The sequence below is a fragment of the Littorina saxatilis genome, linkage group LG14, assembly GCF_037325665.1.
Source record: "Littorina saxatilis isolate snail1 linkage group LG14, US_GU_Lsax_2.0, whole genome shotgun sequence".
Classification (NCBI taxonomy): Eukaryota; Metazoa; Mollusca; class Gastropoda; order Littorinimorpha; family Littorinidae; genus Littorina; species Littorina saxatilis.
In genome coordinates, this window is record NC_090258.1 from 34,755,815 (window position 1) to 34,899,993 (window position 144,179).

The following is a 144,179-nucleotide window of genomic DNA, read 5'->3' on the forward strand; positions in this document are numbered from 1 at the left end:
CTTGTCTTGATGAAAAAAGAATTCTTTTATGATTAAAGAATGTTTGTGTAACAAGCTGTCAATTTATTATTTAGATTTTAAAAGTTAGGTCTAGCACAAAAACGCACCACGGTCCAAAAACATTTTGATAATCATCGATCCACGGCTATCGCCAGTTCACATCGATAGAATGAGATCCGAAGGGAAGTAACTCATGTTTGACCTGAGTTCAGGATGGGTCCAAAAAGTGTTCGAGACAATCTGCAAAATTAATTCTTTAAAAATTGCTCGCTCTTTACGTAGGGCACCTAGGATGTTCCCGTTTGGTGAGCGTTCAAATGGAAGGGTGTTTGTACTGTGTGTAAAAGCCTGACAGTATCCGTGATGGTTTACGGGAGGCTTACTGTCCGGGCGTGATTTCCGGTATTGAATATTCATAACAGCCGTCCAGCACCAAAACGAGGCGCCATTGTTGTAGAGGAGCAAGTCCACGAAAATAAATTCTTTGAAAATGTCTCACGCTCGACAGAAAGCAGTTCCCGTTCGGTGAGCGTTCAAATGGAAGTATGCTTGTACTGTATGTAGACGCTCGGGGAGCTCTGTGATGGTTTACGGGAGGCTTACTGTGCCTTTAACGTCGACGTCATGTTTTCACACCCCCGTATTCATCCCCACCTCCACCACCGCCCTACTTTCTTTCAGTTAGTGTATTTGCACGAAGATGATGACAACAAACTGTAAACTGACAACGTTCAGTCTTACCACTTGTAATTTACTTGGTACAGACTAGGTGACTCTGTCATCCAATAAGGGAAGAAAACGTGCACGACAGCTTTTTTCTTAATTCATTCGTTTACTCTATTATCCCAATGCTGGGAAAGTCGGGTCGCTTCCTCCCAGTGGAAAGCTAGCAGCAACAAGAGTGGCGCTACCCAGGTGTGTGTGTGTTTAGGTGTAATCAGCCACCTGCACTTTTGACAGTATGACCGGGTTCTTTTACGTGCCACTTTGATGACACGGGGGTGGGACATGGATCCCGCCTCTGAGTCTGCACGTAAAGTTGACCCGTGTCCGTTCCTGCCGGGATTCGAACCTGTGACTTTATGAGCACAAGTCCAGTGCCCTCTCATCTGAGCTACCCGGGCCCCCTTCTTACAATCATCCTCGCCATATAGGCAGCCATACTCTGGAATGCACAATGGCTGCTATGCGAGAAGCTGAACACGAAAGTGCAGCACATACCACTGCTATGGCATGATTGGTCATCCCAACACAAAATATAACAACGGCTTAATTAAAGCCATAATTCGCCAATACGATGCCACTACCTCATAACAACGTTTAAACATTGAATAACCGAATTTCCAAACACTAATTTTAAGGTATGATGTCAATATTCTACACCTTAAATCGAAATGCGTACTTCTTGTTGCGAATTGAAACTATCTTCTTTTTTTTTTTCGGTGGAGGGAACGCTTAGCTTACACAACGAACCCATATAACGTATCTAAAGGTTGAAAGGGAGGACAAAGTCAATTATTTCAGCGCTTTACCTCGTCCAATACTTTCTTGGGTTATTCTCCAGAGCTGTGTACCATTTTGTGACATGCATTTTGAGTCGTTTAAATGATTATAAAGTATATTAAATGGCAACTAGAATGTATTCTCTTTACTTTTTTCAGTAATACTCCAGTTAGATAATGACGCAGGCATGCAACAGAAAAACATGATATTATACGTTATTTGTATTTTTGACCAAAATATGACATTTTACACAGATCGAGACAGTCAGTGTTCCTCCAAGACCGCGCTAGCGGTCGAGGTGAACAATGACTGTCGAGATCTGTGTAAAATTTCATATTTTGGTCAAAAATTCAAATAACCTTTATATATCGATCGATTCTGGTTAGAATTTCTTTTAGTTTTTATGATTGAACGCACAAAAACATGCACTATTTTGTAGTCTCGGCTGGCCGCCTAATTATGAAGTTTTGTCGGCCTCTGACGTCACATGGCTCAAAGAAGGGAAATCCAGTGTTCAATCGATACATCTATAGTTTTGTCTTCTTTTTACATTTAGTTACACAAGTTTTGACTAAATGTTTTAACATAGACAGGGAATCGAGACGAGGGTGTGTGTGTGTGTGTGTGTGTGTGTGTGTGTGTGTGTGTGTGTGTAGAGCGATTCAGAGAAAACTATTGGACTGATCTTCATGAAACTTCACATGAAAGTTCCTGGGTATGATATCCCAAGACATGTTTTTTCTTTTTTTCGATAAATATCTTTGATGACGTCATATCCGGCTTTTTGTGCAATTGATGCGGCACGTCACGCCTTCATTTTTTTAAGCAAATTGATTGAAATGTTGGTCAAGTAATCTTTGACAACGTTCGAACTGTGGGATTGCATTTCAGCTCGGAAGCTTTAAAATTAGTTAATTAGTTTGCTTATTAAAGTTGTCATTAAAACCGAATTTTCACTAAAAATGATGGCATTGTATTCTTCATCTTCTCCTGAATTCAAAAAGATATAGATATGTCATGTTTGCTCTAAAACTTTGCTCAGAATTGAAGAAAATAGGTCAAGTAAGTACTACGGTTCGCATGCTTCGCAGAGACGAGCGTCACAGACCCGTCTCTGTCTTCGGGTATGGTTAGTCAAGACTATCAAAATGTAGTCTCGGCGAAGACAGGTTTGTGATGTTGATCTTTTAGTTTCATGCCGACAGATTGACTAAATGTTTTTATATCGCTTCACGCGACTTGTTTTTCTATTTGTTAGTGTTCAAACTACATGTCAAAATCTCTGGTTTGTAATTTACTGAACGTAGACAAACAAAATGTGCAAGTATTTCTAATTCTTTATCTGCAGGTCAAGGATATATATGGAATCAGTTCTTATTAATCAAAACAATTTGTATGGTTAAAATGTCAACTTCGTAACATGGTTTTCAGTGGTACACAGCTCTGGAGAATAACCCTCTTATGTTTACTTATTTATGTTAATTTTCTCTCTCATTTGAGTGACCCTCTAAGTCTCCACCACGTCACAGCAGACGATAGTTTAGGAAAAGAGGAAGCGAAGAGGATGAACAACACAAAGAACGAAACAGGGATTGTGAGGTTACCGAACAACGATGTTGTTAGGCCTGAGATCGACCACGGGAAGAGCTTATCTGCAATCACCTTTTGTGAACTCTCCTCATGCTCGCGATTCCTTGCAGGTGTACAATTAACAAAACACATTTGCATTTCCATAAAGACGATGTTATTGGAAGACCCAGCTCTAACCGCATCTCTCTGTCTCTGTCTGTCTCTGTCTCTGTCTCTCTCTCTCTCTCTCTCTCTCTCTCTCTCTCTCTCTCTCTCTCTCTCTCTCTCTCTCTCCTTTTGCAATTTACGTGATTTTTCAGAGAAACAAGACTACCTTGAAAATCCACAGATAATGCTTTACATAAGACAAGAGCAACGCGATCAAATAAAAGCTCATGGCTATCAACACTGTCCTTATACCGTCAGAAACAAGGTACAGGTCCTACATGCTTATAATCCAAGCAGACCAAGCAAGGGCAAATGCATGAAATATAAACCCATCGGTTGGAGCCAAAACCTATAAAAGAGCGGGCATAGTACAAGATTTCTTTCTTTTTTTCGTTGCATTGAGCGCAAGGGAATGTCGTTATTAATCACAAAGGAAAAGGAAATAATTATATGAATACCAGCGCAAGGACATCATGATTATTCACAATAGAAATAATCATATGAATACATCTGTGTGCGTCAGATGTTTGACAAAATATTAGACCGGTAAACTTTTACAAGGGAAGGCCACAACGCGAAGAAAATGTAATGACGACCTCAAACAAAAGGCACGTAATTATCACAAGCATGTCTACAGAAACTGATTACAAGAATTGCCTAGCTGCACGTCTATCGAGGAGAAGCGCGAAGAACGTTGAGGACAGGACAGGTGATCAAAGTGTTTAACCTTGCATGAGGCCGCCGAATGTCTTGATGAGATATTCCTGAACGTGCCTATAGACTCATGGCGGCCGCTTTCGCTCAAATTGAGCTAATTCTGAGCCAAAAATGTCACTGTATTTGCCCCGTCTGTGTACCCGGTCAATTTGATTTGCCGGTTTTCCTGTTGTCCTTCGTTAGGCGCGATTAACCTTCTGTAGCTTTTTGCAGGTCGCGCTGATATCCCCACTTGTGTGCCGTTCGTAAATGGGAGCATCTTCAGGAAGTTCGTTTCCTTGCCACCTTTGTTCACTTCCTGCAAGCGCCATGTTTTCCCTCCGTGTGGTACGAATTAGACGCCCAAGGTCGCTGATGATTGAAAGTGTTGACGGTCTGTGGACAGTCTCTTTCTCCTCTCTTCCTCAAAGGTCTTCCTCCTCTTCCCCTTCCTCGCTTCGACCTTGAGTTTGTGGGGCTGTGTCTCTGTGGATGAGGAACTCGAGCAACCACAAGACCCGTGTATCATTTCCTGCTGGCAACGCCCGTGAAATGTAACGCTGACACTTGCACTGCATGGTGAACGCCTGCTTCAACCTGGTCGCGCAGACCATGTTTCTTTCTTTCTTTCTTTCGCGTCCTGCAAAGAAAAGCACCAGCACATATTGAAATTGTGTCTGTTTCGTTATTCTCGTTTGTGAACTATGGGAGAGACCTGTATTGTTTGTGCACGAAAAACGCCCGAGAAATGGATTAGATTTTAACATTTGTGGAGAGTACCTGAGACCTCTTCGCCTTTTCCGTGTCCTGCAAAATATTGTTTATTCATAAAATAGCTCTTTCCCTCCGTTTGATTTTTGTTGAGTTATGGGGTGGGTTTTGCTTTCCGTTATGGAGTAAAGCAAAAAAACAAAAACAAATTAAATTGAAAACGGCTTCAGCGCCTTGCCCTGTTCATGTTGTTCGGGAGAAAAAGGTTCTTTCTTTCTTTCATTTAGCAGAATAATTGTCTTTCTTTACTTTTTCCCTAATAGATTCCATACTGACAGTGAGGGTGTCATTCTCTTCCACTGATGATGCATGATGCATACATCAGCCCATGTACCAGTTCAAAGGGGCTATTAATACCTGCAACAACCCAACATCTCATGCACAAAATGTATGCATAGCAATAACCATCTGAGCACAATCTTTTAAAAATAATCGACGATGTAAAGGGTTTTTCATTTTCCAAAAGATGACTTTAGTCACATTTTTTACTTTGATTTGCCTGCGGTTCAGATCGTTGCGAAACTAAATTAGACCGTAGTTTTCTCTATGTCACTGCCCACTGTACACTCTGTGGACCAGCTATGTGTGAAGCCTCCGAGTGGGATTATGTTGTTTATTGTCGATGATGAACACTCACTGGTAATCTTAGTGTTAACCCAATTTCAATGACAACTTACTATGTCCGGCATCGGCGAACCTGTCACTGCTGATTGAGTTCTCGTGGATTCTTTTTTCGTGTTGCTCTTGATTTGAACAACATTACTTTTTACTTTATTCACAAATAATGAATCAAATGTCATGCAACCATTTAGCGCATGAACAAACTCAAGTGTACACCTCAAGGGGGGGGGGGGGGGTGAGGGAGGTGGGGGTGTTGTCATTTACGGCGTTTTCATGTGTGGAGATGACTCACACTTTTACAAGTTTGTAATAGTGTCCTTGCGTAGGAATCGACGCAGTGAGCGTTATCAGAGACTTCACATTTCCGGTTTTGTGATTATAATGGGAATGGTTCTTATTCAAATGAACCACATCGTGTGTTCAAATCTGGATGATGAAGATCTTACACATTTTAGGCTATAAACGTTAACAAAACCAGGACCTTTTCAGGGGCGCCAGGACATACCTGTGTTAAACTTGAAGGACACTAAAAAAGAATGGACCTCCTCTGTGGTCTCAACTGCTTCAAGGCAAGCTTCCCGAATCTTAGTTCTTCAACGTTCCACTCCCTTGTTTGCACTATTGATTGAGGATGCTTAGAATCCTAATTGTGTGGTAGGTTGAAGAAGGCCTCAAAGTGTACCTCCCCTGTTTGCAGCATTGATTTAGGATGTCAACAAACCTCGACTCTATAGTAGATTGAAGAACGTCTGCGAGTATACTTCCCATATTTGCAATCTACTTGCCATGTTTTTGACATTGATTGTGGGGTGTAAATAGCCCTGGTTACTCGGAAAGGTGTAAGAAACAGGTAGAGAGGTACTGGTTACACCTTTATCACACGTTTAATGTTTCTTCGGGGTGTCGTTTCTGTTTCTGTCTCTCACCATGGCGTGACCCTGGGAGGCCGTCTGGCGTAAAAAAACAACAACTCAAAAATAAAATGCTAAAAAGAAGACCTGCTGTATCCGTATTTGTCCAACAAAAAGAAGAAAGAAAAAAAAAGAAAGAAAAAGAGTAAAAGAAAGGAAGGAATAAAGAAACAAACTTTAGCCCGCCTATCCTGGACTCTTAGCTGTCACGTCGAGACACATCGACCTTCAATGACCTTGAAACCCTGGGGCTAACGGGAATCCCTCACTTATCCAAATGTTACCCCGATCTCAGTTGCATCTCTATGACAGCTCTTGTTATCACCTTCACTGCATCTGTTTATCACAATGTCCAGGTTTGTTGTTGTTGTTGTTGTTGTTGTTGTTGGTGTTGGTGTTGTTGTTGTTGTTGTCTTCTTCTCAGTCTTCTTCTTCTTCTTCTTCTTCTTCTTCTTCTTTAATACATCCACACACAAACATCAACAGCCTGTCTGCTTCCAGCTGTGCAAGTGCGTATTTTTGTGCTTGTTGGCGTATTTTAATTTCGTAAGTGACATCTTTTGTCGTTCTACTAAATGAATTAAACAATGCACATAATACATCCCCGCTGTTGTTTTTGCTATGTCAGTATTGAAATAAAAGGATGCTTTGGTTCCATCCAGCCTGGTAGTGTTGAACATGAGCGTTTGGCACCACGAACCACAGTCCTCCATATTCACACTACTCAGTCAAATGTGAGAGTTAATCGCTTTGGAATTTAATATAAATAAGAATGGATGTAAGTGTGTCTGTGTCTTTGTGTATGTGTGTGCTCCTATGAGGAGAAGAAATGAAGAAGAAGAAATTCACCAGAAAGTTCAGGAAATGTCTACAAGCAAAGTGAGGTAACTCTTATTAGTACAGACATGCCTGATCATTCTCATAGATCTCGAAATTAGACATGCAGCTCAGTAATCTAGAACTTCCCACGGGAAGGGAAATAACTCATGTCAAAGTTATTTGTATGCAATAAAAGGTAAAACTGTGTTGATGGTAATACTTTGTATGAGCACAGTCATGCTAGAAGTTTCTGAGAAAGGGGAGGTCACTCATGCCATACAAAATGTAGTGGTGACGCACCACGACGACTGTTACATTTTGTATATGCGTTTTTGAGAGCTCAAGAGTTTGAAATAATTGAGAATTACTTGTCTTGTCATTACAAAAAGATTTGGGGTTGATGTTTGTTTATTTTTAGTCGACGCGTGATTATTGCAACCGAAATTTCGAGAAATAATTATTCTTCAGACGACAAAAAAAACCAAGCACTGTATGGATACAGCAAACCCATTGGGAATACTTCAAACACACAATGTGTGATAGAAACCTCGAGTAGTGAAAACAATGTCACTATATGAATACACCAAACACCGTGATTGGGATCGCAAGGAATCCAATGTTGGTCAAGACTAAACACCAACAGTTGACCGTTCCTGTTCTCAAGATGTCATCTGCTCATCGCTGGCCAAGACAAGAAAAAAACACTCTCTCCTGACGTCACGCTGTCTCGGTGACCCGAACAAAACGTGATGTGAGGTGAGTTTCCCTGGGAATTTTTTCGACATCGGTTTGCCGAGCCGAGCAGCTATCACGTAACACTGCGTCATGTAAGACTGAAGTGTGGGAATTTATATGAGTGACCTTTGATCTGTCAAGGTGACCTTCGCATGGAGGAGGGGGGGGGGGGGGGGGGCAAATAAATGTAAAACCTTGATTGTGGTTGACATTACTGAGGGATAAATTCGTTCTAGAAAAACCTGTCCCGGTCGGGAAGAAATATGGTGATAAACAAAGTCAAACGCAAGATGTGTGAGGTGATGATTGTGAGTGCGTGCGTGCGCCTACAATTATGAGCCAACAGCTATTCAAATGTGCCATTTTCAGAGGTCTGTCCTATAAACACGTGTCTTGTGCCTTTTTATTTTTTATTTTTGACAGCTCTTTGTGATCAAATCATGTTTGTGTTATATAGAAAGTTGATGCGGAAATTTGGCGACTGCATTTGGGGAAGGGCTCCTAATAATATGGACCACGTTTTGTTTCATGCTGATGACTAGCTTGTTTTCTTGCGAAGAAGTTTCATTTTGTGTTTGGTAGTCCTTCTCTTTTAGGTTAACCGTTGGGCCGTTAGAGTGAAATAGCTTTGAAAGACATTCAGCAAAAATTAAATACAGAAAAATTCACAAATGGTCCATATTCGGAGCTAGCTGGGCGCCTAATATGGACCAGTGAAGCGGTCTTCACGAATCACTGTAAAAATCCCCGAATACTTCAACATAGCACGATACAACCTAGTGTGCAAGTCAGACTAATTAAAATATGCTTTAGATTTATCTGTTTCAGGTTGATGAGAGCATTATTTGAAGCACACCAGGAAAGTAAAGAAGCTTATCAAAAACAGAGTTATAATAAGTGAAATTATCAACTTCCACGAAAAGAAGACTATTTGTTATATTTTTTTGAAATCGCGAGGGCTAGTTATAGGTTATTTTCAGCAAGCTTCTCAGAGAATGAATGAAAATAGCCTTAGCTTTTATTTTCTTCGATTTGTTGAAGGTGGTCCATATTAGGGGACTCACACATACTTTGCGATTTTGCTATTATTTTTTGTTTGCAGTAGAAACTCGGGGTCAACACTGCTAAAATGTAACAAATACGGTCTTAGCTGTCATATATATAGCAATTTTTGTGTGATAAAAGCAGAAACGAGTCCGTTTTAGGCGGCAAATTTAGAGTGAACGCTGCCAAAAGTGAAAAAAGGAGAAAAAGCCTAACGGTTTTGAGGTTTGTGTTTCTGCAACTGTTTTAACATGTGCAAGTTATCCAGAGAGGGTGAATACAGCGAATGAAATTGTTTTGAGCGCTCTAGCGCCGTTAGTTTGTCAGAACAGGAGGTTGTCCATATTAGGAGCCGGTCCATATTAGGTAGGAGCCTTTCCCCTATTTCATTTACATTTTTACCAAATTTTCTTTGGTGGTGTTTTTCCGGACTATTGGATTGCATTTCAGCTTCAAGTGGCACCAAGTCAACAAGAAACTGTTATTGAAAGTACAGGGATCTCCGCCAAAGTATGCGTCCCTGCGTCCTGTACGCACTAAAAATCGAAAAAAAGTATCACAAATTCATGCAGCAGGGGGTCCCGCGTATCCTTAGCGGAATATGACTTTATTCAGTTATTCTGCAGAAAAACAGAAATGCTCCAGAAAAAACGGTTTTTCTGCAGCATTTCTGAATAATGTCATCATCCGCCGAAGCATCGGGTTTTTTTCTGCAGAAAAACATTTTACTGCAGTAAAATTGAAATCAAGAATGCTGCAGTAAAACGGTGATGTTGTTTTACTGGAGAAAAACTGTTTACACTTTTTCTGCAGCATTTTGTACTTGCTCATTATAATATTGGAGACGTGAGATTCCTCTCTGAGAAATGGACTCGTCCAAAATTACTTAGAAAACACTGATCGCTATGACGATATACTATCACCAGAAGAAAAATACACACTCAAGTACAGGTAATGAAGGTGTCAGATGTGTTGTTGGGTAAGCAGATACGCTACTACAATCAGCAGCCGGTGTCACGATTTCATCTTTCGCCTGTGTACATATTTCCCCCTCGATATATACTCAAGACTGAAATGTTGTTTCCTGGTAAAATTAAGAAATGAAATTATTTATGGACGAAAAGCATGTCAGTTTCTTGCATGTGAAGAAAATTGGTGGTGAAATGTAATAGAAGGGAAACATTTTAGGATGAATCAAATTTCTAAGTTAAATAAAACAAATTGGTTGGGCAAATTTGGCCCCATGAATGTAAGGTACACAAGGTCGCTCATCAGTACTATCGAAGGGTGGTTTTTTGTTCAGTGTAGAGTTTATACTAGATCAACGAGGCCGAGAATCGAAATATCACCACGGCGAAAGATGAAAACGTCACACCGGTGTAACGACCGGCCACTCAGCTCTGCTTCGCCTTAGGCATAGATACAAAATGTCCACCAAAATACCCGTGTGACTTGGAATAATAGGCCGTGAAAAGTAGGATATGCGCCAAAATGGCTGCGATCTACTGGTCGATGTGAATGCGTGATGTATTGTGTAAAAAATTCCATCTCACACGGCATAAATAGATCCCTGCGCCTTGAGTCCGAGTCTGGAGATACGCACGCGATATAAGACTTCTGTAACAAAATAGGACTTTACTAGTCTTGATCATGTTCCGGAAGGTTTGAGTGAACCGAGATGCCGAGAGGATCGACGTCATTTAATGACGTAACTCGTTGCGCTGTGACGTATTTATTGACTACCACGACTTGATGCGCGGTTGGATCAACATGGAGTTGATGACATGAGTTGTTGTACGTGCTTTGGAAAGCGTGGAAACGTAAACAATTATTGTTGCAACATCGGTCCAGCGGCATGCTGATCCAATCCAAGGTGGAAGAAGGATGAAGTTTTTATCCCTACTTATGACGTTCCTGAGAACTGCAGTCCCGATTGCCGGTATTACCAGCCCCACGTCGTAACCTGTTGATGGATGTACGACGTCCCGCACGGTTCTCAGTCAATGCAAACAAGCTCGAGTTGCGACAGCGTATTTTGTTCAGTCATACTGCCGGAGACTAAGGATTAAATCCTAAAGAATTTATTTTATAATGGCTGCGCTCAGCATGGAACACTTAACATGCATACACAATTCGACTCCATTTGAAGATCGCACGGCCGAGATATGATCGATTAAAAGTTCGATACAGAGAGATCATGGCATCACTCGCCTGCCATTCTGCAGCAGGAAGAGGGGGGATGAGGGGGTTCCTGGATAGAGGGTAAGGGAGGCTGGCTATCAGTAATCTGATCGCCGTGACCGCGCGCTCGCCGGATGCTCTCACCATAACTCTGGTCTGACGGCACAGCCTGTCTTTGATACCATCTTGCTGGAATCTTCACAGTTTGATTATTTGAAGCAGTTTTTCACTTCAGTCTTTGTGATACACCAGAGCTGCATGGACGTTTATTTGTGGTCATCTACAACTTTAAAACAATGAAGGTTAGTTTTGGTTTGACTATTCCATAAAATACTTCAAACTGAAGGTTTTACTGTCTGTACTGCCGCCTGAAAAACTCTCTTTTAGCAAGGATTTGTATGGCTGAACATTCCAGTCAAAATTCCTATTTTCATGTGTTTTAGTTGTTTTCCTCTAGAATCAACTGATTACATAAGTAACATGCAGGACGCACTATATATTATTGTGGTATTTAATGGTGGTGCTGTTATCAATGTTGAACATTACAAATTTGTGTTCATGAAAACTATTTTACTTGCAGCACTTCAAAGGCTACCACAATGGATGATCCATTAAAAACCTGTCCAATATGCAACGAACCATGTGACGTCGAGTTTAATACCCTGGGAAAGAAAGGATGTGCAAGTATGTTCTCTCTCTTGATTTGTTTCAATTCTTATGATAAATTTGAGTTTCTTAGTGTTCTGTATACTATAACGTTTGTTTGTTTGTTTGTTTGTTTTATGTCCTTTTTTATTTTGTTTGTTTTTGTTCTTTTGTTGTTTTTTCCCTTTGGTGTTGTTTTACATGTTGTGCTGTATTTGTAGTTTGTTGTATTACGGGGTGTCATCCAGTGAGACTTATCAAAGCAAGTGTGTGGGGTCATAGCCGGTTAACAAATTGCGTGCTTCTGTTGAAATGTCTATAAAAAAGAGTTTGTAGTGAGCAATGTTATTTGTTTGTTGATACAGGAATCAAGGATTCGAGCCAGAGAAGACAGAACAGAACCGTTCAGCCTACAGTTGGTCAAAGGGTGCATATCGAGTGTCGAAGGGATTACACCAACGACAATAATATCAAGAAAGACTTAAGACAGCAAAACAGAGATACCGATAAGACTGAGCTTGGAGAGCGAAGCACACGATCTAAGCAACACAGATTTGACTTTGCAAGTTGCTGCTTTTTCTGTGGGACTCGGGTAAATCTTTCCAAAACACGTGGACCTGATGAGGCATACAGAGTCAGAACATTATCTTTAAAAACTGAAATTTTGAAAAAATGTGACGAAAGAAATGATGAGTGGGCAGATATCGTCAAGGGAAAGCTTGAATTTGCAAGAGACCTGCATGCAGCAGATGCTGTGTACCATATAACTTGTAACTGTAACTTCAGAGCGCTTGGTCTGTCAATTCCCAAACGTTATAATGACAAGCCAGGTGCATACGCACTGACAAACGCTCCAAGCCGAAGTGTGGGTAGACCACCGGACACTGAAAAACTTGAAGTTTTTGAGAAAACAGCAGAATATCTCATTAACCACGATGACGAACAGATCACCATCGGAGAGCTTGTGCAGAAAATGCAAGAGTTCAGTGGAGGGGTTGGTTACACCACCAAATGGATGAAGGAAAAGCTCTTGGAGAGAGTTGATGAAAAAATCATCATAGCGAACATTCTGGGCAAGTCTAATGTTGTAACATTCCGCACAACAGCTAAATCCATTCTTCATGATTTCTACAGTTCTCCGAAGACTAATGACGACGAAAGTGAAAAACTGAAGCTGGTGAAAGCTGCTGCAGCACTGATAAAGAATGAAATAAAAGCTGCTTCTGCAACGACAAACAAGGAATATCCAACATCAGAGGATATTTCTTCAGGGGCGTACAATCTGGACTTTGTTCCCCAGTCCCTTCAGCTTTTCCTGCGTTTGATTTTCAGCGAAAAAGATGCTGACAATAAAATTGCATCTGTGGGACAAGCAATTGTCCAGGCAGCTCGACCTAGGGTTGTCATCGCCCCACTTCAAATTGGACTTGGAGTCCAAATGCACCACCATTTTGGCTCCCGATATCTGATCGATGTGTTGAATGCGATGGGCTTCTCGTCTTCCTACACAGAGGTGCAGAGATTTGAGGCAAATGCAGCTGTGTCCCAAAGTACAGATATTCCAGGATGTGCCAAGAATGTGATTCTACAATACGTGGCTGACAATGTGGATCACAATTCCTGTACCTTGGATGGATACAATTCTTTCCATGGTATGGGAATGATTGCTACCACAACTCCTGGAACACGACGAACAACGCCTATTCCTAGGTTGGATGTCACCTCCAAAGATTCAAAAGAAAAGGGAACAATTGACATCGTGTATTTCCAGTCAAAGGCAGTTCACTTTGGGAACACTACATACAGGGAACTAGAAAACCTGCGAGCTGTTGACCCATCTATACACCTTGATGTCTTGTGGAAGGTGGTGTGGCCGCTGAAGCCTGCAAGACCTTCATGGTCTGGAACGATGCAGGCTGTCCACAACGACCGTCACCCTGGTAAGTCGAGCGTTTTCTTCTTGCCAATGATCGACATGAACCCTGGTGATCTGACTTGCATTCACTCTACACTGCTGTTCACGGCGAAGGAAGCAAAGAGACATGGCTCGACTCCAGTGCTCACTTTCGACCAGCCCCTATTTTGGAAAGCCCATGAGATCGTCGCCAACAAACCTGATGATGCTGACTTGGCCTCCATTGTTCTAAGGCTTGGAGGTTTTCACATGGAAATGAGCTTTTTGGGCTGCATTGGGCGTTTGATGGAGGGCAGGAGGTGCTAGAACTGACATATGCACCAACAGCTGTCAACTACATGCTTCAAGGCAAGGCAGTGTCCCGAGCAGTTAGAGGCCACTTTCTGGTTGACTCGGCTCTGAACGCACTCCTGACCTCACAAACGTTCAAAATCTCTCTGCCACTCCCAGACCTGGATGTGACACTAAGTGACGTCTCCATTGAGGAAATTGATAGCACAGATGTACCAGAAGATGTGCAAATTGCTGGGACAGTGGATGATATCGCGCCATCAGCAAATGAAGATGCTCCTGTCTCATGTGAGGAGCCTGATGGGGACCTTGCCCGTGCAGCCAACATGTGGGACTTGTTGATGAGTGGAGCTATCCCGCTAGGAGAAGTTTGCGTTGATGAGACAATCGCATCGATTCAGCTAAAACTAGAACGCCAAAAGCAAACCCTCAAGTGCCACCCCACAGCTGCACTGTGGATTCAGTACATGGACATGGTTGACATTCTGCGCAAGTTCCTCAAAGCTGAACGCACAGGAAACTGGGACCTGCATCTGTCCACTGTCCATGAAATGATGCCTTTCATGGCAGCAGCAGGGCACAACCTCTACACCAAATCCCTCCACCTGTATCTCCAGGACATGCTGCAGCTGAAAGAAACTCACAAGGATGTCTACCAGAGCTTCCAAGCCGGTCACCATGTACGCAGGACGGATCGATGTTGGGCAGGCCTTTCTACAGACAGATGATTAAGAGAACAACTAGCATTGCTCTTTGGAGAATGTACAAATATGTATTGGAGACTTTCTTTATTTCTATGACAGTGACCGGTGTGAGATGTTTTTCAAATGTACAAATGTGTATTGGAGCCTTTCTTTATTTCTATGACAGTGACTGATGTTGTGAGATGTTTTTCAAGGGACATAATTATTATCATTCCTGTTGTTTCCTGATTTTTTTCTGATTACGGAATGTGTTCACAGATATTTGTATTCAGTGAATGCATTCATTGAGTGTTTTATGACTGCTTTGATGCTCAATTCTGCAGTCTGCAGTCGACCAATGCATGACTAACGCTGTGAATACATTATTGGTCAATAATGTTTATGAATGTTGTGCAATGTTTGTGTAATGATGTTGGAGTTATGTGCTTTGAATTTAAAATGTTGTCGATTATTTGATTATGTGATGCTTTATCTAATCAATTGCCTTGTTTACGTTTGTTGTTTCATTGCTTGTGTTTGAATGGTTTGCTTTTGTATACCCTGCTCCCTTGTCACGCCGTAGACTATCCAGCGACTTCCTGACATCATTCATCTTACTTTTCTTAGTTTACACTGCAAACTGTGTGGCCTTTTTACATGTTGCTTGAGTGCGCTTACATTCTCCTGTACAGGAATACTTATGTTTTTGCAGAACAAAACCTTCACAAAGATGATGTTTGGTTTAAAATGAGTACAGTATTCTACTTTTAGTTGAAAACAATAAATATGACCTTGTGTACCAATTACTTTGGAATTTCCCCTCTGTGTGTGTGTGTGTGTGTGTGTGTGTGTGTGTGTGTGTGTGTGTGTGTGTGTGTGTTTAGTGCGTGTATAAAAAAAATATTCGTTATGCTGCTGAAAATGATTACACAGCCTTCACTTCACGCATAAACAACAAATTTGACCTTATGACCCAATGACCTTGACCTTTTGATTTTTAATATCTTAGACATTTTTTTATATTGTAATCATAAACTGTGACTTGCATGTTATATTTGATGTTCGTGGTGTCAAAACAGTTCAGACAATGTAAAAAACGTAGAATCGCTTTGTGACAAAATACACACTGACAAACACACTTGATAACTTTTTTAAAAATAATTATATTTTTCTCGATTTTTGACCAGACATACTACAAACATAGCAGAACATGAATCTGAAAACAGAAATTCTTTAGCAATAAATCCTTGGTTATGGTGCCATTTTCCGTAGACTGACTAGGCAAAAAAGATTGTTCAACTCTAATGGCTTCGCATGAACGAGGACAGAACGATAAGTGATACATGTGATCTGATAATGAAACGGAGATAAAAGGAAAACAAGTAGTCGATGAATTGACTATGAACGAACATACGTAAAAAGAACGAGCCAATATTTGTAATCATCAATAAAAGATCTTAAAATAATCGAGAAGCGATTCGTGAAGTGGGTAGGGTGAGAATGTTTTAGACAGGTTTGTTTAATATCACACCCTACGCTACAAGTTTGGGGGCTCGTCCGGGATATAAGCTGCATAATCCAGCTTATTCAAAATTTCCAAAATTCTATTCCAAATTGTTTGAATAGCATTTTTTTTTATCTCCTGTGAAATTATCTTATTGTTTGTCTGTTCGTTCATAAAGTGATTTATAAAGAACTTCATCTATCTTCCGACGTGTGTTAGGAAGCTTCACACGTCAGTAAAGAACATAAAAAAGCTAGTCTGTGTGTTGGCGTCACACAGCCAAATAAATCTGTAAACGCTAATGCGGAAACCGGAGTTCTTCTTCGCATTTAAATAAAAAAAAAGAAGAAAAGTATTATTCGTTTACATAATACTTGTTTAACCACTGTATCACATTGTATGTTTACTGTGAGTGGTTGGCGAGAGTAGGACGTATTACGTAAGGGTAATTGCCTTCTCTTGGAAAATAAAAAGCCGGTGGACGGGCAGGTAAAATCAGCAGATGGTTTTCCTGAGCATTCTCTGTTTGATAGCTTTAGTTCCTATGTCAATGACAGATCATGATGATTTCAATGTTGAGTGGCTAGTTGATTAATTCAACTACAACGTTGATAGGATAATAAGCCGAGATTCGAACCATAGAGAGTAGAACGAATTACGGGCAGGTAAAATCGGCGGACGGTTTACCTGGACATACTCTGTTTGATAGCTTCAGTTCCTATGTCAATGACAGATCACGATGATTTCAATGTTGAGTGGCTGGTTGGTTAATTCAACTACAACGTTGATAGGATAATAAGCCGAGATTCGAACCATAGAGAGTATAACGAGTTATTCTATATAAAACGCGATTTATATTTAGAGAATACACTCGTGGGAGTAAAGTGTTGAGACATTTTACTGTAGAATCAATGACTCATTGTGTTAGTTATCGAGTAAGCGATAAATGAGTAGATTCTAAGGTGCCAACTTATTCAGATCGAAATGCAAACTAATTGATTCTTTGCTATCTAATACAAATAGCGTGACTTGTATTGATTTAGTAAAAGACAGATTAGGAACTCTCCTTTTCTTCGAGAGAGTATATTCATTTCGTGGTTCAGTGACAAGTTAACAATCGTGACGTTTAAATGCAAACATCACGCACGCACAATCTTCGCAGCATGAGTGCTGTGGGAGATCCGAGTGAGCTCGATGCAGAGCCAAATCAAAATGATATGGTTGAAGAAATCAGATCATCCAGTTCGCGCAGGAATGCGCAGAATGTTGCAATAAGCAACATACTCCCTCCAAAATCTTCAACTTCTCTTTTGAAGGAGTTAATTGAAGTTGGGAAAGAAATGGGTTTGGAAGGAAAAGAGCTGCAACGTTTCGCAAGAGAAGAGAGAGAGAAAGAGAGAAAGAGAAGAGAGAGAAAGAGATCGTCAATTCGAACTTGAGCAGTTACGCATTCAGACAGAGGGTCAAATTAATGCTAACAACAATAGCAACTCAAGAGACAGACGAAGAGACGATGACGACTTCATACCTAAGATTCCTTTCCTCGACGACAAAGATGATATAGAGTCTTGGTTCCAGCAGTTTGAACACTACGCCAGTGATCGTCAGTTGTCGGAAGAGAAGAAGGCATCAAGGTCAGTATACTTTCTAAAAGGAAAGGCCAGAATTATTTATTCTAAACTTTCCGATGAAGATATGCGCGATTACGAAGTCATGAAGAACGCGTTGTTTGAAGGTTTTCAACTCAATGCGGAAGAGTATCGGAAGAAGTTCCGAAACTCCAAACGCAATGCTACTGAAACGTACACAGAGCACATCGCACGGTTAGATAGATATCTGACAAAATGGATCGAACTAGACCACTGTGACGACAGTGTACAAAATGTCAAAGATCTGTTTCTCAAAGAGCAGGTGTTCAGTACACTTTCTCCTGAACTCGCGATCCACATCAAAGATCGTAAGCCAAAGTCAGCCAAAGAGATGGGTGTAGTTGCCATGGAATATGAACTCAATAGAAGTGATTCCAAACCCGCGGTGCGACAGGGAAATAGTTCCCATTTCCATCAACTTCTCTGTGAGAGTCATCCCGGGCAAGATAATCATGGTACCGACTATCTGAGTCGAGCCACATATGATTCAGACTAGAAACATGTCTAGCTATCCAAATCCAGCGATTACTATCTTGTTTTGTTTTTACAACTTAAAGGCCCTGTAAAACAGGTTATTGTGTTCGGCAATTTAAAGGCATGATAACACAGTTAGTTTGTGTTTATCAGAAATTCCTATTGTGTTTTATTTTAGATTAAATTGGGAATTTTATCTTATTCCATGGGGTTCTGTAACAAAATAGGACTTTCCTAGTCTTGGTCATGTTCCGGAAGGTTTGAGTGAACCGAGATGCCGAGAGGATCGACGTCATTTAATGACGTAACTCGTTGCGCTGTGACGTATTTATTGACTACCACGACTTGATGCGCGGTTGGATCAACATGGAGTTGATGACATGCGTTGTTGTGCGTGCTTTGGAAAGCGTGGAAACGTAAACAATTATTGTTGCAACATCGGTCCAGCGGCATGCTGATCCAATCCAAGGTGGAAGAAGGATGAAGTTCTTATGCCTACTTATGACGTTCCTGAGAACTGTGGTCCCGATTGCCGGTATTACCAGCTCCACGTCGTAACCTGTTGATGGATGTACGACGGTCCGCACGGTTCCCAGTCAATGCAAACAAGCTCGAGTTGTGACAGCGTATTCACGCATTCGAGAGATTGTTCAACTCTAATGGCTTCGCATGAACGAGGACAGAACGATAAGTGATACATGTGATCTGATAATGAAACGGAGATAAAAGGAAAACAAGTAGTCGATGAATTGACTATGAACGAACATACGTAAAAAGAACGAGCCAATATTTGTAATCATCAATAAAAGATCTTAAAATAATCGAGAAGCGATTCGTGAAGTGGGTAGGGTGAGAATGTTTTTAGACAGGTTTGTTTAATATCACACCCTACGCTACAACTTCATATGATAATAATATAATAATAATACTTTCTGAGGAGAAATAACCGTCTCTATTAAATTAACTTTCACTTTGTGTTGTGTCATTTGCACCGGTAGCATCACCCAGAAGACATTCCGAATGAATGGATGAGCAAGCTATTATATCCCGGGGGGAAGACGGGTACAAACGCTATTTTACAAGAACGTTGGTTTTTCTCCATAAAAACTGTCGCAGATTATTCCTAAGAAAAAGTTCATCGCAATAATGCTGCAGAAAAACATATAAACACTATGCTGCAGAAAAACTATTTTGCTGCAGAAAAAAACGATGCTTCGGCGGAAGATGACATTATTCAGAAGTGCTGGAGAAAACCAGTTTTTTTTCTCCGGCATTTCTGCATCATAACTGAATAAAGTCATAATTCGCTAAGGATACCCGCGATCCCGCACTTAACCTGAAAAGAGCGGATCCAGGGTTGCACTACATAATTATCCGTTATCTTGCGTACGGTTGGTACTGTTTTCAGAGCATGTTGAACAAGATTTGTACCGACACAAATTTACAGAGTTAATGTAGCCAATATGACCATAATTTTGTTTGTGAGGCGAACAGAGAAATTCCAAAAGTCGGCATTACATCGATTTGAGCGCATCCAAAGATCATTTGTCGACGACTGGAGGAACCTGTGCTTTTCAACATAAAGAATATGAACTTCCTAGTCTTGGGACCCTGTAAGGTCCAAAGGCCCCCTATACATTAAAGTTGGAGCTCTTGGGAACCTCTAGAAGGAGCGTAGCCTACGTCTGGGAGCGTAGACTATGTCTGTGAGGAACTCTGAAGTTATGCCCATAATTGCACTTTATTTTTATAGAAACAAGATTCACACAACATAACAAACATGGATCGCGGTCTGTCCCGCAGAGCGATAATCATTTGACAACCTCTCTGTCTTTGTTGCTGCAAACGGTTGGCAAACAGGTAAAGAAGCACACACACACACACACGCACGCACGCACACACGCACACACACAAACACGCACGCACACATACACGCATGCTGTATTGTTTTTCCTGACTCCATGTTTTTCCTGACTCCAAAAATATCGTTTTTTTACAGTCAAGTTTTGACTAAATGTTTTAACATAGAGGGGGAATCGAGATGAGGGTCGTGGTGAATGTGTGCGTGTGTGTCTGTGTGTGTGTAGAGCGATTCAGAGTAAACTACTTGACCGATCTTTATGAAATTTTACATGAGAGTTCCTGGGTATGATATCCCCAGAAGTGTTTTACATTTTTTCGATGTATGTCTTTGATGACGTCATATCCGGCTTTTTGTAAAAGTTGAGGCGGCACTGTCACACCCTCATTTTTCAATCAAATTGATTGAAATTTTGGCAAAGCAATCTTCGACAAAGGCCAGACTTTGGTATTGCATTTCAGCTTGGTGGCTTAAAAATTAATTTATGACTTTGGTCATTAAAAATCTGAAAATTGTAATTAAATTTACGTTCATCTTATTCTTCATCAATTTCTGATTCCAAAAACATATAAATATGTTATATTAGGATTAAAAACAAGCTTTGAAAATTAAAAATATAAAAATTATGATCAAAATTAAATTTCCGAAATCGATTTAAAAACAATTTCATCTTATTCCTTGTCGATTCCTGGTTCCAAAAACATATAGATATGATATGTTTGGATTAAAAACACGCTCAGAAAGTTAAAACGAAGAGAGGTACAGAAAAGCGTGCTATGCAGCACAGCGAAACCACTACCGCGCTAAACTGCGTTTTGCACGCGCTGCGGACTACGGTCATTGTGAAAAAATGCAGTGCGGTCAGTTTCATTCTGTGAGTTCCACAGCTTGACTAAATGTAGTAATTTCGCCTTACGCGACTTGTTTGTGTTTGATATTGAAAATGACCGGGGGAGGGGGGGGGGGTGTTAAATCCACGGTTAAAGGCACAGTAAGCCTCCCGTAAACCATCACAGATACTGTCAGGCTTTTACACACAGTATAAACACCCTTCCATTTGAACGCTCACCAAACGGGAACATCCTAGGTGCCCTCCGTAAAGAGCGAGCAATTTTCAAAGAATTTATTTTTGCGTGGTTTATCTTACCCCTGAGCCATCGTAAACCCGTGTGATCCAGTTTCCCTTTTTCACAATGTAATCGTCAGTTAGTAATTTGAATGCGACTCGGTGTGAGCTTATCTGCAATAGCACGTTATTATGTACCTCTCACTATGCACAAAACAAACGGCTGTGGTTCACAAGAACTCTAGCGATGGCTTTTGACTGTTCAGAGGAACTTGGCGATGCCTATAAACCGTCGTCTGCTACGAGAACCACGACCTTGCGTGATCCTGCTTCCGGGCTTTTCTTTTTTCAAACTTTCAAAACTTCGAATTGTACTGATCTTGTCTTGATGAAAAAAGAATTCTTTTATGATTTAAGAATGTTTGTGTAACAAGCTGTCAATTTATTATTTAGATTTTAAAAGTTAGGTCTAGCGCCAAAACGCACCACGGTCCGATTGTCACTGAGCAATCGGCGCAGAATTAATTCTTTAAAAATTGCTCGCTCTTTACGTAGGGCACCTTGGATGTTCCCGTTTGGTGAGCGTTCAAATGGAAGGGTGTCTGTACTGTGTGTAAAAGCCTGACAGTATTTGTGATGGTTTACATAGGCTTACTGTGCCTTTAAACTGTCAACTTCAACGTTAAAACTACTGAGTAGATTTTCATTAAAACTCTTGGGAGTATTTCCTTGAGCCTTTATCTTTACTCAGTGTTTTGGTATGATTTTTATGATTTGTAAAAAATAAACATAAATAAAAAATACATTTTTTTTTAAAACGAAGCAATTCTGCCATATCAATACACCCTTCGTACAGGGCTTTCCTGTCCACCAGCCTGGCACAGACATATCCACTCTGTCCTCTATGGCACCACCTCTTTCCTGTCCACCAGCCTGGCACAGACATATCCACTCTGTCCTCTATGGCACCACCTCTTTCACTCTGGCACTGGTTTGAGGACACCACTCTCACACCGACATCCAGTCACGCACCGCCAGCACGCACACACACACACACACACAAATATATTGACGTTAGTGGGATTCGAACCCACCACTTGGGACTTGAGTTTTACTCAAATAAGCTTCATAGTATATATACTGATTTTATTAAATTTCTTTACCGGCGTTTTTGAACAAGAAACATCAAGTGTTTCTTGTTTCACACACACAGCCAAGTATCCATACAGTATAACACAAACACAGCTTTCAGGGAAAAAAGAGAGTTCAAATTTAATTTTCATTTTCACGCAGCTTAATAGCTTCCATTAAAGGGTACATAAATCCCTGCAGTGAAGTCATGTGAGTCACATTCACATAATCCTATCAAATGCCTTCGGTGTTTAGACAATTAAAACTTGCATAAATCGAATGAATGAATAACAATAAAAGCAGGTCAAAAGATCTTTATTTTTGTTATACTAACCTTCGAAAATATATACATGTATATATATACTAGATGAATACCCGCTTCGCCGGGTACGGCTTTGCCGGGAAGAAGTCGAGCTGAATACTCGGCTAAGCCGGCACACCGCACGAAGGAAGGGAGATAAACGCGCAAAACACTGGAGAAGAGTAATACCCAGCTTCGCCGGGACAGTGACCTTCTAAAAATAGTATAACGGGAATATGGATTGAGCGTTGTCGACAGTGACCTTCTAAAAATAGAAACGGAAATATGGATTGACGCCACACGAAGGAAGGGAGATAAACGCTGAAAACACTGGAGAAGATAAGGAAGAGTTACTGGGAATGGATCCAGAGAAAACCCAAAATCGGTTCAGCGCCGCACCACGGTCCGATTGTGTGAGGAGACAATCCGCAAAATTAATTCTTTGAAAATTGCTCGCTTTTTACGTTGGGCACCTAGGATGTTCCCGTTCGGTGAGCGTTCAAATGGAAGGGTGTTTGTACTGTGTGTAAAAGCCTGACAGTATCTGTGATGGTTTACGGGAGGCTTACTGTGCCTTTATAAATGTGCTCCTATGAACTACATTTGAAGCGGCTGACAATATTATCTACAATGAATTGACAACAAAAATTCTAAGGCCATACTATTTGCCACGGTGTTAGATCTACGTTATGCAAGTTGAAATTATGAATGTTCTTGCGTTATGTTTCAGAATACAAGTACAAAAAATAAATTAATCAACTGCAAATCACGCTACTGCTAAAACAAAAACAAACAAGTCGCGAAGGCGAAAATACAACATTTAGTCAAGTAGCTGTCGAACTCACAGAATGAAACTGAACGCAATGCCATTTTTCAGCAAGACCGTATACTCGTAGCATCGTCAGTCCACCGCTCATGGCAAAGGCAGTGAAATTGACAAGAAGAGCGGGGTAGTAGTTGCGCTAAGAAGGATAGCACGCTTTTCTGTACCTCTCTTTGTTTTAACTTTCTGAGCGTGTTTTTAATCCAAACATATCATATCTATATGTTTTTGGAATCAGGAACCGACAAGGAATAAGATGAAAGTGTTTTTAAATTGATTTCGACAATTTAATTTTGATAATAATTTTTATATATTTAATTTTCAGAGCTTGTTTTTAATCCAAATATAACATATTTATATGTTTTTGGAATCAGAAAATGATGGAGGATAAGATGAACGTAAATTTGGATCGTTTTATAAATTTTTATTTTTTTTTACAATTTTCAGATTTTTAATGACCAAAGTCATTAATCAATTGTTAAGCCACCAAGCTGAAATGCAATACCGAAGTCCGGGCTTCGTCGAAGATTACTTGACCAAAATTTCAACCAATTTGGTTGAAAAATGAGGGCGTGACAGTGCCGCCTCAACTTTCACGAAAAGCCGGATATGACGTCATCAAAGACATTTATCAAAAAAATGAAAAAAACGTTCGGGGATTTCATACCCAGGAACTCTCATGTCAAATTTCATAAAGATCGGTCTAGTAGTTTAGTCTGAATCGCTCTACACACACACACAGACAGACACACACACACACACACACACACACACGCACACACGCACGCACACACGCACATACACCACGACCCTCGTCTCGATTCCCCCCTCTACGTTAAAACATTTAGTCAAAACTTGACTAAATGTAACAAACGAAGAAAAATGAAAAATACACACACAAGTTGAAAGCAGTTCAGCTGTTGTTCATATTTTCCAATGGAAAATAATAATGGTGAAAGGAAAAGCTTTAAAGCTTTTCAACAAAAAAAACAATAATTAAATATATCTTCACACAATAAAGCAATATAGAAAGAAAGGCCAACTAAATAAGATTGCGAGAATAAAATTGAAATGATTATATTCATGGGTAATCAATACAGCTGAGCTGGGTAGATTTGACAGGTATAGCTGACAAAGATCACAAAGCTTGCTCATAGAGCAGGCAAGTCAATTGCTGTACAATTTCTTGTTACACCTTCAACATTGTTTGCAGCTGCAGTTTAGGCCAACACACACACACACACACACACACACAAGCATGTACACAATGCGCAGGTATTATTTGACTGTAGCTGTACCTACCATATAGTTGATATAACACAAATATGCTGAAACTAGCAACAAAATAAACATGGATAGTCAACACCTCATATTCATCAAATCAAAACAAAACAAAAGAAATCAAACAACAACAAATAACCATGACAAAGCAGAAACAGAACCAGGGAAAATAAAAGCACAACCAATCTGTTTCTCTGTGTAAATGTTCACGAAAAGACAACTGTATATTTTTATCTGCATTATGAACGTTTTGAGGTTACCCTTTTCACTCTGAGCAAAATACAAACCAAAATAAAAACACAACCGAGCTTTCTGAGTTCATGACCATGGATGAACAAAATTACACTCACAACTAAGACAGTCGGACCAAAAAAATTTCTTTGTCATAAAGACTGATATTTAGCGCAACAGACATCTTTTTTCCCACAGATATGTTGCAAGCTTTTCATCCATCCTCTAACAAGAACAAATTACTTTGTATCCTACTCGGTTTAGGAACATTATTTGGGTTAGCATTATCTTACCACAAAAAGTCGGTAATCTCCAATGCTAAATCTGTGAGACAGAAATGCTATTTCGCTTTGTCACACCACAAAGTGTTACTGTTGTTGCTCTTCTGTTTCGCATCTTTACTAAGACACTGACAGTAGAACAAAGAAAAAACAGGGACAATCAGGCAAGGATTTGGCACAAAAAAGATTCTTTACCAATGAAGAAGTGCACGCACAATGTCACAGATAGTTGGTTCTACCTACCTCTACACAACTACCACAGCTGTCCTCAATCCTAAGGTTATTTTTCTGCAATGAAATTGAGACACAGCCGTTTCTGCTTAATCACATCTCCTGTACAAAATTTACCTTTAGTGTACAGTGAACTGTAAAGCAATTGCATTTGAAGATCACAGTAGGAGAAAACATAAAAGCTCAGGGACATAACAACACAGAATAAAGCAACTATGTTCATTTAAAAATCATTTCTTTGACTGCAAAGTGTATTTTGTTTCTTGTTCTTTTACAGTGCACAATCACCATTGTTGTGCATTCATAATTTCACACTTGTATTCTTTAAATGTCAACCAATACAGCACTAGATTAGAACCAACATGCAACTGCTTGCAAAGAATCTTTCTTTCTTTATTTGGTGTTGAACGTCGTTTTCAACCACGAAGGTTATACTTGCAAAGAATAATAGTACAATGTATATCAAGAGGGAAGCATACAATTACTCTACAAGCACCAGAGAAAATGCAAGAAACATCCTTCTACTGAAAAAGTAAACCAATGTTTATCAGTGACATGTTCTATTCCCTGAAATAAAGAACTGCCCATGTAGTTAAGCCTGAAATTAGTTAGGCAAAGTCGACTCCAGAAACCTACTTCACGACGCTCGCTGCACAAAGCTTTAGCACAGTCAATTTCGGGCTCAATTTAAGGACCGCCTTTAAGAAGGAGGGCCTTACACAGCAGGTACCAAAAACATCATACAAGGTGTATCAATTATTCAATAACCAACACTGCAGACATATTCACCTGAGTTCTCACAGTAGTTTCTGGATGCTGGAGGGAAAAGAGGTATTGGGTAAATCTAGGGAAATGGTCAGTGTCACAACTATCTCTCAAACTCAAACAATCCCTAATACTAATAGACGATTTGATTTTGGGAAATAACAGTTGGGTTTGTATGGGTTGTGGAACAGTGACCTTTTCTTGCAAAACCTCGTACAAATATTAGATTGGCAAGTATTGGTTGACATTTAAAGAATACAATCTGTAGCGAGGGGTGTGAAGAACACATGGGCATGCTTGGACGTGCTTCGGACAGACCCCTCGCTAGTGATGGGCCCCTCTAATGTTTGTATGAGGTTTTGCAAGAAAAGGTCTCTCTTCTACAACCCATACAAACCCGACAGTTATTTTCATAATTCCTCTACTAATGCCACATGCAAATGGGACGACGGCAAACTGGCACACCACATGATAAATACATGAATCAATGCACAATTCAGACTAACCCCCAAATTAATACACTTCAGCCCATGGTAACAACTCTTACTCCATGTGTTCTGGGTGGTCTCTCAAGCAGTCAATAAAGAGTGACGGATCCATTTCTCGTTTACAGATCTTGTGCACAGCAACAAACAATGGAAACCTGCAGAAATACAAACAAAACTAGAATCAGACAAATGCAGCGGAACATTATGCTGACAAGTTCTGCAGATCAATGTGTTAGTCCATTTACTACTGTTACTTATAAACCAAGAAAAGACCAAACGATGTCTGTTTTTGAAAGAACATTTAGACAAGGCAAATCCTTTCATCAAACGATCTACTGCACACATTCACACACACACACACACACACACACACACACACACACACAACCAGCCCTCATTCTCTGTTCAACTTTTCTCCCTGTCCCTGACTCTATCTCTCTGTCTCTCACACACACACACACACACACACACACACACACACACACACACACACACACACACACACACACGCATAAATAATTAAATCTTTAATGACATTTTTATGTCTTGTCATTTTATCATGCACATTTGTATGGTAGCCTAAGCCACTCCTTCCCACTCCTTCCTTACCTTTTCAACATGTCTCTCTTTTCCAGCATGTCATGAATCTCCTTGGCAACCAGAGGTCCCTGGAAGCTCTGACCTTTCAGGATCTCCTTCTCAAGTTCTCTGATTGTCTGGAACAGAAACATTCATTCTTAGTCACAGGAGAGAACATTTCTCAGTTGGGACAGAAAGTCAAAGAAGAGAAAACACAAACTATGCTCTCATGCTTTTATAGATAAAATTAGTTTACAAACACTTGAAATGTGTCAAACCCTCCGTTAGACGAGTTTTTGAGACTTCCTGAACTGTAAATGAGCAAGAAGATCAAGAGGAGCTGACAGCTAGAATAAAAGCCATGTGGTCTGCAGTGGCACAGTTGTTTCCCTTCTTTATCAAGCCACAAGTCTCCATTTTTACATAAACTTACATAAACAGTTTTTACATATACCTAGCATACAGTGCAGCAATAACAAATCAATGGCAGTCTGGTTCAACAAAAATAGTAAGCGGTTGTTAAATGTGTTTGATCCCTACACTGCCGCAACAGTTTCTTTTCATGTGCAAGGTGCTGGTCCCAGCTGTGTCAGCAAACCCACAGCCTTCTTCATCTGTTGACTTGGGGGTCATGCCAATACGTCCCAGTACCATTGTGTCCCAGTACCATTGCGTCCAAAAAAAATGCCGTCTCATTGCGTCCCATTAAGCAATCCCATTGGGTCCCAAAACCATTGGGTCCCAGTGCCATTGCGTCCCGTACCATTGCGTCCCAACAAAATTGCGTGTTGATAGATCCCAAGAAAATTACATCTCGATACGTTCCATAAAGGAATCCTATTACGTCCCCGTACCATTACGTCCCAACACAATTGTTACTTGAGCAATGCTTGAACGCTGCGGTGGGCAGTGTGTGTGTGTCTGTGTGTCTGTGTGTGTGTGTGTGGCATGGATATTGTACGACAGAGTAGGTCAGCGAAAGGATGAAAATGAACAGTGGATTTTATAAGTACGGAGTATCTTACCTTATATTATCCGAGTAATTTCAAGCTTCAAGATAAATTTATTACAAAACGTACTTTTATTACAAAACGTGTCGCTACACTGCTACAGTAACATCTCAGAAATTAAATTCACTAGTATTGGGACCTAATGGTACGGGGACGCAATGACACGTAATTGTATTGGGACGCAATGGTACTGGGGCGCAATGGTACTGGGACCCAATGGTATTGGGACGCAATGGTACTGGGGCGCAATGGTACTGGGACGTAATGGTACTGGGACGTAATGGTACTGGGACGCAATGGTATTGGGACGTACTGACATGTTCCCTTGACTTGCCTCCCCTCCAGCACACACACACAGTTATCACATGAACCACTGACTTTTTTAGAGCTAACAACGGCCTCTCCCAGCATTCTGTTGCGTCCACCATGACACGTTGCTACCAGGTCAGCAATACCACAGCTCTCAAAAAATGTCTCCATTTTGCACTGGGAACCTGTCAAAACACAAATTACATTATGAAGTGATACACATTTCAAGGCCACTAATGAATAAATAAGATAACTTAAATACTGACATGTATACCCATCCTATTTATGTTTACGTCAGCATGAGTCTTTGACTTAACACACTGACTGTCATCTGGTGAACAACCTTTCTCTCCTACAGAAGATAAGACGACACAATTTTTGCACCCTTTCCAAACTGTTTAAGTATATATGTGTGTTGAAATGCAGTGATAGTCTGCGTCTGAGACCTGAAAATCTGGGGTACTCTATATTCCCATAAACAAATCTTTCCTGGTCTTGATACTTGATTGTGCAACACTCGCAGGCTGTCAACAAATAACAAAACAAGAATAGCAACATAAAAAAAAACCAGCCCAACAACAGTGTGTGTGCGCGTGTTGATACATGCCTGTGTGAAACAGAGTAAGGACCGAGTAAGTAGAAGAAAGCCCCACCAGCCATGAAGACTTCAATAAACTTCATCATCTCCATCAGGCCCAGCCTAATGACCGCGGCCTTGGTGTTGTCGCCGTACTTCATCCCGTCCACAATGCCTGCGCCTATGCCAACCACGTTCTGTACACACACACAGCATTCAATACTCATGTACACATGCAGAGACTTTTTTGTTTGTTTGTTTGTTTGCTTAACGCCCAGCCGACCACGAAGGGCCATATCAGGGCGGTGCTGCTTTGACATATAACGTGCGCCACACACAAGACAGAAGTCGCAGCACAGGCTTCATGTCTCACCCAGTCACATTATTCTGACACCGGACCAACCAGTCCTAGCACTAACCCCATTATGCCAGACGCCAGGCGGAGCAGCCACTAGATTGCCAATTTTAAAGTCTCAGGTATGACCCGGCCGTGGTTCGAACCCACGACCTCCCGATCACGGGGCGGACGCCTTACCACTAGGCCAACCGTGCCGGTCCATGCAGAGACTGTGCCAGGTGCTTTGCAAACTGGTTTGACCCAAAAGTGCAAAGACTGACTCCAACAACAAGCAGTCACGCAACCAATCAAGCTAAGGTCAAGTAACGCTGCTACTACTTCACTCAGCAATGGTAAAAAGTGTCAAATGCAATCAAAAACTGGTACGGCTGTCCAGCTGGTGATTTTTCTTCTTGCATGTTCAATTTTTAACTGGATTAACTTCTGCACATTTCTGGATAACATAAACACTGCACACCCAAATAGAAATACAGATCATTACACTGTTCTTCCAATCCTTCTACTAACCCGAAAGTCAGAACTGAGATCTTGTCTCTATTTTACTTTTAGTGCTTCTCTGAATTTTTGCACAAACAGCCAAAGCAAATAATTTCTTCATCAAGAACTTCCCTTATATTCTAATAAAACATACATCGACTTCTTTTGAAATGATTCCCATAATTTGTGGTCACATACGCACTTAATGGACTGCATGCAGAGCACATAACTACGACACCCACCTTCAAGGCTCCACAGCACTCCACAGTGCAGGCATCCTCCACCACAGTACAGCGAAAGTACGGCGCTTCAAACAATGTCTTCAGCATCTGACCCATCTCTTCATTCTTACAACCTGCAATCAACATATAAAACACAAGTAGAAATCCAGAAACAGATAGACTGCTAAAGTTCTAAAATTCAGAATCAAAAAACAGTTAAATAATAAAACAAAATAGGGCGGGGATATAGCTCAGTCGGTAGCGCGATGGATTTGTATCCAGTTGGCCGCTGTCAGCGTGAGTTCGTCCCCACGTTCGGCGAGAGATTTATTTCTCAGAGTCAACTTTGTGTGCAGACTCTCCTCGGTGTCCGAACACCCCCGTGTGTACACACGCAAGCACAAGACCAAGTGCGCACGAAAAAGATCCTGTAATCCATGTCAGAGTTCGGTGGGTTATAGAAACACGAAAATACCCAGCATGCTTCCTCCGAAAGCGGCGTATGGCTGCCTAAATGGCGGGGTAAAAACGGTCATACACGTAAAAGCCGTGGGAGTTTCAGCCCATGAACGAACAAACAATAAAATAAAATTAAACGTTCCAATAACCTGCTATTCTTGTTTATTGATTACAAGTTTCCTAGATTATTTTAGCTCTAAATGTGTCAGTATTAACAAGCTGAACAGGTCAGATTGACAATCTAACAGCAGTTGTTTGGGGAGAGCAGGTGAAAAAACTGACGAAAAACCGGAGCAGCACAAGTCACTTGTGTTTTAGACTTGGTTTGACTAGCTCTTTCAACCAAGTGACCAGTTTCACGGGTGGGGAACTGTTCTGCACCATGCTCGTTTGGAGCGACGTGTTCCAGTTGTAGTTAGTCGCTATTTTTACATTTGTGACCCTTTTCTTGGAATCAGTCTTAACTCGCAACCCGCACAGTGAGCTACACACGAATAACAGTGCAGGGGGTCAACCTGGGTGATATTGAGATTTGGTGTGCAATGAAGTCTTCAAACATTTATCTATCGTTTGGTATCGGTTTTTTTAATCAAAGGTGATTGTAAGTGGGTGAAATAATTAATTATAGTTAATTATAGTTATCAATTATGATCATAAACACGCCCAAATCGACCCATCTTTGAGCAAACAGAAATACCCTTAACCCTTGCAGTTCTAACCCCTACATATCGCATTTGTACAGAACCGGCTGCGCTTGGCCTTTCGCGGGCTGTGCTTTCCGTGTGTGTATGACACACGCTGAGCGAGCCAGCCTCAGAAAACGTGATGTAAACAATCGTTTGATTCTAACCAATTAGGAGCGAGGATCCTCCAACTACACAGTCAATCAGATAGCACTTTGCTCCAGCTTTAGCCTCTAGGTGGTTTCCAAGCAAGGGTACACGCTACCCCATTGGATGAGAACTGTCACGTGGTAGCTTCTTCCGGGCAAAGCGAAACATGCATGGTTGCGTTCATTGAAAAAGAAACATGGATAAAAATGTACGAATTGGTTTAAACATAAGTTTATCTTAACAAAGGTTACAATCATGACATGTATACAAAGTTCACAGAAACAGCAACAAGCTAGAAGCTTATAGTGGTGTTCCTGCATGACAGTACAACATAAGGCGGTAACGGCTGAACAATTTGTCTAAATAAACCAAATCTATTAATAACGTAATAAACGTTGCATAATGATTATAAAGAAAGACAGTAAAAGGAAGGATGGGGGGGGGGGGAGAAGAAGATGAATAACAGAAGAGGGATGGGTAGGAGATGTGCAGAAGTTAAAGTTGTTGTCCGGCTTGTAGAGCATTTATTCTGGTTTGCCCAAAGCGGCCTGAATGTTCAATGAACGAGTGTACGGTGGAAAAAATGTTCCTGTTCAAATCTAAAGAATACTGTCTGTCTCCGTTTCTTTCTTTCTTTATTTGGTGTTTAACGTCGTTTTCAACCACGAAGGTTATATCGCGACGGGGAAAGGGGGGAGATGGGATAGAGCCACTTGTCAATTGTTTCTTGTTCACAAAAGCACTAATCAAAAATTTGATCCAGGGGCTTGCAACATAGTACAATATATTACCTTACTGGGAGAATGCAAGTTTCCAGTACAAAGGACTTAACATTTCTTACATACTGCTTGACTAAAATCTTTACAAAAATTGACTATATTCTATACAAGAAACACTTAACAAGGGTAAAAGGAGAAACAGAATCCGTTAGTCGCCTCTTACGACATGCTGGGGAGCATCGGGTAAATTCTTCCCCCTAACCCGCGGGGGGTCTGTCTCCGTTTAAAAGGTGGGGGAGGTGAATTGTGTGGTTAGGGAGGGTATGTATAGTTTCTTGACGTGCTTCGCGATAATTTGGACAATCGAGTATGAAGTGTTTTACGGATGTAGTTCAGGTAATATGCCTGCTGCTGATCAGACAGAACTGAGTGAGTTGATTACAGAGTATTTCGTTTCCAATTCGTTGGATGATTCTCTGAGTGATGATTGTGAATCTGAGTGTGAAATGTCGGAGAGGGAGGAGGAAGAAAGTGATGGAGAAATCGACGCTCCCTTGGTGAATGTAGAAAGTATTCAAGGTGCAGGACTTTGTGACACTGACATGGATGTGGACACTCTGCCTGGTGACCAGGGATTACTGGGCCTTGCCAGAGTTCGATCTTGCAAGGCCAATGGCCACGGATGCAAGCAGATCAAAGTGCCGTCACCAGCAGCAGGGGACACACGTCTTGGTTGCATCACTCAGTTTTCACCTGAGGCTAAAGGATATCAACAATACTTGCAGGAGACTTTGATATATACATTTGTAGCCATTTCTAACCACATTATATGTCAAATTCAAAGTATTGGATACTTTTTAGCCATTGTGTGACGTTCGCTCCTGTATGTTTGTTTGGTTTGGGTTTTTTGGAGGGTGGGGTGGGGGGGGGGGGGGGTGCACGATCACTTAAAATCAACACATCATTACACTTATGGATTAAAATGTGCAGAGATGCATCCCCAAACTTTTGGCAAAAAATCAAGAAGATTGGGTAATTCTAAGACCATGTTGCTAAGGACAAAGTGTGGGAGTAGTGTACAGAAACTTCTAAGTCTGTTTTCTCAGAAAGGCTCGTGATGGAGGTGTTGACTCCAACCCGCCATAACTTCTAACATTTTTGAGTTACAACAATCATTCTGGTATCAAAATAATCAGCAAAGATTGTAGTTTTTGGAAATATAATAATCTCAAATCCTTCAAAATCTACCTTAACCCTTTTCGCTGCCAATCAAAACTTACGTATGTGCATTCCTGATTGCCAGGGAATTTTGGAGTTCGGGGTGTAATAATTCACAAAAAATTCTAGCTCCAAACTGGCAGTAGGTAGGTAAGTAAAACCTATGTTATTTTTAAAGGAAATTGAACCAAGAATCTGTTTTTAGTGTCTAAACATGGAAATAATAATTAGTTTGGCTTATAATGATGTTCAAATATGAACTTTTGAAAAATCAGTCCGGCGCATCTTCCGGTGCCTGTGGATCAAACACAGGTGGCTGTTTTGTTTGCTCGAAGAAAGGATCATAATCACTGTCATCTACCTATTTCCAACGAATCGTCCGAAAGAAGATCTCCCCCTTCCCCTGTCAGTATCCATAATCGTTTGCACCGCCTGTAGCGTCAGTCCGGCTTTGTTTTTCCCTACTACGGCCCGGTCGACTGTCACCGTTAGCCATTTTGACGAGTAGAACCTTCTCTCCCCTTCCCTGCTGCCAAGGCCGAAAATAGCCTTCAGACGCAAAACTGCGTCACCATGTATGTTTATTCATGAGAATGAGGTATCCTACCAAGCCATTGGCTGGTATTTGTGTGTCAGCAGTGACGTAGCCTTTCTGGAAAATTCCTGAACTAAGCTGAAGGGTTTACCCGTCACGTAGGCATTGCGGATGCACTGGCACATGACGGGTATACCCGTCATAAGGCAGTCAAGGGGTTAAGACTGATTTGGTGGTGCGGGGTCACATTTAGGCAAGTTTTGACTAAATGTTTTAACATAGAGGGGGAATCGAGACGAGGGTCGTGGTGTGTGTGTGTGTGTGTGTGTGTGTGTGTGTGTGTGTGTGTGTGTGTGTGTGTGTGTGTGTGTGCATGCCGATGTGGCATGCATTCACCTACTTTTTGTTGTAATTACGTTTGCTCAAGCCATTGCACGATGTAAAAAGAAGTAAACCGTGTTTTTATTGTGGCACCTTGTTGTGACCCGTTTTGTGGAGCGTTAATATTTTTACGTGAGATTCACGTGCTCCTTGTTCAGTTGTTGTGACCTGGTTTTGGTCGGAGCGTCACAAACTGCGTCGTTTAGTTCTAGAACACCGTGAGATTCACGTGCTCTTTTCCGTGTTTTGATTTTGGGGTGAGCCCTGCGAATCTGCGTTGCAAGTTTTAGAATACGTGTGACTCACGTGTTTTTAGCTTTGTGATGTCAGCTAGTTCCTTGGTCTTCTTTCTGTTAAATATACCGTTTTAAGTTTTGAGCATGCACGGAGTGCGTGATCGGTTACTGATTGGTTGTAAAATAGTAGTTTCACCCGATTCTGTCTTAGGAATGTTGTTGGTTGGTCAATCCGGTGACCTTTGACTTTTGAATAACTATTCCATGTTAGGTTTTTGTTTCCATAAATACCACTGCTTGACTCCTGTCTCGTCAGTTGGTCTGAGGGTTTTAGGAAGTGTTTGGTTTTGATCTGTAAACGTATGAAGGTTAACAAGTGAACCAATGGAGTGTTTCTTATGTTTTAACGTCAACGTAATGTTCTTGGAGACAGTTGTTTCTCAAGTGTGAATCGTTTTGTGCCCTTCGTTTGAGAGGCAACACGTTTTTGGTACTGCTGGTCAACCCACACAGCGCATAAGGTAATTTTGTTGTTACTTGTTTGTGTTGTGTTTTGGTCGCCATTTTGTAATGACTTTGTGAGTTGTTTATGTATAACGTGAGTTGAAAGTCTGACTTGTTGTAGTGTTTCTTTATTGTGTGTTCAACTGTTCTAGTGTTGTGAACGTACAGCAATGTTTTGTAGATGCTAGAAAGTCGCTAATGTTTATAATGATAACTTGTGTTTTCTGTGGTTAACGAAGTTCGAAGTGAAACGTTTTCTCCGACTTTTTCAGCCTTACGTTAAAAGAATTTAGGTAAAAGAGCTTGCGGTCTGTGGTGATCGTTTTGTAAACGGGCTTATTTCTTGTAACGTTATTGAGGGAAAGTGGATGAGTAAATATCTTGTTTGTGACTTTGATTAACGCAGGAACGTTGTCGTTAGACTTTTTTGGTATGACACTGACAGTTTGCTTTGTATTCCTGGCCTGAAGAGTCAACGTTTTGTATTTTTCTGAAAGTAGCCATTTTGGTTTTAAACGTATGTATGCTAAGTTTCTTGAGTACTCTTTAATTCTTTATTGTTGTTGAAGGACCGTCTAACCAACGAGTGTTTGGTATTTGTAACTTTCTTGTCTGTTTGTCTTCGCCTGTCTTGTGATTTATTTTTCTTGTTTTTACTTCTCGTGTCTTGTTAATGCTTTTGATACTTTTGCCATGTCTAATAATTTGTTTTCTTTTCTCTTTTTCTTTCTGTTCATAAGTTTTTTACCGCAATACGTAGTACTGTAAATATATATATGCATTACTGATATCTAATATCAGATGTAAAACAAATAAACCAGTACTTTTGCGCGTTATCGCTTGTAACCTGTGTTTGTCATTTCGTATGAACAATATGTAGTACCAGCCTCGCACACGAAGGCGCGCACAGTGTGTGTGTGTGTGTGTGTGTGTGTGTTTCTGTGCGTGTGTGTCTGTGCGTGTGTGTGTGTAGAGCGATTCAGAGTAAACTACAGGACCGATCTTTATGAAATTTTACATGAGAGTTCCTAGGTATGATATCCCCAGACTTTTTTTCATTTTTGGGATAAACGTCTTTGATGACGTCATATCCGGCTTTTGTAAAAGTTGAGGCGGCACTGTCACACCCTCATTTTTCAATAAAATTGATTGACATTTTGGCCATGTAATCTTCGACGAAGGCCGGACTTTGGTATTGCATTTCAGCTTGGAGGTTTAAAAATTAATTAATGACTTTGGTCATTAAAAATCCAAAAATTGTAATTAAAATAATTTTTTTATAAAACGATCCAAAATTACGTTCATCCTATTCTTCATCATTTTCTGATTCCAAAAACATATAAATATGTTATATTCGGATTAAAAACAAGCTCTGAAAATTAAAAATATAAAAATTATGATTAAAATAAAATTTACGAAATCGATTTAAAAACAATTTCATCTTATTCCTTGTCAGTTCCTGATTCCAAAAACATATAGATATGAAATGTTTGGATTAAAAACACGCTCAGAAAGTTAAAGCGAAGAAAAGCGTGCTATGCGGCACAGCGCAACCGCGCTAAACAGGCTCGTCAATTTCACTGCCTTTTGTACGGACTACGGTCATTGTGAAACAAGAAGAGCAAACGCTCGATCGAGTCACTTTCGCAGTTCTGAATATTATATGAGGCATCAGATGGACAGGAAGAAATTGCTATTCACAACACAATGAGTCACGTTCACATAAAATTTGAGCCCGGTCACTTTTATAGTTTCCGAGAAAAGCCCAACGTTAAGTTGTGTGTTGCCGAACAGAAAAGGCTAGTTATCTCCCTTGTTTTTCTGATAACGTTCGTAAAAGGCTACAGATGTAAATACTTTGATGTAAAGAATAATCCTACAAAGTTTCAATCACATCCGATGAACTTTGTCAAAGATATAAAATGTCTAATTTTTCCTTTGACGCTGACCTGTGACCTTGAAAAAGGTCAAAGGTCAACGAAACCATCGTTAAAGTGTAGAGGTCATTGGAGGTCACGACTAAACAAAATATGAGCCCAATCGCTTTGATAGTTTCCGAGAAAAGTCCAACGTTAAGGTGGTGTCTACGGACGGCCGGCCGGACGGCCGGCCGGACAGACTAACACTGACCGATTACATAGAGTCACTTTTTCTCAAGTGACTCAAAAATGCAGTGCGTTCAGTTTCATTCTGTGAGTTCCACAGCTTGACTAAATATAGTAATTTTGCCTTACGCGACTTGTTTCATTTGCTCTGGATCGCGCGCGAAGATAGGTTGGTCAGTCAGACCCTTCTCACAATATCTAGCGCATCGCGTCACAGAATGGCTGGACCACATTTAAATGTTATAGAAATGATGTTCGAGATGCCTGTGCTCGTAAATCAAGTTTTAATCATGGCAAGCATAACTACAGCACAAAATATCTACCTGTAGACCTGACTAGCAGCCAGTTTCATTTTTGGTACAGTGGAACCCCCTTTTACAACCCCTGATTTAAGACTCCGTCCCCTTTAAGACCCTGTTTTCTCAGATTTTCTGTTCATAACCTGTGTAAATGTACTCCCATTTTATGACTCCCTCTTTTTCAAGACCAATTTTCTCTAATATTTTGAGGTCTCAAAAGGGAGGTCCACAATATGTCAAACTTCAACTGGTGTCAAACTTCAACTGCTAAAAAGGCAGAAATGACCAGTCCCTGCTTACCGATGGTGGATTCACAGAACATTTCATTGGCCACCTCCCCAGCCAGGTTTGCTCCCATCATCACCGCACAGGGAATCTTGTGCAGGTTCTCCGAGATGATCTCCGATATCAACTTGATGCCGTGATCTGTGATGGCAAAACCCTGCACACACAAACACACACACACACATTGTATCATACAAAATCATATCAAGCATCAAATCAAATCAAATCAAATCAAATTTTATTTTACGAGGGTTGTGGCATAAGCAATATAAACGAGCTTCTTTTCAACCAGCCCTCGCCCAGAGAGGGACTATTCTAATCTTAAATACATATGTACATAAAACAATTGCAAAAGATAAGCATGACAGTAAAAAAAAAAAATTTAAAAAAAAGGCAGAAAAACTATTCACATGACTATATACACGTTGTAGGATATACATACATTCTTGCGTTATGAAACACTGATGCTTTATTGACAGATATGATCAATATGAAAATAATCAGAACGAAGTCTTCCATCACTGTGACTTTTCGTAATTAGACATTAAATGTAATGAGAGGTGTTTTTTGAAAGTATTGAGACTTGCTGGGACTCGAACTGATTCCGGGAGAGAATTCCACAAAACGCTGCCAGAATAAGCTAAACTTGATTTAAAGAGATCTATCCGCGGAATGGGGACGTTGAATTTTCGGCTTGGTTTGGCTTTAAATTTTGTAATGAAAGCACTCGGTGCATGGCCGGAAAGGATTTTGTGAAGGAGTACGCCTTTATTTGATTTAAATCTTTCTTTTAAGGGCAAAATCTTAAGTTTTTTATAATCGTCGAAAACAAGACTGGATTGTTTTAATAGAACTGATTTTAGGGCTCGTCTGTGTAGACTATACAGTGGTTTTAAAATGTTTGCACTGGCTGAGTCCCAGATGGTCGAACAATAATCCGTGATGGTTTGTATGTATGCATTATAAAATAATAACCTTGAGTGTGGATCAAGAAAGTGTTTTATTCTGTTCAACAAATATATTTTCCTCGACATGGTTTTACACAACGATCTAACATGATGGGTCCAAGATATTATTATCGATATTTACTCCCAAAACTTTGTGATCTCCTACTTCCGCTATTGCATCGTTGCCAATTAATAAGGAATGAGGATTATTCTTGATGTTTTGTCTTTTTTGCCTTGTTGTAATTAACATGTATTTGGTCTTTTGGGGGTGAAGACTCATGTGGTTATATTCCGTCCAATTAATGAGATCATCTACACTGTTCTGCAATGATAAATAAACTTTGTCTAGTTTTTTATCAGAAGTGTGTATGGTCGTATCATCAGCAAATAGTTCACAATCATCATTAACACTAAAAGGAAGATCGTTAATATGTACAGAGAGAAAAGAAGTGGCCCAAGGATAGAACCCTGGGGGACTCCATATAACACCGGTCTTTTACTTGACATAGTGGAATTCACGCAGACGGATTGCTCTCGTCCGGCTAAGAAAGATGAGAGGAGGCATAGGGTTTGGGGTGACAATCTATACTCAGCTAATTTTCTTAAAAGTAACTTATGATTAATGACGTCGAATGCTTTTGCAAAATCGACGAATAGGACACCACAGAGTTCATTATTATTAATGTTGCTAAGCAAGTTTTCAAGAAGCTTTATTAATGCTGTGTGGCACGAATGATTTTCTCTGAAGCCTGACTGATTTGAATGAATAAGGTCGTATTTCTTCAAATGAGCGGCCAAGTGTGTATATATGTGTTTTTCAAGTGGTTTGGATAAAACAGGAAGAATCAAGATTGGTCTGTAATTGGCGGGGTCAGAAGAATTGCCTGATTTGAATAGCGGGATTACTTTTGCCTCCTTTAATTTGGCGGGAAAGTCAGATTTGTCCAGGCACAAGTTGTAAACGTATGTCAGAGATTCTGCAATAAAAGGGGCAGACAATTTCAAAATTTTCCCATCAAGATTATCTAGACCATGAGTACCAGTTTGTTTTATAAGCATGTACATGTATGCACACACACACACACACACACACACACACACACACACACACACACACACATGTGCACACACATGATAGTTTGATACATATGCACACACACACACACACGCACATTAACACACACACACACATAAGCACACATGATACATATGTACACACACACATACACTTTCCTTCCATCACAAGGAGTAGGGGAAGCAACAAGTGTTCATTAATGCCCAATAGGCATTACAAGTGAGCTCCCTTCCAACAATCAGCTGCCAGCGCTAGCCACCAAATCCCAACAGCAGCTAGGGTTCATTTCATGCACTCTACAATTCAAACTGTTTTAGTGACAGTAGCATTCTTGAAAAAAAGACACCTTATTGTGAGATTGCACTAAAACCCTTGGTCTATTTGCACTCTGCTTTAAAGGATGAAATTATTCTCTCAGCTTCCCTGTTCTGGGGTAAAAATAAAATAAATTCATCCCATTCATTATTCATGTTGCTAACAAAACAAAACAAATCCTGCTACAGGGGCGGACGAGGGGGGGGTTTCTGGGGTTTCCGGAAACCCCCCCCCCAGCCAAAAAATAAAAATATTTTTGTGTGTTTTTTTGGGTTGAGTTTCAATTTTGTGGGTATTAATCAGTGACAAAATCTGCTGCCTGGAACTGGTAATGATCATCCTCAGAATGCACCAGCTTGCACCATTTTGCATCCTTTTTTTCAAAATTTTCCGGGGGGGCATGCCCCCGGACCCCCCTAGCAAGCTAGGCGCTTCGCGCCGTCGGCTCGGCGCTTTGCGCCTTCACACCCATGTCTTCACAATATACTTTTGGAATCCCCCCCCATAAAATGAACTGATCCGCCCCTGTGCTATCCTCATACTTTGTTTTCTGGTACCCGTATAACAACAAAAAGCCTAAAACTTCATCACAAAACCAAACCTTGATGAGAGAGATGGCAACGGCATCTTTCTTCATGTGTGCCTCCATGGTTTTACACGTTTTATCCACAAACTGGTGCGGCAACACAAAGACCAGGATGTCGGCATTCTTGCAGGCTGCTGTCAAGTCAGGAATGGCCACCTGTAAATCACACGTTTTAGTCAAGGATAAGGATAAGATTTCATACTTGGGTTCTTTATCATGCGCATGAGTGCACACAGGGGTGTTTAGACACCTGGAAAAGTCAATCAATCAATCAATAGAATTTATTTCCAAAATGCAAAAGCACATGATTTTGTTTTGAATGTTGCAGTAAGTCTGCACAAAGTTGAATCTGGGAAATAAATCACTTGCCGAACATGGGGATCGAACGCACGCCGATAGCGACATCTGGTTTATAAGCCAGCTACGCTACCAAATGAGCTATTCCCCCCCCCCCCCCCCCCCCCCCATTTTCATTTCTCCTGTACATTTCACATGTATTCATGTAAACCAAAACTTTTTTCAGCAGCCATGTTCACAATCACTAGAATACTGAGGCAGAACCAGACAGTAGAAATGGCTTAACTGATGCTGGGATAAAAGGGTTACCCATTACTTCTGGCAGTTACATCCACAAACAAGTCAGCATTTTACTTTTTAGAAATTAAAGCCCATACAAATGTAAACCATGTGATATCAACAAATCAATTTGTATGAATTCACTGTCCTATGCAAGTATAGCACACTGGAACAAAAGTAAATGAGACATACTAATCATCAACTGACCCCTCATTTCTTTGATGACATAGCTACCCATGCAGATCCAGATAGCAATCAGATATTTAAGAATGAACTTAAATGGGTTGCAAGCTTTTGAAACTACTTAAGTACTTTGTTCTTCATTTTCTGCATACATAAGTGCCCACACATTATGCATACACACACACACACATATGCGTGCGCTTGCAGAGAGAAAGAAAGAGACGAGACTACACTTACCACGTTAGTGGGTAGTTTTACTCCCGGCAGATATTTGACGTTTTCATGATCAGTGTTGACAATTTCTGTGAGGTTGCGTCCGTCGACTTGCTCCTCAAACATCCACATGAGAACTTTTTCTTCAAACAAACTGCTGTTCTTCACACTGTTGCCAATGATCTTAGCTATGGCCGAACCCCTAGATGAACAAAACCATGATCAGAATTCATCAATCCAAGACAAAATAAACCAGTAGTTTGTCGTATTATGTCATTCAAGTTGTGGTCATTTGAAATTAAACTGGACCCATTCAATTCATCAGCTTTTTCCTACATGTGTTAAGTACTCATTATAATTATTGGTTTGCTTAGTTTTACTAGTTTCCCTGGATACACGGCTGCTTTCAGATATATATTCAAAGTACAGCAATTGATCTCTTGAATGTACAAGTACAACAACCTTTAATATATAAACACACTTGACGCAGGACAAGTTCTGAAGGGCTACATGTCAATACGTCCCAATACCATTACGTCCCTGTACCATTACGTCCCAGTACCATTACGTCCCAGTACCATTGCGTCCCAGTACCATTGCGTCCTAATACCATTGGGTCCCAGTACCATTGCGTCCCAGTACCTTTAGGTCCCAATACAATTACGTGCCATTGCGTCCCCGTACCATTAGGTCCCAATACTAGTGAATTTAATTTCTGAGATGTTACTGTAGCAGTGTAGCGACACGTTTTGTTATAAAAGTGCATTTTGTAATAAATTTATTACAAATCGTGTTCGGATTACACAATTTTTATAACAAAACGCGTTCAACACGATTTGTAATAAAAATTGTGTAAGCCGAACACGATTTGTAATAAATTTATTACAAAACGCACTTTTATTACAAAACGTGTCGGTACATAGCAGTATTTCACAAATAAAAAGAAAATAAAAAGATGTGTACTGGTGATGTCGGACAAACATGTGGACGGACATTGACCAAAAAAATGTATCGATAGGTTCCAGATGACACAAGAAGCAAAAGCGATATGTTTTCAATTTGCATGAAAATAAATTTATTTCACCACTTTAAAGCACTCAAAACGTATCCAATATCAAACTTACATGAAATGAATGAATCAGACATCTTATAGGAATTGGCCAGTTATCATGACAAGTTTTTAGCTAAACATCTCAACTCAATAGATCAGTCTCGTCACATCAGATTTGACACAATTCATTCTTAGTCTTCCTGGGTGCATAAGAATATAGACCCCCCGCGGGTTAGGGGGAGTCCCATATTGGTTGGGACGAGAAAGAATTTGCCCGATGCTCCCCAGCATGTCGGGGGAGGCGACTAACGGATTCTGTTTCTCCTTTTGCCCTTGTTGGGTGTTTCTTGTGTAGAATATAGTCAATGTTTGTAAGGATTTTGGTCAAGCAGTGTGTAGGAAATGTTGGGTCCTTTGTACTGGAAACTTGCATTCTCCCAGTAGGGTAATGTATTGTACTACGTTGCAGGCCCCTGGAACAAATTTTTGATTGGTGCTTTTGTGAACAAGAAACAATTGACAACTGGCTCTACCCCATCTCCCCCCTTTCCCCGTCGTGATATAGCCTTCGTGGTTGAAAACGACGTTAAACACCAAATAAAGAAAGATAAGAATATAGAACAATAAACTTAACATTCATTATTATCACAAAATTTGTGATTGACATTAATCTTTTTCAACTTATTAAGGTCATTAAAACATTCATTATTGTTGCAACATTGTGAATCCTTTTCAACTATCTAACGTAAAGAAAACAATCGTTATCGTGACATGCTTGAAATTTTCTTCGCTTACATATCTTATTGATCTTCAGACTTTTGTCCCGTGATTTCAGTTGAAAGAAGAAACAATCCTTCTTCACTTATATTGAAGACTGCTGTATTTAGCTTCAGAACAAAACACAACTTTTAGTAAGCATGTCATGCTCAATAGCAAGCAAGTGCAATATCTTTCAATATCCTTCAATTCCCTGAAAAACAAGAAGAGCAAACGCTCGATCGAGTCACTTTCGCAGTTCTGAATATTATATGAGGCATCAGATGGACAGGAAGAAATTGCTATTCACAACACAATGAGTCACGTTCACATAAAATTTGAGCCCGGTCACTTTTATAGTTTCCGAGAAAAGCCCAACGTTAAGTTGTGTGTTGCCGAACAGAAAAGGCTAGTTATCTCCCTTGTTTTTCTGATAACGTTCGTAAAAGGCTACAGATGTAAATACTTTGATGTAAAGAATAATCCTACAAAGTTTCAATCACATCCGATGAACTTTGTCAAAGATATAAAATGTCTAATTTTTCCTTTGACGCTGACCTGTGACCTTGAAAAAGGTCAAAGGTCAACGAAACCATCGTTAAAGTGTAGAGGTCATTGGAGGTCACGACTAAACAAAATATGAGCCCGATCGCTTTGATAGTTTCCGAGAAAAGTCCAACGTTAAGGTGGTGTCTACGGACGGCCGGCCGGACAGACTAACACTGACCGATTACATAGAGTCACTTTTTCTCAAGTGACTCAAAAACTCTCTTTCTCAGATATTTGCTTTGTGACAGAGACAACACAGAATGTTACAAACATGAAAGGGGTACACTGCTTGAAGTCATGTGCATTCAGCCAACAGTTATTACTGCCAGTCCTCTCTCTCTCTTACACGCACACACACACACTTTTGTTCTGTGAAACAATGAAACACTGAATACCTACAAATAATAATAGACAGACCTGTTTACCCTAAACCTGAGGCAAGAGTACTTTTTCAAAAAGTTGGTGTACTTTGCAAGCAAAGCCATATGGGCCAGGCAAAACGTACGTGGGCCGTGGGTGCAAACGTGTTTGTGTAAGAATAGCATGTCTTGTGAACATCTTCAGAATTTACCTCCTTCCGATACAACAGGGATAAAACAATTTTATTTACCTGTCAGTTTATAACATTATAACCAGTGTCTTCCAAGCAGATTGATAATGAAAAGATGAAGTTCGTGAAATAACATCTGCGGTTGACAGTGGCATGTTCATTTTTACAATCATCTCAGAAAACATTGCTTCAGCACGGACTACAGCCTTTTCTTCTGGCAGGATTTGCTTTGCGGGAATGAACTTAATAATTCTTTGGCAGCTTTCAGCGGATTTCTTTGCAGCAACCTTGTCCATGTGAGTTTTGGAACTGCAGTGTCGTTCGATGTCATATTTCCCAGCATGGACAACGGAGAAATCTGATTTACAATACTTGCAGTGTGCATGACTTTTTCCCATAGTAGACTCCACAATTCCTGGCTCTTTCTTATATTTCTCCAAGAAAATCTGCTGCTTCTGCTGTTTAGACTTGGTACAGTCATCCGAAACTGTCACATTTTACCGCTTCATTTTGCCACGATTGTCCAGACGATCGCACGTGCCAACAACTGAACAAGGTTTCCACAGCTGAAGACTCTTTCTTTCTTTCTTTATTTGGTGTTTAACGTCGTTTTCAACCATTCAAGGTTATATCGCGACGGGGAAAGGGGGGAGATGGGATAGGGGAAAGGGGGGAGATGGGATAGAGCCACTTGTTAATTGTTTCTTGTTCACAAAAGCACTAATCAAAAAATTGCTCCAGGGGCTTGCAACGTAGTGCAATATATGACCTTACTGGGAGAATGCAAGTTTCCAGTACAAAGGACTTAACATTTCTTACATACTGCTTGACTAAAATCTTTACAAAAATTGACTATATTCTATACAAGAAACACTTAACAAGGGTAACAAGAAGAGCAAACGCTCGATCGAGTCACTTTCGCAGTTCTGAATATTATATGAGGCATCAGATGGACAGGAAGAAATTGCTATTCACAACACAATGAGTCACGTTCACATAAAATTTGAGCCCGGTCACTTTTATAGTTTCCGAGAAAAGCCCAACGTTAAGTTGTGTGTTGCCGAACAGAAAAGGCTAGTTATCTCCCTTGTTTTTCTGATAACGTTCGTAAAAGGCTACAGATGTAAATACTTTGATGTAAAGAATAATCCTACAAAGTTTCAATCACATCCGATGAACTTTGTCAAAGATATAAAATGTCTAATTTTTCCTTTGACGCTGACCTGTGACCTTGAAAAAGGTCAAAGGTCAACGAAACCATCGTTAAAGTGTAGAGGTCATTGGAGGTCACGACTAAACAAAATATGAGCCCGATCGCTTTGATAGTTTCCGAGAAAAGTCCAACGTTAAGGTGGTGTCTACGGACGGCCGGCCGGACGGCCGGCCGGACAGACTAACACTGACCGATTACATAGAGTCACTTTTTCTCAAGTGACTCAAAAATCATTCAAAAGGGTGATCTGTTAAAGGTATTGCGGAAAGAATGAAAATTGTCTGACCAACGAAATATCTCATAAATCAATGTGTTTAACAGATTGTGTGTATGTCTATTTATCCCAGCGAAGCTGGAGGTATCCCGTGAACGCTATACTGTAATCGACGTGAGAAATGTGCATACTGAATAATACATGATAAAGAAGGATTCTTTGTGCCCGGCTACGTGCTACAGTTGGAGATGGAAGTTCACCAAAAATTGGGACCATACTAACAAAAATACGGTGGGTGCAATAGTCGCCCCCATTTTTTCAGCAAACGCCACCCAAGGCCGTTTTGGACAGGTAGAAATTCCGTAGTTTCCAAGTCTATGGATAAAGCTCGCGTAAGAAGAATACGTCACGGTCGAAAGACTTTGACGTCAATTTAATGCATCATGACGTCATGTCTCCCTGAAGTCTTTCTCTCTCGCGCAGTGTGTGTGTTTGTGTTCAATTTGTGCACATGTGTTAGTGTTACTGTTTGTGTGTGTGTGTGTGTGTGTGTGTGTGTGTGTGTGTGTGTGTGTGTATTCATTTTGTGCACATGTGTTAGTGTGTGTGTATGTGTGTGTGTGTGTGTGTGTGTGCGCGCGTGCATGAGTCTGTACTCAGAGAGAGAGAGAAAGAGTGTGTGTGTGTGTGAATGTGTGTGTGCGTGAGTTTGTGTGTATGTTTGTGTGTGTATGAGTGTGTATATGTGTTTGTTTGTAAAGGTGTGTGTGTCCGTCTGTCTATGTATGTCAAGAAGGGCCATAATTATCAGGGCGGTGCTGCTTTCAATCAATCAATCAATGAGGCTTATATCGCGCATATTCCGTGGGTACAGTTCTAGGCGCTCAGCAGTGATGCCGTGTGAGATGAAATTTTATACGGCCAGTAATTGCAGCCATTTCGGCGCATATTTACCTTTGAGATATAACGTGCGCCACACACAAGGCAGAAGTCGCAGCACAGGCTTCATGTCTCACCCAGTCACATTATTCTGACACCGGACCAACCAGTCCTAGCATGCACTAAACCCATAATGCCAGACGCCAGGCGAAGCAGCCACTAGATAGCCAATTTTAAAGTCTTAGGTATGCCCCGGCCTGGGTTCTAACCCACGACCTCCCGATCACGGAGCGGACGCCTTATGTGTTTTGTGTGTATGAGATTTGTGTGAGTCAATGTCTGTGTGTCTGTGTGCGTGCGTACATGCGTGTGTATGTACATGTGTGTGTGTGTGTGTGTTTGTGTGGGTCTGTTTGTATAAGAGAGAAAGAGAGAGCGTGGGTGGGTTTGTGCTTAAGTGTATGTGTGTTTATTTGTAAAGGTGTGTATGTCCGTCTGTCTATAGTGTGCGTATGGGGGGGTGTTTTTTGTGTATGAAGTGTGTGTGAGTGAGTGAGTGTGTACGTGTGGACGTGTGTAACTTGGTGTGTGTGTGTGTTCGTGTGTGTGTGTGTCATGTGTGTTTGAGAGAGAGAGAGAGAGAGAGAGAGAGAGAGAGAGAGAGAGAGAGAGAGAGAGAGAGAGAGAGAGAGAGAGAGGTTTGTCTTTCGCTGGGGTATGCAGTGCCTTGGCGTTGCACATCTACTTAATTTATTTATTTATCTCTTCTCCATCCTTAATCACTGCTCACACCCACCCATCCCTTCTCTCCCCTAGTCTGACCACGATGATCACGTACCCCATCCCCCCTTCCGCGGCCCACACCTCACTGTGCCCACCTCACTGTGCCCACCTCACCTCCCCATTCACCCTCCCCCCCCACATACACACACACACACACACACACTGCCCACCGCAGCGTTCAAGCATTACTCAAGTAACAATTGTGTTGGGATGTAATGGTACGGGGACGTAATGGTATTCCTTTATGGGACGTATCGAGATGCAATTTTCTTGGGACCTATCGACACGCAATTTTGTTGGGACGCAATGGTACGGGACGCAATGGCACTGGGACCCAATGGTATTGGGACCCAGTGGGATTGCTTAATGAGACGCAATGAGACGGCATTTTTTTGGGACGCAATGGTACTGGGACACAATGGTACTGGGACGTATTGGCATGACCCCGTTCTGAAGTATAAAAATTCAATCTAACTTTGAAACAGAAAACTTGTTTAACTGGTTGCTTGATCGTTCTGCAGAGTAAGGTCCAAAGTTTGAACAAAACAAACACACGAAAACACCACCCTGGTGATCATGTTTGTGCAGTGAGGTATGGAGGTAAAACGTTTACTGTTTGATCCTTCCACTGCGTTGTAATCGATCTAACAACAACTGCCATGCTTGCGTGTCAGAGTACTCGGCGACAGAGAATGTAACCTCAGCAGTAACATGAGTGCCGCAATGACAAGTTTTCAACTTTCATTTTTGTGAAAACTGGATCAAGACAAACTGCATGAAAATTGAAGTCCACATTCGCAATCGAAAACTCAGTCGTAAAAAAGAGGTAATCTTGAACTTTAGCGTGTTAAAGTCTCCAAATTTGTAGAACCTGCACTTGTAATCATAACAAGTAATTTTAGATCCCTTTGAAGTTACGGAATGAACTCCGATGAACTGTACGAATGCATTTTATTTACATGGGTCAAAGAAGGAATTATCCGTATGATCGGACAAGGGAGACAACTCTTTCGTGTAAATGATGTCCCATGGTTGACAACGTACGCCATTTTCGTCGATTGAACAACCAAATTAATTAATTATGCTTAAGTTTGAAGCTCAATCCGTCAATTAATTTCACGACAAATGTTCTTTGGCTTGCTTACATGGACTTGTATCAAAAATAAGTAAAGAATGTCACTGGATTCTGAGCTATAAATTTAACACGCTAAAGTTCAAGATTACCAATGCACTTACCAGTTACCGGACCCAACGATGCATACTGATTTTTTTGCCATATTTGACTGCGAACTGTACCACTGGCGTCCTTGTAAGCAGAATATCGGTTCCGGTGATGAAGCAAGGGAGGCTACTCTGCAAAAGGTGAACTGAATGTCCTTGGACTTGGCAAGCTCAATGCCACACTGCCACAGGCGCCCAACTCTCTCTCTCTCTCTCTCTCTCTCTCTCTCTCTCTCTCATTTGAATATTATACGTTATTTGCGTTTAGTTTGACCAAAATATGACATTTTACACAGATCGAGACAGTCATTGTTCTCCGAGACCGCGCTAGCGGTCGAGGTGAACAATGACTGTCGAGATCTGTGTAAAATGTCATATTTTGGTCAAACACGCAAATAACATTTATGTATCGATCGAATTCCTTTCAGGTACTTATGACTTTGTTGTTGTTTTGACGATTGAACGAGCACACACACACATGCATGCAATCCACATGTATGCAATCAAACACATAAGCTTCATATTTGGGCGTTTCAGGTTGACCGAAACTTCAAAGGAACTACAAAACACACGTCATGTACTCACTTTGTTGTTGTTTTGACATTGAACAGCACACACACATGCAATCAAACACATGACGTTTATTTTTTATTTTTTAGTTCCTTTGAAGTTTCGGTCAACCTGAAAAGCCAAATTATAAAGTTTTGTCGGCCTCTGACGTCACATGACTCAAAGAAGGGAAATCCAATCTCCAATCGATACATAATATTATGTTACACATCGGAAACAATTGTATTTTAACGAAGTACTACTTGGCCCGAACAAGTGGTGGTGAACGATTTGAATGGTGGTGCCAACGGGTGAATGGCAACAGTGAATGGTGGTGAACGATTTGAATGGTGGTGCCAACGGGTGAATGGCCCCAGTGAATGGTGGTGCCAGAGGGTGAATGGTGGTGAACGATTTGAATGGTGGTGCCAGAGGGTGAATGGTGGTGAACGATTTGAATGGTGTTGCCAGAGGTTGAAGGGCCCTGGTGAATAGTGGTGCCAGAGAGAGTGGTGAATGATGTACCACGAGAGAATTCTGGTGAATGGTGGTGCCAGAGGGTGAAGGCCCCTGCCGGTGAATAGTGGTGCCAGAGAGAGTGGTGAATGATGTGTCATGAGATAATTCTGGTGAATGGTGGTGCCATAGGGTGAAGGGCCCTGGTTGAGTAGTGGTGCCAGATCGAGAGAGTGGTGAATAGTGGTACCAGAGAGATATGATTCTGATGAATGGTGGGGTCAGTGATCGAACGATGTGAAAGGTGTGGTGCCAGATGGAGAATGGTAGTGATGTGCCTGCCAGACTGTTGCCAGAGTGAAAGTGATGGTAGTATACTCAGTGAGAGGGAGAATGTTCGTACCTGAGAACGATAGTGCCAGAGTGATCGAGTGGTGTGAATTATGGTGGTGTAAAAACTGTGCCAGACTGAGCCGAATGGTGGTGCCGACAGTCAATGACACTGAAAAGTAGGCCTAAGTCAAGTTATCATTTTTTTTTATTGTTACATTCACTGAAAGTTTTAACGAGGGCGGAGAGCGAGGTTTGTCTCCCGATGTATGTGTGTGTGTGTATGTGTGTACTGATGTGTGTATGTATGTGTGTGTGTGTGTGTGTGTGTGTGTGTGTGTGTGTGTGTGTGTGTGTGTGTGTGTGACTACTTGAAGCATTCCTCAGAAACTACCCGACGGATTTTCTTGTGCTAGAGAGAGATAGGCGTATCAAAGATCTTTGGGCGTATCAAACTGGTACCACCATTCACATTATTCACCAGTCGTCTCACCGACTTGCATCTAGTTCACATTCTACCATCGTACTCTAGTACCAGTCAGTTTGATACGCCTACCTCTTTCTAGTACCAGTCAGTTTGATACGCCTACCTCTCTCTAGTCAGTACCAGTCAGTTTGATACGCCTACCTCTCTCTAGTCAGTACCAGTCAGTTTGACTGATACGCCTACCTCTCCGGCTCTAGTAACCAGTCTAGCACCAACCTTATCTCTCAACCACTCAGTCTCACTCTACAACCGGGCTAGCACCACTTTTCAACCTGGGGTATCTATTTGGAACCACACACACGCAATGACACACCCACACACACACATACACTGACACACTGACACGCGTACGCACTGACGAACAATCTACTGAAAACCCAAGATATACGGGTCACAGACTGAGTGTGTCTGTGTGTGCGCCAAGTTGAGCGGCGTGTGTGTGAGTGTGTGTGCGAGCGTCAATAAACTATATACGGTACTTAGTAGGTCATGGTTCAACTGATTTCACTGATGCACAAATGGCTATTGGCGCGCGGCCGGCTGAGCCACCGAACCCGACACGCTTCAGTAAATTCGACAAATTGAAAGGAATGTACACTGTGTATTCATATACCGGCCAAGGCTGTCTAATGGACGAGATAGAGAGGGACTGGGAAAATCAGTTAAGCCGAGAGACACACTGTAGACTCCTTCGCAGCGGTGTGTTGCGTGCTGCACGGGTATTTGCACCCCGCACGCTGGAGCGGTAAGTTGAGTGGGGTTTGTGTCTCGATAAAACAGCTTCTTGTATAAACATTTCGTAACTTTGCACATTAAGATATGTCTTGTTAGATCTGTTAGTGTTTCTTCTACACGCCGATGTACTCGGCCTCAGTACTGCAGAAAGGTTCAGGTTTTTGTGGAACTGATGGCAGTTCTTCACATTAAAGTTTACACCAGTAATTTGTTGCGAATGCTACGAAATTTGCTTCTGTGCAGCGGTTACAGGCGTGATATTTTACAGAATCACGGCTATAATATACAAAATATGCACCCAAAAAGTACATCGGCGTGTAGAAGAAACACTAACAGATCTAACAAGACATATCTTAATGTGCAAAGTTACGAAATGTTTATACAAGAAGCTGTTTTATCGAGACACAAACCCCACTCAACTTACCGCTCCAGCGTGCGGGGTGCAAATACCCGTGCGGCACGCAACACACCGCTGCGAAGGAGTCTACAGTGTGAGAGAGAGAGAGAGAGAAATTTCAAGTCTAGTCTAACACCGCTGAACGATTGATGCACTGAGACTGATCAGATCAGATGACATCAGTTGACAGATCTGCGCTGAGAGGGGTATGCATGGTTCACAGATTTCCCCTTCAGTCGGGTTTAGAGAGAAAGGAAGATCAGTGAGGCATTTTTGTCTTAGTAAAACATTATAAACATACACAGATTGACAGACAGAGAGGCAGAGAGGAAAATCATAAAACAATGCAAACCTCCCCAGAAGAACTGAAACTCTTCTTCCAAACATGATGAAGGTTGCGAGAAGTGTGTTTAGCTGGCGTCAGTGAACCCGATGGGTGTTAGACTCGCAGTCAGAAGGTTTGCCATCGCACACTAGCAGGAAGACAGAGCATGAATGAGGCACTGGCAAACTTGTATTTTGCAGATCGGTGTAGCACTAGAAAATTACTCCCCACGACAGATTATCTCCCGAGTAAAAAATCCGTAACTCCCCTCAAAATATATATATAATTACTCCCCCATATAACACTCGCGACCGACAGGTGTACTCCGAGTAAAAATATGTCGTTACAAAAATGTACTCCCCAAATGCATTTTCGCCAAAGAAATTATTACTCCCCTTACACAAAATTATTCCCCTTTATTACGAAGAATTCAAGTAACTTCTCGTTAAATCGAAGAATTATAAATCCCCGGCTCAGCAACAGACTATTACGGCATACGGCCAACAGTACTGATTAATATGTTTTGTTAACAGCACTGACCAATACAATGCCGTATCACTCAAAATTAAAGAAACCACACTGAGATCATTACAAATATGATTTTAGCACTTTTACAAATTTTGAATCAACAGAAAAATCGTTCCGCTTAAGTGCGTGTGTGTGTGCGCCGGTTGCGTGCGTGTGTGTGTGTGTGTGTGTGTGTGTGTGTGTGTGTGTGTGTGTGTGTGTGTGTGTGTGTGTGTGTGTGTGTGTGTGAACTTGAGAAAGAACCAAACAAGCAAATAAACAAACCCCCAAACAGACAAATTAATAAACAGATTTATTCCAAGCCGGAACAACATGAGTGTTGAGTAACTTTCACTTTCGGACAGTGACATGTGCGTGGAGTAAAATGTTCGTGCTGGGATAAGTTTTTTCGTACGTCGAAAAGAGGAAAGTACTCCACGACGTATTTACTCCGGAGTACAAAATCTCATTACGATATCTTTTGTTTTACTCCTGAGTAAATTCTTCAGTCGTGGAGTGCTTTTTTTCGTATAACACCGGCTTCGCGAAAGCATTGGCATTTGTCGATGAACCCTGATGGGGTTGAGACTCAAAGCCGCCACAACTAAGCACACAACAAAATAAACAAGAAATTCCTCCGAGGTAGGAAAAACACCCCCGTCCCTAAAGTCCTTGTAGAATCTTAATCCACCAATAACTCCCTAACCGTGTGTTTGACTGGTCCCAATTTTTGTAAGGACCGTCTCAGGAATGTATAGAACCTGTTCACCAAGTTTGGTGACGATCGGTCCGTTCATTCTTGAGATCTATATGCGAACACAAACACACAAACACACAAACAAACAAACAAACAAACACATCGACCGAATCCTATACACACCCCTATACCGGGGGTGTAATAAATACCGTGGTGCCGCCCAAGCAAACTCCTGTACCTCATTCTTGTCTTCTCGTGTTTTGCATGTGTCTCTTCAGTGTCAGTATTGCCCCGATGGGGAATATTATGAAGTACTGCCTCGATCGTATTTCAAACACACACACACACACACACACACACAGACACACACACACACACACACAAACACACACACACACACACACACACGCATACAGCCGGACAGACAGACAGACAGATGGCCCGAAACGAACTGATAAAAAAATATTAAAAAAAATGCACACACTGCACACACACACACACACACACACATACGTCTCGATCTCAGGGCAGAAACAAAAGTTGAGCTACAATAGACGGTAAACAGATACAATAAAAAAAATAAAAAATAGTTTTGCCGCAGATGTTGAACATTTGACTGAGACGGAGTTAAAATGTGACTAAATAAGGGAGAAGACTGCACCACGGCACAGTGAGTTCAACTTCTCTCGGTGAAGAATGCAGCAGGGCCGGACCCAGGGGGGGGTTCCAGGGGTTCCGGAACCCCACCCCTGGAAAAAGCATGTACCTTGCTTTGACTTTTACTAGTTTTAACCCTCAAAACAAGGCCCAAAATGCACCAGATTGCACAGATTTTAACCGTTTTTCAACAATTTTCCGGGGGAGCATGCCCCCGGACCACCCTAGTTCGCGCGCCTGCTTTGCAGGCGTGCGCTTGTGGCTTCGCCACTTCGCTGATTTGCCCCCCCAAAAAAAGGAGGAACCCCCCCCTTACAACTCATTTGGTCCGGCCCTGTGCAGGATGCAGTGAATACACAAGAGAGGCTGAATTATGTTTACACCGAGTTCAACTGAGTCTACAAATAAAGCTCGGTCAGGACCTTTTCACATCACATTGCAGCACGCTTACGTCTGCATTGCAGTGTCACAGTGTGATTTGCTTAGCAAGTATGTGCCGGGCCAGTCGTCGTGACTGAGAGAGAGAGACTGAGAGAGAGAGAGAGAGAGAGAGAGAGAGAGAGAGACTAGAGAGAGAGAGACTAGAGAGAGAGAGAGAGACAGAGAGAGAGAGACGGACAGAGAGAGAGAGACAGAGACACTGGAGACAGACAGGGACAGAGACAGAGACACAGAGACAGAGCATATGGAGAGACTGAGAATGAGAGAGAGACACACACAACGGCACACACAGACACAGAGAGAGACACAGAGAGAGACAGATAACACATACATAGAGAAATATATAGAGAGAGCCTGAGAGACACACACACAAACAGAGATAGACAGACTGAGAGAGAGAGATATATGAGAGAGACTGAGGGAGAGAGACAATGAGAGAGAAGGAGAGAGAAAGAGAGAAAGAGAGGGGGGGGGGGGGAGGCTTCATATCGTTTTGTCCGTCCAACTGTGAACGAGTACATGTATAAGCAAATCACGGTATAACGCCTAGCTGTATACTTGTTTGTAACAGTTTCGTCTTGTTTGTTTGTTCAGTTTGTACGTACGTACGTAAGTTCGTTCGTTCGTTCGTTTGCTAGTTTGTTTGTTGTTATTTGTTACACAGCTTACACGCCAGGCTATCTCTCTCCGTCTCACACACAAGGCTTTGGCTATTAGTTCCCGGTAAGCGCATCTATACTATAGTTGTAAACCTGGCAAGGTGATTTTGTCCTGCGCTGTTCTAGTGGTGATATATTTTAAGAGTAACAACACAAAAAACGTAAGAATGTTTCCAATGAATATGTAGCAGCGTGTGTTCTACGGTCAGGATCGGCAAATATGGTGATCAAAGTTCTCACTGGGAAAAAAAACTAAGTAAAAGACTGCCCACCTTAAAATAATAACAAGTCGCGTAAGGCGAAAATACAATATTTAGTCAAGTAGCTGTCGAACTCACAGAATGAAACTGAACGCAATGCAACGCAGCAAGACCGTATACTCGTGGTCCACCGCTCACGACATAGGCAGTGAAATTGACAAGAAGAGCGGGGTAGTGGTTACGCTATGCTGCATAGCACGCTTTTCTGTACCTCTCTTCGTTTTAACTTTCTGAGCGTGTTTTTAATCCAAACATATCATATCTATATATTTTTGGAATCAGGAACCAACAAGGAATAAGATGAAAGTGTTTTTAAATTGATTTCGAAAAACAATTTTTGATAATAATTTTTATATATTTAATTTTCAGAGCTTGTTTTTAATCCGAATATAACATATTTATATGTTTTTGGAATCAGCAAATGATGGAGAATAAGATAAACGTAAATTTGGATCGTTTTATAAGTTTTTATTTTTTTTTACAATTTTCAGATTTTTAATGACCAAAGTCATTAATTAATTTTTAAGCCACCAAGCTGAAATGCAATACCGAACCCCAGGCTTCGTCGAAGAGTACTTGACCAAAATTTCAACCAATTTGGTTGAAAAATGAGGGCGTGACAGTGCCGCCTCAACTTTCACGAAAAGCCGGATATGACGTCATCAAAGACATTTATCAAAAAAATGAAAAAAACGTATGGGGATATCATACCCAGGAACTCTCATGTCAAATTTCATAAAGATCGGTCCAGTAGTTTGGTCTGAATTGCTCTACACGCACGCACGCACGCACACACACACACACACACACACACACACACACATACACACACACAGGGGCGGACCTAGTTGTGAATAAGGGGGGGGTTCCAAATTGGAGCAGGGGTCCAGGGGCAAAGCCCTGGTGGGGGGTCTGGGAGGTGAAGCCCCCCAGATGCTGAAGGAATTTTATTTTTTTAGGTCAATCGGAGGCCTCTCCTGGAAGATAACAAGGTATCTATTCAGTAAATATGCGTGTACAAATATGTGCACCTTTGACTTTGAGAAGGCAATGTGCTATTTTATATGAACTACTATTTCAATATAACTAATCATTTCAAAAATAATTCGGAGGGGGGTTAGCCTTTGAGTTTCTCGTCAGTTTCAAGCATGTTGCATTTGGAAGGAAGGAAAGCACAAGCGCTTTATTTTTTTACTAAAAAAATAAAATAAAATAAAAACGGATGGGGGAGGGAGGGGGGGGTTCCGGGCACCCAGGAACCCCCCCCCTAGGTCCGCCCCTGCACACACACACACACACACATACACCACGACCCTCGTTTCGATTCCCCCTCGATGTTAAAATATTTAGTCAAGTTTTGACTAAATATAAAAATCAAGCGCCTATGACCCTAGAAAAAGATTCATTGGCCGAGCACCAGAACGGAAGTGACGTTCAGCCATCACTTCCTGAAAGTAGGCGGGTCGAATTCTGCTGACGAAAGTTTTGCCGTGCAGCTTGGATACGTGATTTCAGTAAGTGTTTGGTTAGATGAACGACTACATTTAAACTTTGGCTTTTACATTGCGATGGCGAAATAGCAAAGGGTAGTAAGGCTGTCGATGTTGCGCATTCTAAGCTCTAGCCTTTGTACATGATGTAGTCAGAGCACAGGCGGAAGGTATCGTCCACTGGACTACTACTATCACAGAAACTGAGAAAGACTACAAGGTACGTCACTCACCTTCGAGTCTTCTGTGTTCTTGGAGTCGCTTCCTGTGGGAAAATATTGTTCAAGACGGTTTGCCTCTTCCTACAGTCTGTGTAAGGTCAAATAAATACAGTTGAATGATTGCATGTACCTTTAATTTTCAGGGGTCCGACTAAACTACGCGCCAGCACGCGCTAGCACGCGCCAGCACGCGCTACCTTGAACCATAGCACTTATATACTTTATTTTTATATTTCTAGTTAGTTCATCGTCCATTCTCACATAATACAAAATTTCAAACTTCAATGATGAAAAATACGGAAGTTATGACGAGTTTAAGGAGAGCTAATGCACTACTCTCAAATCCGACGATTTCCGCCATTGACTAAACAGCGCGCTACCACTTTGAAGTAGACGCTACCCGGTGATCCATAACACTTACATAATTTATTTTTATAGTCTATATAGTTAATTGTCCATTCTTACATAATACAAAATTTCAAACTTGAGTGTTGAACATTTCAGTAGTTATGACGGGTTTTAGGCGAGCTAATTCGCTACTCTCAAATCCGACAAAATCCGGCAGTGACTAAAACTGCTCGCTACCAATTTTAAGTGGACGCTTCTGAGATTCATAGCTGTTATATGATTTATTTGTATGTTTCTAGTCATTCCATCGTCAGTTCTTACATTATACAAAATTTCAAACTTCAGTGATAAAAACCAATGTCGGATACGGAGTCATTCGTTCCAACACAGTCAGTCGGATGCGGTGTGTGTGTGTGTGTCATCCATAGCACTTACATACTTTATTTTTATATTTCTTGTTAGATCATCGTCCATTCTCACATAATACAAAATGTCAATTTTCAATGATGAAAATTACGGAAGTTATGACAAAACTTCGACATTGACTGAATACTGACCAACTGCACAACCACTTTGAAGCAGGCACTGCCTTGACCTGTATCATTTATGTTACTTTATTCTTTCACCATCTCTCACAAATAACACCAACCACACCCCCCACACACACACACACACACACACAAACACACACACATCTCCTCTCTCTCTTCTGGTCTAGTTACTGTGCCGACTGTGTGTATGTCTTCGGTGTTATCTTCGTGGGTTTCTTTGTACGTCTCGTTCTTAACCCTTCATCGAACGATACAAGTGCCGTCCTCACAAAGAGGATTTTTAACCTGCAACTCATCGAAATCGTATCCTAGTCACTCTTCTTTACATCTACACCAAGATAAAGGGAAGTAAAGCTAGCTAACAAACAAACAACTGTTCCTGCACTTTTTGATTGTTTTGTCATGCTATACAACTTATTTTAATTTATTTTTTAATCATTTTTTTAATTAATTTTACTAGAACGGTAGCATATCAACAACATTCGGCTTAAAAAGGCTTGTTCATCCTGTGAGGACGCAAGACTTCAAGTTTGTCCGTATTTTGTCGGATTTGAAAGTAGCGCATTAGCTTGCCTAAAACCCGTCATAACTACTGAAATGTTCAACACTCAAGCTTGAAATTTTGTATTATGTAAGAATGGACAATTAACTATATAGACTATAAAAATAAACTATGTAAGTGTTATGGATCACCGGGTAGCGTCTACTTCAAAGTGGTAGCGCGCTGTTTAGTCAATGGCGGAAATCGTCGGATTTGAGAGTAGTGCATTAGCTCTCCTTAAACTCGTCATAATTTCCGTATTTTTCATCATTGAAGTTTGAAATTTTGTATTATGTGAGAATGGACGATGAACTAACTAGAAATATAAAAATAAAGTATATAAGTGCTATGGTTCAAGGTAGCGCGTGCTGGCGCGTAGTTTACTCGGGCCGATTTTCAGCTTCCGTCCGCTGCAGGTTGTTATTAACCATCATTTGGACGAATCTTCGTTTGCGAGCCGCTAATATCCACTTTGCGTCAAATCATGCATCCGCACCGAATATGCATACCAGCGCTCATTGGTCTAAAACATATGTAAATATTGTGCAGCAAAGGGAAGCTACCCACGGGAGTTTTCACTTTCGGTATTAGTGAAGAACCATTTGCCACTTCATTCAAAATGAGGAAAACGTAATTTTTTGGGTAAGTACTGAATTTATGAATGAACAAGAAACGAGCGAAAAACTAAATTGTTTTGTTTTATAAAATTAGCTGAAAGTAAACATTATTGTTTCAAAATTATATGTAGATATAGTGTGTTGAGGCATGTGGTTTTTTATATTTAGTCAAGTTTTGATTTAATGTTATCGCTGTTACTGTTGTTAGTGTTATTCGCAATCTGCATCATGCATGACACGACTAATGATATCTTTGTCGCTAAAACGGCCATCCATAATCCCAGCGAATTTGTGGATTGTGGTGCCGCTCAGCTGACTGGCTGCAATACCTGTTGTTGCCGTGATGCGGACTGTTTTTCCTGTTTGTTCCAGTTGACATTTTAATTTTTTAACTAAAGTAGACTTTCCTGTGCCGGCTTGACCTAACAAAAAAAAATTATGCCCCCCAAGAGCAGCTTGGATAACGTTGGCCTCTGCCATATCGTTGCCACTCTTCGTTGCACGAACGGAACCGATGCAGACGATTTCAGTCGACCAATGAAAATAATCATCGAATATCCTGTTATTAACCAATGAGCGCTGGTATGCATATTCGGTGCGGATGCATGATTTGACGCAAAGTGGATATCAGCGGCTCGCAAACGAAGATTCGTCCAAATGATGGTTAAAAACAACCTGCAGCGGACGGAAGCTGAAAATTAAAGGTACATACAGTTCAAACAATCATTCAACTGTATTTATTTGACCTTATACAGACTGTAGGAAGAGGCAAACCGTCTTGAACAATATTTTTCCCCAGGAAGCGACTCCAAGAACACAGATGACTCGAAGGTGAGTGACGTACCTTGTAGTCTTTCTGTGATAGTAGTAGTCCAGTGGACGATACCTTCCGCCTGTGGTCAGAGCACAGGCGGAAGGTATCGTCCACTGGACTACAAGTACTACTATCACTATGTGTATGTGTGTGTGTGTGTGTGTGTGTGTGTGTGTGTGTGTGTGTGTTTGTTTGGGTAAGCGTTATGCTAGTCTCTCTCTCTCTCTCTCTCTCTCTCTCTCTCTCTCTCTCTCTCTCTCTCTCTCTCTCTCTCTCTCTCTCTCTCATAAGTCATATCAACCTATTCCTTCATGAGTGTATTTCTAGGAGCAGCCGGCGATTGTGGTAATAAAATACGTTATCATCCTCGTTGAGACGGCGAGGTACCATATCGCCCCGGATTTGTAGTAGCAGATTTAATTTTTTTTAAGTTCATGCTCTGCTTCCTTTCAACATGTCGGGGTACGTGTCAACTCGCCCGCCCCTGTGTATTCCATGCAATAAAGTCATGTTTATTTTTGACGTTTCTCTTGCAGAACAAATTATAAAAAATGACAAGTTTTACCTGGTTTTACCTGATATCTGTTAGGTGGTGATCAGTGTGCCAGTCACAACCATTGCTATTCAGGTGTTAACTGACTGCCAGTCTTGGAGGAAAAAATGTTATGTACTACAACAGGTTTCAGTTCAGGGTCGACAAAATGAACGGAGATAAAACACACTGGAAATATATAAACAAAGGCTGTGTGTTTTATTTAACCTTACCTTTCAAGCAACTAAACAGAGAATTGTCTGTGTACATGTATGTTTCATTGTCTGCATGCATGAGTGTGTGTGTGTGTGTGAAAAACAGAGATGGATTTTTACGAGAGGCTGCGAATTGCCTCTCTGGCAAATACCGCGATAATTGGGGAGAGATGGGAGGGGGCAAGATAGGAGGGGACGAGTCTGGACGTCATCGTTGAGACTGGCCCGTGTGGGTATCGAGTGGTGGTCACAGGCGAGTGAACCAGTGTAACGAATTCAGCTTTCCCCCTCATTCAGCTTTCTGATTCAATATATATATATCCGAGACTGAAATGTTTTTTCCTGGTCAAATTAAAGAAGTACACTTATTTAAGGAAGAAACACATGTCTGTTTTTTGCAAGTGAAGGAAATTGGTGAATCCCGGCTGCGGCCGCCTGGTGGGTTAAGGGTGGAGATTTTTCCGATCTCCCAGGTCAACTTGTGTGCAGACCTGCTAGTGCCTTACCCCCCTTCGTGTGTACACGCAAGCACAAGACCAAGTGCGCACAGAAAAGATCCTGTAATCCATGTCAGAGTTGGGTGGGTTATAGAAACACGAAAATACCCAGCATGCTCCCCTGAAATCGGCGTATGCTGCCTGAATGGCGGGGTAAAAACGGTCATACACGTAAAAACCCACTCATGCAAAAACATGAGTGAACGTGGGAGTTTCAGCCCATGAATAAAGAAGATCATCAGTACCATGGAAGGGAGGGGGGCTTTTCAGTGTGGAGTTTATACAATATCAGAAAGCTGAATGAGAGGAAAAGCTGAATTCGCTACACAGGAACGGAGGAAAGGAAACAGGGAATGCTTAGTTGAGCGTTGCAACTTTAGGGAAAGAGACTTTGCTTTTAAAGATACAGCTCTCCTTTTTGTTCCAGACAAAACTTTCGAAATCCATGCATATGTACTCAGTACTCTGGGTTACCGTACTCTCTCTATCAATTCTCTTGCAGTTGCACCTACAGTAATACAAATGTACTATTAATTTTGAAATGCTTGTCAATAACATGTCATCTTTGTATCTATGGTGACTATAGTTGGCATTTAGTTGAAACACAACAGCATGAAAGCCGACCTGACAACCTTTAAGCCAAAAAGACCCAACGATTTCCAAAATCTACTGTCTCCTGTTTTTAATGTCAAAATGACACAAATGCATAGTAACTGTCATAAATTAAAAAAAAACTATACCGATGCGTTTGAATGCAGTTTTGAGATGAGGCCATTTATTGTAAAACTACCATATTCATATATTCAGCAAACAGATTGATTTTACATGAGGTAGTGTCTATACAGTGAAATGTTTTGCATGTCATTTAAAAGGACACCAGCACGGTTGGCCAAGTGGTAAGGCGTCCGCCCCGTGATCGGGAGGTCGTGGGTTCGAACCCCGGCCGGGTCATACCTAAGACTTTAAAATTGGCAATCTAGTGGCTGCATGCTCCGCCTGGCGTCTGGCATCATAGGGTTAGTGCTAGGACTGGTTGGTCCGGTGTCAGAATAATGTGACTGGGTGAGACATGAAGCCTGTGCTGCGACTTCTGTCTTGTGTGTGGCGCACGTTAAATGTCAAAGCAGCACCGCCCTGATATGGCCCTTCGTGGTCGGCTGGGCGTTAAGCAAACAAACAAACAAAAATTTAAAGCCATATGTACTCGATGACTATACACGCTAATTGCTTTACCAACAGCTGGAGACATGCTAAATTAAGTTCCCTGCAAAATATTGTGGTCTAGGACCCCTTCAATGTTGAGATATGTTAATTTTCATTTTGATCTGGATCGTCCTATTTATAGATTTGCCAACAGAGGTAGCGTTGACGCAAGGGAAATAACTCCGCGTCTTTGTTTACATCCAAAGTTTTTGAGACTCTAAAACAAGCTGTAATGCATGTATATGGTCCGCGCATGGCGACATATCGTCATTACATGGTCTTATGGTGCGTTTGACATCGATTATGGGCAAACTACACTTTGTAAACACGGGAGCGCGTACATATGCCTTTAAAAGGACCAATCAAATTTATATCCAAAATAGTCAGTTTTATTCACCAATCTTGTCAAACAATGACGCTATGGCATGTCATTAACGATATAGGTGTCATTCTTCTCGGATACCATAAAAGGCATTTTTTAAGCTGTTCAGAGAGAACTTCAGCTCTCAACAGTAGTCTTCCATTTCAAAGAGCAAGTCTGGCTGGTTTGACTATTAAAAAAGTAAAAGATTCAAAGTATGCAAGGTCATCCTTTTGTACATGAAGATCCCTCTTGATGCATTTTTTTTTTTTTTTTTTACAGCAGCAAAATGAATGTTGAACATGAAGTACAACTCCTGAAGGAGGAAATCAAACGACTGGGAACACAAGGTTGGTGCACTATGTGTCAAAATGGGCAAAATCCCCTTTTAGTCTTTAGTTTACTGTCACATTGAATAAATCTCAAAATGTTCAGTCTTCTTTTAGAACACGCTGTTACTTTTCTGCTCACAAATTGCATTTTTCCGTATATAAGGACGCACACACATGCACCCTCCCACCCAGTCCCGTCCCCGCACACACACACACACACACACGCTCTCTCTCTTTTCTCCCAAGTGAATGAATTAAATATCCATTAACAAAATGGCTATTTCATTTGAGTCATAATCCGTCGTTTTATGTTGTCATCTATTCCACTAATAACCCAGATTTTTTATGATTTTAAAACAGTGAATATGTTAGCAGCCTAGCAAGTTCTGTGTGTGTGTGTGTGCACTAACATGTGTGCACATCAGGCATGGTACATCTTGGCAATTTCGTGAAAATCAGCTAGTCAAAAAAAACTAAAACTTTGATTTTGTGTAATTACTTTAAGAGAAGGCCAGAAAATAGTATTCAGAATGATCAGGAAAAACCGTCAGTCAGCTCAGTACCATGCCTGGCACATCAACACAGGTACAATGGCTGCACAGGGCAGGGAAATAGCTCAGTCGGTAGCAGCGCTGGCTTCAAGTTGTCGCTATCGGTGTCAGTTCGATCCCCAGGTTCGGCGAGGGATTTATTTCCCAGAGTCAACTTTGTGCAGACTCTCTCTAGTGTCCGAACACCCCTGTGTGCACGCATGCGCACGATAAAGATCCCAAGTTCACAGCAAAAGTCTCACTCTCAGGGCTTGGAAACATGGGTGCATGCAGTAAAAAAGGAAGAAAAAATTGGGGAGCCCCATACTGTATGGCAGCTCACTTTCCCCAGTGAGAAAGCAGCCCGAATTTCAATGAGGGTAGCCTCACAGGACGATATGAAATCTTATCCTTATCCTTACGGTATCCTTACTGCTTATGCAAGCAACCTAAATCAGAATGACAATAACTGTTTTCAGCCGAGGATGGGCATCCAGAAGTGACCTTTGGTGTTTTGTTCAACGACGAAAAGTGTGCCAACCTGTTTGAAGCTCTGGTCGGAACCCTGAGGGCAGCCAAGCGTAAAAAGATCGTCACCTACGAGGGAGAACTCTTGTTGCAAGGCGTTCATGACAATGTCAAAATTAAACTTCTACAAGTAGATGACTGATTGTCATAAGATTAAGTCATAGGGAATACTTTTGTTTTACATCTGTATTTATTGCAAAGCACAATTATGCATTTAGATGTGCCCGATTTGGCAGCCTTATTAACATAGGATTCAAAGTTGGTGAAAATTTGTTTTTTGGAGGGTGCAACATTTTCAGTATTTCTAACCACGCCAAGGTAAAGAAGATTGATGCAGTTGTTTGAGCTGCTGTAGCCCTATAAAGTGGTGTACTGGAAGGCAGTCATAATTAACTAGTCAACCTAATGGCATAGCTTTCTTTTTAATAATCCTTGAGCTTAGCTAAGTCATAACAAAGAAATATGCACATCATGATCTCATGAAATAATTTTTTATCCAGCTTCATGTTTGATATGTTTATCAGGTTTCTGTTGTCTTTTTCTAAATAAGCTCGTGTATCATTTTGTACAACTCTAGAGACATTCTAAATGTATGATTCCTTTTGATATTTGTTTGCTTTTTGTGTTGACTGTTTTACAAAATTGATGTTTTCCTTTCTTTTTCTTATTGATGGTTGTGTTCTCTGGGACCATTCGGTTCTCTTTTTATAGCACTTGTTTTTGTTGTGTTGCTTATTTCTTTTTGATGATCTAGTGTTTATTCTTTTGAATAATGGAATTAAATTGAGAAATAGTCAGTATTCGAAGCAAAATAAAATTGAGAAATATTGTGTATTGGAGGCGGCAGTCTTTGAACCCTGAACACAGACTGGTCAACATAAGGTCTGGTGCCACCAGGCTTTGTCTGTCAATACATGGTCAGTTATTTTGTACTGGTAAGGTTTAGCCACAGAACCCATACGTTCATACATCATAGTTGATATTGTCAAATCATTCACCGCGCAACACAAGATACCAAATTCTTAGGTATATTTACAAAATGGGCTTTCATGTCATTTGATATATATACTAATGCTGTTGATGATGTATTTTGCATGAGTTTTATGTACAGGTGTTCGTGACTCATTACAATTTTTTGCTTCTCTTTGTGCAATTTGTTTCGACTATTCTTTTCTGAAACGTCTTACTCTATTCTTTGTGTTCAGTTAACATGCTTTTTTTTTCTTTGTAACATAATATTGTTCAATTAGCAGTCAGCATATTAGTAAAGCCAATTGTTTTGCAAGTGCAAACAATCATTTTTTGAAAAGAAAATATTTTTGCAGAGAAGTTGCTGTTAGCATAGGGAAATTGAGGAGTTTGACAGTTTTCTGCAACACGGAGTGCCTAGCATACTAAAGTCACTACTTCGGACTGTATCATCATCCAAGAAAGGACATCAACACCTTTAATTGTTCTTTGTGCACATTTCTTTTGGGAATTGTTTAAGTGTATAAATGCTTGTGTAAGAATTATTTTTGATGCAGACTAACAGTATTTTGTATAAAATACAGCCACTATTACCTCTTTTTGTGCTCATGCTGTGTGTGTGTGTGTGTGCGCACTGAGTGATAGGTTCATTTGTTTCTAATAAAAAGGCAGCTGCTGAACTTTTCACAACAGGGATAAATAATGTAACTTATTTATTCAAATGGTATCCTCATTCTGAATTCAAACATTCTTGTGCATATCAAACTTTCCAATTTATCGCTGAAGAGGTCAAACAATTTTTATTAAGCTGCTCAAAATATAATCTTCAGCCACTAAGTTGACTCGTGCGCATGCAGTACCTGTTCTGTACTATGTGCAGACCTGGGAACCCCTGTTTTGCACTTTGAGTATTCTCAAACAAACTTGGTGTATTTTCAAAAAAATGAGCGTACTCCACACAGCGTTTGCACATCCATGATTAAAACATGCCTCATGCGCGTCCGTCACACCGTTAATTAAGTTTACCTATACATTTAAAACAAATGCTTTTTTCAATTTTTACTGACAAAAACTGTACCGTATTTGACGGACTACAAGCCGCGACTTTTTAAAAAACAAATCGCATTGCGGCTTATAAAAAGATGCTGCCTAAACTTGAATAGCATTCACCTAATGGAAGTCGCCGCGGATTTTCATTTCGCTCGATTAGCGATTACCGGTACTTTATTAGCTCTCTACTCAAGACTCGGCGCTTTTCTCTTTCTTTCGCGAATCTTCGTTTGTCAACAAGTCGTCGTGACAAGCGTACAGAGAAACACCGGATGTATCAGGATTTCGCGCGCGCGAGATTTCGGTTTTTTTGTGTCTCGCGATAGTTGGAGGAGCGAGAGCCGCCATGTTGTGTTTTCGTCTGCTCGAAATGTGCGCAAAAGTCGTAAATGTTCCCAAAAAAGCTTATTCCGGGCGGGACTACATGTGTGTGTTGGTTCCAAATTGTGTGTGTGTGTGTGATATTTTTCTTCAAACTTTTTCACTTTTCTTCTTTGTTTCACTTGTTTATTCTCGGAGCCGATTTCGCCAAATACCGTACTTCCGTTTGCCTGGTTGTTTTGATTGATTGACACGATCCGATTATATTTTTTTCGACGGCGGCTAATATAGTGACGTAATCATGTGCCAAAATTCTGGATCGGCTTCAGGATGGGCTTGTGAAGAAAAGTAGTCTAGGAATTTTTCTCGTCGTATTTTTTTCCCACTGACCGTACTGAGCGTATTCTCGACAATCATGCGTACAAAATACGGCGAAATCGTATGGGTTCCCAGGTCTGTATGTGGATATTTTTAACTGAGATCAAAGCATTTTCACACAAACACAGAGTAGCCATTCTTCTTTTATTATAATAAAAGACCACGAAAAGAAAATCACTCATGGCAGATTAAACAGTCTCTTTACCATCAGGCAGATGGAGCCCAATCAAGTTCTCATGCAGTATGATATCATGTACACATTTTTACAGCAGACGGTGTGACAGACAAATGCATGACTTTCTAAATGGACATAACACGCATACAACTCATCAAGAAACAAATCAACTGATGTGAAAAGAGGACCGCCTACATTGCAAGAAAACATACGGAAAGGAAGACTAAACTTAAGGAACTGAGTATGAAACGCCTCAACCGAAACAACTGAGACCATCAAATAGACCCTCAAAAATCACGAAGTACTACAGAATCAAATTGCTTAACAGTCCGCTTGTGAAACATGAAACAAACACAACAGAAATCAGCAGTTCCTTAAAAACTGCAAAGCTACAATACAAATTGAAGATGCAACAATCTACCAAAGAGAACTTCGTGAGTCAAAGTGAATACTCGAGGAAGCCATTCAGCGAAACTGACCATACATCTGAAGTAAAGAACACACGCAACAGCTAACTGCAAACAAGAGGAGCACACGCAAACGCAATATCCGACTACATATGATGCACATATATGAACCACAGATAGCAAGCATGCCTAATTATGAACCAAGATCATATTTATAATTACATATGTCCACGTATTGCCCACTCGTAATCATCACACCAAGGGATCTTTTCACAGACAGAACAAAATGGACTTGACACTGTTGACACATGATTATGAGACGGAAATGACGCTGAACATAGACACTTCATCACCATGCACAAACAATGATGCTGATGCGCTGCCAATGGATGGTTCTGTACACAAAATTTGCTTCTTCATTTGACGCCTACTTGCACCATCCCCAACACCACCCCCCCCCCCCCCCCCCCCCCCCCCCCCCCACGCAAACCTCAATATTGAATAATGCCACCACAAACATTGGTTCAAAATGTCCATTCACATGCAAATGAAGCAAGCTACAAAATGACTGGGTGTGTCACTCACAAGAGAGCATCAAACCAATTGTCACTTACTCCCAAACAACTCAGTAAGTGGCGAGGACTGAGTTTATTTTAAAATACATTCGCTGTAGAAAAATGTACAAGTTTCCCTAAGCATCCTTTAAAGCATTCCTCAAATCACACAGACATTTAAGTAAAAGAATAACAACAAAATGATCACATATTTATATGTACACACAAAAAAAAGAAAAGAGTCTGATATTGTGAACACAGAAACAAGCAAAGTAGCTGTTCCCTCCTTTCCAACACACGAACAACAAACAGACACATGAATACATGAAAAATAACTCATGAAATCTAGGTGTTCACATCCCTGTGTTCAACTGCATAACATGCAAGCCACATTTCAACACTGAAGGAAAATGCATGTGGCTCATGTGCACAAGGAATGGGGGGGGCAAAATGTAGCAGGGTCTGATTTCTGGCCTTCATTTAAAAAAAAAAATTTAAAACAAGGCGAAAATACATTTAGTCAAGCTCAGTCGAACTCACAGAATGAAACTGAACGCATTGCATTTTTTCCGCAAGACCGTACACTCGTAGCATCGTCTGTCCACCGCTCGTGGCAAAGGCAGTGAAATTAACAATACAGAAAAGCGCGGTAGCGGTTGCGCTGAAAAGGATAGCCCGCTTTTCTATATCTCTATTCTTTTTAACTCTCTGAACGTGTTTTTAATCCAAACATATCATATCTATATGTTTTTGGAATCAGGAACCGACAAGGAATAAGATGAAATTGTTAAAAAAAAAAAAATAAAAAAAAAAAATAAAAAAATAAAAAATAAAAAAAAATAAAAAATAAAAAAAAAAGAAAAAAGATGAAATTGTTTTTAAATCGATTTCGGAAATTTAATTTTAATCATAATTTTTATATTTTTAATTTTCAGAGCTTGTTTTTAATCTGAATATAACATAATTATATGTTTTTGGAATCGGAAAATGATGAAGAATACGATAAACGTAATTTTGGATCGTTTTATAAAAATATAATTTTAATTACAATTTTCAGATTTTTAATGACCAAAGTCATTAATTAAATTTTAAGCCTCCAAGCTGAAATGCAATACCAAAGTCCGGAGATTGCTTTGCCAAAATTTCAATCAATTTTATTGAAAAATGAGGGTGTGACAGTGCCGTCTCAACTTTTACAAAATGCCGGATATGACGTCATCAAAGACATTTATCGAAAAAATGAAAAAAAACGTCGGGGGATATCATGCCCAGGAACTCTTATGTAAAATTTCATAAAGATCGGTCCAGTAGTTTACTCTGAATCGCTCTAGCTACACACACACACAGACACCACGACCCTCGTTTTGATTCCCCCTCTATGTTAAAACATTTAGTCAAAACTTGACTAAATGTAAAAAGGATAAATCAAGATGATGGTCTGATTAGGTTCAGCTGAATGTTCAAGGGTAAAAGAAATTAAATCATATGCCGGCTGTTTTCATAACAATTATGATGTTTACAAGATTTGAAACTAAAGTCTAAACCAAAAATTAAATAACGGGAATAATAACAAGATAGACCACACACAAAAAAGAATGAAAGAAGAAAAAACAAGTTGCCTTTCTGACTGAAAGTATCAATTTTTGATTCCATGATGCACAGCTCAAAAGAAGTTACAAGAATAAATCTAATCAAACACAAGAACATGTACCGTACCAGTCCTCACAAAGTGATAAAAAAAAAGATGGATAGATTTTCAGAACTCACAGACGAAAAAAGAATAGTACACAATATTAAAATAAGTATCTATACCTTCTTTCTTTCTTTATTTGGTGTTTAACGTCGTTTTCAACCATTCAAGGTTATATCGCGACGGGGAAAGGGGGGAGATGGGATAGGGGAAAGGGGGGAGATGGGCTAGAGCCACTTGTTAATTGTTTCTTGTTCACAAAAGCACTAATCAAAAAATTGCTCCAGGGGCTTGCAACGTAGTACAATATATGACCTTACTGGGAGAATGCAAGTTTCCAGTACAAAGGACTTAACATTTCTTACATACTGCTTGACTAAAATCTTTACAAACATTGACTATATTCTATACAAGAAACACTCAACAAGGGTAAAAGGAGAAACAGAACCGTTAGTCGCCTCTTACGACATCCTGGGTAGCATCGGGTAAATTCTTTCTCGTCCCAACCAATATGGGACTCCCCCTAACCCGTGGGGGGTTCTATACCTTCTAAAGGAAAAACAAAAGTTTTAGTCTATATAAAGAAAAAATCAAAGAAAACTTCCAACTGCACGGTCACTTGCACTGGAAAGCAAGTGTATACACCCTGCAAAGGTGTCATTTAAAATGAAATATATGCAAGGAAAACATTCCATCATTTTTTCGAGACTGCACAGTCTTTGTCAGAATGAGACGCCACCCTGTTTGAAGGCCAGTTTGGAAACAGTTCTTTCTTTTTTAAAAGGCAGGCAACCATGGAAACTGGTTCTGATATTTCACCAACTGAGAAATCCACAACAGGTAAGCTGTCACCGTTCCAAAATCAAGAGCAAAATGCAAGAAAGGTCACTTATTGGAATGGTTCATCATATCTTAAACAGTGTGTTTTGTCTACAATAAAACATTCCAATGATGAACCTGTCTTGTCTTGTGCACCACCTGAGAGCTCTGCACTCATGCCTTCCCAGGCAAAATGCCATATAACGTACCTGTTCACAAACAACCAACTCACATAACTAAGCACAGCAAAAAAACAGTCATCCATAAATAATGAAAAATGGACTGCAATGAATGAAATGTGTGAATGTCTGATATCAACTCAATGAAATGTGTGAATGTCTGATATCAACTCAATGAAATGTGTGAATGTCTGATATCAACTCAATGAAATGTGTGAATGTCTGATATCAACTCAATGAAATGTGTGAATGTCTGATATCAACTCAATGAAATGTGTGAATGTCTGATATCAACTCAGAGGCTAATGAAGATGACTGAGATACTGATAAAGTGAACAAGAAATGACAAAAAGAAATAGCCATCACCAACTAGTTTGCTTGTGTGTATCTTTTGACTTTATAAAAATGAAGCAACTTATAAAAGAAGAAATGGATTTTCTAAAACAAAACAACAAAACCAACAACATGTACAGCTAAAACAAAATAATGCCAAAGCACACGCTTTGTAGATGAGCCATGCATTATGATTATGTGCCTGTTGTGCTCTGCCTCACTCGGTTATGGTTCATGCATTGTGACAGAAACATAGCATCCTCTTGACACAAACTGCACTTCTGTGTGATGCATTCCACAACGAAGGAAAAGAAGTGACCTGAAAGCTGCCTTACCATGTACAAAACTACATGCATTATTAAACCCAAACCCTCCCCTACCTAAGTTGAATTTTGCATGTGCGTGTGTCTCTGTTAAATCAGAAACAAAAACTGCCTCTACTCTACATCTATTTACAATTATGGATTAAAATGCCATAAAATCACATTACAAATGTCAACAAAAAGTCACAAGAACTGGTTTTCAATTACATCAGCAGGAGAAAAATCCGTCAAGAGGTTGCCCTCAGCTTTCAACATATTCTCCAGCATGGAACACACAATGTCGTGTGGGCTGCTTGTGTGTCATTTTGTCTTTTTATTACCACTTCAGAATAAACAAAACAACTCTTCAAAAGAAGCTACATAAGCTTAGATTGCATCTAAGTACAAGAAGGGCAAAGCCCATACGACTCACATGCTTTACACATTTTTCCTACCAAAATACATGTGACCTTGACCCAAGGTCAAGGTCATCCAAGGTCATGCAACACAAAGCTGTTAATTCAAGACATAGGAAGTACAATGGTGCTTATTGGCTCTTTCTACCATGAGATATGGTCACTTTTAGTGGTTCACTACCTTATTTTGGTCACATTTCATTAGGGTCAAAGTGACCTTGACCTTGATCATATGTGACCAAATGTGTCTCATGATGAAAGCATAACATGTGCCCCACATAATTTTTAAGTTTGAAACAGTTATCTTCCGTAGTTCAGGGTCAAGGTCACTTCAAAATATGTATACAATCCAACTTTGAAGAGCTCCTGTGACCTTGACCTTGAAGCAAGGTAAACCAAACTGGTATCAAAAGATGGGGCTTACTTTGCCCTATATATCATATATAGGTGAGGTATTAAATCTCAAAAACTTCAGAGAAAATGGGGAAAATGTGAAAAATAGCTGTTTTTTAGGCAACATTTATGGCCCCTGCGACCTTGACCTTGAAGCAAGGTCAAGATGCTATGTATGTTTTTTGGGGCCTTGTCATCATACACCATCTTGCCAAATTTGGTACTGATAGACTGAATAGTGTCCAAGAAATATCCAACGTTAAAGTTTTCCGGACGGACGGACGACCCGGGTGAGTACATAGACTCACTTTTGCTTCGCATGTGAGTCAAAAATCAACTGTTTCTCCTTAAATTTACTGAGAAAAAAAAAGTTATGAAGTTATGATCAGTAGGACATTAATGTCATGACTGATTTGTGAACAGGAGCTTTCCGATAGAAATGGAAGAGTAAAATCTAAACAAGTCTAGTGATACCTCTTCTCAAACTGAGCTTTTGAAAACACTAGCAGAGAATGTGTTGAATGCCAAGGGCAGCCCTGTAGCAGAGAGAGAGACAGAAAACCTACAGAAACCTGTACCTGCACAAGACATGATACAAAGCCTGCCAAACAGTCATTAAAATTGAGAGAAATATAACGGCTGAAGAGTTTGCAGAGACCGGTGTTTCCAGGTAGTCTGGGGCTGGGTGATTATGACAGAACAGCAGTGACGGCCGCATCCCATCTCTCACAGGATGACAATATTCAGCTGGCAGTTGGGGCTGGTATCTCTAATCCCCATCACTTGCATTCTCGTTCTCGTCCATGAATGCCGCAAATTTGTTGTGGTCCGCCCAGTTCTGAAAGCATGCATCGATTTTGTCATCTTGTGTTGAAAACAAAAGAACATTCCCACTATCCGTCAGTCTTTTTCCAGAGTTACCAGTTGAACTGCAGGTAACTCAAATGCACTGAACCCAGGCCAGTTATTTCAAAACACAGCAACTCCCATTTACAGTAGCTATTCTAGAGTCAATGCACTGAACTAGTACTGTCCAGTCAAGTGACCAGCAGCACCATATTTGGAAATGACTGTCAGGTTTGTATGGATTGTGATAAGAGTGACTACCCTTGCTTTTATTGGGGCAAGCTTTCAATATGTGCGCCTTGTTCACGTGTTTCAGGCACACCCCTCGCTAGTGACTCACCTATACTTTCACAACACATGCAAACCTATTTCTGGAGTCAGTCTATTCTCGATAAAGAGACTTCTCCCTCATCCCAGTCAACATAACACATGCACAACTCTCTTCAACCTTTGCATAAACTGTACCCCCAGTCTTCCACTACTACTGGAGACTAAACTGTACCCCCAGTCTTCCACTACTACTGGAGACTAAACTGTACCCCCAGTCTTCCACTACTACTGGAGACTAAACTGTACCCCCAGTCTTCCACTACTACTGGAGACTAAACTGTACCCCCAGTCTTCCACTACTACTGGAGACTAAACTGTACCCCCAGTCTTCCACTACTACTGGAGACTAAACTGTACCCCCAGTCTTCCACTACTACTGGAGACTAAACTGTACCCCCAGTCTTCCACTACTACTGGAGACTAAACTGAACCACCTTTTCTTTTCTTTTGTTCGACGACTAATGTCTTAGTATGGTGAGCAAAAAAAAAGGTTTCACTCTTATACTGAAACATGTTGATCAACAAAGACAAGGAAACAATCTGTTGTAACAGTCTCACAAGCTCTGACTCTTCCATCAAATCTGTTATTTTCCTTAATTAAAACAAAACAAAATAACAATAACAAGACTCGTGAACTCCTGATCTGAGTGTCCAAAAAAGAACTGATACACTGTTGAGAAAGAATTTATTTAAAAGGCAAGAAGCAACTTACCTTGCTTGGACCTTCCTTGGCTTTGGGCATGTCCTCTATTGACTTGGGGAGGTGCTTCTCCTTGGCTCTGTGCAAACACAGCAACAGGTATTGTCACAACATTATCCACCTTGTCACACTCTACTCAACAGGTATTGTCACAACATTATCCCCCTTGTCACACTCCACTCAACAGGTATTGTCACAACATTATCCCCCTTGTCACACTCTACTCAACAGGTATTGTCACAACATTATCCCCCTTGTCACACTCAACTCAACAGGTATTGTCACAACATTATCCCCCTTGTCACACTCCACTCAACAGGTATTGTCCCAACATTATCCCCCTTGTCACACTCCACTCAACATGTTTACGCACCATCAGTCTTACAGTCTTGGAAGTTGATCTTCCTTCTAACGGCCTTTTTCTACGGACCTCAACATGCAAAAAACTGACATTGAAAACTAGCGTGACCTTCAAATTTAGACGTGTAGAGACTTCACACTTCAGACCAAAAGTGGTCTTCATAGACAGGTGGTCGTTATAGAGAGAAAAAGCCTGTTGGGGACCCTTGTAGGGTCGTCGTTTTGAACAGGTGGTCATTTTCAAGAGGTGGTCGTTATAGAGAGAAAAAGCCTGTTGGGGACCCTTGTAGGGTCGTCGTTTTGAACAGGTGGTCATTTTCAAGAGGTGGTCGTTTGGGCAGGTTCGACTGTACTAGGTATTTACTGAACATTTTCCCTTTCCTCTAGTGCCATCTCTCTATTGGCTTTTGTAAATCCAGTACTTCAAAATCTACACCTACTCTGTACACATTGTACGTATTGTCCTTTCAACTAGCCATTATTGATCAATCGAGCAACAGCTGATAAACACAACATTAGAGCAGTGTGGCCGTGCTGAACTCAATCCATCTGTGTACAATGAAAAACCTAAAACATCTAGATTCAGCTAGGAACAATGAAACACCTAAAACATCTAGATTCAGCTAGGAACAATGAAAAACCTAAAACATCTAGATTCAGCTAGGAACCATGAAACACCTACAACATCTAGATTCAGCTAGGAACAATGAAACACCTAAAACATCTAGATTCAGCTAGGAACAATGAAACACCTAAAACAACATCTAGATTCAGCTAGGAACCATGAAACACCTACAACATCTAGATTCAGCTAGGAACAATGAAAAACCTAAAACATCTAGATTCAGCTAGGAACAATGAAACACCTAAAACATCTAGATTCAGCTAGGAACAATGAAACACCTAAAACAACATCTAGATTCAGCTAGGAACCATGAAACACCTACAACGACATCTAGATTCAGCTAGGAACCATGAAACGCCTAAAACGACATCTAGATTCAGCTAGGTACAATGAAACGCCTAAAACGACATCTAGATTCAGCTAGGAACAATGAAACACCTATAACATCTAGATTCAGCTAGGAACCATGAAACGCCTAAAACGACATCTAGATTCAGCTAGGTACAATGAAACGCCTAAAACGACATCTAGATTCAGCTAGGTACAATGAAACGCCTAAAACAACATCTAGATTCAGCTAGGTACAATGAAACGCCTAAAACGACATCTAGATTCAGCTAGGTACAATGAAACGCCTAAAACGACATCTAGATTCAGCTAGGTACAATGAAACGCCTAAAACAACATCTAGATTCAGCTAGGTACAATGAAACGCCTAAAACGACATCTAGATTCAGCTAGGTACAATGAAACGCCTAAAACGACATCTAGATTCAGCTAGGTACAATGAAACGCCTAAAACGACATCTAGATTCAGCTAGGTACAATGAAACGCCTAAAACAACATCTAGATTCAGCTAGGTACAATGAAACGCCTAAAACGACATCTAGATTCAGCTAGGTACAATGAAACGCCTAAAACAACATCTAGATTCAGCTAGATACAATGAAACGCCTAAAACGACATCTAGATTCAGCAAGGTACAATGAAACGCCTAAAACGACATCTAGATTCAGCTAGGTACAATGAAACGCCTAAAACGACATCTAGATTCAGCTAGGTACAATGAAACGCCTAAAACGACATCTAGATTCAGTTAGGTACAGAGCATACAAATACCAGTAAACTGTCATTACACTGCAGGCTTAGAGTTGATCAGTTAAGTTCTACATGTTTATTACTTGCTAATTTAACTCTCCAAAACCAAGCAACAATTCAGCCAGCATACCACTAACTGACAAAGGAACATTTACTCATTCATCTAATAGTGTTCATGTAAAGGTTAGACCTCTAAGTCTAACCATGGACCCCTAAGTCTAACCATGGTGACTAACCAAACCAACTTTGCCCCTTAAGACCAACCATGGACCTGTACTCTTTTAAGGCCATGACATTTCTGACCGCTGGTAAAAAAAAAATTAAACAAGTCGCGCAAGGCGAAATTACTACATTTAGTCAAGCTGTCGAACTCACAGAATAAAACTGAACGCACTGCATTTTTCACCAAGACCGCATACTCGTAGTTTTGTCAGTCCACTGCTCGTGGCAAAGGCAGTGACATTGACAAGCCAGAATAGTGCGGTAATGGTCACGCTGAGCGGGATAGCACGCTTTTCTGTACCTCTCTTCGTTTTAACTTTCTGAGCGTGTTTGTAATTTTGGATCGTTTTATATGATTGGATCGTTTTGGATGATTTGTTGTATGTGTTGAGGTGGAAGGATGTTATCATTCTGTGTAAACCTAAAAGCCTGGGCAGATCTGTGATGGTTGACATGGAGGTTGAGTGTTCACATGACAAGGAATGTGCACATGTTTAACTTTAACAAGAAGTTTGGTTAAAATCATTGTGTGCTGTGTGCACAAGTGTGTTGGTCAAGTTTTACTTCAGCTAGCTCCACAATAATCATATTGGTGTCTCAATGTTTCATTAAGATCACAGTCTTACCTAAAGAAGATTTTTAATCTGCCACTCTTTGTTTTAATCCTCAATTCCTATAATGAAACATTGTCCGATGCCAGAAACATGCTAAAACCATCATCAAGACATGATAGACTTGAGCCCAACAAGATTGTCTGTTTCAAGGCCTTCGTATGAGAATAAAATTGTTTTTGTACTTGTAGTTTCTATTTGTATACTTTGTTAGTGGCTGCTGAGTTCATTTTGTTTGTGGCAGGACTAATTTTTTCACGGAGAAGCCCCCCACCCCCCCTTTGTGAATTTCAGTCTATCTCTCTCACTCTTTTCTTTTCTTCTCTTTTTTACATTTAGTCAAGTTTTGACAAAATGTTTTAAGGGGAATCGAGACGAGTGGTGTGTGTGTGTGTGTGTGTGTGTGTGTGTGTGTGTGTGTGTGTGTGTGTATGTGTGTCTGTGTGTAGGTGTGCGTGTGTAGAGCGATTCAGAGTAAACTACTGGACCGATCTTTATGAAATTTGACATGAGAGTTCCTGGGTATGATATCCCCGGACGTTTTTACATTTAGTCAAGTTTTGACTAAATGTTTTAACATAGAGGGGGGAATCGAGACGAGGGTCGTGGTGTATGTGTGTGTGTGTGTGTGTGTGTGTGTGTGTGTGTGTCTGTCTGTCTGTCTGTCTGTGTGTGTGTGTAGAGCGATTCAGACTAAACTACTGGGCCGATCTTTATGAAATTTGACATGAGAGTTCCTGGGTATGATATCCCCGGACGTTTTTTTCATTTTTTCGATAAATACCTTTGATGACGTCATATCCGGCCTTTTGTAAAAGTTGAGGCGGCACTGTCACACCCTCATTTTTCAATCAAATTGATTGAAATTTTGGCAAAGCAATCTTCGACGAAGCCCGGGGTTTGGTATTGCATTTCAGCTTGGTGGCTTAAAAACTAATGAGTGAGTTTGGTCATTAAAAATCGGAAACTTGTAATTAAAATTATTTTTTTATTAAACGATCCAAAAACAATTTCATCTTATTCTTCGTCATTTTCTGATTCCAAAAACATATACATATGTTATATTTGGATTAAAAACAAGCTCTGAAAATTAAAAATATAAAAATTATGATCAAAATTAAATTTCCGAAATCGTTTTAAAAACTATTTCATCTTATTCCTTGTCGGTTCCTGATTCCAAAAACATATAGATATGATATGTTTGGATTAAAAACACGCTCAGAAAGTTAAAACGAAGAGAGGTACAGTAAAGCGTGCTATGAAGCACAGCGCAATCGCTACCGCGCCAAACAGGCTCGCCACTTTCACTGCCTTTTGCACTAGCGGCGGACTACGTTCAGTTTCATTCTGTGAGTTCCACAGCTTGACTAAATGTAGTAATTTCGCCTTACGCGACTTGTTGTCTTTTTACATTTAGTCAAGTTTTGACTAAATGTTTTAACGTAGGGGGGGAATCGAGACGAGGGTGTGGTGTATGTGTGTGTGTGTGTGTGTGTGTGTGTGTGTAGAGCGATTCAGACTAAACTGCTGGACCGATCTTTATGAAATTTGACATGAGAGTTCCTGGGAATGATATCCCCGGACGTTTTTTTCTTTTTTTCGATAAATATCTTTGATGACGTCATATCCGGCTTTTTGTAAAAGTTGAGGCGGCACTGTCACACCGTCATTTTTCAATCAAATTGATTGAAATTTTGGCCAAGCAATCTTCGACGAAGGCCGGACTTCGGTATTGCATTTCAGCTTGGTGGCTTAAAAATTAATTAATGACTTTGGTCATTAAAAATCTGAAAATTGTAAAAAAAAAAAATTCTTTATAAAACGATCCAAATTTACGTTCATCTTATTCTTTATCATGTTCTGATTCTTAAAACATATAAATATGTTATATTTGGATTAAAAACAAGCTCTGAAAATTAAAAATATAAAAATTATCATCAAAATTAACTTTCCGAAATCGATTTAAAAACAATTTCATCTTATTCCTTGTCGGTTCCTGATTCTAAAAACATATAGATATGATATGTTTGGATTAAAAACACGCTGAGAAAGTTAAAACGAAGCACAGTGCTACCGCGTCAAACAGGCTCGTCATTTTCACTGCCTTTTGCACTAGCGGCGGACTACGTTCAGTTTCATTCTGTGAGTTCCACAGCTTGACTAAATGTAGTAATTTCGCCTTACGCGACTTGTTTTCATTTTTTGGATAAATGTCTTTGATGACGTCATATCCGGCTTTTTGTAAAAGTTGAGGCGGCACTGTCACACCCTCATTTTTCAATAAAATTGATTGAAATTTTGGCCAAGCAATCTTCGACGAAGGCCGGACTTTGGTATTACATTTCAGCTTGGAGGCTTAAAAATTAATTAATGACTTTGGTCATTAAAAATCTGAAAATTGTAATTAAAATTATTTTTTTATAAAACGATCCAAAATTACGTTCATCTTATTCTTTATCATTTTCTGATTCCAAAAACATACATATGTTATATTCAGATTAAAAACAAGCTCTGAAAATTAAAAATATAAAAATTATGATTAAAATAAAATTTCCTAAATCGATTTAAAAACAATTTCATCGTATTCCTTGTCGGTTCCTGATTCCAAAAACATATAGATATGATATGTTTGGATTACAAACACGCTCAGAAAGTTAAAACGAAGAGAGGTACAGAAAAGCATGCTATGCAGCACAGCGCAACCACCCCCGCGCTAAACAGGCTCGTTAATTTCACTGCCTTTTGCACGAGCGGCGGATTACGGTCATTGTGAAAAAATGCAGTGCGTTCAGTTTCATTCTGTGAGTTCCACAGCTTGACTAAATGTAGTAATTTCGCCTTACGATAGTTGTACACGTCAACAATCACTAAATCAAGTATTCAAGAGAGCAGCTGCATGAAAACACTCCTATTAAATGGAAACTGGTTACAGACCTGTTTACCCCCATAAGTGTTTTGGAGTAATGCTCAGCCCCAAAAATAGTAATCCTGGCACAAAAATAGTAATCAACCAGCATTCGTCGCCAATTACAACGCACATGACAACTGTGTCTGCGAAACTCAATCATGCACATATATCCATCATTCACAAACAAAACGGCACATCAGTCAGTTTTTGTAGTCATCATAATTTCAAAGAAGATCACATCAAACGCACATGCATCACTGATTCTTTTGCTCGTAGTAGGCCTTTTTCAGTGTGTCAAGCGCTTCTCTACTGTACTTGCGCTTGCCGAATGAGTGAGGACGAGACTTTACCACTAGAATAAGGCTCTCCAGCGTCTCATCAGACAGACATGATCTCTGGTCAGTGCTGTGCTTTTTAACCCCATTTTGCCATTGAAAAAAACAATGCCAAACATGTGAATTGATTAAAAAAAAAAAAAAAAAAAATTTTTTTTTTTTTTTTTTTTACATTTTTTTTTATTTATGAAAATCGTAGTCTTGACACGGATAGCGGAATGGCGTATTTTTTGCAGAAAATCGTAATAAATTACGCCAAAATCGTAAGGGTAAACAGGTCTGTGGTTAGTAAATATAGAGACAAACCCAAGCATTGAAATTGGAAAGGAGCATTTACAAAAGTAAAATAAATAAATGAATAAGAGAAGAAGAGCAGTAAAAATAGTATTCCGTGATAAAGAATAATCTTTAAAAGAGGATACCAAAAAAATGCTTCAAACAGTGAACAGGAATACAAACAGAACAAAAAAGAAGAAAGCTTTGTAAAGATAACTAAAAAAAATAAATTAAAAAAAAAAAAAAAGAAAGCTATGTACAAATAACTAAATGCCAGCAAACGTCTATACCGTTTGTGAGAGGACGGTTCCTCGCGACGCTCATTACGACGACCATCCTGCCTCCCTGAACTATAACCACCTGGCCCATAACCACCACGTCGACCTGCATCGTGCACACACATACCTAGTGATTAAGGCAGTAAGCAGAGTGGCAATATAAACTCTACTCTATGCCAGAGACACTTCACCATTAAAAGGTACAGTACAAGTGTTCGCTTCAATTCATGCCCCTATTGTTTTCAAACTGGTATGTGTCTTCATTTTTGTATCTTTCTAGAATCTATACAGTTTACCCACAAAACATCTTCACCCATGTAACACACAGTCCCCTGTTCTCTAGTGTCAGCTCCCCTTAGCTAAGCTCCACAAAGTGTCAACATTTCACCAATATCTACCCATGTAAACTAGACTGTGTTAGTACCAATGTTCAAGGTATTTAATAAATTATCATTCATGACATGCTTTGACCCAAATCATAAACTGTGGTGTGGTAATTCTCAGACATAAAACTGAAGCCAGCTTAATGTCAGAATAACAAGAACAAAACTGAAACCTCTTGTAGAAAACGCAACAGCACAGTTATAGGTCAAACAATGTGACAGAATCTCACAGCTATTAATAACCCTGATTCTCTCCCTTCCTTCACAATCCCCACCCCTTTCCTAAAATTTGAAGTGACTTCAAAACAACCCCCCCCCCCCCCCCCCCCCCAATATCTCTCAAGGCAAGGGCCAAGTCAGCTTCAGATTCATTTTCAAATAAGCAAGTACGTAAAATGTCTCTTACTGTACTCATTGATTCATGTTTTTTTCACCTCCCAGCGTAAGTTCCTATTCTACATATCAAGGGCATACTTGCCCCCCCCCCCCCCCCCCTTCTATTGCTTGCTTACCTTCACTGTCATGCTGACGGTCGTCTCTCCTGTCATCGTGACTGCTTCCAGCGGAGCTTGAAGACAGCTGCAACACGCACAGTCAAATTCAACATAATTATTGTCGTCGTGCTGCAATTTTTGCGCAACTCTATTCTTGGCGATTTTGATGTTTTTGTGCTTTAGACTAAGTAAATCATTCTCAATGAGAAACATCTATATATGGTCACAGGCACAAAATGGCGTCGAGTCAGAAAAAGTGATACAACCTCCGGAAAAGGTCTCTTGTTGATGCTTCTTTTTTATTTAAAATCGTGAACATGAAGAGCATTGACGAAGAAGGTATTTTTCTCGGCTCGGACATGACTCCGTAGCGTGTGGTTCACGTGTGCGGAATATAATCGATGTTTTGTTGGTGATTATTGACGGTGATCTGTTGCAATTCTGTGACACCTAGTACAGTGTGCTCGGCAAACTTTCCCATACTGTCAGATCACTGTCCAAAATATAGAAAAAATACGGAGATTCTATTCTGAAATGGTCGGTCTTTCCCTTGCAAAGTTTGAAGTGCCCCGAAATTTGCCGAGTCGAGCTTACCGGAAGATTACCATAGGCTAGAATGTACGTCGTTCTCTGTCGTGATTTTCCGGCCGAGTGTATTAATGAGCCGACATTCATTCTCAACTTTTAGAACAACAAAGTTTTTGTTGATTTTCGATGAAAAATCATTCTTCTGTGTGAAAATAAGTTTAAAACACGAATCCAATGATAAACAGCGGTACGGGAAAGGTTTTTCGGCCAACTGCGTGATGCGTCGTGACGCGTTAGTTATGTACTATATTTTCTCCCGCGCATGGACTCGTTTCTACAAGGGGTGTGAACAAACTTTGTCTACTGACTTCCAGCCATGCGATCGTAGTTTCATTTGAAGAAGTCTGCGTTTGAAATGAACGAGAAATAAGAGAACACAGGAGGTAAGTGTTTTGTCGTGATTCTTTGAAATGTGTTATGTACACAATGATGGTAAGTTTTATCAATTTTGTAAGTCATATTGCTGTTTGAGACGTGTTTTGTTTGTTTGTAACGATGGTTGAGTGCAAGTCGAAAATATCGCGCGCTAAACGAAGTCTCCGATCTGACGCACAATGAAGAAATTTTATTTTGATTGTTCAGATACGAAGCTGTTGTCGTGACGGATAACGTACGATGCATGGTTAAGCTAATACAAATAGAATCTTTGTACAAATAGGTGGAAAACATTACTATGTTGATTTCTTTTGTTCCTGCGTTGAAAGGGACTTTCTGACGGGCTAGGAAATCGGTTGAGAAAGTACGGTGCGATGTTCATAACGTCACATCATGAGATTACTGTCTTCGGGCTAGGCGCGGAATATTTACCATTTTTATCAATGATTTTCTTTGATTTTCGTTCTTTCAGACTTGTGGTTCATTTTTTTGTTGTTCTTTGTAAATGACCGAGTTATGAGATTCAGACTTTTCTCTGTGGGATTCGTGTTTTCTTCCATGACTGCGTGTACATAACTTCACACGCCTTTAGTTCGAGATAGCTTGTCTGGGTGACGTGTGACATTATGTACACGTTATTGAAATCTTGTTCTGAAGCCTGTGCAGTAGAGAGTTCTCTACTACGATCAAATCTTGTTCTTTTTTGCTAAAAGAATTAAAAGCTGAGCAGTAGATGACTGCATTCAGCTGTTTTTATGACCCTGAAAATGTTCATAACGTCACATCATATCGTTTTGCTGTGATGATAGCAGATAGTGTAAAATCCAAACATTATAGCAAGCATTTCAGAAACTATACATGCATCTATAATTGCAAATCGTTTTTTTTCTTTCAGATCACAAAAGCTACTGCTGAGGGAGCCTGGGAGGTCTTCCTGAGGAATTGGGCTGTGGGAAGAGAAAATGTGGTTTTTTTTATTTTTTTATTTTTTTATTTTTTTTTTAAATTTTTTTTTTTATACCCGTGTGCAACATCCTGCGAGTCTTCAAGGAGGACAGCTACATGATGTCCCTTTAACACTGGGCTTTTATTTACATGTTTGCTGCTAAATCTTTCTGGAGGCATAGCCTACATGAGACTTATGGCTGAGACCAGACTTTTTTTGTGAGCTTCAAGATTTTTATTTACACATCCTGTTTTAACCATCTTCAGAATTGATAACTTATTTCACAATCATATTACACTTATATACTTTTTCATGTATTCTTGTTCCTATGTCTGTTGATAAACAGTGATCATTTCCCAACTGACAAAATCTAAGTGAGCAGTACTCACCAGCACTCAATGCATGAAAGATAATCTCCTGTTGTAATGTTATGTACACATTCTCATTTTTCTTGCATTTTCTGATGATGATCTGAATTTATGTTCCAGGGCTGCTAGTTGCTTTTTTATTTGTACCTTCTGTGTGTCATTTGTTTTCTTATAATTTCTGCCTTTGTAGGTGTGCATCTGTTTAAGATACATCACTCAGAATCCTAGGTGTCTCAGTGTGGCGTTATGTACAATGTATTTTTCCCTCTTATCTCTTACCTGCTACATATGTTATCTTGTTTTTTGATTTAAAATGGTAACTGTGTCCCTTTGCTACTAATTTCTTTCTCAGATTTGTTGATTGCAGTTATTTTGGCACCATTTTTAGCTGATATGGGCACTTTCATCCTCTGACTTTGCGTGCCGTTATGTACACATAGGTTTCTTTTGCTGTATAGTGGATTTATGGTGGTTTCATCCACAACTTTTACTTCTTAAAGCCATATGTACTCGATGACTATACACGCTAATTGCTTTACCAACAGCTGGAGACAGACTAAATTAAGTTCCCTGCAAAATATTGTGGTCTAGGACCCCTTAAATGTTGAGATATTTGAATTTTCATTTTGATCTGGATCGTCCTATTTATAGATTTGGCAACACATGTAACGTTGATGCAAGGGAGAGAACACCGCGGCTTTGTTGACATCCTCACTTTTTCAGAGGCAAGAACAAGCTGTAATGCATGTATTATGGTCCGCGCATGGCGACGTATCGTCATTATATGGTCTTATGGTGCGTTTGACATCGATTGTGGGCAAACTACACTTTGTAAACAAGGGAGTGCGTTAGTATGCCTTTAAGGGTTCTTCTCATTTATTTGGAGATGTCCATACATTTGTTTGCCTGTTGGGTCAGAATGTTCTTGTTTTAATGTATCTGTTTTGGTTATGTCACGCTGTGATGTTATGAACAAAGTTTGACTGCTGCTGTTTTTTTTTAATTGTCTAGCCCCTATAACCGGATTTTGCTTGTTTGCCACTTTAACTTCATAGTTGTGAGCATTTCTAACTATATTTGATGTTGGTTTCATTCTGTGTGGTTAAATTGTTGTTTTAATCTCGATTTTTTAGCAATTATTTACGGATGAAGTGAAAAAGGATGTTATTCCTTTCATCCTCTGTGATTACATTTCTCCTTGCTGTGGCTGTCTGGTGTCTATCTCTTTTACATGTGTTTTGTACTGAGGGGTCAGAAATCGTCTTTTGTCACCTTTTTTGTTGCATTTTTGTGATATGATGTGACGGTTATGTACACAATGCTCTAGTCGGGTGTAATAATGTTAGATTTTTGTTTTTGGTGTTGTTTTGATATTCAAAGTCATTTAATGTGGGTTTTTTGCTTGGGTTATGTTTATTTTCTGTCATAGTGCACTTGTAAGGTTAAATGAAGTTTGTGACGTTGTGACAAGTTATGTACATATGCCGGGATTTAAATTTACTAGTTTGTTAAAAATAAACTACTTTTTGAACTTATAGTGTGTTTATGAGCTTATAAGTGTGACTGGATTTGTCTAGCCTTTCTTTGTGTGTCTCCTTTTTAGGCTAAAAGTTTTCCTGAGCATGTCACAGTTTTAGACTCCTTTTCATGCCTATGTACATATCAGACCTGTTTACCCTCAACCCGAGGCAAGAGTATTTTCACAAAAAATTGAGTGTATTTTTCAAAAAGTTGGTGTACTTTGCAAGCAAAGCCATATGGGCTAGGGAAAATGTACGCGTGGGTGCAAACGTGTTTGTGTAAGAATAGCATGTCTTGTCAACACCTTCAGAATTTAACTCCTTCCAATACAACAGGGATAACACAATTTTATTTACCTGTCAGTTTATAGCATTATAACCAGTGTCTTCCAAACAGATTGATAATAAAAAGATGAAGTTCGTTAAATAACATCTGCGGTTGACAGTGGAAAGTTTATTTTTACAATCATCTCAGAAAACATTGCTTCAGCACGAACAACAGCCTTTTCTTCTGGCAGGATTTGCTTTGCGGGAATGGACTTCATAATTCATTGGCAGCTTTCAGCGGATTTCTTTGCAGCAACCTTGTCCAGGTGAGTTTTGGAACTGCAGTGTCGTTCGATGTCATATTTCCCAGCATGGGCAACGAAGAAATCTGATTTACAATACTTGCAGTGTGCATGACTTTTTCCCATAGTAGACTCCACAATTCCTGGCTCTTTCTTATATTTCTCCAAGAAAATCTGCTGCTGCTGCTGTTTAGACTTGGTACAGTCATCCGAAACTGGCACATTTTACCGCTTCATTTTGCCACGATTGTCCAGACGATCGCACGTGCCAACAACTGAACAAGGTTTCCACAGCTGAAGACTCGCTGTCATGGTTATCTCCCTTCGACCGAAACCGGTATCAGTTGTACCATCCCGTAATCAGCACACCAACACCGGAAAACGTATTCTAGACTTTTTCTTATGCGTATTTTGTGCGTGTGTTGTGTATTTGCGTACCGATAATAATTTGGCGTACAAAATACGCCCAAATCGTACTGGTAAACAGGTCTGACATCTATATACGACTAGTGTCTGTGTGTCTGTGTGTCTGTGTGTCTGTCTGTGCGCGATGCACGGCCAAAGTTCTCGATGGATCTGCTTCAAATTTGGTGGGCATATTCAGGTATACCCGGGACACAACCTGGTCGATGAGATATTTCAACACGTGCTCTCAGCGCGCAGCGCTGAACCGATTTTGTTTTTTGTGCTGAACCTATTTTGGTTTTTTTGTCTGGATCCACTACCAGTAACTCTTCCTTATCTTCTCCAGTATTTTTAGCCGCGATTATCTCCCTTCCTCCGTGCGGTGCGCCGGCAAAGCCGGGTATTCGGATCGACTTCTTCCCGGCGCAGCCGTCCCCGACGAAGCGGGTATTCATCTAGTTCTCAATATATACGAAGGACAATACATGATTCAACATTCTGTTATCTTTCTATCCATACCAGGTACAAATATAAACACTATTTCATCATAAAAATAATCAGTTTTGGCCTTTTGCTGAAAAGCTGTCGAAAACGAGTTAAGCCAAAATTCCATGACAGCGTTGCTATACACCCTTCTACAAACAATACTGTTGTTACCTCAGAGCAATGTTTATGTGAAGCTGAAAAAGACAGCAACACTGAATCAGAACGAAACTCTTTGGAAGAGTACAGCGCCTATATGGCGGTAATGTGACCTTGAAATATACTGTGTCCCACAATCAGTCAAGTTTCACCCAGTCTGGAACACCAACCTGTCTCGTTGCCTCGGGCGGTCCGCCATCACTGCGTGGTTTTCCCCAGGCGTTTTCCTTGGGCGGAGGGGCAGGCACCAGCTTCTCTTTGGGTGCAGGAGGTCTCGATTCTTTCTCTGGGGGGTGGGAGTCGTCCGATGTGCGTGATGTTTCACTGTCTCGCCGTGTCTTGCCTGGAAGTACAGTCATGCAAATCAGACATTGTTTTTTGCCAGTTTTGAAAGGTGACATCAACTCCAGTAGTCAAAATGCAGTGTCCTGTCCATGTGAAACACTTTTCTTTTCAAACATATGCCCATGGGAGCTCATTATCCCTGCTGCCATGATCACTTGGCTGGCGACTTCAGTTGCTTGGTGTATTCATCACTGGTCATTTGTGTCTGTTCCATCTGCAGCCAAGCCATACTGGCAGCAGTAAACATAGGCCCAGATGTGTTTCTCTTCTTCTTTTTTTTTTAAAGAACAGGGTGTCATACTGAGTGGACACTGCACAAAATACACAACTCAGCTCATTGTTCACTATCACGCTCATGAAGGCTTGACTCAACATAATTATCACCTGCATTATTCGCCTCATTATTAAGGGGCGCAACTCTTGCACAGCCAACAGATAGTTATTTCTGAACATTGTCTATTTCCAATCCATCACACAAACTATGAATACACATCTCATGTTAACTTCCAAGCTATATATATAGGTGAACCTGCCCTGGCAACCACCTCTCGATATCGAACACGTGCCCATGCCACAACCCAAAACGGTTGCCCACAATTTGTTTTTCCTTTATAACGATCACTGTTCTGTTCCCTGGCTGGTTGTTAGACAAGTTTGACAATATAGGGGAACCACTTTTTCATGACCTCCAAATATGTGAGAAAATCATGTCTTAAAACAGAGGGAATCTCAAAATAGGGGTAAGTTTACACAGGTAATGAAGTGAATATGAGAAAACAGGGTGTTAAAAGAAAGGGAGTGTTAAAAAGGGGGGTGGGTGGTTGCACAAAATATTTGCTGTGTGGCCGTGGAAGGTGCGTGTACCTGTCTTACTGCTGGAGCTGCTGAGCCGTCTCTCTCGGGGTCCTCCTCCCTTGCCGCCATCGGAACGATCAGAATCTCTGCGGGGCCGCCCGCCTTCTCTCACAGGTTCTCTCCCACCTTCCCTAACAGGTTCTCTTATGTCTCTGTGGCTGTAAACATATGGCTTTCATATACCATTTGTACACATTACCTAGCAGGTAAAATACTGTTTTGCATATTCTCTTGTCTCTGTACAAATTACCTAGTAGGTAAAATAATGTTTTGCACGCTCTCTCAAAGTCTCTGTACACATTACTTGAAGGTAATAATGTTTTTTCATTTTCTCTGGAGTCTCCGTTTGAAGGTAATAATGTTTTTCATTTTCTCTGGAGTCTCCGTACACATTACTTGAAGGTCATAATGTTTTTCACTTTCTCTTGTTTCTATGTCGCAGTCTAATGTGTACCATTTGTAGGACAGGACTGGGGGAAGAAATGAAAAAGCATAAAAGAAAATGTCTTTAAATTTGGACATAGAATAAGCTCTTTGCTGTGTGATCATTCCCAAGACTTCACATATGTAAGTACAGCAGTCCCTGCAATGTACGGCCCCCGGCGTGAGCGGACACCTGACATGTACGGACATATTTGCTCGGCACGGAGTGTTTTCCTTCTATATTTGCCCCCCCTTAAACGGACACCTGCAAAACATGGACGCGGACACTCATTTTCGGTCCCAACAGCAGGTCATACCTCCAATGTACGGACAGACCATCGTCAAATTTTCACCACAACAAAATCGATAACAGAGCAGTCCGGCTCTTGGTACAAAGATCACAGCCGCAATGGCGTGACGACAGTCACTGGTAACTTGAGTGCACCTGTACCCATCAGGAGGGGGGGTAGTTTTGGTCAGGAGTGGAGTACATGCGAAGATGCCAACATGAAACTGCACTGTGCTCTTTATTCTTGTCTGTTGGACGTAAACAACAGAAACCACAGTCGATGAAGGTCCTGAGCGAAAGAGAGTGAAAAACCGGCCACAGTTCTCAGCATCGTGTGTCTGTGTGTAACCTCTTTCATTGACAAGATACTCTTGTTTCCCCTCAGCCTTGACCAGTGAGTCGGTTGCCTAATCTGTGAACCCTTCAGTTGTCTTGCTTTGTCAAAAGTTACCACACAGTCAACTGGTTTTGCTCTGAGTGAACAGTTGGAGCTGACTTCTCTGGCCACAGCCTTAAACAGTACATGGCTGGAGGGAGTGAGAGAGAGAGGGAGGGGGGGGGGGGGGGGAGGGGTAGCTGGCTAAACTCTGTGGGGTGTCCGGTGTCACTGCATGTCAACAGGAAGAGCATTGGAGAGAAATAGAGAGGTGTACTCTTTCACACAATTTCCAAGCATCAGTTGTCACGGCTTGGGGTAGGCATTAGTGAGGGAGAGTGGGAGCTGTGTTATGTACAGTGTATTTCCGACTGAAGAGTGAAAAGTCACTGCCATGCCACATGATCGGCATGCAGTCAATAAAGCCAGACAAGATGAAAATAAATTACATGATTATGACATGCAGCTCTATCTGCTGCTATTTATTCAAACTGGTTTTCAAGCCTATTCTTGCAAAGCATCTGCACACGCTCCACTGTGCTGTGTTTGTGTGGCTGCTTTCGTATGTCAGTGCATGGTGAGTGTGTTCACTGCCTTGAGGATTTATTTTATCTCTTCTTTTCAACACTTTTCATACAAATCATTTTTACAGAACGTTTAAAGAAGTATTAGGAGTTTATTGTTTAGTAGCCACAAGAAGTGATTAGCATAGACTCAATCCTGTTGTTTGTGTGTCTCTGTGTGAGTGTATGGGGGAGGGGGTGGTGTGGTCACCCCTCCCGTGACCGGACACCTGCAATGTACGGACAGTTTTGCTATGGCCCAAGGGTGTCCGTTCATGAGAGGGACTGCTGTACATACAGGATCCTTATTCATTTTAACAAATTTGAGACAAATCAAGGTCTAATTCTAAATGCTTTCTTTCCAATTGAACAAGTCCAACAGTGATTGAGAAAAGAAAGGAAGCGGAAAAGAGGAAATAAGGTTTTACCAATCCAATCATCAGGTTTGCTTATTCTTTCTCAATCCAATCATCAGGTTTGCTTATTCTTTCTCAATCCTCAATTACAATCATCAGGTTTGCTTATTCTTTCTCAATCCTCAATTACAATCATCAGGTTTGCTTATTCTTTCTCAATCCAATCATCAGGTTTGCTTATTCTTTCTCAATCCTCAATCATCAGGTTTGCTTAATTTTTCTCAATCCTCAATTACAAACAAAAGCACACAATGATTTACACACCAAAGAGAGTAGCTGTGAAAATCAATAAAACTGTATCAAAAAATGAATACCAAGGGAATTCCTTGAAAAAAGGCAGAAAATTGTAATGCCTGAAAAGCAGGACCTCATTTAACCTTTTTAATTTTTATTTTCACTGTGTGTGTGTGTGTGTGTGTGTGTGTGTCTGTGTGTGTGTGTGTGTGTGGGTATGTATGTATGTATGTGTGTGAGAGAGAGGGAGAGAGATTGCATGCGTGCTTTGCAGATAACAGGTTGTGGACTTGATCTGCCTTTTGTTTGTAAGTGGGCACTTCCACACGGTGACATTTTATTCTAAAAACATTAAAGTAAAACAGATCATTCTGAAAACTTTTTTCTATATAACATTATGAGAATTTCTTCAGCTTTTTGAATGTGTCTACTTTTTTTTCATGGCAGATCACACCCCTTTGAAGAGCTGTACACGTTTTTTGTGCACATTTTCATTATTCACTGGAAGATAGCTATTAAGTTTTAAATAGCCAAAAACTCAGACACAAACGATATACTCAAAACATAAAAGCTACAACTATAGCTGCTACTTTTAAATAATTCAAACCCAGAGACAGAAACAAACGATAAATAATCAACAAGATAGCTAGTAGTTTTAAACAATCCCAACCTCTGAGACAGAAATAAACCATATAAAATGCTGGAAACTTAAGAGCTACAACTACCTATCCCTGCCGTGGAAGCTTTCCTCCGACGTGAAGTGAGCAGTTGTGTCCAGCTTCTTCATCTTTTCTTCGATCTCTCGTTCCTTAGCGGCTGTGTCCACCGGCTTGGCCGAGCCGAAAATGGATGACTGTCGACCACCTTCTGGTGTAGGTTTTTCAACCGGCTTGGTGCGAGGCTGCAGTTGCAGCTTGGGACGCTCTTTTGTACCCTCTGTGTGGGAAGGAACAAATGTTATAAGTTCACAAGATTACAATGTTTGGGAGAATAAATTGTACATAGAAAAAGCAGCAAAAGCTTTTAAACTTTCATTTACCATGTATTGAGTTACCTTCATCCTGTTTTTTTTTCCTAGCTGGTTACAGTGGAAATAAAAAGGCTTACTGGCATATATTTATACTCCCCCTCCTAAAAGTAAAAAGCTCCCTGAAGCTGAGACATTTTTATCACTTACGACATCAAAAATGGGCTCTTTCAACTGTTTGAGATTGATAGGAAAGGTGTATTTACACAGATCTGTGTACAATCCTTTCCCTGTTTGTTCTTGCTGGTTGTTTTTTTACTTCCACCAAAAAAGCAGTCATTTGCTGTTAGAGGCAGTAAGCATGCCATACTTTTCTGCTACTTTGTCACTGGCTCACCACACACATTCCCAGTTATACAAATCAATTATCATCTTGTATACTCAGATTTGAGAACACTTTGCACAAAAAGGCAATGGAATTGGTAAATCTGCACATTATGAAGTTGAATGCGGAAACAACCTTATAATTTTCTCCTATTCGGTCCTAATCCAATCAGGTGACTAGCAATTATGTACACACAGATAGCACTGACACTCTCACATTCTCCGTCTCTTTTAAAACTGACAAAGCATTAGCAGCACTGTCACTTGATGCAAAAGTACTTATTAAAACTTAAACTGTTAAAGGAAGGACAAACCAGAAAAACAAAACAAATGCGCCAGTTGCCATATTTTCTTCCACAGCCTAACCAGAAGGACAGGTACAGTCGGGCATGTCCATAGCCACCTCCCAAGGGACCAACTAAAAGTACATAGTTGTTAAGGAAAGGGGAATTCTATTGAAGAATAACTCATCTTGGATCCTTCGGAGTGGTTGTTGTGAGCAGGTGGTTGCATGCGAGAGGTGGTCGCAAGGACATGTCCGACTGTACAGTTTTTTCTTACCTTGACTGCCGTCTCTGCTGCCCCCACGATCACTGCGCTCCTCTCGGCTGGAAAAGGAAACAAGTTTGACAAGTTTGCTAAAAGCACCTGGGGCTTAAAGCCACAATCCCGTCATTTAGAATGGATTTTACTCACATAAATATTTCTCCCATGTGTTTTATCTACAATCTGTTAACCATCACATGAATTGTCTTTGGTTGCAGGCAAGCATCCGTGTAAGCAACCAATGGAAAAACTGGGACATATTATGAACAGATCCCTACATACTTTACTGTCACCGTGCTACTATTAGTTTTATACTGTGTATCATGAGTGTTCTGGTCAGGACCTCATTTTACTTGGATCCCAGAGATCTGCATGTACCTAATGGCCAATCAATGGAAACACTGGGATCCCAGAGATCTGCATGTACCTAATGGCCAATCAATGGAAACACTGGGATCCCAGAGATCTGCATGTACCCAATGGCCAATCAATGGAAACACTGGGATCCCAGAGATCTGCATGTACCCAATGGCCAATCAATGGAAACACTGGGATCCCAGAGATCTGCATGTACCCAATGGCCAATCAATGGAAACACTTGGATCCCAGAGATCTGCATGTACCCAATGGCCAATCAATGGAAACACTTGGATCCCAGAGATCTGCATGTACCCAATGGCCAATCAATGGAAACATTGGGATCCCAGAGATCTGCATGTACCCAATGGCCAATCAATGGAAACACTGGGATCCCAGAGATCTGCATGTACCCAATGGCCAATCAATGGAAACACTGGGACACATTATCAATAGTTCCGTGCATACTTTACCATTACACAGCTTCAAATTCTTGGTCATTTCACCTTGGTCTCAGAGACCTGCACTGCCTTATGCATGGATTTGTATGGCACAACTGCCATAAACAGCCTTTGCTTTGGGCATAAAAATAAAACATCCCCCAAACTCAAAGTTGAAATCTCACCTGTATCGACCACCCTCATCGTCCCGACGTCCGCCATAACCGCCACCTCCATCTCTGCGACCTCCGTAACCTAGACAGCACAGGAAAGATCAAACTTCAACAACATGCAAATCACATAATCAAGTTAAACACTGACAGTAACAAACAAACAGAGGATCGATTTAAGATGTCCTTTATTGGGTGCTGTCCTCTCATAGAAAGGGCCTGTCACTTCACTGTACAGTGGTACCTGCAATGAAAGGACACCTCCCATGAAAGAACACATTCTGTTGCCCTTTTCACTTAATGACTACCACTGTAGTACCAGTACAGTACTATCTTCTTTGACAAAATACCTGGCATGACAGACCACACGTCTTCTTCTTTTTTTTCTTTTTTTTTTTCGATCGCCGACAGACCACATGTAATGCAGAGGTACTTTTATGCTGGTCCAAAGGGTATCCTACTTTCAACGTTCCACTGTTTTTTATTTCTTTAGTTTATACAATTACACTATAACAATGCTTTGGGATTGGGAGCAAAACACACAACTGCCATACATTTTCAGTATCTTCATTTGTTTATTGATTAAAGGCTAAAAGTAAAACTAAAATGAAATAGAAAATTTTAAAAAGTAAATTTTCATTTGATTAATATACTTACCCGAATCACATATAGCATTGACACAGTCTGAGATGCTAAGATCTGAAAAGGCTACCCGTCTAACATTTTTAAAGGGAAGCAACCCCATCACCAAAAGGGCTAAAAATAGCCATGGTAATGAGCACATACTCTGGGAGTTACCTCCCATTGGTGTGTACTACGTCACTACCCCTATCTTTCTTTCTTTCTTTATTTGGTGTTTAACGTCGTTTTCAACCGTTCAAGGTTATATCGCGACGGGGAAAGGGGGGGGATGGGATAGAGCCACTTTTTAATTGTTTCTTGTTCACAAAAGCACTAATCAAAAAATTGCTCCAGGGGCTTGCAACGTAGTACAATATATGACCTTACTGGGAGAATGCAAGTTTCCAGTACAAAGGACTTAACATTTCTTACATACTGCTTGACTAAAATCTTTACAAACATTGACTATATTCTATACAAGAAACACTTAACAAGGGTAAAAGGAGAAACAGAATCCGTTAGTCGCCTCTTACGACATGCTGGGGAGCATCGGGTAAATTCTTCCCCCTAACCCGCGGGGGGTACTACCCCTATCACCACGTGTCCAAGATCATACGGCTTTAAAGAAACTAAAAAACCATAAGCGGGGTAGGTGGGAGGGCATAAACTATATCGTCCTGATTGACAGCCGAGATGTCTCTCAGGCAAAACTTGCTAAAGACAACTTCAGAGAGCCAGTAAGCTGTGCCCAGCACTTCGTCCAATCCCCCCGACCGTAAAACGGCACAGGAAAAGACCCCAAGCCCTGGATTAAATGAACCCGAGCCCAGTAGAGGGGAAAGACAATCTGCCCCCCCCCCCCCCCCCCTCCTTTCTATTGTAAGGAAATGCCAATGCCCGACAAGGCCTGTGAGATAGAGGTCAGCTCAAGAGAAGAGTGACCGATCTCCACCCAAAGAGAGAGAGAGACACCTAAGTACAAGGTACCAGAGTCCAACTCGGTGGGAACAACTCAATAAAGAGCATAAGAGACAATGACAAAAGGTGACGTTTTCATGTCAGTATGTCCCAAATGACATCACCAGTACATTTTTCATTCTATCTAATCTGTTTTCGTTCTATTTTTTCTAATAACATGCGTTAACAATTGATTGCCAACTGGAATGGAAGAGCACAAAAAGTGTAACTTGATATGTAGTTTCTCTAGAGGGAAAAACATCTTCCACTTTCATGTCAGTGTGTCCCATGCAACATACATTTGCCAAACAGCTATGTGCAAGTAGATTATTTGTTAGTGGTATAGAAAATACTGATCAACAATTAAAGTCAGTTTTCACATTCATTTTCTACCTATTTCTTATTTGTTTATTCTGTTGGCAATGGTGAAATGTCAGCAATCGTGTGTCATTCGGGACAGTAGACATGACACCTGACCTTTTGTCACTGTCTCATAAGCATTCCTAAAGTTCCAAGAACGTGAAGAAACGCTCACCCTCCAAGGCACGCTGTACTGCTTCTCTGCGTCAGAGTCCAATCTAACCAAGGCAAGAATCATAGTACTCCTGGCCAAATTTGGTACTGATAGACTGAATAGTGTCCAAGAAATATCTAACGTTAAAGTTTTCCGGACGGACGGACGGACGGACGACTCGGGTGAGTTCATAGACTCACTTTTGCTTCGCATGCGAGTCAAAAACCTGACTGCATTCTGGGACATCGTCACCCATAAAGCATGCTTGAGAAGGGTGCCGTAACCAGCAGTCTTGCTGCCCTCAAAAGAGATGAACACCAGTTATCCTCTACCCGTTCATGCGAAAGCAGAGAGAGATAGTACGAGGAAGCAGCGACTTACGATTGTGCGTAAGCAACCGGAAGTGCGGAAGTCACAGCGGTCGAAGCCTGGTGTGACCGGTGACCATGAACAAAATGGCTAAAAGCCATAGTGTCCGCAGTTCAGTCTGCTTGTACAGGGTGACACAAAAAAAACAGATCCCACCAAAAGTTTAATATTTTCTGAAATAATCAGCCGATTCTTTTATTTTTTCAGGTGAGCCAAGCTGAAATGATGTTCTAACAGCCCACCAAGTTTGAGCTTCAAGATGTCATGGACAACGGAGCATAAGACATTTATAGTCGAGGCCTATTTTCGCCGGCGAACAGATTTGCTCGGGCTGCGCACAACAGACTCTCTGACTGAATCAATATTCCTCGGTGTCCTTGCTGATTTAGGTCGACCAGAGTGGGATCCCCTGTTAGGGTTTTTACTATTGAGGTTATTGACAGTCCCATGGTCTCTGAACTTATCCCTCCATCCATAGATAACTGATTTAACAGGAAAGTCTCTACGTCCAAACTGTCTTTTGAATTCCAGTTGAGCAGCGTGGATAGAATTCGACCGAAAATAGGCCTCGACTATAAATGTCTTATGCTCCGTTGTCCATGACATCTTGAAGCTCAAACTTGGTGGGCTGTTAGAACATCATTTCAGCTTGGCTCACCTGAAAAAATAAAAGAATCGGCTGATTATTTCAGAAAATATTAAACTTTTGGTGGGATCTGTTTTTTTTGTGTCACCCTGTAAATTGAATGTGAATCAAAAACCCAAAACAGAAAACAAGAGGCGAAGCCATCAAGGCTCACGTAAGAAATCGACAAACAGTAACACAAACTCAATCACTCCGTCACACATACACACACACAGTACACACACACACACACACACACACACACACACACACACACACACACACACACACAGAAAGAGCATAGGTGAAACTGTGCAAGAAAGCGAGACACTAGATCTAGATCTGTCTGTCTGCATGTAGCCTACTTACAAGGACACGACTGCCAACTAGTCTCGGCGCGCTCAAAATAATAATGACCGAGACTGTCAGTACTTCCTTCGCGTGACGTCTAACCCTCTTACGTCATAATGTGACGTCAATGTAATATGACGTCTTCAAATGTTAGAGTTTCTACCACAGACATACACACGCACAGACGCACGCACGCACGCACGCACGCACAGACAGACAAAGTTACGATCGCATAGGCTACACTTACGTGAGCCAACAAGACTGGTAAGCATACACGGAAAACCGTGAAGCCGACCAGTCAAAAGCCTCCCGAGACAAAGTGTTCTCAGGAAAAAACTGGAAGTTTTACCTTCGTGGCCAAATCAAGAGCCTTCCTGAGTTTGGGCGAAAAACCAGAACGCGTCTGTCTACCTCTGAAAGACTGAGGGCCAGACGCAGAGATCAACGGGCAAACGCCGTAGTCATAGTTGCCTGTGGTAGAAGGGTGACTGTAAAAGGAAACCCGACCCAAACGGAAGTCGTTCTGACTCACCTCATGCTCAGGATGAGGGTGAAGAAAGAAAGATTAAAAATCCGCAGTCACAGGAACCGGAAATGCCATAGTCACACAGCGAAATGCAGGAGACAATTGCACAGGCCAAGGCTGAGAGCCGTGATGCCCGTAGGACAGCCATTGTTCCGAAGTACCCACCGTACGCAGGTAAACGAAAGAAACAAAAGTTTCAGCTGCCAAAAAAGATGCTGGGCTATGAGCCCACAGCAAAGAAACCGGAACATTAGCTAGCCCTCTGCCAGAAGGAGAGGACTAGCCAAAACTGAGAGAGATGGTAAGCCACAAAGGATGACTCCTCAAACCTACATTGCCATTTGAAGACAATGCCCCCTCAGAAAATCTGTATGTTACCTCCGAGGCCAACTCAAGCGCACCTTAAGTTTGGACGAAACACCAGAACAAGTCTGATCGCTAGAAAAAGACAGTCGGACTCGGCGAAAGACAAACAAGGACCACATAGGTCAGTCGTTGTTTCTAAGAAACCCTGACGTCGGTAAGAGAAACAACCTCTCCGGCTAGCCGGAAGTGCGACAGAAGCAGCAGCCCGTGGCTGAAACGACTGTTACACTGACTGAGGCCGGAAGCCAGTATACCCGAAGGCCAGCCCTAGATCCGACCAGAAGAGACCTCAGCGGGTGCTCGAGCTGGTGGACCTAGTTCGCTGTGTTAAAATCAGACTGATGCATAAGAATGAAAATATGCACCCGTCAGATCGATTGAAGTCGCCCGACCTCACAGTCCCACAATCCATTGGCTGTGTATAGAGACCATCCAATGCGAAAGTGCCTGGGAGGGGACCTCCCGCCATCACTAAAGTGAAGGGCGGAAGGTGGGGTGAGATCGGGAGCACTTCATTGGAGGTGGGGCTTGCCGTTAGAGAAGCCCCTCCCCCTTCCCGAAGCAGTTCTTTTCTCGAACCACGAAAACCAGGATGAGCTTGCCCTTAGGCTGCCAGTTTGGGTTGAGCAGAGGACTGGGCCTGCTTCTGTTGAGTAGGCTTGCTCTGTTTCAACCCTTGTAGAGAGAAGTCGGAGAACTGATGTCCTCTGTTCGACTGGATCTCCTTTTGTCTAGCGTCAAGCGCCAAATGACCAAAAAGAGATCCCTCTACCACCGGAGATGCTCTCAAGGTGTTTCTCGTACCTGATCCGTGAACTGCGAGTGCGAGAAGAACAAATCCCTCCGACACCAAACTGCGTGAGCATAGTGAAGGGAGGATAGTAGCATCTGCTCTTCATTCACCCTAGCAAAGGCTGAACGAAGAGTGAAGACGTCATCAGCATCCTGATCTACACTGAGTGTGAACAGATCGAGCTAATCTCGGAAGCGAGAGGTTGCGAGTTCGACCCTGGGTCAGGGCGTTAGCAATTTTCTCCCCCCCTTTCCTAACCTAGGTGGTGGGTTCAAGTGCTAGTCTTTCGGATGAGACGAAAAACCGAGGTCCCTTCGTGTACACTACATTGGGGTGTGCACGTTAAAGATCCCACGATTGACAAAAGGGTCTTTCTTGGCAAAATTGTATAGGCATAGATAAAAAATGTCCACCAAAATACCCGTGTGACTTGGAATAAAAGGCCGTGAAAAGTAGGATATGCGTCGAAATGGCTGCGATCTGCTGGTCGACGTGAATGCGTGATGTATTGTGTAAAAAATTCCATCTCACACGGCATAAATAGATCCCTGCGCCTTGAGTCCGAGTCTGGAGATACGCGCGCGATATAAGACTTCATATATAATCTGTCATAGACAAAAAGAGTTCTGATGATCGTCTCCGAAAGGATGCAAGTTCCAAAAACTGACGTCCTATCTCCTCTGAAGAGACAAGGGTGTGTTCTGGTACTGACACACCGAGTCCCTCATAATCTGTTTTACCAGCAGAGGAAGCAATTCATGCGTCACCAGTAAAGGTGACCGCGGAAGAGCAAAGGACGAATGCAAGTTCCGACTAGAGTTAGGCAAGTTTAACTTCCAAAACACAGAAGGAACAAAAGTAGAAGCCTGTGTAGCCGTAGCTAGCCAAGGCTGAGCCTGTTCCGGAACTTGCCTTGAGGAACAAGAAGAGGAACAGGGACAGAAGGAATACCACTTCAGGCATGAGATGGCTTCGCCAAAACCTGCGAAAGGTGGTATGCCACAGAAGGGGACTCTTCGAACCGGAAGCAGGAATCCTCCTCCTTCGCGGAACGGAAGTCCGACATCGCCGAAGGGGCAACCAAAGAGGAAGCCGAAACAGCTGATGCACCTTCCGGAAAATAACGGGAAAAAACTTCCGCCGCAGCTTCAAGAGCAACCTGAGTTTTGACGGAAATCCCGAATATGTCTGTTCGCTAGCCACAGACTGAACGTCCGAGTGGTCGAGCGAAGGACAAGGACCGAAGTCACAGTCACCAGTGGCGGAAACGATGCACGGGATAACCGGAAACCCACGTACCAGGACATCATCTCGACTTATACCCTGACTGGTGTGAGGGTAAGGAAAAGCCGAGTGAACGTCCGAAGCCGACGGAACTGAATGGACGGAAGCCACCCCGCCCGAAGGGTGAAGTGACGACTGCCCCGGCCGAGGTGAACCTGAATGCCCGAAGGCCGGCCGCTGTTCCTCACTCACCGACATCCGTACGGAAAGACCAGGAAGAGAAACAGTGTATCCGGATGAAGCTGGAAATGCAACCGACAAAGCCGCAAAATGCGGAAACAAGGATTGCGTAGACTGAGGCCGGAAGCCATAAAGCCCGGAGGCCAGTCTCCGGTCAACCCCAGCACTGACCACGGCGTGAACAAGTTGTGGGGGACCTATGCTTCCGGTGGGAACCGGAAGCGCAGCAGCCAAAAACGGCTGCCGCCCTTGCTCTGAAACACCCGAGAACGCGTAGAACATCGGGGGAGACAGAGCAGAAGTTTTTGTGTATCCGGACGAATCCGGAAATGCAACCGACGAAGCCGCACAATGTGGAAACGAGGGCTGCGTAGACTGAGGCCGGAAGCCATAAAGCCCGGAGGCCAGTCTCCGGTCAACCCCAGCACAGACATCGGAGTGTACATGTGGTGGGGGACCTATGCTTCCGGTGGGAACCGGAAGCGCAGCAGCCGAGAACGGCTACCGCCCCTGTTCTGAAACGGCCGAGCCCACGGGGGGGAACATCGGAGGAGACAGAACAGTAGAATGCAAGTTGTGAAAGTGCCCCAGAGAACTGTCTCCCAAAAGGGAGTGTCCGGTCGCCTCACGAGGGCTGTTGGACCAGTTCAACTTACCGTCCATGCCGACCACGGCAGTAGACGACGAAAAACAGGAAGCTGATCCCTGGAAAACGTCACAGACGGCAACGTCACAGAACGCCAAGGAACGAGCGTCACCCATGGACGGGGGAAAAACGACGCTGGCAAACGGCGTAGAATGCAATTCTCTCCCAAACTGCGGAACTCTGGAAATAAAGAGCTAAGCAGTATAGACACCAGAGCGCCATGCTCCGATGCCTAAAAGAGGGAAAGCAAGAAGAAAAGAAGTCAAAGACATGCTTAACTGCCCCCAAAACAAATGTTCATTTGGGGCAGAATAAGTAACGGACATAAAGGTATTACATGCTTAGTCCGAAACAACAACAATTACCAATGGTCTGGTAGATCCAAGACATAAGCCTTGCCATGTTTTATCACTGTCAGCCATGCTGACCCACAAACATGGCGGCCAAACAATTACTGGAAATTTACAAGTCCAAACGGACGAAAAGTCAGCAACTACAACGAAGTTCCTGTCAAACTAATGACCAAAAAGGAAAACGCTTACCAACTAACAAAGGAGAAGGCAAGAAAGGAGGTAATATAAGGTTTACCTCACCAATACATCGGCCTTGCCACATTTTATCGCTGTCAGCCATGCTGACCAACAAAAATGGCGGCCCAACAATAAGTTACTGAAAAATTTACAAGTCCAAAAACGGACGAAAAGTCAGCAACTACATCAACATTCTTGTCAAAATAATGACCAAAAAGGAAAGAGCTCACCAACTAACGAAGCAGAAGGCAAGGAAGACGGGTAAGTGGCCGGTGGGTGTCAAACAAACACCAAACAGCACAGCCACGAGAGAGCCAAAAAATCAACAACCTTCCCTCAAGAGCTGAAAAAGTCGTATGATCTTGGACACGTGGTGATAGGGGTAGTGACGTAGTACACACCAATGGGAGGTAACTCCCAGAGTATGTGCTCATTACCATGGCTATTTTTAGCCCTTTTGGTGATGGGGTTGCTTCCCTTTAAAAATGTTAGACGGGTAGCCTTTTCAGACCTTAGCATCTCAGACTGTGTAAATGCTATATGCGATTCGGAGTAAGAATATGTAATTTAATGAGTTTGCCTCGAGAGGTGTGAACATAATATGGCAGGTGTGGGTGTCAAAATATACTTGAACAAATATTTAACCAACGCTTGTCTACTCTAGTGCATCAATTTTGCAATGCACAACTAATAATACTCAGGCATCTATGTACCCGTATTTGAGTGATTTTCTTTGTTCCGCTTTTTCCGTCAAGTTATGACTAAATGTTTTAACATCGAGGGGGGAATCGAGACGAGGGTCGTGGTGTATGTGTGTGTGTGTGTGTGTGCGTGCGTGTAGAGCGATTCAGACTAAACTACTGGACGGATCTTTATGAAATTTGACATGAGAGTTCCTGGGTATGATATCCTCAGACGTTTTTTTCATTTTTTTGATAAATGACTTTGATGACGTCATATCCGGCTTTTCGTGAAAGTTGAGGCGGCACTGTCACGCCCTCATTTTTCAACCAAATTGGTTGAAATTTTGGTCAAGTAATCTTCGACGAAGCCCGGACTTCGGTATTGCATTTCAGCTTGGTGGCTTAAAAATTAATTAATGACTTTGGTCATTAAAAATCTGAAAATTGTAAAAAAATATTTTTGTTATAAAACGATCCAAATTTACGTTCATCTTATTCTCCATCATTTGCTGATTCCAAAAACATATAAATATGTTATATTTGGATTAACAACAAGCTCTGAAAATTAAATATATAAAAATTATTATCAATTTTTTTTTTTTAAATCAATTTAAAAACACTTTCATCTTATTCCTTGTCAGTTCCTGATTCCAAAAACATATAGATATGATATGTTTGGATTAAAAACACGCTCAGAAAGTTAAAACGAAGAGAGGTACAGAAAAGCGTGCTATCCTTCTCAGCGCAACGAATACCCCGCTCTTCTTGTCAATTCCACTGGCACTGCCTTTGCCACGGGCGGTGGAGTGACGATACTACGAGTATACGGTCTTGCTGCGTTGCGTTGCATTCAGTTTCATTCTGTGAGTTCGACAGCTACTTGACTAAATGTTGTATTTTCGCCTTACGCGACTTGTTGTTTGTTTTGCTCCTCCACATTTATTAAACTTAATTCTGCAACTGCAAAGGGTAATTACACCATGCAGCTAAATCCATCATCCACGAAAAACAGACATTCAGTTATCTGACTATAAAACTCAAAACTATACTAACTCAGAATGTAATCAGCTGAAAAATGTTAATAAATTGAAAGATTATTCCTAAAGGTACTAGAAATGATGCTGCTACAGAATAGAATTTTTGTCATAGAAATAATAGTAGAATTCACGATTCTGGTTAGACTCAGTAAAAGTTTTACAGTTAACAGAAGTGTTCATTCCACCTTTTAATAAAGTGTTGGCTTCCATGACCCTAGAGAAACAGTATTCTGTTATACCAGGAGACGCATTGTGTCTATCACAGTATCAATCCGTCTTGAGTCTGTTTTGCAGTGCTTCTTTCCAAGAAATTTACAACTCTTCTTCCCCATTTCAAAAAAAATGTTCCTTCAAAATCAGGAACAGACACACAAGTTTGACTGATCACTTAAAAAAACTATAATTTAAATGCAGTTTTTCTGTTTTGTAGAACCTAAATTTGTATTTGTTAGGAGAAAACCAGTCCACAGCACAGCTTCAGGGATTGGCTTGGGCATCAGTCATCGGTCTTTTGCCATGTTAAATTCGGAAAAGACCGATACACATGGGTCTCAATCCGTCAACTGACCGATAGACATGCAGCAGTCAGTCAGCTCGTCTTATTTTTGTCTGCTGTCTTGTTCTTTCTTTTTTGTTGTCCCTTCCTTACTTAATTGAAATAAATATGGTTATTGTGTCCTCAGACCTTTTATGCCTCTTCATGTCAATACTTCTGCATCAACTCATGATCTGCTAGCTCAGTCAAACTCGAAGAACTCACCTCTGTCATCACTTCGTCCACCATAGCGATCGTTGAATCCACCGCCGCCGCCACTTCTATCCTCAAATCCGCCACCACCACGACGATCGTCGAATCCACCTCCTCTCCTGTCACCGCCGAAACCACCACCGTCTCTACGGCCAAAGCCACCACCCTCACCATTGTAGCGGTCGCGGTCACCGTAGCGACCGCCACTCCTGTCACTGAAACCTCCACCCGAACGATCACTGAATCCACCTCCGGACCGATCACTGAATCCACCTCCGGACCGATCACTGAATCCACCACCGGACCGATCACTGAATCCACCACCGGACCTATCACTGAATCCACCACCGGACCGATCAGAGAAGCCTCCTCGATCTCTATCACCAAAGCGATCACCGCCGCGGTCACCACCAAATCCTCCTCTGCGATCACCACCAAAGCCACCTCTGTCATCCCCACCTGAAAGAACAGAAAGAGAACATTTAAAATCTAACCACCAAAGCTGTATAGAACTAAAAGGAAACATCCTTTCCAAATTAAAGTCCAGAATCATACCTTTTTTTATTTTATTTTTTTTACAAGACAACCTTTCAAAGACCTGAAAGGTAAGTGGACAAACCACAGAGTACTATCGGCCGTTCCTAAAAGTGCGCCATAATCATCTGAAACTAACCACCCACACCTTCTCAGCTGCGCTGTGCAGGTCAGAATTCGGTTCGCGGCCTAGCTGACCCAGTTGTTCCTGCCAGTGCGCCCGCACTGACTGGTTACCAGGGCAATGGAAATCCAAAATGGCGGCCAGCAGAATCTCACTATCTCTGGCGAGTGCTGTTTCTAGGTGATTTACAACACATTCCCTTCATTCTAATGCCCCACTATCTTGCACCAGTCTGTCAGCCAGGCAATTAGCTTGCTGTGTGTCCAGCCAGGGATGTTTATCCCCACTGTAATTGATAGTAGGCAGCTTCAAGTGAAACTGGCCCCTTGGCACTAAGCAGGAAATGGACTCCAGATGTTAAAACAAATGCCCCCATATCTCAGTTCCCTCTAATCTTGTAGCTTTGCTGGTACCTAGACCTGTTGGCAGAGATGCTATGCTGCTGGTTGCAATAAACAGTTCTGGTAAGCAAGACTTGCCTGGGGGGAAAAAGGGGGGGGGAGGGGGGTCATGGGTTTGGTCAGTACTTGGGGACGAGTGTCTACTCCCACTCACTGTGCTCTCTGTTCTGTGGAAAGCAAGCACTACTGGAATGAATATGTGCCTTATCTAAAGGAAAGTGAATGTGTTGGTATCTGTGCTGTTTTATTTTGTTGTTTTTGTGTGGACTGTGCTCATTTTGAATTGTGAAAGTTGTATACAATACAATGGAGTGCAGGTGTATTGGATTAGCAGTTATTCATTCTACTTTCTGGTGCAAAGGTAAGGCTTGCTTCATTCATTCTGCTTGCTGTACTGTGTTTAGCATGCTTGTTGCATCTAAAACAAAACTGTATGATGTCGGTAGTAAAAGTGTGTATGACGCTATTTTTCAATGATGACAAACTTCTGTGCTAACACTTTCAAAACACACCAAAGCACCTCAATCAGTTAGTACTGATAAATACTTCTTACCAAATTCAAATGGGATTACAATTGCATTGAGTGGTATCTGCAGAAATCGATCTAGTCATGTGTCAAATTTCAAGAAAAAAATGCAACAAACGGCTCAGCTATCATTAAATAAAGTTGTAAGTAAGAGTATTACAGCTACGGTCAGACAGGCCAGTTTGTTGCTGGCACTGACCCTCAGCTGACTGGCTGGCTCGCTGTGTGCAGCTGGCTGGGCTATTTATAGATGGTTGCTCTAGATAACCGAATTCTCAGTGCTGGGAAGGTGTGCATGCACCCTTGTTTTCCTCTCTGTGCCAGGAAAACATCAGGTGTACGAACACAGGCCTTCTGGAAAGCCCTTGAAGGCATTTAGAAACTATCTGAAACCTCTTGCAGATCACATAAAATGCCCATCGTGGAAATTCCTTCCAGTTTACACCCTAGAAAAAGTGAAACAAATGAGCCAGTAAACGAAAAAGGCTAAGTGGGTGAAGCACTCACCAAAGGCAGGAGGGTCTTTCCTTCTCCAGTCACCCTCGGCACGGTCTGGGTCCCCGCCTCCTCCTCGCCAATCACCCTGGTCTGTCACAAACATCAACTCACTTACTTGCCAATAATCAACCAACAAACAAGAAAATATGCATTGAGTTCAACTTCGAATCTTAAACCTGGCTGCTTCCTTGAAACCCGGTAAACTAGCTAAGGTTTTACTGCCAGGCGATGGATTCACAACTGCACTAGGTCTGCTCGTGCTTCATCATGCGAGGCTTGAGAGTAGAAGAGCATTATTCTGGATCATACTCATAGTTACAGTTTTCCGTAATGTATTTTGTTGCAATCTATCCTTGACCTTCTTGCAAGATCTAACAGCAAATGAATATTGGGTGTCAACTTTCCAAAGCCACAAGGGGCTTAGCTGATTTCTGTCCGCCCATTACTCAAATTACTATCAAGCTCAGTTTGACATTCAAACCATTCATAACAGTTTACTGATATCAACCTCAGAAGCTACCACGGAAAACAATTTTGAAATGCAAAAGGTTTTTCTAAAAAGACCCGGACTAAAAAAAACACCAATTCCAGTGTTGAACAATGACTCACCACTGCGGCTGTTGTTGTTGGCACGCTCGCTATCTCCGCCACTTGACTCTGCCAGATCCACACGCAGCTTGCGTCCCGAGAACATCTGTTGTGAGCAAATCATAAGATTAACTCATTCTCCGAACGAAGATGCCTATTTTCACATAACAAGCATAACATGTCATAATGGGGGTGGGGTGGTGGGGAGTATCAAGTTAGTGGTCAAGCTGCAAACTAAAAAAAAGTTGAAATTTTTCAATTTACATCTGCAAAATGTCTCTGACGTAAGACTGCAACCTTGACAGATGACTGAGGGGTGCCAAACTTACAGCCTGTGTGAAAGTCATCAGGGACTATTCAGTGGCCCAGCTTCAATGATTCAGGAACCAAACAAATCTGGGAAAGTCCCATCTTTTGTCAAATTCTACACACTGATTCGTATCCAGTGAGTTTTGTTCCGAAAGGGTGTGCCAGAATGTGTACAACGATTTATTCTCCTGGCAAAAAATCTGTCTCTGTCTTGTTGCAGATTGTGATGACATAGCTTGTGACAAAAGAGAATACAGGTTGAAAGACGACTGTGGACCTGACTGTGCCAAAGACGATGCAAACAAACACACATGGCCTTGCTCACCTCTTCACTGAGACTCAAGGCCTCGATCAGGGCCTCCTTGCTAGCAAACTCCACATAGCCAAACCCACGTTGCCGCCCATTCTCATTTGGAAGGCGCACATTTGAAACCTGGAAGCAAAAAAACATCAAAACTGTCAAAGCATTCCAGTTCACAGGATACTTCTAATGATAACAGTTCAAGTAAATGCAAGGTCTGATGTATGTATATATTGCTTGTCTATGAATAATATTAATAATTTACAATTTAAACACAAAATAAAAACTTTGAATCACATCAACAGCCTTTTTGTTAAAATCTAAAGCTGAAGGGAACCATCAATTTGACAAGGAAATCACAGTCGCACCTCTAATACATGTAACTGAGTGTCGGAACACAACAATCACCTTTGGAGGCAAAGTCTAATCAAACAGGATTGAGATTTTTAGAGATAATTTCTTAGCCCCATAAAAACTGTCATGGTTACACAAAGGCAACCAAGAACATACAAGGAGACAGTAGCAGCCAGACCCCATCACATACAGAACTCTACATGTCACAGGTGTGAGCAACGTATAAGAAACGTCAAGCTATATGTAGCTCGCTGTCTCAACGGCCGACAACTGCAGAGCCTGACGTGAAGGGTGACGCAGTAGTCTTCCTGTCAGTGTCACATTCAAAAGAACACTCCAGAACTTTGCTTTTTCATTCATTGATTGTAAGAAAATGACAGTGCCAAGTCTTGTCACAGGACTCTTAACTGTTGACATAGGGTTTCCTCTCATTAGTAAAATAAATGTTACTGCTACAGGCATGGCAGTTTTAAAAAAAAAGGTCTTAAAAAGCTTGGGGTACAGAGGACCACCATGTCTTTGCGCCCCCAGGTTAACGGTGCATCATTTTATCCCTGTGCGAAGCAACTCCATACTGCACCTCTAAGTTGCGCCCCTCAAAGAACTCTGCAATCTTTTCTTCGCTGATGTCATAGGCAAGGTTGCCCACGAAGGCAGTGTAGGGGGGTCTGTCCGGAATCCGGTCCGTGTCAAAATCTGGTCCGCGAGCAGCCTTAGGGGCTGTCGGCAGCTTGGACCGGTCAAACTTTGGCCCTTGGTCATCGTCTGAAAAAGCAAAATCAACAGAAGAATCCAAATCAAGAAAGGGTCATTTATGAAACATTTAAAAATTGACAGCACAAAACATTCACAAGAACTTGGACCTATGGGTAACAACTAGAAAATAAAGGCTTATTTTTAGTATGCGTTGCTTGTTCTCGTCAAAGATGGAGACAAAAGGCTTGAATCATGATAAATATATAAAAATGTCAAAACTTGATTTTGCAGACACAAGGCACCCCTTTCCGGCATACAGGGGACACGACACAGCTCACATGTTTGCTGGCCAAAACAAAAGCCACATATGCGCCTGTGACAATAACACAAACTTCAATCCACAAAAAAATGAACAAAAAAATGAACGGAACCAACCTCCGGACCCTAATAACTTTGGCCTTGTCATTGGAAACAAATCTTTTATTTTCTGGGCCCTATTACGTGAAAAAAGGTGGGCTAGCTACGCTGCCGTCAGAATTTGATAGTGTCAAGTATAAAAAATATAAGAATTCCAGAAATAACTTTCCCGCGTGACATTATATTTACTAACGAGGGGTGTGTCTCCACACATGCTCCTTATCCATGTGTGGAGACAGACCCCATTCTAGCGACTGGGCTAAAATGTCACATGGGAAAGTTTGCCTCAATAAAAGCCAGTGTTCACCATTTCACAACCCATAAAACCCGACATAGTTATTTGCGAACATCGTCTTTTCCATAGCAAGAACAATTACTCAATTTACACTTCCATGCATTTATGACACGTACGTGAAGCCTGGCCTCAATCGTGGCTAAACCTTTTCAAAGTGTAGAAGCACTGACCATCAAAGTCGGCATTCTCCATCTCGGTGGCCCAGCTACTGCCACCTCCACCACCACCACCACCACCTCCGCTGGGAATGGATATAGACCCGCCATCTTTCACGCCGAGAAACTCGTTTAGCGCAAGGGTTTTACCCTTGGGCTTGCTCTTCTTTTTACCTCCTGCAACACACAAAACATGCAGCTCTTGATTACATCAACAGATAAATGGTACACATTGGCTGTATGGATTTATTTCAACTCGGGAGACACAGAAAAGGTGACATCTGTACCTGTCATCAACTTCTGTTCGTTACTCACGTACTGTTACCCTCTGTACTGGTTGGGTATCACTATCAGAGAGTGTGCTAACCAGTTAAACAAACTATTAAACCATTCCAAATTTTAGTTTACTAAGCTCTAAAAGTGAAAGACTCTTCAAGAAAAGTACATGCAAAGCTAAGTCATCTAAAAGAACAACTTTCCTTTTTACTTACTTAAAAAATACTTAAGTTTGAAAAGATTGAAGTTCAAGCTCAAAGTTTAGAGTGAAGCAAATTGCTCTCAAATGTAAATTACAGCTGTGAGCAATTATGATACAGTGAGAGTAAGACAGTGTTTTAGTTAAGTTACAGTCTTGCTACACCCGTAAGTGCATTGAATGATATAATATATATATATATACCAGGCATGAGTAAGTTCCAGAATTTTCACTCGCCTTGTGGGCTAGTGAAATTCAAAATTGACTAGCCCACAAACAAATTTACTCGCCCACAAAAATGAGTTTCCAAAAAACAAAACGATTCCATCCATTCAAACGTGGTGATAGGCGAGCAGGTCTTTGCAAGCGCCTGTACAGATGGCATCAGTTGAGCGACATGAGCATGCTGGTCTTGCGTTAGCTGGTGCATATATAGCGTGTCCCCCCTCGGTGTCTTCCACCTTTTTGTTTGAGCTTACCCATTTTTTTGGTTTTTTGTTGGTGAGACTTTAATGTTACGTGTGCACATATGTTTTCTAGCTTAAATTTGTCCGTACCAACTACGAATGGCCCCTTTCTCTCCTTCTCAAAAGCGGCATGCTTTTCGCAAGCAGTACACAACATGACGTTTTTTTCCCGATCATAGTTTAGCCAGTCTCTCTGCTCACCAGTCAGATTTTGTATAGTCTGCCTGGAAGGAACGCTTCCTCTGTCCGGAGTCATACTTTTTCAATCTCTCGGACTCCGTTCCCTCTGGTTTGGCTCTTTTTTTTTGGGGGGGGCTGGCAGTTGGCCAAGTATTTCTACATGTTTACAGCTTCAGATCTGCCTAGGCTTCTGAGACAATTCTGATTGGTTAAAATCGCGTCAACGAAAAGTCCTGATAACCCTGAAATCATACGGTCATTCTGATTGGTTCATGGTCACTAAAGAGAATTTCCCAATCAGCTGGATCTAGAGCTCCGATCACATCTAATTTTAGCAATCGTAGACGACAACGTGCTTCACAACAGACAATCGTCGCTCGGAAAATGATAATACCACAGACCCAAAATTTACACTCGCCAAGTGGGCGATCATTATAAGACTTTCTACTCGCCCACACTCATTTCTGGTCGCCTGTGGCGAGTGGGCGACCGATCTTGCTCATGCCTGTATACCAACACTGTCTGATTAATGTTTGAGTGTCTTTTTCTCCAGAAAATACGGGAACTACCATCAAGACAATGAAACTTGAAATGATTCTCACCTCATTCACTAATCATACTTGTAAGTGAATCTAGCACTCACAGACAACCCTGTCTTCTGCATGCATTTATTTCAACTTTTAGCGTATAGTGTGAGTATGACTGCATCTTTCATAGGTAATCAGAACTTGGTAATTCAGGCAAAAGTATGAACAGACATAAAGACAAATAACACAAAGTTTAAGACACAGCCCTTCCTGTCAACACAGTTCAGTTCACCATCTCAGATCTGGCCAGGCGTTTACATGGGATAAGAACACCCCTCCATTTGGACACATGCCAAAAGTCAACATCCTGACTGCTTTGTTTTATAAATTAATATATTAACAGATTTGCCAAGAAATAAATTCTTCAAAAGTCCAACTCCACCCCTGCAATTTTAGGATGGTCTTATTCAACGTACGCCTCACCAGATCTGAGATAGCGAGTCAAATTGTTTACATGGGAAGGACTGTGACTTTAAAATGAAAGGGCAGCTGTGAGCATACTATTACTAACAAAAAAGAAGAGCAAACAAAAGCAGAGGTAAAAGTTGAGAAAGTAGAAAATCAGGAAAGAAAAACTTGAGTCCAGGAAGTCATCAGTTTTTCAGTGTGTTAAATCCTGAACTTCAAGGTGCAGCAATCTGTGGTAAGGGGGGTGGGGGTTACATTAACCCAGGGAATAGCGTGCATCAACAAATCAAGTGAGCAACCATTTTCAAAATCAGGAATTCTGGATGGTAACTTTCATCCCCGCAAAAAAAAAAGGAGGAATGGAAGAAAAGAAAACAAGACGCGTAAGGCGAAAATACAACATTTAGTCAAGCTCAGTCGAACTCACAGAATGAAACTGAACGCATTGCATTTTTTCCGCAAGACCGTACACTCGTAGCATCGTCTGTCCACCGCTCATGGCAAAGGCAGTGAAATTAACAATCCAGAAAAGCGTGGTAGCGGTTGCGCTGAGGACGATAGCACGCTTTTCTATATCTCTATTCTTTTTAACTCTCTGAACGTGTTTTTAATCCAAACATATCATATCTATATGTTTTTGGAATCAGGAACGGACAAGGAATAAGATGAAATTGTTTTTAAATCAATTTCGGAAATTTAATTTTAATCATAATTTTTATATTTTTAATTTTCAGAGCTTGTTTTTAATCCGAATATAACATATTTATATGTTTTTGGAATCAGAAAATGATGAATACGATTAACGTAATTTTGGATCGTTTTATAAAAAATTAATTTTAATTACAATTTTCGGATTTTTAATGACCAAAGTCATTCATTAATTTTTAAGCCTCCAAGCTGAAATGCAATACCAAAGTCCGGCCTTCGTCGAAGATTGCTTGGCCAAAATTTCAATCAATTTTATTAAAAAATGAGGGTGTGACAGTGCCGCCTCAACTTTTACAAAATGCCGGATATGACGTCACCAAAGACATTTATCGAAAAAATGAAAAAAACGTCTGGGGATATCATACCCAGGAACTCTCATGAAAAATGTCATAAAGATCGGTCTAGTAGTTTACTCTGAATCGCTCTACACACACACCCACACATACATACACCACGACCCTCGTCTCGATTCCCCCTTCTATATGTTAAACTTACATTTAGTCAAAACTTGACTAAATGTAAAAAAAGGAGCAGAAATCAGCTTTTTGTTCTATTGTAACAGAAGCTTACTAAATAAACTTGTTATTTATCAGAATTGAAGAAAATGCAGCATAGCAATGCACTGATTTATTTCAAGAAAGACAGAAGACTGCTGAAAAGAGTGGAGAGTTGCAAATTGTCAGATGCTCTTTGGTGGTCAAGACAACCAAAAGGTAACAGACCAACAAAAGATGTCCTTTATCATCAGGTCACATATCACCAGAAGGGCTTTAAATTACATGTACAGGTGCAATAAGTACTCTATGTGTGGCTGTTTAAAGGAGCAAGTCTCTTCGTTCCTTGTACTAGTACTATGTCAAAAGTTTAGGCTTTTGTTTTCTTTTTCTCATCCTTATATTCAAAATGTAAAACTTTTATAGGGGTTCACTTAAGTTCAAGATAGCACATTCAAAAGCATCTTAAATCACTAGATCCTAGAGGGTTGCTTGGGTAGACTTCTGTACTTTTTGAGGACATTTTGATGAAGAGAGATCATTTGTTCTGACCATTTTGGGTTCTTAAATTCGGTAGTAGTGGTACAGTGTACCTGTGCCAAAAGGACACCCTTGGGACTAGCCAAAATAGTCCCTGCATTACAGGTGGCCTGTCATGACAGGTACATACTTTGGTCAAGATAATAGAAAAAGGGACAATGGAAGATGTTCTCTCAGCCCTACATCGCAGGTACCACTGCAATCACAACCAACCCATAATATCAAATGGTGCTAATGTTACTATGGAGTATCAGCAACTAAACCTGCAGAAAAATTCAATAATTTGACATTTTTATTTCGGCAGGCATGTTTATTTGTTATGTACAAATTACGGTACAAATTACTACAATAACATTGTGTTGTTAACTGTCACAAGCTAATGCTCTCACCAAACCGCTAAGAGGCTGGAAGGACATCTGTTAAAGTGAAACGTTCACATTCTCTTCAAGTAGAGAAACAGGGAGAAAATTCATGTTACTTAATTTTAATTTGATTTTAATTATGGTTAATACTTAATCAGCTAATGATATGATAATGTCAGCAAAGTACTTGTTACAATTTCGGTCATTTCTTTCAAATACAGTTATGGCTCAAACTGAATAATGTTCAACGTAAGCATCTTCGTGCCATCAAATGACATACTGCGTAATTCATGATGAACAATGTTTTTCGAAGTGCAGGCCAAGGCGGTCACAAACTCAGTACATACCTGGCATGCTGGGTATACCGGTACGAGCTTATAATTCTGATTTAAAATCTGTGCTTTGCGATACGAATTAAAGCAGGAGAACCCCTGAAACAAAAGTAACATCAAATATATAACAAAATAATAAAACTATGCCATTAAAACGAAGATGTGACTAATTTTGCAAGCAATGGCCGTAGGAAGCCGGCAACCAGCAAGGAGACACCGTATGGTACAAAAAAGTAAATCAGACATATAAGAAAAGACAAAAGTACAAAAATCATCTTTGACAGACTCAGCTAGCCGTTATACTATTACAAACAAAAACAGCGAGAAACAAAATCGATCACATCAAATGTCAAACAGAAAAGCATGTTCCCCACATGTATCCCAGACTTACCAGAAGCCATCTTGGAAAGGAGAAGGGCATGTCTGGAAACCCAAATCCAATAAAGAGTCCCAGACACTTTTTACAAAAATATACACAAACAGATGGCTTCTCCGATGTCTTTCTCTCCCTCATCTATCACATATTATCTAATGAGGAGACGGTGCAGGCAAAAAGAGGAGTCAGTTATAAATTATCTGTTCTATGAAGGTAGGGGGGAGGGAGGGGGGGGAGGGATCTATGATCACGAGTTTGACCGGCTGAGTTCAAAAGAATAACAAACAAGTCACGTAAGGCGAAAATACAACATTTAGTCAAGTAGCTGTCGAACTCACAGAATGAAACTGAACGCAATGCAACGCAGCAAGACCGTATACTCGTAGCATCGTCAGTCCACCGCTCATGGCAAAGGCAGTGAAATTGACAAGAAGAGCGGGGTAGTAGTTGCGCTGAGAAGGATAGCACGCCGCTTTTCTGTACCTCTCTTCGTTTTAACTTTCTGAGCGTGTTTTCAATCCAAACATATCATATCTATATGTTTTGGAATCAGGAACCGACAAGGAATAAGATGCAAGTGTTTTTAAATTGATTTCGAAAATTTTATTTTGATCATAATTTTTATATTTTTAATTTTCAGAGCTTGTTTTTAATCCAAATATAACATATTTATATGTTTTTGGAATCAGAAAATGATGGAGAATAAGATGAACGTAAATTTGGATCGTTTTATAACAATTTTTTTTTTACAATTTTCAGATTTTTAATGACTAAAGTCATTAATTAATTTTTAAGCCACCAAGCTGAAATGCAATACCGAAGTCCGGGCTTCGTCGGAGATTACTTGACCAAAATTTCAACCAATTTGGTTGAAAAATGAGAGCGTGACAGTGCCGCCTCAACTTTCACGAAAAGCCGGATATGACGTCATCAAAGACATTTATCAAAAAAATGGAAAAAAAAGTCTGAGGATATCATACCCAGGAACTCTCATGTCAAATTTCATAAAGATCGGTCCAGTAGTTTAGTCTGAATCGCTCTACACACACACACACACACACACACACAGACAGACAGACAGACAGACACACATACACCACGACCCTCGTCTCGATTCCCCCCTCTATGTTAAAACATTTAGTCAAAACTTGACTAAATGTAAAAAAGAAGAATGGTAAAGCTTGTTGAATGTTAAACTGAAAAGACGAAACTTTTACTAGAACTATCTATCTATTTATCTTGAACATAGACGAACAATATACACGACAGACAAATAATAATGATGCCAAAGTTATATGCATTTTTTTTAATTTTTTTTTTAATTTTTTTATAAACACCTGCTTTTTTACAGTTCTTCAATTTGCCCCTTCGGTGCCAGAAAGCAATACGTTTTTCGTGACTTCAGTAAAAATGTGTGTATGTCGCCTTGGTGAATATCAATATTGTTGACACTGCACATCTAATAAATCTAATGGAATGTACATTTGAATAACATCTTATCTGAGCTTTAACACAGTAAACCACTGACATAGCGTTATTTACTAGTGACAATGCATCTCCCCAGTTCCCGTACAGTAGTTACAGTAAATAATGGAAGGGCGCTGGTTCTGAGCGATGCTTAGTTCTCGAGATAGGTGTGACCAGATGACGTCATTTATACTTTCGTCATCGGAGATCTTTACCGTGTATTTCAATCAGTGTCATTTCCCAGTTCTGTGTTCTGCGGTCGTTTTGACTGACTTGACAAGTTGAGAACCAATGACACTTCATTTTTGCGAAGCAACTGAATATAAAAAGAAAAGAAAGCGTGCAGAAGTATGTTTGGGTCCTGCAAGACTTTATGACCAACGATTTCTCCCTTGGAAGTAAATGAAGATGTCTGCTTTTCGTCTGCTTTGAAGGTAGGGAGATTTTACAGCGCACACGGTAAATTGCAAGTCGTATTGGACAAGAATTTTGTTATTCTTCTTTCTTCGAAGTACCATAGATTTGTTCTTGGCCATATTTTCGACCTGTGTATCGTTATATTATGGGAAAAACACGTTTGAACGCAAATTCGCAAAGACTTTTGATAATTTGCTCCGGAGCTGCAACGTCGATTTGCCCAAACAAAAAATTCTGGCTCAATATGCGGGAACTTGCTGGTAGTGTCATATTTTTTAAATGGGTGTGAAAGAACGGCTCACAATTAACATAGCACTCCGGCCCTGTTCTTTTTTTCGTCACACCCAAAACCGTTATTTGGCAGTTTTGGGCGACGCAGCATTAAAAGTGGATCCCCCTTTTGAGAACAACCAAACATTTTGTAGGTCTTAAAATGGCGTTTCAACCTGAACTCGACCTGCCTCAGTGCTCAGCTGTTATATAGAGAATACTACATGGCTTGCTGTGTCGTACCAGATTTACACGAGTTGTTTTTTTAAATATTGAACAGTGCGAGCGAAAGCGAGCTGTTCACTATTTGAAAAAGCAACGAGTGTAAATCTGGTACGACACAGCAAGCCATGTAGTATTCTCTTTATCCTACATACTGAACTTACGTGTATTTTACTGAAAATGTCTTACAGTCGAGGCAGTTCTTAGTAAATTGAAGACGCTTGTTTTGGAACCCAGATCTCTTCTAAAGCCTCGTGCAATCTATTACGTCAAAGCAAAGAAACGTCACTCTGAAAGTGTGGCGTGACGTGTTCTTTCTTTCTTTATTTGGTGTTTAACGTCGTTTTCAACCATTCAAGGTTATATCGCGACGGGGCGTGACGTGTTAGTTCTACAGATTTATTCACTGAGGGTAACTTTAGCGAGCAGCAATTTTTGTTTCTATAATGACGTTTGTCTCTGTGACTTTGGCATCATCAGCAGTGGAAAAACAGGTCCCTGCCAGACTTGCTTGACATGACCTCATTTGCATGATATACACACGTGTGATTTGAACGATTATTATCTCACGGGTGTCTCTCTCACGTATGTAGGATAACTTGAAGTGTTGTATTTTTTCCCTGAAGTTCGCCAACAGGAAATAATTTGCATTTGATTCATCCCATTGCGATCTCTTGGAACTATTCTTTTTCTTATTTGTTTTCTTTATTTTGTTTGTGAAATAAAATTATATGGAAAGGGGATTTGATGATCACGTATTGACCTATGTTTTTTCGGGAAAATTCTACAAAAAGATAAACAATATCTTAATCGCATGATATTTTCAAATGACAAGATACTGCATATATGTAAAGATATAAAAATGTTAATAATACATTAGGCGTGATACAATTATTTGTTTTGGTAATATTACAATGTCATTCTAAAACCTTGTCCTCCGTCCTGTATTTACCCCGGTATGAACATTTCATCGCATCCGTCCACAAACACGATTTGCAACTTGGGGGATCGATTCGGGCCGTGACTTGCTTGTTCTCCTACATCTTTCAACGGTCATCAAAATTACGCACAAAAATGGTATGCGGTTGAACTGTCATGCATGTAAACTTAAACTCTCAACTGCTTTTGTGATCAGTTTTGTTTTGTTATCTATGAAATATAATTTGATTGTCTTGTGAACAGTTAACCGTTTGATCGTCAGTAAGTTGAGTAACACATGGTTTTCTGTTCTTTTTCTTGTCCTTTTTGCTTCTTTTCATATTTTCTTCTTCTTCTTCTTCTTTTTCTTTTTCTTCTTTGTTCAGTTAATTTGGCAACTTAACACGCCTTGGTAATGTTGAACTTTAGCTTTGTAAATTTAGGGACAGTTTTCTACTGAAATTTAAGCCTCTAATTTTGCAGAACCTGCTTTTGTTTACAAGCATAACAAGTCATTTTAGATACCTTGGAAGTAACGGAATAAAATGCATAGATGCCTTTCATTTACATAGGTTTTAGAAGGAAAACATCAGTGCAGCGGGTTTTATGAAGGAAGGGAGACAACTATGTAGATATTACAATGGCGTTTTCTCAGCTGTAGCAGTCATTTTCCTTGATCAAATGACCAAATTAATTATTTATGCTTAATTTTGGAGCTCAATCCGTCAATTTATTACACAATAAATATTCTTTGGTTTGACAAAGAGACTTGTATACAAAAATAAGTCAATAATGCCGCTGGATTGTGGTCTTGGAATTTACAACGCTAAAGTTCAACATTACCCACGTGTAGACAGTTGATTGCATCAGTATCTATGGTAATTCTGCACGCAGATGTTTATTTCTTAAGACATGTGTGAACACATCGGTTTTGTTTCATCATGTGGCAATGGCATTCAGAGCTAATTTTGGATTTCTGCTGTAAATGATCTTTTGATTTGTGAATTTTAATGATAATTCTGTGCAAAGATGAATAGTTATTAAAATCATGTATGAACACATTAGTTTAGTTTCATTGTGCAGTACTCAGAGCTCATTTTTTCTTTGACCTGTAAATTAGTGTAAATACTGCATTACTAAGATCATGGAGAAACATTTATTTTTAGACCCTGCATTTTGAAACACTCTGACCACCACCCCCACACGGAAACACAGCCACTGATGTACATTTTGACTTTCGTTTCAGACGACGGAGTTAGGTGTTAATGAACACCACCAGGGCCAGGTGATAAACTACATTCGATTTGCCCGATACCAGAGAGGTCAGAGGTTAAGGGCTGTGGATGTATGCTTTGAGGACCTGAAGGACAGCAGGTAGTATGCATGCTGTATATGTGCAGTGTTGTTCTCAGGCCCGAGGTTTTTGGTCATAGGCGCATACTTTTTTGATCAGGCGCATTATGGGTCGACCGCCAATAGATTTGACATGTAGCAGGTCTTCTGACAGAACAATGTTTTTGTAGCCAGGACATTTGGACCAATCCAGGTCGAACTAAACGATTATCTTTTGAGTCTGGGAATAACACTGTATGTGGCATTGTGTGTTAATGAAAGGCCCAGTCTGCCTCAAATGGTTTACAGAACGATTTAAATCTTCTTACGAAAAAAAGCAGTTCTAACCTTATGGAACACACTTGCAATAACATTTAACAGCATTAAATGACACAGTTTGTTTCAATGGCTAAAGCAAGCACCAGATTTCGTGGTTTATTTTACCCCTGACCCATTGTGGACCCATGTCACACACTTTCCTTTTTTTCACAATTTCGTCGTCAGTTTGTGATTTCAATGTGACTTGCTGTATCTGCAATACAGCAGTCCCTCTCATGAACGGACACCCTTGGGCCATAGCAAAACTGTCCGTACATTGCAGGTGTCCGGTCATGGGAGGGGTGACCACACCACCCCCTCCCCCATACACTCACACAGAGACACACAAACAAGAGGATTGAGTCTATGCTAATCACTTCTTGTGGCTACTAAACAATAACAATAAACTCCTAATACTTCTTTAAACGTTCTGTAAAAATTATTTGTATGAAAAGTGTTGAAAAGAAGAGATAAAATAAATCTTCAAGGCAGTGAACACACTCACCATGCACTGACATACGAAAGCAGCCACACAAACACAGCACATAGGAGCGTGTGCAGATGCTTTGCAAGAATAAGCTTGAAAACCAGTTTGAATAAATAGCAGCAGATAGAGCTGCATGTCTTCTTCTTCTTCTTCTTGGCGTTCGCAGAGGTTACACAATCAGTCCAGCACTGGTGATAAATGTTGTCGTTTTCTCCAACTCCTGTCGACTGCCGTATAGTTTGGTCTGCAAGGGAGTTGGTGACGGCCACACTTCTTTTCGTTCCTCATCTAGTAAGGGACATCGCTGTAAGATGTGTTCCGCTGTTTGGTCCTCTTGACCGCAGGCACAGGTTGGTGATGGCGCCAGCTTGAACTTTCGGTTCATGTGAGCATTGAGCCTGTTGTGGCCAGTACGCAGCCTGATGAGGTTGACTTGCTGCTCTCTGGACATTGTGTGGTAGTCATCTCTGTTTGTCCTTGGCCTCATCAATGCCTTGATGATTGTCTTCTGCTCACTAAAGCTGACACTGTTTTCAGGTTGGTCTTCCACGGCTCCTTCTTTTGCCAGCTCATCTGCCCTTTCATTTCCTGGTATCCCACAGTGTGCTGGTATCCACTGGAGGACAACTCTTCTGGTTTGTCTGACCATCTGTAATGCTTTGGCCAGCTGTGGGAGTTTGTCGTTCTCTAGGGCCTGAAGGACTGAAAGGGCGTCCGAGAGGAAGACAACTTGGTAGCAAGAGTCTGCGGAGTCCTGAACGAAGGAGGTGGCCTGCATGAGAGCTTCTGCTTCTGCTTTATAGTTTGTGCAGTGTTTGCCAGTGGCAACGCTGGATGTAGCTGTATGTCCCCCAGGGAACTGGATGAGAATGCCTGCACCTCCATTGAGCACGGCGTTAGTTGCTGATCCATCGGTGTATACATGGATCCACGCCTCTTTTGGGTACTGTTCGTCGATCAGGGCTAAGGTGAGTGCCTGTCGAGCTGTGTCATTCTGATCTTCTCCTGAGGTAACATGTGGAACACTGGTGCAGATCTGGATGCCTGGTTTCTCTGTTGCCTTGGGGGTTTCCTCTTCTTCTTGAGTCAGAGGTAGAGTGTTCTGTGGAAGGACTTCCCTGTACTGTCGAGAAAGTCTCTTGCTCTCGTGTACAAAACTGCTCCGTTTAAGCCGGTTCTTGGTGAGGTTGCTCAGTCTGTGCTTCATGGGGTGGTCGGGTAGGCACTTGAGCTTCTCGGCCTGTACCATAGTCTTGGCTTCTCTTCTCTGACAGAGGGGTTGGATGGTGGTAAGCTTCTCCATTTCCTTGATGGGCGTGGATTTCATTGCACCGGTGATGAGTCGGAGGGCCTGGTTTTGCACACGGTCAAGGGTCTGCAGGTTTGTCTTGGCTGAGGTTGACCACGCTGTGGAGCCGTACTCGAGGTGGGGTCTGATTGTTCCCTGGTATACTGTCTTCAGTATCTTCTCGTTCGCTCCCCAGGTGGTACCTGCCAGCTTCCTGAGTATGGCTAGCTTGCGCCGGGCCTTCGTCTCTGCCTGTGCAATGTGTGGTTTCCAGGTCTGCCGTCTATCAAAGGTGACACCAAGGTACGTTGCTTCTTCATCCTCTCTCAGAGGAGTTCCACCAAGCCTAATGGTTCCGGCTTTCTGCTTTGGCGACAGTGTGAATAGGGTGGTGGAGGATTTCTCCTTGTTGATGGAGACGCACCAATCTTCTGCCCATGCGTTCAGCCTATCTGCCGCTTGCTGCATTCTGTAGGTGGCAGTACTTGCGTGCTCCTCCTTGCACCAGATCACAAGGTCGTCTGCGTAGAGAGCAGCTTTGATCCCCTTGGGCATCTCAGACACCAGATCGTCGATGAAGAGAAGGAAGAGTGTGGGGGAGAGGACTCCGCCCTGAGGGACGCCATGACGAAGGAGGAACTTCTTGCTTTTGGTCTGGTCGACGTTAACTCTTGCCCTGCGGTTATAGAGGTAAGAGCGAATCCACTGGTACATGTTGCTGGACACGCCTTTCCTCAGCAGTTTTACAAGGAGTCCATCTTTCCAGACCTTGTCAAAGGCCTTCTGAAGATCTATCCAGGTGACGAAGACCAGCTTCTGTTCCTGAAAGGCATCTTCAACTTCTTGCGCTAGGTAAGTGACCTGATCTTCAGTGCTGCGGAACTGTCGGAATCCAGCTTGTTCAGGGGCGAGGAGGTTCCTGGATTCCAGGTACCACCTGAGGCGCTCGTTCACAATTCTCTCCAATGTCTTCACAACACAGCTGGTGAGGCTGATTGGGCGATAGCTGGTGGCCTTCTTTGGATCCTTCCCTTTTTTTAAGATGGGGATCATGATCGCTTCTCGCCAGAGTTGTGGTAGCGATCCTTCTTGCCAGCTGCTGTTGAAGACCTCGAGTAGCTTGTTCTCTGCTGCACTACCAAGGTGGGTTAGCATCTCGTTGGTGATGCCGTCTGGGCCAGGGGACTTCTTTGCCTTTGACTTTTTCAGAGCTGAGTGCAGCTCGTGGAGTGTGAGTGGTTGACTCATGGCGTCCACTGTCGACTGTCTGGCAGGTCTCTCTCTTTTCTCTCTTCTTGCTTCTCTCTGTTTCTCGGGGCTAACATGGAGGTTGCTCTCAGCTGCATAGCTTTCAGCAAATTGGTTGGCAGCATGCTTTCCAGTTAGCACCTTCCCGTTCTCTTCTAATGTGATCTTTCCTCTGCTGGTGTTCTCATCATTCAACTGCTTGGTGAGCCTCCAGAGCTTTCTGCCATCCTTCTCAAGGTTCAGAGAGCTTGTTTTCTCTTGCCAGCTTCTCCGTCTTGCCTGTAGCTTCTTTTTGAGAAATTTGGCTTTGGCTTCCTGGAGGCGGATGTTGTTGTTTTGTGACGGGTTGACTTCTGCTTCCCTTCTGGCGTCTGCCAGATCATCATCCAGTTCCTGCAATTCATTGCTCCAGTAGGGCTTATAGTCTCTCCTGGCACCCCTGGGAATGGACTCACGCGCTGCTCTGAGGATGCTCATGTTGAAGTCCTTCGCCACCATGTTGATGTCTCGACCCTCGACTCTGATGTCTTTGGTGAGTTCGCTGGTGCGGTGTCTAAAGAGGAACCAGTTCGCTCTTTTGTAGTTCCACCGTGGGAAGGAAGCTTCAGTGCAGGACTCCATGCCCAGGGTCAAAAAGACTGGCCGATGGTCACTTCCACCTAGCTGTTCTCCGACCTCTCTGCTGGTTAGCTGGTGCATGTCTTCCGTGCAGAAGGCTAGGTCAGGAGTTGATGTAGTGTGCCATCTTCTGGAGTAGAATGTAGGGCAGTCAAAGGGACTGTTCAAAAGGATGAGACCTTTGTCGTCCTGCCAGTTCTCCACCTCTTCTCCTCTCCGATCCAGGTGGTCATATCCCCAACTCTGTGAATGACTGTTGAAGTCACCCACCACGATGAAGTTGGAGGCCTTTGCGGGGATCGTGTCAAGGGCGAGGTGTCTATCATTGGGGCAGTAGAAGTTGACAAGATGGAATTCTGATGTCTTCGTCTGGATTCGAATCACCTGATATTCGGAGTCCTCCATGTGCGTTTCTATCAAACAGGCATTGATGTTGTTCCTGATGAGGGTCAGGATTCCTCCTTTGCTTCGGTCTGTTCTGTCGGACCTAAGGCATTGGTAGCCTCTCACTTTGAAGGACTTTTGTGGTGTCAGGTGCGTCTCCTGAATACAGCAGATGTTGATGTTCTTCTCATGCAGGATATGCTCCAACTCTGTCTTCTTGTTCAGGATACTTTCTGCGTTCCAGTGCATGACCTGAAAAGGTCGCTGCTGACTGGGTTTCTTCCTGGTTGTGGTGGTGCCAGTCACTTTCCTCCCGCGTCCCCTGGCGTGACAAGACGGACGGGAGGGACCTCCAGTAGTTGGGGCTGGGTCCCTTTGAGGCATGGGACCCGACGCTGCTCCACCCTGGGGGGTCCTCAATGGGCGAGCGCCATTTCCATCTGTGCTGGTTGATTGTGTCATCATTTGCGTAAGTGCGTGTACCCGTGGTTTGTTAGAATGCGCCGTGCGGCCCGGGTCCTCCGTCTTCAGCATTCGGGGTTTTCTGTCGGGGTTACCTCACCCTTAGCTCATGGCCCGTACGTCCTACCCTGAGAGCACAGGGGGGAGGATTTGCCGGGATCCCACCCGGAGCCAGTTTGGTCCGCGGCCGCAAGCGGCTGATCTCCATATCTGAAGATCGTTCCCCTATCCGCCACCCGGGGACGCGCTGGGTTGGGGGTGGTCGCCCCACTGAAAATCCCACACTGGGTTAAGAAAGATCAGCCTGTCCCAGAGAGCTGCATGTCATAATCATGCAATTTATTTTCTTCTTGTCTGGCTTTATTGACTGCATGCCGATCATATGGCATGGCAGTGACTTTTCACTCTTCAGCCGGAAATACACTGTACATAACACAGCTCCCACTCTCCCTCACTAATGCCTACCCCAGACAACTGATGCTTGGAAATTGTGTGGAAGAGTACACCTCTCTATTTCTCTCCAATGCTCTTCCTGCTGACATGTAGTGACACCGGACACCCCACAGAGTTTAGCCAGCTACCCCCCCCCCTCCCCCTCCCTCTCTCTCACTCCCTCCAGCCATGTACTGTTTGGGGCTGTGGCCAAAGAGGCCAGCTGCACTGTTCACTCAGAGCAAAACCAGTTGACTGTGTCGTAACTTTTGACAAAGCAAGACAACTGAAGGGTTCATAGATTAGACAACCGACTCACTGGTCAAGGCTGAGGGGAAACAAGAGTATCTTGTCAATGAAAGAGGTTACACACAGACACACGATGCTGAGAACTGTGGCCGTTTTTCACTCTCTTTCGCTCGGGACCTTCATCGACTGTACATGTGGTTTGTGTTGTTTACGTCCAACAGACAAGAATAAAGAGCACAGTGCAGTTTCATGTTGGTATCTTCGCATGTACTCCACTCCTGACCAAAACTACCCCCCCCCTGTCCTGATGGGTACACGTGCACTCAAGTTATCAATGACTGTCATCACGCCATTGCGGCTGTGATCTTTGTACCAAGAGCCGGACTGCTCTGTTATCGATTTTGTTGTGGTGAAAATTTGACGATGGTCTGTCCGTACATTGGAGGTATGACCTGCTGTTGGGACCGAAAATGAGTGTCCGCGGCCACGTTTTGCAGGTGTCCGTTTAAGGGGGGGCAAATATAGAAGGAAAACACTCCGTGCCGAGCAAATGTGTCCGTACATGTCAGGTGTCCGCTCACGCCGGGGGCCGTACATTGCAGGGACTGCTGTAGCATGTAATTGTGTACCTCTGAATCTAAAATGCAACAAACGACTGCGAGTCACATGAACTTATCGGCGGCGGTTGGCTTCAAAGAAGCAAGCGATATATGCAGAAAATTCGTCTGCTTGACCTGCTTCCGGGCTCCCTTTTTTAAAACTTTCAAAACTTCGAGTTGTACTGATCTTGTCTTGATGAAAAAAGAAATCTTTTATGATTTAAGAATGATTGTGTTACAAGCTGTCAATTTATTTTTTATATTTTAAAAGTTAGTTCTAGCGCCAAAACGAGGCATCCGATTGTGGTACTAGACTGGCCACGCAAAAATAAATTCTTTGAAAAATGCTCGCTCTTTACGGAGGGCACCTTGGATGTTCTCAAGCGGTGAGTGTTTAAACGAAAGGGTGTTTGTACTGTGTGTAAAAGCCTGACAGTGTCTGTGACCAGAAACTGATGGTTTACGTGAAGCTGAGTGTGCCTTTAACTGTTATGGAGAATGTTTGAAAGTGAAAGTAAAAATTTATGTTGTTTGAAAAAATGGCAGAATCAGTTTGCTTCTTCAAAAAATCTGTTAGTCATGGTTAATATTCTGTACCTGTCTTCCTAACCTGTGTGTGTGTGTGTGTGTGTGTGTTCATTCTGGGTCATCATTCTTTATGTTTCTTATTCCTGCAAAGAACACTTCTGTTACTTGAGTGGAAAAAATAGTTTCAATCTCGCACAAGTTTACAAAAACATAATTTTTGTTTTAAATCTCAGCTGTACAATTCAGGATTTGTTTCTTTGCTACCAAATTGCAGATTTTCAGCATTTTAAGAGATCCAGAGATTATCCTTGAGATCCCCAATCATATTTTTCTTCTTCAAAACATGTCATCAGTGGGAAGAGTGGGAGAGGATGCTTTCAGGCTTTTATGTTGTTGTAATTCTTTTTATGCAATTTCATGATCTTGTGCCTGTCCATGTACTTCAGACTGACAGATGAGACGTTCACCATCGACGAGGTGACGGAGATGCTGGACGGCCTGCTGACGGTGGTACGCAGCGAGGTGGAGTCGGAGCTGATCAACACGGCGCACACCAACGTGCTCATGATGCGCCAGATGTTCCAGCAGGCAGAGAAGTGGCACCTCAAGCTGCAGGCCGACATCTCAGAGCTGGAGAACAGGTACAACAGGGCTTGGAGAGGGAAACGTGTACATAATGTAGGACATCTCAGGGCTGGATAACAGGTACAACAGGGCTTGGAGAGGGAAACGTGTACATAATGTAGGACATCTCAGGGCTGGATAACAGGTACAACAGGGCTTGGAGAGGAAAACGTGTACATAATGTAGGACATCTCAGGGCTGGATAACAGGTAGAACAGGGCTTGGAGAGGGAAACGTGTACATAATGTGGGACATCTCAGGGCTGGATAACAGGCACAACAGGGCTTGGAGAGGGAAACGTGTACATAATGTGGGACATCTCAGGGCTGGATAACAAGTAGAACAGGGCTTGGAGAGGGAAACGTGTACATAATGTGGGACATCTCAGGGCTGGATAACAGGCACAACAGGGCTTGGAGAGGGAAACGTGTACATAATGTGGGACATCTCAGGACTGGATAACAGGTACAACAGGGCTTGGAGAGGGAAAAGTGTACATAATGTGGGACATCTCAGGGCTGGATAACAGGTACAACAGGGCTTGGAGAGGGAAACTTGTACATAATGTGGGACATCTCAGGGCTGGATAACAGGCACAACAGGGCTTGGAGAGGGAAACTTGTACATAATGTGGGACATCTCAGGGCTGGATAACAGGTAGAACAGGGCTTGGAGAGGGAAACGTGTACATAATGTGGGACATCTCAGGACTGGATAACAGGTAGAGCAGGGCTTGGAGAGGGAAACGTGTACATAATGTGGGACATCTCAGGGCTGGATAACAGGTAGAACAGGGCTTGGAGAGGGAAACGTGTACATAATGTGGGACATCTCAGGGCTGGATAACAGGTACAACAGGGCTTGGAGAGGGAAACGTGTACATAATGTGGGACATCTCAGGGCTGGATAACAGGTACAAAAGGGCTTGGAGAGGGAAACGTGTACATAATGTGGAACATCTCAGGGCTGGATAACAGGTAGAACAGGGCTTGGAGAGGGAAACGTGTACATAATGTGGGACATCTCAGGGCTGGATAACAGGTACAACAGGGCTTGGAGAGGGAAACGTGTAAATAATGTAGGACATCTCACATCTGTAGAACAGGGCTCGAAGAAAGAAGCGTGCGCATAACATAAAACATCTCAGAGCTGGAGAACAGGTAAGACAGGGCTCGGAGAAAGAAGAGTGTGCATAATGTATGACAACTCACAGCTGGAGAACAAGTAGGACAGGGCTCGGAGAAAGAAACTTGTGCATAACGTAACAGTGTATGAGAAAGAGTGTGTCACTTGAAAGTGATCAAAATGTTGTTTTACGTCCTCACAGTGAAACCATTAGGGGCATGTTCCCGGATGTTACCCCGACTTTTAGATGAGATACACAGGTTAATGCGTGTTTAGGTGTAATCAGCCACCTGCACCTATGGCAGAATGACCGAGGTCTTTTATGTGCTAGTGTGGTGACACGGGGTGGGACATAGATACCAGCTCTGAGTCTACACATAAAGTTAACCCGTGTCCACCCCGACCTGGATTCGAATCTGTGACTCTAGGATTACAAGTCCAGTGCTCTACCACCTGAGCTACCCGGCCCCTATACACTCGAAAATGTGTTGTGCGACTTATGTCACCTTCTCCGAAACGCGGGGATGTATGTGTTGGTTGAGGGAAAAGCCTTGCAGCCTGATACTGACATAGTGATACTGTGGAATTCAGTCAATGTAACTGTTTGAATCAATGAAAACAGAAATCTGTAGAACTCCCTTTAGACAGAGACACAGAACCTTGGATTAGAGATGGAGAGGACAGAGGGTTAGGGTTGGAATGGGAGAAGGGGGATCCTTGCTCAAAATCATTGCAATGTAGAACAAATCTATTGTATGGGAAAATTGTTTACCCATAAACCAGGCTGTGCCTAGTAGTAAGTTTTATTCCAAAGTTCAATGAAAGAGTTATATGCCACTGTCATGTGTCCCTTGACTTTTTATGGTTGAGTGCATGATGTGTGTGTGTGTGTGTGTGTGTGTCCACATTTAAAACAAAGACACACACAAATTGGGTTTACTGCAGGGGTCCGATGGCCTCGAAAACACTGGGACTATCAAACTTAGCAAGTAGATTGTATATTTTCTTATATTTTTCTATGAGAAACCCAGAGATTGTGGCATTGTACCTGAAAGCATATTGCAAGGTAAAAGCCAAACATCAAAATGTGAAATAATGTGGGGTGTCTGAATGAGCAATATGATATCTTGTTTTGAAATGAAGTATGTATGATTGATGTTGAACTGTCTCCTAATTTGCCAGAGAGCTGTTGGAGCAGATCAAGGAGTTTGAGGAGCGAGAGTTTTCCGGAGCCAAGAGAGACACAGAGTTCGTGCCCAAAAAACTGGAGCCTGTCAATGAAACAGGGGGAACCGCACTTCTGCACATGGTCAGACTTGTGTCTATGTGACTGTCTGTCATGTCTATCTAGGTGTTGTGTGTCTGTGTGACTGTCTGTCATGTCTATCTTACTGTTATATGACTGTCTGTCATGTCTATCTAGGTGTTATGTGTCTATGTGACTGTCTGTCATGTCTATCTAGGTGTTGTGTGTCTGTGTGACTGTCTGTCATGTCTATCTAGGTGTTGTGTGTCTGTGTGACTGTCTGTCATGTCTATCTAGGTGTTATGTGTCTGTGTGACTGTCTGTCATGTCTATCTAGGTGTTGTGTGTCTGTGTGACTGTCTGTCATGTCTATCTAGGTGTTGTGTGTCTGTGTGACTGTCTGTCATGTCTATCTAGGTGTTATGTGTCTGTGTGACTGTCTGTCATGTCTATCTAGGTGCTGTGTGTCTGTGTGACTGTCTGTCATGTCTATCTAGGTGTTATGTGTCTGTGTGACTGTCTGTCATGTCTATCTAGGTGTTATGTGTCTGTGACTGTCTGTCATGTCTATCTAGGTGTTGTGTGACTGTCTGTCATGTCTATCTAGGTGTTATGTGTCTGTGTGACTATCTGTCATGTCTATCTAGGTGTTGTGTGTCTGTGTGACTGTCTGTCATGTCTATCTAGGTGTTGTGTGTCTGTGTGACTGTCTGTCATGTCTATCTAGGTGCTGTGTGTCTGTGTGACTGTCTGTCATGTCTATCTAGGTGTTGTGTGTCTGTGTGACTGTCTGTCATGTCTATCTAGGTGTTGTGTGTCTGTGACTGTCTGTCATGTCTATCTAGGTGTTGTGTGTCTGTGACTGTCTGTCATGTCTATCTAGGTGTTGTGTGTCTGTGTGACTGTCTGTCATGTCTATCTAGGTGTTATGTGTCTATGACTGTCTGTCATGTCTATCTAGGTGTTATGTGTCTATGTGACTATCTGTCATGTCTATCTAGATGTTTTGTGTCTGTGTGACTATCTGTCATGTCTATCTAGGTGTTATGTGTCTATGACTGTCTGTCATGTCTATCTAGGTGTTATGTGTCTATGTGACTATCTGTCATGTCTATCTAGGTGTTATGTGTCTGTGTGACTGTCTGTCATGTCTATCTAGGTGTTGTGTGTCTGTGTGACTGTCTGTCATGTCTATCTAGGTGTTGTGTGTCTGTGTGACTGTCTGTCATGTCTATCTAGGTGTTGTGTGTCTGTGACTGTCTGTCATGTCTATCTAGGTGTTGTGTGTCTGTGTGACTGTCTGTCATGTCTATCTAGGTGTTGTGTGTCTGTGACTGTCTGTCATGTCTATCTAGGTGTGTGTCTGTGTGACTGTCTGTCATGTCTATCTAGGTGTTGTGTGTCTGTGTGACTGTCTGTCATATCTATCTAGGTGTTTTGTGTCTGTGTGACTATCTGTCATGTCTATCTAGGTGTTATGTGTCTATGTGACTATCTGTCATGTCTATCTAGGTGTTATGTGACTATCTGTCATGTCTATCTAGGTGTTATGTGTCTATGTGACTATCTGTCATGTCTATCTAGGTGTTATGTGTCTGTGTGACTGTCTGTCATGTCTATCTAGGTGTTGTGTGACTGTCTGTCATGTCTATCTAGGTGTTGTGTGTCTGTGTGACTGTCTGTCATGTCTATCTAGGTGTTATGTGTCTATGTGACTATCTGTCATGTCTATCTAGGTGTTATGTGTCTATGTGACTGTCTGTCATGTCTATCTAGGTGTTATAGGTCTGTGACTGTCTGTCATGTCTATCTAGGTGTTATGTGTCTATGACTGTCTGTCATGTCTATCTAGGTGTTATGTGTCTGTGTGACTATCTGTCATGTCTATCTAGGTGTTATGTGTCTATGTGACTGTCTGTCATGTCTATCTAGGTGTTATGTGTCTATGTGACTGTCTGTCATGTCTATCTAGGTGTTATGTGTCTGTGTGACTGTCTGTCATGTCTATCTAGGTGTTATGTGTCTGTGTGACTGTTATGTCTATCTAGGTGTTATGTGTCTGTGTGACTGTCTGTCATGTCTATCTAGGTGTTATGTGTCTGTGTGACTGTCTGTCATGTCTATCTAGGTGTTATGTGTCTGTGTGACTGTCTGTCATGTCTATCTAGGTGTTATGTGTCTGTGTGACTGTCTGTCATGTCTATCTAGGTGTTGTGTGTCTGTGTGACTGTCTGTCATGTCTATCTAGGTGTTATGTGTCTGTGTGACTGTCTGTCATGTCTATCTAGGTGTTATGTGTCTGTGTGACTGTCTGTCATGTCTATCTAGGTGTTATGTGTCTGTGTGACTGTCTGTCATGTCTATCTAGGTGCTGTGTGTCTGTGTGACTGTCTGTCATGTCTATCTAGGTGTTATGTGTCTGTGTGACTGTCTGTCATGTCTATCTAGGTGTTGTGTGTCTGTGTGACTGTCTGTCATGTCTATCTAGGTGTTATGTGTCTGTGTGACTGTCTGTCATGTCTATCTAAGTGTTATGTGTCTGTGTGACTGACTGTCATGTCTATCTAGGTGTTATAGGTCTGTGTGACTGTCTGTCATGTCTATCTAGGTGTTATGTGTCTGTGTGACTGTCTGTCATGTCTATCTAGGTGTTATGTGTCTGTGTGACTGACTGTCATGTCTATCTAGGTGTTGTGTGTCTGTGTGACTGTTATGTCTATCTAGGTGTTGTGTGTCTGTGTGACTGACTGTCATGTCTATCTAGGTGTTGTGTGTCTGTGTGACTGTTATGTCTATCTAGGTGTTGTGTGTCTGTGTGACTGTCTGTCATGTCTATCTAGGTGTTATGTGTCTGTGTGACTGTCTGTCATGTCTATCTAGGTGTTATGTGTCTGTGTGACTGTCTGTCATGTCTATCTAGGTGTTATGTGTCTGTGTGACTGTTATGTCTATCTAGGTGTTGTGTGTCTGTGTGACTGTCTGTCATGTCTATCTAGGTGTTGTGTGTCTGTGTGACTGTCTGTCATGTCTATCTAGGTGTTGTGTGTCTGTGTGACTGTCTGTCATGTCTATCTAGGTGTTGTGTGTCTGTGTGACTGTCTGTCATGTCTATCTAGGTGTTGTGTGTCTGTGTGACTATCTGTCATGTCTATCTAGATGTTTTGTGTCTGTGTGACTATCTGTCATGTCTATCTAGGTGTTTTGTGTCTGTGTGACTATCTGTCATGTCTATCTAGGTGTTATGTGTCTGTGTGACTGTCTGTCATGTCTATCTAGGTGTTGTGTGTCTGTGTGACTATCTGTCATGTCTATCTAGATGTTGTGTGTCTGTGTGACTGTCTGTCATGTCTATCTAGGTGTTATGTGTCTATGTGACTGTTATGTCTATCTAGGTGTTGTGTGTCTGTGTGACTGACTGTCATGTCTATCTAGGTGTTGTGTGTCTGTGTGACTGTCTGTCATGTCTATCTAGGTGTTGTGTGTCTGTGTGACTGTCTGTCATGTCTATCTAGGTGCTGTGTGTCTGTGTGACTGTCTGTCATGTCTATCTAGGTGTTGTGTGTCTGTGACTGTCTGTCATATCTATCTAGGTGTTATGTGTCTGTGTGACTGTCTGTCATGTCTATTTAGGTGTTATGTGTCTGTGTGACTGTCTGTCATGTCTATCTAGGTGTGTGTCTGTGTGACTGTCTGTCATGTCTATCTAGGTGTTATGTGTCTGTGTGACTGTCTGTCATGTCTATCTAGGTGTTATGTGTCTGTGTGACTGTCTGTCATGTCTATCTAGGTGTTGTGTGTCTGTGACTGTCTGTCATGTCTATCTAGGTGTTATGTGTCTGTGACTGTCTGTCATGTCTATCTAGGTGTTATGTGTCTATGTGACTGTCTGTCATGTCTATCTAGGTGTTATGTGTCTGTGTGACTGTCTGTCATGTCTATCTAGGTGTTATGTGTCTGTGTGACTGTCTGTCATGTCTATCTAGGTGTTGTGTGTCTGTGTGACTGTCTGTCATGTCTATCTAGGTGTTATGTGTCTGTGTGACTGTCTGTCATGTCTATCTAGGTGCTGTGTGACTGTCTGTCATGTCTATCTAGGTGTTGTGTGTCTGTGTGACTGTCTGTCATGTCTATCTAGGTGTTGTGTGTCTGTGACTGTCTGTCATATCTATCTAGGTGTTATGTGTCTGTGTGACTGTCTGTCATGTCTATCTAGGTGTTGTGTGTCTGTGACTATCTGTCATGTCTATCTAGGTGTTGTGTGTCTGTGTGACTGTCTGTCATGTCTATCTAGGTGCTGTGTGACTGTCTGTCATGTCTATCTAGGTGCTGTGTGACTGTCTGTCATATCTATCTAGGTGTTATGTGTCTGTGTGACTGTCTGTCATGTCTATCTAGGTGCTGTGTGACTGTCTGTCATGTCTATCTAGGTGTTGTGTGTCTGTGTGACTGTCTGTTATGTCTATCTAGGTGTTATTTCAATGGATACGTGCGTGTCTGTTTTCCTGTGCGTGTTATCTTCTCTCTTGTATTTCCACAAAAGCCTTCAATAAAAAAAAGTTTGGTGCTTTGAACCTTTATCAATTACTTTGAAATGGTGTCTCTTGTTCTTGAATCAGTCGATTTTGCATGGGTATTTAAAGGTCTGTGTTTCTGTCTTATTGGCCACCGAGAACACCGATCATTTTCTGTTATTGTGTCAAAAAAAGGTGTGGTACCTGCAATGAAAGTCCCCCACCCTTGGGACCCACAAACTGTGTCCATGCCATGCAGGTGGCCTGTCATGACAGGTATAATTTAGTCAAGATAATAGACAAGGGGACTACAGAAGGTTTCCTTTCTTGGGAGGTGTCCTCTCATCAGAGGGGCCTCACATTGCAGGTACCACTGTATTTGTATATTATAAAGAAACCATTTACTTACAATTTTGTGTTTGTGCACTGAATAATTTTGTGTTCTATTTTCACTCGACCAGAAAATTGAGGAGCTGCAGGCCCAGAACGAGCAGATGAGGGAACGGCTGATGAAGGTTGACAAGGATGTGAGTACTCCACCGTTCTTTTCTTCTTGTAAACATTGCTGTGATCATTGTTTTCCTTCTGCTCAAAACGTCCCGGAGTCAAAGCGTCCAAATTGAAGACGCGTGTTATGGAACCTCCATCTCTTCCAAAACCTCGTGAAATCTTTAATGTCAAAGCAAAAAGACGTCGCTAGAAATTATAGCCTTACGTGTAGGTTCTCAAAATTCTTCTAGAGGAAACGGTTAATCCCATCGGGTAGGTCTGGAGATGTATCATTAGTATGTTCATTTAGAAAAATACATGGTTTAACCACTAATGCCTTTGAAGAGAAAGAGAAAACACACACACAAACAGGACATGGACTACTGTTTACTCATGTTGGCTGTTCCCAAATTTTGAAATAAATAGCATATGTCACTAATTTTGAAATAAAAGGCTTAACAAATTTTTTTTTAAATAGTAAAGTGACAGCACGAAAAAACACAGTTGATGCTTAAGACAAGCTGTACCTTTTATTTTTGCCATAAGGATGCTTGAAAAAGAACAAGCAGACAAAATATTTTATTCTGTATGGTGTGTCTGTTATCTCCCCTGCCCTATAGGCAAATCTACCTACACTTGCTAAAAAACAACCACTACAGTCCTGAGACATCCTGCTTGCTGGCTTGCGCGCAGAGAACATTTTCCCTTTTTATCTTCACTCTCGCTTGCTACAAAATCCCTCACGCGGAGGATTTTTTAGACAGGCCAGGCACTGGTTTTCCCTTGACTGCACAAGAGGTTGTTGCATTTCTACTTTGTGAAACAAGTACAGTGGAACCCCCCTTTTTAAGACCTTGTTTTCTCACATTTTCTGTTTATTACCTCTGTCAAATTACCCCCATTGTAAGACTCCCTCCTTTTTACATTTAGTCAAGTTTTGACTAAATGTTTTAACATAGAGGGGGGAATCGAGACGAGGGTCGTGGTGTATGTGTGTGTGTGTGTCTGTCTGTGTGTGTGTGTAGAGCGATTCAGACTAAACTACTGGACCGATCTTTATGAAATTTGACATGAGAGTTCCTGGGTATGATATCCTCAGACGTTTTTTTCATTTTTTTTATAAATGTCTTTGATGACGTCATATCCGGCTTTTCGTGAAAGTTGAGGCGGCACTGTCACGCTCTCATTTTTCAACCAAATTGGTTGAAATTTTGGTCAAGTAATCTCCGACAAAGCCCGGACTTCGGTATTGCATTTCAGCTTTGTGGCTTAAAAATTAATTAGTGACTTTGGTCATTAAAAATCTGAAAATTGTAAAAATATTATTTTTTTAATAAAACGATCCAAATTTACGTTCATCTTATTCTCCATCATTTTCTGATTCCAAAAACATATAAATATGTTATATTTGGATTAAAATCAAGCTCTGAAAATTAAAAATATAAAAATTATGATCAAAATTAAATTTTCGAAATCAATTTAAAAACACTTTCATCTTATTCCTTGTCGGTTCCTGATTCCAAAAACATATAGATATGATATGTTTGGATTGAAAACACGCTCAGAAAGTTAAAACGAAGAGAGGTACAGAAAAGCGTGCTATCCTTCTCAGCGCAACTACTACCCCGCTCTTCTTGTCAATTTCACTGCCTTTGCCATGAGCGGTGGACTGACGATGCTACGAGTATACGGTCTTGCTGCGTTGCATTGCGTTCAGTTTCATTCTGTGAGTTCGACAGCTACTTGACTAAATGTTGTATTTTCGCCTTACGCGACTTGTTAAGATCTTGTGTTCTCACATTTTCTGTTTATTAGCTCTGTCAAATTACCCCCATTGTAAGACTCTCTCCTTTTCAAAACCCAATTTTTTCAGATTGTTGGAGGTCTTAAAAGAGGGGTTCCACTGTATTTTTTAATTATGTGGACAATGCAAAGGAATCAGTAAAAATAAGGGCCAGCATTTTTAAAAGCAAACAAACCTGAATTGTTGAGAGTTTCAGTGACATGACAGGTCATATTTTAGGCATGCTAGAAATGTCCCTTCATTGTACTTGTTGAGTTCACAACCACATGTCAATAACTGGCCTCAGATTCCAGTGAGGATGTGAAGTTAATTTTTGACTCACCTGAGTAATCAGTAGAGTAATGATCAGTAGAGGAATGAGCAGTGTCAGGCTTTGGAGAAACAAATTAACGTTAGGTTTCTTTCTGATGTTTTTTTATTATTAGCTAGAGCCTCAACATTTCAGAAACTGGTAGTGGTATGTTTTCATAATCTCCAAACAGGAAAAAAGTTTGGTGGGTTTGATAATCTCCAAACACGACCCAAGTTTGATTGACCCCCTTCAAATTTCAAGGTCACAGAGGGGGTCAAGTTTGGTTCCAAAATGATTTTTTTTCTTACATGTTCTGAAAGCTATATTTTTGAAACTTGAGTTTGATTACTACAAGACTCAACCCAAGTCTGTTTGACCCTCATCAAATTTCAAGCTCACGGATGGGTTGAGTTCAGGTTCAAAAAGAAAAGGAAAATGATCATTTTCTCAACAACAAAATTGGCCAGTAAGACAGAAATTATCATTTTCTTAACTGGTCATAGAGCTAGAGCAGCGGATGTTCTGTTTCTTATTTATATTATGCATAACAAGGGTTGCTTAAGCATTTTCTTTTATTTATTTATTTATTAAGGAGATTTCTATAGCGCATAACTATTATATAGGAACGCGTCACTTCCTGACAGGGAAAATTGGGTTAAATTTTAAGCTGATCAAAAGACAACTATCTGTGTTTTCTGTTTCATAGTGTCTGTCTTTGAGAAAGCCCTCCCATTGCAAGTAATGATGTATCTGTAACTAATATCCCCCATGCAAATGAAAGTGTAGAAGGACAAAGATATCAAATAGGCATGGTAAGTTGGATACATCAAATAATGTGCATTGTCTGTCAAATTTACTGAGATGAAAAACCAGGAGCAGAAAGTCATCATGTCTTGCCGTGCAATGGTTTTGATGAATTTTTTTAAGGTTATCAAAATGATGTGTGTTGTATGTTATCAAAATTATGTTTGTTGTATGTTTCAATTTGCTATGATGATGGCATGATGTGTGTTGTATGTTTCAATTTCCTATGATGATGGCCAAATGGGGAGCGCTGTCCTCACAGTGATCAAAATGATGTGTGTTGTATGTTTCAGTTGGCTATGATGATGGCATGATGTGTGTTGTGTGTTTCAGTTTGCTGTGATGATGGCATGATGTGTGTTGTGTGTTTCAGTTTGCTATGATGATGGCATGATGTGTGTTGTGTGTTTCAGTTTGCTATGATGATGGCATGATGTGTGTTGTGTGTTTCAGTTTGCTATGATGATGGCCAACCAAGGAGCGCTGTCCTCACAGCTGGCACTGGCCAAGGGAGCTGCTGGACAAGTCAGTGGTCACTCTTTTGTCCTCTTCTCCTCTCTCACCGTTACTTCTGTACAGTGGACCCCCCACCCCCTGTTAGGACCTTATGTTTGATTTTTAGAGTGTGCTTATAATGTCTTCACACTTACCTTCATTTTAAACCTTCCTCCCTATCATGACCTGAAGCTCTCAGATTTTGTTGGTCTAAAAGGAGGGGGGGGGGGGGGGGGTCCATTGCATCTTGCTGTCCTACCCTTCTGTTTTATTTGTCTGGTTCACCTCCCTCACTCTTCTATTCTTTTTTTTCACAATTTTTGCTGTTGTTTGTTGACTGATCAGTTGTCGTTTCATTATTGTTGTTTTATTGTTCTTGTTTGTTTGTCCATGTTATGCAACGTCAACTGAAAAAAATACATTCAGGTTTTCTTGTTGTTTAATTCCATCCTATGATGATATTTAAATACGCTTTCTCAAAAGGATTATCTCCCCTGTTACACACATTTTTGTCTCGTCCTTAATATCTGTAGTATGAATTCCTTGCAGATTGGGAAATGAGGGTGGGATGGAGTGGGTTGTTTGGCTTCCCCCAGATCAAACTCTTTGTCCCATTTGTTTGTTTGTTTGTGTGTCTGCAATTATTAGTGGAGAGAGACTGGTTGCTGTGTGTTGCAGGGTGGTGGTGAGGATGTGGACGCCCTCATGAAGAAGATGGCGCAACTGGAGAGCGAGGTCCAATCTGTGAGTCTCTGTCCTCCACCCCAGCTCAAATTCCTTGTGCTCTCTCTCTCTCCCTCTCTTCCCCCCCCCCCCCCCCTCTCTCTCTCTCTCCCCCCTCTCTCTCTCTTTCTCTCCCTCCCCTCTCTCTCTCTCTCTCTTTCTCTCTCTTTCTCTCCCCCTCTCTCTCTCTCTCTGTCTCTCTCTCTCTCTCTGCAAAAAAGTATACCAATGCTTATTCTGTTACCCTCGTAAAATAAAGAATTGTCACTGTCTCTCTCTCGCTCCCTCTCTCTCTCTCTCTCTCTCTCTCTCTCTCTCTCTCTCTCTCTCTCTCTCTCTCTCTCTCTCTCTCTCTCTCTCTCTCTCCCCACAACCTTCCCACCATTCTTTATTACACTTTTTTTTCTCTAAGCCATGTGATTTTTATTGAGCCACAAAATGTGACTGTGACTGAACATTCACAGATTTATACTAACCTTGCGGAGTTTCAAATTAAAAAAAAAATAAAAAATCTAATAATAATGCAGTTGAAACTGGTTTATATAAGGTATAACCTTTCCATTCCCCAGCAACGCAACAAGGGCAAGATGACGGCCGAGAGTTCGGAGAAAGATCTGTCCAGCACCAAACATGAACTGCTCAAGATCAGAGAGATGCTGGAGATGGCTGAAAAGGTCAGCAGGCCGTTAAATAGTGCAGATTGAAAGAGGGAATGTGTGAAAGCATGAATGCATATGTTTGCAGGTGTGTGTATGTGTGCGTGCAAATGAAGTTGATGACATTTGAACTTTATATCCTAGTTGACATCAAATGCCGGTATATAAGCACCCTAAAACAATCTCTGCTATACATTTTTTTTTAAATGTCTGTCTCGCACTTCACAAAAATTCTGCTATGCTTTAAAAAAAATCTCTCTATAAAATGTCTGGTTTGTTTGCAAGCAGGATGTCTACGTAGGTATCATACTTCATATATACCTTTCTATTAAATGGCGTTTTATGCTTGTAAATGTGGCACATTTTGCTGGCAATGGTTTCAAATACATGTACCGCAGTCATTGCTAGTTACTAAGTTAGTACATGTAGCACAGAGAACGTAGTTCACAATTAAAATAGGTTGCGTATTCACTAAATTGAAGAAAGACATAATTTGTAATTGATAATTATCTGCGGAGAAGAGTCTGGGCCAAGATTTCACGGTAAACATGTGTTGTGTGTTGTGCACTCTGTGTTGTGTGTTGTGTGTCCACAGGAGCTGGAGAAGAAAGTGAGCATGACGACACCTTTCAAAAACCTCAAGAGCATGCTGCAGAAGAAGAACGAACAGCTCAAAGACCTACGCAAACGTCTGGGAAAGTGAGTCATCACATCGGCCCTTCCTTCCCCCTATACTCCCCCTACCCGTCCAGTAATTCAGTCTCTCAGCATATCCCTATACTCCCCCTACCCGTCCAGTAATTCAGTCTCTCAGCATATCCCTATACTCCCCCTACCCGTCCAGTAATTCAGTCTCTCAGCATATCCCTATAACGCATCCCATCCCTCAGTTGGGCAGCTTCGCAGTCGGTGATCCTGCTGGCGGTGAGCTCACCACATCCTGTGACTCAGTGTTAGGTAGTGGTGGTGGTGGTGGTGGGGAGGGGGGGGGGGGGGTTGAGTGGGACTTTGATGTGTGATTCCTGATTTCCAAATGTTCAACATTTTCTTTAGCTGCATTATTTTAGTTATTCATGAGTGGGTGGGTGGAGGGGATGGGCTAGTTCTAACTATGCATTAGATTATAAAATTGTATTCTGTGTAGACCCTTCCACCAGCATCTTAGACCACTCTTTGTACATTTTCTTTTAATAGATGATTGTCATTTGTTTTACCTCATGTCTGCCCTGCGTGTGATGGGTGATCGTGACTGCTGTAGTGTGGGCGTGTGTGTGTTGGTGTGTATGTCAGTGTATGTGTGGGCGTGTGTGTGTGTGTGTCAGTGTGTGTGTGGGTGTGTGTGTGTGTGCGTGATTTTACCAACACTACGCGAAATTCCTTGTGCTTTAAATGTTTTTTAATGTCACTTGGCTCAATAAATACTGTATTCTGTATTCTGTATTCTGTATTCTACTCCCCCTACCCGTCCAGTAATTCAGTCTCTCAGCATATCCCTATACTCCCCCTACTCGTCCAGTAGTTCAGTCTCTCAGCATATCCCTATACTCCCCCTACCCGTCCAGTAATTTAGTCTCTCAGCACTCGTCGCGATATAACCTTGAATGGTTGAAAACGACGTTAAACACCAAATAAAGAAAGAAAGATATCCCTATACGTCAAGGAATACAAAAACACAGAATGCTTAGTTGATGGAATGTGTAATCATTGGCAAAACGCAACATTCACTGGTTTAGTTTTGTTGATGATTATATGTTACATAAAGTTAACCTTTCTTGTTTATCTGTTTCGGGGTTTCTATGTGACTAGGGATGTGGCTTAGAAAATAAGTAGGTAAAATCGAAAGAGCTTGATAATAAAATTCCTCACAACTAGGTTCTGAATCATTGCTAGTTAGTTACAAAAACATCTTTTGAGTAACTAACTTTCATGCATGCCTGCTCTGTTTTTCAGATACGAGTCTTGTGACGATGACTAGACCAACCATCATTCTGTGACAGCACATCTTTCTTCAGGGAAAGCTTACACCATCGGCGACCAAGTTACAAACCATTCTGTGTCATAAACATCATAGTCATTTTCCTCGCAAGTGCCTGTGTGCTTTGGATGTCTCACATCCACATATCAAAACTCGCAGCTTGAGTGCAAAAGTGTTAATGATACGTTCCTTCTGGTGTAAGCCATCATGTTAAGCACCTCAGGTCTTCCCACTGTGTGTACACGGCTTCTCGTGTAAGCCATCATGTTAAGCACCTCAGGTCTTCCCACTGTGTGTACACGGCTTGAGAGGGTTCTTCCCCTTGGACACATACTGAAACTCAACATTCTGATTGCTGTTTTTTAGCTGAATTGATTCTTACTGACAGATTGCAGTCAAGCTGTTAATGTTTGGTATGTGTCCCAGTGGAAGGATGCTGTTGTTTGATGTCAAGTCCTGGCCAGATGTCAAGTCCAGGCCAGATGTCAAGTCCAGGCCAGATGTCAAGTCCAGACCAGATGTCAAGTCCAGGCCAGATGTCAAGTCCAGGGCAGATGTCAAGTCCTGGCCAGATGTCAAGTCCAGGGCAGATGTCAAGTCCTGGCCAGGTGTCAAGTCCTGGCCAGATGTCAAGTCCTGGCCAGATGTCAAGTCCTGGCCAGATGTCAAGTCCAGGGCAGATGTCAAGTCCTGGCCAGGTGTCAAGTCCTGGCCAGATGTCAAGTCCAGGCCAGATGTCAAGTCCTGGCCAGATGTCAAGTCCAGGGCAGATGTCAAGTTCAGGGCAGATGTCAAGTGGTGTGCATGCTGACTGGCACGAGAAGGACAGTATCTTTGATGTTGACAGTGAAGGTGTCAGTGTGTCCCAGTTTCTGTTCATTTGTTTCTTTTACACCACTGCAATATTGTGATCAATGTGTTCTAGATCTAAGTATCCGTCCTTTGACTTTGTATGACATTTCTTGTTGTATTGAATAAAGATAATTATTAACGTTGCATTTTTCTTTACTTGAGTTATTATCCTGCGCAAATTTTTAATTAACAGTTGGTTCAAAATTGTTTGAATGTGAAATTTTTGATTTTGTTGTTTAGTTTTTTTTTTATAAGAGGAGGATTTTTTTCTCACAGTTTATTAAAAAATCTGTTGTTTAAAATAATGTTTTACATTATTCATTGGAGTAACACTGCATGTCGAAGTGAGTGTGTGTGTGTGTGTGTGTGTGTTAAATCTGGATGTGGCTGTTCATAATTCTTTTTGTCATCTTTGATTTTCAGCACTATCTGTACATTCCATGAATGAAAAAATGTCATCTTTTTATTTGCAAAAATCCTCCAGCTGGCTGAAGAGAAGTTCAACACATTGTTTCTAAAATAATTTATTAATAAAAATATGAATTGATAGATGTGGTAGACAAACGATGGATAGATATGATGCACAAATGAAGCATTCAGCAGACTGAAAGCATCACTCATCATTTTATTGTCAAGTTAGCTTGTTTTCTTTTCTTCTTTCTAATCAATAAGAACTTTTATAATGGAGAGTTTGTACTGCATCCCTCAATGAAGGCACAATACAGTTACAGTAATTTCTTCAGCTTGTGATATTATTTGTCGATCGTCATGGAATAAGCACAGGGAATTTGTTCAGCTACTTCATCTTTGTTGTATTTCACACTTTGACCTGATATGATCATATTTTCATTTCGTTTACAATAGGATTCTTTTTGAACGCACTTCCGACTCATCACCACACTGACTAACTTATAACACTTATTAAAAAAGAACAGTTGGCTTTGTAAAGTGTCAGATATTATATATCGCTTGTTCTTGCACTACTTAATTGGGAATTTACGGTTGCTCTTGTTTTGAGCACTCGCACATCAGGATGTGATTCATGATGGATACATATACGTTTCCTTGCGGCATCAGCGTTTTAGTAGTGACGAACGAGTGTCAGTGGGTGTGAGCGTGAACTGTGAATGTTTAAAAATGTTAGTGGGTGTTTCCTTGAGTTATTTCAGGAACTTATAGTTTTCTTTACCTCTGTAGATGTTGTTGTTGTTTGTCTCTTTAAACTTACGTAAAAGATGTTCACTCCAGGTAAAATCACAAAAGTTGTGTGTGTTTATAGATGTACTGTCGGCAGTTTACTTTGGCTCTAGTTTTGTGCACTGGCAGATCAGGATGTGATTCATGATACAGTCATTACTTTCCTTTGCAGCATCAGCTTTTAAAGTTACAGGCCGTTTGATGTAAACGATTCAGGTCACCCTCTCAGATGTGGCCAGGCTTTTACATTGGATAAGACCCCGCCTCCACTGGGACACATACCAACAATCAGGCAGTGATAAGACCCCGCCTCCACTAGGACACACACCAACAATCAGGCAGTGATAAGACCCCGCCTCCACTAGGACACACACCAACAATCAGGCAGTGATAAGACCCCACCTCCACTAGGACACACACCAACAATCAGGCAGTGATAAGACCCCACCTCCACTAGGACACACACCAACAATAAGGCAGTGATAAGACCCCACCTCCACTAGGACACACACCAACAATCAGGCAGTGATAAGACCCCGCCTCCACTGGGACACACACCAACAATCAGGCAGTGATAAGACCCCGCCTCCACTAGGACACACACCAACAATCAGGCAGTGATAAGACCTCGCCTCCACTGGGACACACACCAACAATCAGGCAGTGATAAGACCCCGCCTCCACTAGGACACACACCAACAATCAGGCAGTGATAAGACCCCGCCTCCACTGGGACACACACCAACAATCAGGCAGTGATAAGACCCCGCCTCCACTAGGACACACACCAACAATCAGGCAGTGATAAGACCCCACCTCCACTAGGACACACACCAACAATCAGGCAGTGATAAGACCCCACCTCCACTAGGACACACACCAACAATCAGGCAGTGATAAGACCCCACCTCCACTAGGACACATACCAACAATCAGGCAGTGATAAGACCCCGCCTCCACAAGGACACACACCAACAATCAGGCAGTGATAAGCCCCACCTCCACTAGGACACATACCAACAATCAGGCAGTGATAAGACCCCGCCTCCACTAAGACACATACCAACAATCAGGCAGTGATAAGACCCCGCCTCCACTGGGACACATACCAACAATCAGGCAGTGATAAGACCCCGCCTCCACTAGGACACATACCAACAATCAGGCAGTGATAAGACCCCACCTCCACTAGGACACATACCAACAATCAGGCAGTGATAAGACCCCGCCTCCACTAGGACACACACTGACAATCAGGCAGTGATAAGACCCCGCCTCCACTAGGACACACACCAACAATCAGGTAGTGATAAGACCCCACCTCCACTAGGACACATACCAACAATCAGGCAGTGATAAGACCCTGCCTCCACTAGGACACACACCAACAATCAGGCAGTGATAAGACCCCGCCTCCACTAGGACACATACCAACAATCAGGCAGTGATAAGACCCCACCTCCACTAGGACACATACCAACAATCAGGCAGTGATAAGACCCCACCTCCACTAGGACACATACCAACAATCAGGCAGTGATAAGACCCCGCCTCCACTAGGACACACACCAACAATAAGGCAGTGATAAGACCCCACCTCCACTAGGACACACACCAACAATAAGGCAGTGATAAGACCCCACCTCCACTAGGACACATACCAACAATCAAGCAGTGATAAGACCCCGCCTCCACTAAGACACATACCAACAATCAGGCAGTGATAAGACCCCGCCTCCACTGGGACACACACCAACAATCAGGCAGTGATAAGACCCCACCTCCACTAGGACACATACCAACAATCAGGCAGTGATAAGACCCGCCTCCACTAGGACACACACCAACAATCAGGCAGTGATAAGACCCCGCCTCCACTAGGACACATACCAACAATCAGGCAGTGATAAGACCCCGCCTCCACAAGGACACATACCAACAATCAGGCAGTGATAAGACCCCGCCTCCACTGGGACACACACCAACAATCAGGGCAGTGATAAGACCCCGCCTCCACTAGGACACACATCAACAATCAGGCAGTGATAAGACCCCACCTCCACTAGGACACACACCAACAATCAGGCAGTGATAAGACCCCGCCTCCACTGGGACACACACCAACAATCAGGCAGTGATAAGACCCCACCGCCACTAGGACACATACCAACAATAAGGCAGTGATAAGACCCCGCCTCCACAAGGACACACACCAACAATCAGGCAGTGATAATACCCCACCTCCGCTAGGACACATACCAACAATCAGGCAGTGATAAGACCCCACCTCCACTGGGACACATACCAACAATCAGGCAGTGATAAGACCCCGCCTCCACTAGGACACATACCAACAATCAGGCAGTGATAAGACCCCGCCTCCACTAGGACACATACCAACAATTAGGCAGTGATAAGACCCCGC

At 41.6% G+C, this 144,179-nt stretch overlaps 4 protein-coding genes across 7 annotated transcripts; 2 read left to right on the forward strand and 2 right to left on the reverse strand.

Moving 5' to 3' along the window:
* Positions 1-22,352: 22,352 nt before the first annotated feature.
* On the reverse strand, positions 22,353-49,014 carry LOC138947646 (glycerol-3-phosphate dehydrogenase [NAD(+)], cytoplasmic-like). Its single transcript, XM_070319154.1, has 10 exons — positions 48,870-49,014; positions 41,663-41,840; positions 40,682-40,822; positions 37,759-37,900; positions 30,191-30,303; positions 29,190-29,310; positions 28,606-28,721; positions 27,248-27,354; positions 26,698-26,793; positions 22,353-26,201 (listed from the first exon to the last, which is right to left on the reverse strand). Exons 1-10 carry the CDS (start codon positions 48,908-48,910, stop codon positions 26,183-26,185), a joined length of 1,074 nt encoding a protein of 357 aa, XP_070175255.1. The 5' UTR covers positions 48,911-49,014; the 3' UTR covers positions 22,353-26,182.
* A 7,767-nt stretch (positions 49,015-56,781) lies between these two features.
* LOC138947638 (costars family protein ABRACL-like) lies at positions 56,782-65,696 on the forward strand. The gene is made up of 3 exons (XM_070319148.1): positions 56,782-56,868; positions 63,027-63,094; positions 64,086-65,696. Exons 2-3 carry the CDS (start codon positions 63,034-63,036, stop codon positions 64,274-64,276), a joined length of 252 nt encoding a protein of 83 aa, XP_070175249.1. The 5' UTR covers positions 56,782-56,868; positions 63,027-63,033; the 3' UTR covers positions 64,277-65,696.
* A 1,286-nt stretch (positions 65,697-66,982) lies between these two features.
* LOC138947637 (eukaryotic translation initiation factor 4B-like) lies at positions 66,983-113,450 on the reverse strand. Of its 4 annotated transcripts, XR_011449738.1 has the most exons (17): positions 113,362-113,450; positions 108,809-108,970; positions 107,811-107,995; positions 106,901-107,008; positions 106,288-106,372; positions 105,688-105,768; positions 103,608-104,054; positions 93,381-93,450; positions 92,414-92,460; positions 91,224-91,437; positions 88,210-88,358; positions 87,171-87,343; positions 81,606-81,672; positions 80,723-80,816; positions 74,009-74,075; positions 70,225-72,958; positions 66,983-69,800 (listed from the first exon to the last, which is right to left on the reverse strand). XR_011449738.1 is itself a non-coding variant. In XM_070319146.1 (16 exons), exons 1-16 carry the CDS (start codon positions 113,366-113,368, stop codon positions 72,890-72,892), a joined length of 2,022 nt encoding a protein of 673 aa, XP_070175247.1. In that variant the 5' UTR covers positions 113,369-113,450; the 3' UTR covers positions 66,983-72,889. The 4 variants fall into 4 exon arrangements, 3 of the variants coding, with proteins under 3 accessions (XP_070175247.1, XP_070175245.1, XP_070175248.1); XM_070319146.1 differs by having other exon boundaries at positions 66,983-72,958; positions 91,227-91,437; XM_070319144.1 differs by having other exon boundaries at positions 66,983-72,958.
* A 3,614-nt stretch (positions 113,451-117,064) lies between these two features.
* On the forward strand, positions 117,065-139,820 carry LOC138947639 (leucine zipper transcription factor-like protein 1). Its single transcript, XM_070319149.1, has 10 exons — positions 117,065-117,175; positions 118,263-118,390; positions 125,408-125,602; positions 127,893-128,019; positions 132,929-132,994; positions 136,310-136,381; positions 137,030-137,095; positions 137,644-137,748; positions 138,326-138,429; positions 139,681-139,820. Exons 1-10 carry the CDS (start codon positions 117,173-117,175, stop codon positions 139,703-139,705), a joined length of 891 nt encoding a protein of 296 aa, XP_070175250.1. The 5' UTR covers positions 117,065-117,172; the 3' UTR covers positions 139,706-139,820.
* Positions 139,821-144,179: the final 4,359 nt, after the last annotated feature.

Bases quoted from the DNA above. Each gene is read 5' to 3' on its own strand.
- LOC138947646 (XM_070319154.1), bottom strand. From the start codon at position 48,910: ATGGCAAAAAAATCAGTATGCATCGTTGGGTCCGGTAACTG. The intron at 40,823-41,662 runs GTAAGTGTAGTC...TGTGATTTACAG, and splicing joins TAAAACTACCCACTAACGTG to GTGGCCATTCCTGACTTGAC. The intron at 37,901-40,681 runs GTTTGGTTTTGT...TTGTGTGTGCAG, and splicing joins TTGCCATCTCTCTCATCAAG to GGTTTTGCCATCACAGATCA.
- LOC138947637 (XM_070319144.1), bottom strand. The intron at 105,769-106,287 runs GTGAGTCATTGT...TGTTTGTGACAG, and splicing joins CAACAACAACAGCCGCAGTG to ACCAGGGTGATTGGCGAGGA. The intron at 74,076-80,722 runs GTATAGACGTTT...GTGTTTGCACAG, and splicing joins GAACCGTCCTCTCACAAACG to AGCCAAGGAGAAGCACCTCC.
- LOC138947638 (XM_070319148.1), top strand. From the start codon at position 63,034: ATGAATGTTGAACATGAAGTACAACTCCTGAAGGAGGAAATCAAACGA. The intron at 63,095-64,085 runs GTTGGTGCACTA...AACTGTTTTCAG, and splicing joins CAAACGACTGGGAACACAAG to CCGAGGATGGGCATCCAGAA.
- LOC138947639 (XM_070319149.1), top strand. The intron at 118,391-125,407 runs GTAGTATGCATG...CATGTACTTCAG, and splicing joins GAGGACCTGAAGGACAGCAG to ACTGACAGATGAGACGTTCA. The intron at 132,995-136,309 runs GTGAGTACTCCA...TGTGTGTTTCAG, and splicing joins TGATGAAGGTTGACAAGGAT to TTTGCTATGATGATGGCCAA.